Below are 121,896 nucleotides of genomic sequence, written 5' to 3'. Positions count from 1 at the left end.
ATGTAGTACACAAAACATAAGATATTCTGGCAGTCATATTTACAGCACAATATCAATTTGTACTTATAAGAGCTTACAGCACATACAGTTCTGTAGAAAAGCTTAAATAATAAGCAGAAACTGACTTCTACATGCCCTGCTGTTAGGCTGTGATGAATTTCTCTTGTATAATGAGAATAAAAACAGAACAGCTTCTATTAAGAATTCCTACATACTAGGGTGGGCATTTTAAGAAAGTTATTGAACTATAAAATTATCATGAAAGGCAAGTGACAATTATTAATGTTACAGCTGATTTCAAACATTCCTTTTAATAGATTCCTAGTACAGCAATTTCCTAGAGGTATGAACACCCCAAATCTCCTCTATATATAGGGAAGTTTGTAACAGGTTCAACTGGAGACATCAAAAAACATTTTAAATAGACATCACAAGATGCATCTGTAGTTTAAAGGTCAAATTTATTAGGAGATTAAGCAATGTATTATACATGGACTATAAATACAGCACAGCTGACTTTATTCACAGTCAGACAGAGATAGCCATTGCCAACCTATTTTGTGGGCACCCTTGTTCTTTTGTTCCAAGAAAAGTTTGCACCATAAGACTTGGATTTAGGTTTTGGAATCCTCCTCTCTTGAAGAGTATAGCTCCAGCCTGGATGAAGGCAAAAAGGAAAAGAATACTAAATACATCCACAACATACAATATGGAGCAAATGCAATACAAACAGATGCAACTGAAAGGTTTTAATAGTGATATTTATTTTCTGCTAAATATCTGATATGTACCTTCTCCTCTTGTGTAGCTGACAGCAGAATAAATATAAATATAACATATGCCTGTTCCCCTAATTGTCAGAACTCATATCGCATACTCCAACTTCCACTGTTCCTTCCAGGTACACCATTTCGAAACTTAATAGTCGTCAGTGAACTCAACTGACAATAATGCCGGTGTGTGCCGTCTAAATAAGTCAACAGAAGAGGGGCCCTTCACAAAGGTCTACACTTCTGTTATGCAGACTCCCACACTCTGGGGTTGTGTATATGCATTTTAGGAGAGGATGACAGGATATACAGAGAGAAAAAATAAGATGAAACAGAGGGAAAGAGAAACAGTACTGCAGACAAAAATACAGGTAACAAAGGGAAAAGGGGTGAGGGGTGTACTTGCATTTAAATCTCCAGGCCTGCTTGCCTCTACCACACAGGATATGAAGGCTTAAGATCAAGTCTTCATATAATATTGCACCATTATAAACTAAAGTCATGATCTCAATCAATCTAATTTAAGCAAAATCTCTTTATGGATACTATCTTGATTTAAGCTTAGCTTCTATGGACTTAACTGACATTGGCAAGATTACACGTGCAACTTAAACTCAAAACAAGCAAGTATGTCTACAGAGTTATGAACTGTTTTAGTTTGACTCTTAAAAATCACACCTTAAGTTCAATTAGTGCAGCTTCTATATTAAAAAGGGCTTTAACCCTGCGATCCTAGGCATGACATTCATGACTACTCCAATTCATCACTACTGCCATGAAGGCACATAAACTAGTCAACAGTTTTCCACACTGAACCACTGTGCAAGTTAAGTATCTTACACAAGTCTGCTAACTAAAAGAAGGTCAAGACATAGATACAGACTTGGAGGAGATGAGTATAAACTTATTATACATGAGGGTTGGACCTCAGTACAAGTCTCATATATGGCACGTGTTAAGAAGCAAATAACTTGGTCCACCACGATCCACTGGCTGGAAAATTGGCTCCATGGTTGGACCCAGAGGGTAGTAATTGATGGAAGTCACTCATCATGGTGCCCTGTGACCAGTGGGGTCCCCCCAAGGCTCTGTCCTTGGACCCATATTGTTCAACATCTTCATTAATGATGTGGACACTGGAGTCAGAAGTAGACTGTCCAAGTTCACCGATGACACCAAACTTTGGGGCAAAGCATCCAGAAGACAGGTAGGTGATCCAGGCTGACCTAGACAGGCTCAGCAAATGGGTGAACAAGAACCTGATGGTGTTTAACACTGAAAAATGCAAGGTTCTCCACCTTGGGAGGAAAAACCTGCAGCATCCTTATAGGCTCGGCAGTGCTACGCTGGCTAGCACTACAGAAGAAAGAGACTTGGGGGTCATTATTGACCACAAGATGAACATGAGCCTGCAATGCGATGCTGCGGCTAGTAAAGCGACCAAAATGCTGGCTTGCATCCATAGATGCTTCTCAAGCAAATCCTGGGACGTCATTCTTCCCTTGTATTCAGCCTTGGTGAGGCCGCAGCTGGAGTACTGCACCCAGTTTTGGGCTCCACAATTCAAAAACGATGTGGAGAAGCTTGAGAGAGTTCAGAGAAGAGCCATGCGCATGATCAGAGGTCAGGAAAGCAGACCTTACAATGACAGGCTGAGAGCCATGGGGCTCTTTAGCCTGGAAAAGCACAGGCTCAGGGTGATCTGATAGCCATCTATACATTTATCAGGGGTGACCACCAGGATCTGGGGGAACGTTTGTTCTCCAGAGCGCCCCAAGGGATGACGAGGTCCAACGGTCATAAACTACTGGGAGACCGTTTCAGGCTGGACACAAGGAAGAATTTCTTTACTGTCTGAGCCCCCAAGGTCTGGAACAGCCTGCCAGAGGAGGTGGTTTAAGCACCTACATTGAACACCTTCAAAAGTAAATTAGATGCTTATCTTGCTGAGATCCTATGACCCCATCTGATTTCCTGCCCTTTGGGCGGGGGGCTGGTCTTGATGATCTTCCAAGGTCCCTTCCAGCCCTAACAACTATGAAATCTATGAAACTTGGCAGCTATACAAAAATGTTGCCATTAGAGGCAGTGCCAGGATCTACCACAGTGATGCCATTACTATTTACTCAAAACTTTATGGGAGCACTGCTGCATGTATAAACTACGTCCAGAGGGATGTTAAGATAGCATGTTGATTTCTAGTAGAAAAAATTGCATTTTAAAAACTTTTTCTGAAATTACATTTTGCATACCCCAGGGAAATGCAAGTTTCTGGTCATTAGTTTAGTTTATTTTTTATTGCAATGTGTTACTATATTCTACTTTCAGAAACAAATAAAATGGAGAAGTTTGGCAACTTAGTTGTTTTCACACTAACCTCTCCCCTCTGAGATGCATTAATTCCTGACAAAATAGTTCGTTCATAAGTGAAAACAGTTTAATGGCCATTTCCTAGTTTCCTGGGTGGGTGCACATCAGAAGCCACCACATGCTTTGGCACAACTGGATCTGATTGGGGTTTCTGTTCCTGAACTGCCTAAGACTGAAACTAGTACTGAGTTTGTAGGCCGAGATAAAGTGCACTGGCAGAGCGCTTTGGAAAAGCTTGCACCCTTTTTCATTATACAGTACTTGGCTTTTAGCCAGTGCTATTAATTCCTCATTCTATGAGTACTAAATTTCTTTTCTTTAAAAGAATTAGCATGAAAAGGATAAAGAAATACAGACGGGTACTTGTATTGACACAAAAAGGGCTGTCAACATTCGTATGATATTCTAGATTTGAGAGAGAGAAATATTAAAATGTAAAGTGAACAGTTCAGAATGTATTCTGGCACTTCTGTAAATCAAAAATAATTGGAAAAAAAAGCTTTGCCTTGGTAGTTCACAGAACTTTTTCCAATGTTGAACAAAACTTCTTTTTAAAAAGAGAGGTAAGTGCAACTGCAATGGACATGTTTAAGAAAAATGGTTCTACTTCACACTTGTTATGGTGAATATTACTTAAAATGGCTTGTTGGAAAATTAAGGCCTAAGGGCATTCTTACATGTATTCGGGGGGGGGGATGATGTGCACTTCAGAGTGGCTCCAAGAGCTGCTCGAATTTAAATGCTCACAGCACTTCAAAATGGCAGCAGGGGTGCTTTAACTAAAGCTCAATGTACAAGCCCCAGGCACCACTTAGAAGTGCAGGGATCCTGATGCATGAGATGCAGAGGCTGCTGGAAGCATGCTAATTAGCATGCTCCAGCAGGCTCTGTTAATCAAGTCTGCTCCTATGACCTGTAATTACAGCGCATTGGAGCAGCCTCTCCACATGTCTACAGACACCCTAAAGTTTCAGCAATGACTTAAATATGTGTTTAATGTTATGCGCAAACAGTTTTTGACTGTTTTTGTATTAAAATTCAAATAGACTAATATTAAATGAGTATTTTTTCATTCTTAATAGCTTCTGCTGTATGGATTCCAGAATTCAGAGCTAAGTCTCTAGACTCCTTGTAAGGTGCCTGAGAAGAATTAAGTGGCTCAAAACCCACATGCTAAGCAGAGTTTGTCAATAGGAAGTATAAAGCACAAGGACTGCCTAAAATCCTTGCACCTTCCACAAAACCGAGGTGCCCAAAATCCAGATTTAGAGCCAGAGCTCTTAACCTCTTTCTGAGGGTAGATGCCTACAATTACTGTTTCAAAGAAAGAGACAGAGCTCACTCTTCTCTTTTAAGGAAAATAAAAAACCCAGCAGATGCTGGAATAGGATGTGGTGATGCTGCTCATCTTTATACAATAGCTTAGTGGTTAGAATACTTGCTCAGAAGTAGGGATCTAGGCTCAAATGCCCCCTCCAGCTAAGGAGATTCAAACCTACATCTTCTACCTTGCAGAAGAGGAATGTTTTAACCCACAGGTTACAGACATGGTTGGGTGGTGGCACTCTCCACCCATCCTGTTTAACTGGGGCCAGAGCACAGCTAAAACTGTAAGATTCATAAGGTCTTGCAAAGCACAAGAAGCAATACGGTTCTGTAGCTAGTGGTTTGGCACCCATATGAGACAGTGAATGTGCAAATGAGCCCTGGATTCCAGACCCTCACTCCAAGAACTGTTTCTCTATTTTATGTTAAACAATAATCTATAAAAGATAATTTTTGAGCCATTAAAAACCATACAACAAACAGCAATAGGAATATTTATTATTAAATAACCTCCAAGCTGTACTTTCTTTGGTGCAACTTTTGTTACAAATGCTAAGATCAAGTTATCTCAATTAAATTGGTGCTACCACAATATTGGCACAATCAAGACCACTCAGATACATACCATTTTTTTCAGCAAAGGCAATAGCATCTTCTTTTGTAGAGAAAGTTAGGACCATGTTAGACATAGGATCAGCCCTGTAAAAAACACAGTGTAAGTTTTAAATACAAAATAAAAATGTAACATTAAGTACTCTGTAATATCTGTACCTCAGGATCTCATGCATTCCGAGTTTAAATAAACTAGTAACAAAATGCACTATCCCCACAGATCTCAGCCGTACACAGTACTTTTACTTTTTTTTGTAGTGACATGAACTCTATATCATATGCAGAATTTTCTGTCTGTATTTTGAATAATCAATCTGCATTAAAACTTGTTCAGAAACAGGTATTTTTAAATGCTAAATCTATGCAAATACTTAATATGTGCCAAATATGTAATAAGCAATTAAAACTCTTCAACAAACTGATTTCTAAAGCTGTCTACAAAGGGTAGAATGTTTGTGGGGGATGGGGATAATAAATGTGGTAAGAACAGAGCAAGGTCACCAGGAGACTGTCCTTTACCTATCAGTCTTGTCAGGCTAGTCTTGAAGAAGAGAAAGCACAACACCAAAACAAGTAGGCAAGGAATTATTAGACAGAGAATGGAGAATACCTGAGCCATCCTAAAATCCAGGGTTAAAGCCTTCTCCTTTCATTTCCAAGAAAAAACAATTAAATGAAAGAGAGAATATATTATAATAAAAAAGAAATGGGTATGTTAAAAAGGATAATAGTGAAAAAAGTGAGCCAGAAAAAGGCTTTGAGTTAAGGTCCACAGAGGAGGCTGACATAGAATGTTTACTCTTCCGCAAGGCAGTTGAAGGAACCAAATAGGAAGCACCCACCATGATTTATCCCCTCAGTGCAGGAGTCTGAGGAAGGGTGGAGTACACATTATGGGATAGTAAGGCAAATAAGTCTACAAACAAAGGTTCAAGACATGATAGCTAGGGGTGTGCAAAGCGGGCCGTATTAGATTCGGATTCAGCCTGATTTGGGGGACAGTGATTTGATTCGTTGATTTGGATCACTGTCCCGATTCAATTCAGCCAAATCCAAATATTCGATGCTGATTTGGAGAATCAGCATGATTTGGCCACAGACACAGCTTTAAATGTTTTTTCTACGTACCTTGAGGTACCAGGTGTGGCTTGTAAACAGTGAGATGGTGGGGCATATGGAACGTACCCCAGGACTGTGGGAGGCCCCCTACACGCTCAGCGGTGGACCTGGAAGTGGACTGGAAGTACTTCTGGTCCACTTCTGCGTCCGACGCTGAGCGCACAGGGGATGCCCCCCCAGCTTGGTGATCAGCCGCAGGGGTACCCTGGGTGTCCCCCCAGACCCAGGAGGCACCAGTTGCGGAGCCGGGGGGTGGGGTCCTCTGTGTGCTCCATGGCAGACCCGGAAGTGGACCGGAAGTGCTTCTGGTTCATTTTTGGGTCCACTGCCAAGTGCACTGGGGACCCCCTCTACACTCTCATGGGACGCTCCATCTGTCCCACCATCTCAGTGTTCATGAGCCGCCTGGTACCTTGAGGTATGTAGAAAAAACATACAAAGCTATCTCTATGTCCGAATCATCGACTCTCTCCAAATCTCTCTGAATTGATTTGGAGGGCTCCAATTTGATTTAGAGAGATTAAAGGGACTCCTGATTTGGAGATTCGGCTGTTGAATTGGGCCAAATCAAACCAGCGACCAAAGCTTCACACAGCCCTAATGATAACACCGATAAGCAGAATGTGTGTGGACAAATGCTCAAAAGAGAAGAGACTCCACAAATCATTAAGACAGAACTTCTCAGATTGGAAAGGACTTCTTATATTAATATGGCAAAGAAAATACTGAGGTCTAACTGATAGCATGACCACAACCCATTGGGGGAAGGGGAAGACAAGGACGGAGGAAGCCTTGGACCACTAAACCAAGCTTTACCCACAAGAACAGCCCAGCCTAGACCGACGACAAGCAGAACAAATACCCAGGTAAGCAACAGGGGCCCAGGTAGTACTGGGATTAGGGGGGTAGTGCACGTATTTTCAGGAGGCCTCAACTGCCTTTATACTAATGCTCGTAGTATGGGAAACAAGCAGAAGGAACTTAACCCTCCTGCTAGCTAACACTAATTCAGACATAGTGGGGCTCACTGCAACGTGGTGGGACCCAACGCAGGACTGGGCAGTGAATATCAAGGGCTATAGGCTGTACAGGAGGGATAGGACAGGGAGAAAAGGTGAGGGTGTGGCACTCTACGTCAAGGAGAAATACACATTCTCAAGGAGTAGCACTGGGTCAGAGGAGGGGCACATTGAATTGCTCTGGATTAGAACACAAGGAGGCCAAGGGGAAAGGGACTTAATGGTGGGGGTTGACTACAAACCACCCAACCAAGGGGAAGAGCTAGACCGGGAATTCTTAAGTCAGCTCACAGAGGCAGTTAGGTCAAAGGATGTGGTCATCATGGGTGACCTAAACTCTCTAGACATCTGCTGGGAAGAGAAGTCAGCCAGGTCTGACCGCTCACATAGGTTCCTAGCTGAGATACAGGACCTCTACCTAACCCAGGAGGTGCATAGGTCCACCAGGAGAGATGCCTTGTTGGATCTGGTCCTGGCCACGGGCGATGACCTGGGTCTGCGGGTGCTCGACCACCTGGGCGACAGTGATCATTGCCTGCTGGAATTCACTATCCAGCGCAAGGTGGCAAAGGCCTGCAGCAAGGCAGCAGCCCTGAACTTCAGGAGGGCGGATTTCAATGAGGTAAGGAGAATAGTTGGGATGATACTGAGGTCCCGGGGGGGGGGGGAGGAAGAAGTGTCCAAGAATAGTGGTCATTCCTTAAGGAGATGATCCTCCAAGCCCAAAGAGAGGTAATCCCAACACAGATCAAAGGGAGCAGGAGGGCACAAAAGCCCCCATGGCTCACCAAATGCATCTGGGAATGTCTCCTAGCTAAAAAGGAGGCGTACACTCAATGGAAGGGAGAGGCCATCACCAGGGAGGACTATATCTTTGTTGCTTGGGGCTGTAGGGGCGTGGGCAGGAAGGCTAAGGCAGAGATGGAACTGAGACTAGCTACCCGGATCAAGGACAACAAGAAGTCCTTTTTTAAATACATAGGGGGTAAAAAGAAGGTACTGGGTAACGTGGGGCTTCTGCAGGACACACTAGGAAATCTGGTCGTCGCACCAGACAGCAAAGCTAACCTATATAACAAGTTCTTTGCCTCCATTTTTCTGAGCAGGGACTGAGTCTTCCTCCGCACTGGGACCCCTTTAGGCCCCAAGGGAGGCACACCCAGGTCTAGGGTCAGAGAGGACCTAGTTAGGGAACTTCGGGAGGGACTGGATGTATTTAAATCAGCAGGTCTTGACAATCTCCACCCCAGAGTGCTGAGGGAATTAGAAGAGGTCATTGCAGCCCCTACCACGGCTTTATGAGCACTCATGGTGCTCTGGTGATGTGCCAGAGGACTGGAAAAGGGCCAAAGTTGTCCCCATCTTCAAAAAAAGGAGGAAGGAGGACCCAGGAAACTACAGGCTTGTTAGTTTTACCTTGGTCCTGGGGAAACTTTTTGAGAGAATTATCCTGGCACATGTCTGCGAGGGGCCAGCAGGGGAGATTATGCTTAGGGGCAACCAACATGGGTTCATTAGAGGCAGGTCCTGTCAGACCAACCTGGTGGCCTTCTATGAGCAGGCCACAAAACTCTTGGATGCAGATGTCGCGGTGGACAGAGTCTTTCTGGACTTTTGGAAGGCCTTCGACACTGTCTCTCACCCCATTCTCATTAAAAAACTAGGAGACTGTGGCATCGATACCTACACAGTCAGATGGGTCACTAATTGGCTGGAGGGCCACACCCAGAGAGAGGTGGTGGACAGGTCTTATTTGACTTGGAGGGGTGTGGGCAGCGGGGTTCCGCAGGGCTCGGTCCTCGGATGTGAACTGCTCAACATCTTCATCAGCGATTTGGATGAGGGGGTAAAAATCACCCTGTCCAGTTTCGCAGATGACACTAAGATGTGGGGAGAAGTAGGCATGCTAGAAGGGAGGAATAGGTTGCAATTGCACCTGGACAGGTTACAGGAGTGGGCAGATGAGAACAGGATCGGTTTCAAAACTGACAAGTGCAGGGTTCTGCATCTGGGGAGGAAGAACCAGTAGCAGACCTACAGGCTGGGGAACTCCTTTCTCGTCAGTGCAGAAGCAGAAAAGGATCTTGGAGTCATCATTGATGCCAAAATGAACATGGGCCAGCAGTGTGGGGACGTGGTCAGGAAGGCCAACCACACCTTGTCATTAATCCAGACATGCATCTCAAGCAGGTCCAAGGAGGTGATCTTCCCCCTCTATGTGACACTGGTCAGGCGGCAGTTGGAGTACTGCATCCAGTTCTGGGCACCGCACTTCAGAAGGGATGTGGACAACATGGAGAGGGTCCAGAGGAGGCCCACTCACATGATCAGGAGCAGCAGGGCAGGGTCTACGAGGAGAGGCTAAGGGACCTGAACCTGTTCAGCCTCCACAAGAGAAGGCTGAGGGGTGATCTAGTGACCGTTTACAAACTAGTCAGGGGGGACCAGCAGGCATTGGGAAAGTCCCTGTTCCCCTGAGCACTACCAGGAATGACAAGAAATAATGGTCACAAGCTGGCAGAGGGTAGATTCAGGCTAGATATCAGGAGGCGCTACTTCACTGTCAGGGTGGCTAGGATCTGGAACCAACTTCCAAGATAAGTGGTGTTGGCTCCTACCCCGAGGATCTTTAAAAGGAGGCTGGACAAACACCTTGCTGGGGTCATTGGACCCCAGTAGTCTTTCCTGCCATGGCAGGGGGTCGGACTTGATGATCTGCTCAGGTCCCTTCCGACCCCACCAACTGTGAAACTATGAAACCCAGATCAAAGAATCAAGTAAGTCTGCAATTTCCTGCAGGTTTGATCTTTGCTAGTCTCCTCAGCGATAAAAGCTGTTACGTCGCAGGCAAATTTTTGCCTGAATTACAAGTTTGTTCAGCACCAGATAAACATGAAGGATATTTGCCAGTATCCAGAAAATATGGAGATGGGGGCCATATAAAGCAGATATACCACTGGTCTGCCCTCTCTATGTTCTTTATACTAGCAATCCATCTGGTATAAACTAATTTTTTTTCACTATTTCCATAACCATTACACAGCTAGATTTGTGAAAGTCAATGAGTGTCTATTAGAGTAGTATAAAACATGATACTGTTTGTAGAAAGCTTGGAAGCTAGATTATCATCGGTACTCATTTCTTACTGGTTATTACTACTCTGAGAGTGTTCCCATACCATTTTTTAAATACAAAAGTCCACTCAAAAGGAAGATCAGTGTTCCTGTAACTTTCCAGCTTCCTAAAACTTCACCCAAGAAATGAGGGGCTGTAAAAGAAAAAAAAACTACCACAAGGTTGCAAGAAAGGCAGATAGATTTCTGATGAGAATCTCCCACTTTCTATCATGGTTACTCCAGGAAAAGAAGCTGGTTCCGATCTTCCCCTTTTGAGGTTACTGCTAGATATTGGGAATACTTAAAATGGTTGTAATTTTGCAGAAACTATAACAGGGAAGAAGACAGAAGATATTTTAGGATGCAGAATAGCTATTTTAAGATAATTAATATCCAGTGACAGTTGTCAGAATGCTATAAGAATATTATAGGTATGACTCAATTAAGAAAACCACAGACCCACTAGTGTTCACCAAGTATCAATCATTTTAGAACGCACTGTGGTATTTTCTCTGTCAAAACATGGGAACAGCTCTTTCTAAACAAATCCATGTATGCACTCTTAAACCCAAAAATACAGCCGTTTATGGATTTTTTTTCCGGAAATAGTTATTTTAATTTAATTTGTACATTTCCTGCAAAATAATAAAAATCACAGACAACTTAATCTGTTTAGATGGATTAATATTACTACTATTTAGCTCAAATTTATATATTTGCTAAAAAGTTAAAATTTGCATTTTTGGCTGAGGTCAAACAAAATTTCACTGGAAAATACTATAGGTAAATAAGGCTGATTAGGGAAGTTGTTCAAATTTAAATCTTAACTACATGAGGTCTTACTAGCACCAGATAAAATACGATCATCTGCTTAAAGGTTTTACTAGAATACAGTTTAGCTGTTATATACTTGGGGATTTTTGGAGGGCACAGGGAATAGAGGAGGAAAATTGATAGTTTATCATTTAAATTGCTGATTTGAAAAAAACCCTCCATCAATATTTCATTAAAAAACCTGTTATTTAAAGAGTTCACTAGTTACATGGAAAAGTAGAGTTAGCCCAATATAGGATGAGGTTCCCTCCCACTCAGCATGGAGGGAAAAAGTCGCTCATCTTATATCCATATAAATAGAGGAAAGGAGAGCAGGCAGCTGTTTGTAGCTCTAACTCTGGTCCTGAGCCCAGGTCAGGGCCAGAATCAGATGACAGCAGCCTCTTGCCTCCCCCCAACTTACTGGTGGGTGCATCTGAGCTCTGGCTTAGGCTGAGTTCCTTCCTGGGCACAGAGTACATGTAAACATCCTCCCCTGCCTGGCCAATCAGCAGCGCCAACACTGCAGCATGGCCAGGCAAGGGCTGAGCTTCCATGTGCTGTACTCAGGGACCGAGCAGGTCAAGCATCATCTGACAGTAATAGTGGGGATGGGGAATGAGGGGGAAGACGCAGAAACTGCAGAGAGAAGGGCGGGAAGAGCCAGACACTGGGGTAGGAGTAGAAAAGGAAAAGACTGTGGGGGTGGGGAGTGAAGCTGGCAGGGGGTGCAGGAAGGCTGCAGGGGAAGAAGTGGACGGGGCACTGGCAAAGATGGCCATTTAACCCTCTCAGGCACTGTTTTCTCTGCTGTAGCAGTGGAGGGAGGGAGGGAGGATTCAAGACAAACCTCCAGTACTTAGATTCCGTTCCTGGAAAATTATAACAAATTTATAAATTTTCCATGCATACAGTCTAATTATTGGTGGGTTGTCTTATATTTAGGGACATCTTATATTTGATTAAATATGGTATATTACTAAAACTTCATGCCTCTGAATACATATCTAATACATATTGGAGATGAAAGAATGAATAATCTGGGGAACTATTTGAAATCTCAGCTCATTCACAGGTGTGAAGTTTCACAGAAAATGACAAACCAGCATACTTTAATACAAATCAGTTTCTCCTCTATCTGTTGATAGGTCAATTTTAAATTATAATTTTTTCCTGCAACAATGGCACCCATGAACTTTTATAGGATTTAATCATATTATTTCTTGTATGGAAGCAAAAAACAAAAACAAAAACCTGAGCTCAGGATTTCTCTCCCCGCCATAACAAATACTTGTTTAAAATGCATTTATTTCTAAAACTACTTCTGAGACACTATTTTCAGAAGCATAAATATTTTTCAACTACAAAACCAATGCTATTTCATGTCATTTAAAAGGAAAACATATACTGATAAAGAGGTCAAGTTTCATTTGTTTCAGTCTCAAGTTCTAATCCATTAAAAAATAACTGCAGGGAAAAGTGTGTTTTTGTGTTTAAGGGTTTCACTATACTCTTTCCAGTGTTTGGAAAAAAAAAATGTTGGAATGACTACAATACTGAAGTAAGATTTTCCTGAGCAGGTACTTTTCAGAATGTCTGGAAAATGATAATTCAGCATTAAATTACAACACTGTCAGGATAAGAGCAACAAATCTGCAAAATCTATGGAAATCATGAGTGTTTATTAAATCGTTTATAGAATGCTATAACTAACCTATTGGGCCAAAGATGATGATACTGTCTGTTCTCATTCCTGCAATTTTTATTTTAAGAAACATCTTAAACATACTAAATCCAGCAATATGTCAGTTGTGAGACATGGGTAAGATATGCAAGAATGTATGACTGAAAGAAAAAAAAAAGACTGCTTATAAGCTAAGTACCTTTTTGAAATTAAAGCAAAAGAAAATGGACAATTAGTACAGGTTTAGTCCTAGATGCAACTTAATGGCCCTCAAGTAATGCTGCCATGCAATACTATAATATATACACATGCGCACACACAGATCTACACATATACATATATATACATATACACACACACACGCACGCATAAGCCTTGAGTTTTGGGTCATGTCTAAGTTAGATGAAGAAAGTCAAAACATTTTCCCCCAAACCTTTGTAGCTAAGAGTGTTGTCATCTAAATCTGAACTTGAACTTGTTTAGAGTGACAGCAATGTATACAGCAATTTAGTTTCAGACATGCTTTCGTGGTTTAAACCAGGGGTGGGCAAATTCTGGCCCACTGGGGAATTCTATCCGGTGCATGATGAGTCCCTCAGCCCTAGCCTACCTGTCCTGCTCCCCGCCCACCTATCTCACTCCCCTGCCCAAGTGTGCCCTGCCTGTGGAGGTCCCAGGTCAGTCTAATGGAGACCACTCTGTCTACCAGTCCCACTCCTAGATGCTGCTCCACACCTCTCACAGCCATGGGGGGTCATGGATCGTTTTTATGGAGATCCCACCCACCTCCTCCATCCAGTGCCTCTGGTGGTGGATGTGGGGTGGAGGGGCCCAGGCCAGATAGGATCAATTGTGCCCTTGTTCCACTGTGCCAGCTCAGATCAGCAACCCCACAATCCTTGGCCCATAACAGCTCACCAAAATTCCTTTCAGCCAAAATAACTGCACATTCCTGGTTTAAACTATTACCATGATTACATTGATACATGAACCATTTATTGTAAATGCTGTGAAGTACAACTACATTTGCATAAAAAACATAATTGCAAAGAAAAATATGTACAGTTAAGGGACTTAAAAAATAACAATTTCAAGTTTAAAAATTCAGTTAGACTCACGTAGAGGCCCAACCCATCAAAGGGTTTTCCCACCGCTCCCTGGTATCAAATTCCATCTTCCATTTCTTTGTGTTGTTAACACCAGCCTGCATGGCATTACGTGCTGGAACAAAAATTTGGACTTTTCTGGTTTTGATGTGTTCCTCTGGGACACCAGTTAAAGCAGTGATATCCTACAAAAAGGAAATAAATGCATCATGCTTAAAAAGAGTTTATGAAAAAACAGTGTAATTTATCAGTATTTACTACCTCAAAAATGTTAGTCTTATTTATATTAGAAGTTTTTTTTATTGTAAGAAAGGACTCTTAAGATATAAATTTCTTTTCTCTCTGACTAATGAACTAAAGTTTGAGATCATGACTCATGTCACTGAATCTGTTAAATTTGACATTTTTTGATTGGGACGTTTCTTCTTGATGCTTCTGCACTTTGATTTGCTAATATTTCAGATTTATGTTTTCATAAAGGTAAAATTCTGCAGAATCCTTCTAACATAAGTCTTAGTGAAAGAGTTTAGTGGAAGACTAGTAGAGCTTGTCTTGCGAGCTGTTATTATACACAACAGCAAAGGATCACATAGTTAAAAAAAGACCATGAAGACACTCAAGAAGTTTAATAGAAAACAAATGTAAAATTGGGGGTGGGGGTGAAATCAAAAATCTATACATGAGGCAGACACCACTGACAGTAATTTTTCCTGATAAAATTGAAATGAACTTTCTCTCTTAAAAAACTAAACAGCAATTACATATAATTAGCTTGTCAACTCATCTTTGTAGAATGACACCTACTAAAGAGAGTAAAAATGGATCATCAAATACTTCCTCTAAGGATGCAGAAGCAAGCCAACTAAGTACTTACGACTCCAGCAAATACATGTACACTTCAGGCCAACAGAAGCTTCTCAGACTCTATTTTTCCTTGCCTTTCTCCAAGAAAAATGCTAATTTGGTGAAGGTCCAGAAATACGCAGTTAACATTCAGACATACTGAACTAATCTTGCCAGTGATGACATGACTTGAATTGAAGAGGCAAACAATTTTAACCAAACGTTTTGGTTTGTATAAGTCTCTAGCTACCAACTTTACAGGATTTTGTCTGGTGGCAAACTTAAAAGCACTTGATGCTGTCACCAGATCATCCCTCAAAATGAAGCATGTTTCCTTCTTTGTTTCACTTCATAAAATAAACTTGGAGAGATCAATTTGTCAGAATTGCACTGGGAGTGAGTGTGAAATGCTTGTCCTGCATTATAAGTAAAACAGAGAGAAAAAAAGACAAAAAAGGAAAGGCAGGGGGAGGAGGAGGGGAGAGAGAGAGAGAGAGAATAAAAGAAAAAAGAAAACACAGGAAGTTTCCAGCTCATAAAATTTGAATTCAGACTACCTAAAGCAAACTGTCAAAATATTTTAACAAGTTAATCATAAATGTTTTCCTTAAGCCTAAGTAATGTTTATTTTTAATACCAGTCTAGCCATGATATGAAAAAAGAAACACCACAGATTACACAAATATTGCAACACATACACAAAACACATACTGACAGACAGGCATTTTTGACTGCTGCTGAAGTCTCAAACCACAATTTAAGAGAAATATTTTAAGGTTGGTTTTTTTTTTATGTTGGCAAGCACTGTCGTGCGTAACACAATACTTTTTCACCTGCAGTAAAAAACAGGCGTGGTTTTACTGTTATGGCTTGTCTGTTGTTTATAAAAACTGACTAGGAAATTATTATATACATAATCACAGACATACTGGTGCAAGTATGTATGGGTAAAATATAGTTAATAGAATCAAATATTTTAATTGATGAAACAAGTCTTGGAATGATTCTGCTGCATGCAAAAATTATTACAAATGCATCCAATTTGTTGGCATCAAAAGTAATCAAAGAATGGTGACCCTGGAAATATGAAATGAAACAAAATGACTCGAGAAAGTGTTAACAAAGTGTCTACAGTTTAAAGTGCTTTTGAATTCCTCTACACAAAAATGTTGTAATGTTACCTGTTAAAGGAATGTTTACATGTCAACAGCCTTAACATCCCTCAGTCTGAAACGCCACCAAAATGGGAGCTTAACATATAATTTTAACACAGCTTTATAACAAGTTTAATTAAAAATGAGACTAACCTGCCCCTGAAACACATTAAGTGTTGGACTTGTAAGTTACTTGTAATGAAGAAGTGTCTAGACTAATTCATCTGCAAAACCCCCCCCAAAAAAACCCCAAACAGAATATCATAGTATAAGTTTTATGCACTGAATTGGCTCTAAATCATATAATTAACTTTATTAGTAGCATGGGATACATCCCATGAAGATCTTTTAAGTGAAAATAAAAACTGGCTGTTTTAAGACATTAAAATAATTACATGATGTTGCCAGCCCTCCCTACTTTTGATTCATTATAGCTAACGTTTCCATGCCTTCTGGGAACACAGCAATTGTTTATCAATATCTTCCCCCAGTTTAAAGTTGGCAATTGAACAGACAGTTGTTAGAACAATGAGTTTCTGGATTTTCAAGCCCACAAGTCGTCCTGACATAGAATTACTGTTTTTACTTGCAGTAGACATGTAAGGTACTGTAGCATAGCTGAGCTGTTGCCAAAGATATGGAATAAAAAGGCTTGGCATCTATCACATACTTGACACCTAAAGAGCACAGAAGCTCTAAAATTCCTATTCCCTGTAGGCACACTCTTAGTCTAGACAAACTGATTTCTCACACTTTTAAAATGCATTACAACACTCTATTGTGATCATTTCATCCACACAGCTCCAGCTAGTGACAGAAGAACCTGTGCTTTAAGCGACATTTCAATGGGCTAAAGCTCCCGCTCCAAGATTCTATTAAAACAATATAATACTTGAAAAGAACTATGCTGCACTAAGTTGAACTCTTTACTGTGTCTTCAGTGCTTTGTTCTGAGTTCAAGTTCTCACTGAAACTACCTGTGAACCAACTTTCCAAAACAAAGATGTTTTTGACAGCTATTTTCAATTTGCTCTTTTTAAATATTGCGTTTCTGACTGATGTTTGCTTTAGTATCTGAATACTAAAATGCATGTTTGACATCATGTACTAAAATTTTTAAGTAACTTTTGTATATTAAATTTAAAAAGATTTAACTAACTTGTAAATAGATTGCCTACTGCTTGAAATTAAGCAGTTTAGCAAAAGTACTTTACATTTTAGTTGACATAAACTATGTTACCATGCAAAAATATTCTGGGATGTTGTAGTTCATGAAGATTATTTTGAAAAGAGTAATTTCTAAAGATGAACAGTTTGGCAGCATGCTGCAACAAGTTCCAACAAACTGAGACAGATTATATTATTTTAAGCCTGTCAACAAAATTTTAAAAATTACTAAGTAAAATCATTTTTAGATTTGTGCTTTTTTAGGTCCTGTAGTAGTGAGAATCCTGGCAAAGCCAGGGTGTTGAATACTTGCAAGATTTTCTATCACTCTTCCCAAAAGAGGGTGGGAAGTAGAAGACAGACACTTCACACAAAACCATACCTGTAGTACACAGATTCAAGATCAATGATAGTAGATTTCAGCATGATGGTGGGCTACTTCATTTGGGGGAGGGGAAATCGTTCTACTCTTCAAGACCCCATTATTACAGTAAAATCAAGTCTTGAAAAATAATTCTAAAATTTAAGTGGAATGAGTATAATTACAACATTTAAGAACACTGGCATTTCTACTTATACAAGTCAGGTGTACATGAAAGCATCTTGTTTCCACTTTCTCTCTCATACACACAGTTTGTGTGTAATTCTGCTATCAAAATATCTACTGTTTAACTTTTCCCCCTTTTTTAAATAAAGGAAGCAGGGAACAAGCAATGGGAAGTTGATGTCAAAATGCAGAAAAACCTCCCAGCAAGCTTCCAGCAACCACCCAGGATTTAGAGTCTTGCTAGCCGCTCTCTTTTCAATACCAGAATTTCACACATTTCAATGACCATTATGACTTCAAAGAATCAAATTTTCATCATTGTCCGTCATCTGCCGGTTGATTTGTATAAAGGAGTTCTTCTGCATGCACTTCAGACAAAAGGCTCCTTACTTTCGTGGCTATATATCAAGTTTAAAAGTTCTGTTTGTGACAGTTGTGTCTGTGGTAAATTAGGGTAACACTGAAGGAGTGCAGCTGCTCTGCAGGAACCTCCTTTTTGGCATCATTTCACTTAAATAAAAACTGAATAATTAGCCTCTGCCTTTATTAAACCGCAAAAATGCCACTGGCCTTAGTAATTACTTCCGGTTGCCCCACCTACTTAACCTCAACAGTTTACACTTGTTATGAAGGAGGAACAAATAGAAGTTTTCTGTACTTCATAGGAGTTAAAGATAGCTTGCTCCCCTCCCCCCTCCATGATTTAACAGGTAAGTAATAGATTGCAACAGGCTTTGCTATAAATTTATAGTTTCCATAGAAAATATATTGCAACATTAGAAATCAAAACAGTGGGTACTTCAAGTTACCACACATGCAAAAAAAATAACATTAGATAACTTTTCTAATATTTGTTACATAGCTGGTGTAAATGAGACTTCTTTAAAATTCACTTTGCTTAAACTGTTTACGGGTAATAAAGATGAGAACTTTCCATTTATCCAATTCATTCACATATCCTTTTCAGAGACTCCTTACATTTATACTCCTTTTTAAAGTATAAATCCACTATGCAATGCACAAATAGAAAAATAGAGCAGAATAAACTGAACACGAACAGGCAATGTTTGTCTAATGGGTACAGACATAACAGGGGGAAACGCATATTTGCCTTTAGGGAATTCCATATTGCATGGAACACAGACTTTTCTATAAGGCAGTAGAATCTTTTTTCATTAGTACAATAATTCTCTGAACAATACATTAATATGTTCCTTCATCTAAATATACTTAGTAACATGACTAAAAACATTACTAGAGTTCTCTTATTTGTGAAGTGGAATATAAGATCAGAAAAATAAAGTCTAGCCTCACATTTCATGTTTAGACTAAAAAGATATTTTGGTTGAAATCGATAAGCACTGAAGAGAAGAATGACGGGAGCTGAATCTACAATGAGCATAATTTGGGCAGTATGTCTGCAACAGATGCACCATTTTTCATTTTGGCTAGATTTTGGTTTTGATAGAAATGCCTTGCATTATCTTTTAGCCCAGTGACTTCATGCCAAAAGTGCAATCATTCTGAAGAGGTGTCTCAGTTCAGTTATTGGTCTGAGTGAGGCTTAAAAAGTACTTTCAGTCTGAGCAATTTTTACCCTTCAATGCATATGCCAATCCGATAATTACTCAAAGCACTAACCATAATGTTTGAACTTCTTCTGTAGCTGATGGAAGTCTCCAAAGACAACAGAATGATACGCTGGGAAATCCGTTATGGGGGTTATGTGAAAGTGTTTTGTTTCTGAAGAAGACTTTCTCATTTTGTTCCCCTCCAGCTCAAAAAAAAAAAAAAAAAAAAAAATCAATCATCGAAATGCACTTCCAAATCTATGGCATCAAGTATTAAAGTATATTCTGGTATTCTCTAGACTACTTAGGCACTGTCACTGAGCAGTTGGTTGTGTACTGAAAAAGAACAGTAAAAAGGAAAAACAGGAGTTCATTTAACTCCCACATCATAAAAATGTTACCCTAGCCACACATTTTTGACTAATGAGCTATGTAAATTTCATATGTTCATTTTCAAATAAAGTGAAGAGCATGAGGAAAGGGAATAGGAGGAAAATGATGTTCCTAAAGATTCATATTTTAAACCACAGCAAAAAAGTTACTTTAATATCTTTAGAGTATAATAATACACTGCATTACATTGATGCAGATTAACACATTAAAGTTTGGCCTTTTGGTGACAATCAGAAAAGGGTATTCTAGGAAAGAATTTGAACTGTAGAGATTTTGGCAAAACTTGTGCAATGCCTTTCTTATTTAAAGACAGTGTTTAGAAATGCTTAGCTTCTATTACTGCTCTGATAAAGCATATCTAGTCGAGAACATGCCATAGCACATTATGAAATAATGTAATAGAGGCAAATGCCAAGTAGTAAAGAATATGCTTAACTATATCTTAGAACTTACAAAAAACGTGTTTTGAAATAAAAGAAACTGGACTTTCAGTTCAGAGGTAGAGACATCTTATGTTCAAAATAAGAGTAGGCCAAAATAAATGAAATCTTAAGTTTGCTCCTGTAGTTCTGCATTCCAGTTTTGTGAATACCAGCCCAATTATAACTTGTGTGAAATCAAAGGAAAAAAGGAATAAAGCCTGATTTGCCTGAAGTCTGAATTATAAGAAAAGGAAAGACTGATGCTTAAAACTCAATGAAAAAAGTAAAAAACTAGGAGTGCATTCTGTAAAACAGATTAGTCTTGCTACCAGTAAAATCAGTTGGTATGAGTAGCATTTCTTTCTTTAGTTTGGCATAATACAATCCCATTTTTATCTTAAAAAAACAAGTCATAGAAGACTTAAAACAGATCTTGTAAACTGCATTTTTCACAGCATGGCTGGAGGGCTGTGAAATAGGAGAAGAGAGACAATGAGTAGTTAACAGACAGCAACATAGCTAAAGAAAGGATATCTTGATTAGTCTAACATCAGAACTATTAAAAGGATAGAAGGTCATTAACAATTATGGAGTGAAGAGTGAAGAGCAGTTGGAATCAGGTAGATTATAATAAACCTTGAAGTCAATTGAGTCTATCAGCCGTACCTGAACCATTGGTTTTTAATTTTGGGTCAAACAAAAATCAAAGTACAGTGCAGTTTCACTGCTGCACACCACCTCACGGACTCCTGGATCTGCCCCTCCCTTCCATGCAGTTGCTAGAGGGAAGAGAAGGAAAAGAGGCAGGAGCCACTTTACAGCACCTTCACGCTGCTGGTCAGAAAATCAGCTGCTCTGCTTGCTTAAGACATGCACCCCAATTTGGGGAAAAAGGTGTTTGTGCTATGTGAGCAAATACAGCATGGCCTCAAATTCTCTTCTGTACAGCATCAATACTTATTCTGCTGGCAGAACCATATTAAGGTCTTTGTCCTAGCTGGATAGAACTTTCAAATATATGAAGGTCGTGACTTATTAGTTCTTGGGTTTAGACAAAGAAAGGGGACATGTCCATTGCTGAAATGATGTGCCACTGCTTACCAACATTAGAATTAATAGAAGTTTGCCACAACCATCGTGTTTCCACTAGTATTTGGTCACTACAGGCATAACTTCCTTCTAAATGGAAAGGAACAAGATGGATGGCTGGAGGGCACCAAAACTCATCACGCACAACACTGTCTTGATTCTCTTGGCTGGCTCCAACTGAACACACCACTCACTTCAACGTGTAATCCATTACTCTGAGAGCAGACAAAACAATTGTCTTACCCTTAGGCTAGGCTTTTTGTGGGTGGCATCTTTTATTGGGTTAAATGCATGCTTGGTCTAGACTTTGATAAGCTTTTGAATGCAGTGCTGCCTCCTTCAGTTCACAGATCCAGACCATGCTAGGACAAGAAATACAAAACCTGCCAAGATATCTCCACCACTCCCACAATAACCACACCCCACAACAGAACTATCACCATTCCTGGATCTTACACCTGTACCTCCAGAAATGTTATATAATCTCATCCAGTGCACCAAATGCCCCAATGGAAAATATGTAGGAGAAACCAAACAACAACTGCATATCAGAATGAACACACATCAAAAATCTATCCAAGACAAGAATACCCAATTACCTGTGGGGGCACACTTCACAGGTCAATCACTCCCTCTCCAATCTCCCAGTTCTAATCCTCATACGGAATTTACAAAATTCCCTCTGTAGACGACCCTATGATCTTCACTTCATAAATCTACTGGATACAAAAAATCATGGACTCAATATAGACATTGGATTTATGACACGTTACAGCCTGCCTAACATATGATTCACTAGGCACCTGCCAGACTTGACTATTTACACTTTTCTTACCCCACCCCCCCACCCTTCCCCTCTTTTTCTACCCTTTGTCTTCCTAATTTCCAGCTATTTACTTTTTCACAGACAGCTTATTTTCTACCTTGGAAAATTACTACAATAGTCTCCCTTACTTACCTTTGGCTTCCCCTCCCCACCCTTTCCCTGCTCTACCTTTGGTTTTCCTAACTTCCACCCATTTACATTCTCATCAACATCCTGTCACACCTTTAGCTTCTTTTATTCCTTGGAGTCTCAGACGAGCAGAGACTCCCTATGCCTGAAGAAGCGTGATCGTGCCCAAAAGCTTGCAAAGAACTTTTTTCTAACTACTCAGTTGGTCTAATAAAAGATATCACATCTACCCAAAGAACCTTGCCTCCTTTATCTCATTGCATTCAAAAGCTTGTCACATATTTCCTTGACAATCATTTGAGCAGTACTAAAACATCAAGGATATCTTGCATTTCCAAATTATTATTACTATTCTGCTGTTAGATCTCATAGGTTTTCTGTCCAAAAGCTAAGCTAACTCATGCCAAAGTACCAGTGATTAGTAAATTATTAGCTAGTAGTTTCCCAAGATATTTATAGACACTGTAATTTTCAGGTAAGAGGCAAACCAGAGAGCCTGACTGAAGCTAGTCAAGAAATATGTAGACAAAAAAATAGGTTTTTTTTCACTGGAAAATGTCAATTTGCTGAAACTAGTCCTTTTATGGGAACATACCAGCTTCAATTAAATTTTCTTCACATGGAATTACTTAAAGCCAAAGACAGACAGCCTTTCTAAAACAGCCAATACCATTGTTGGTTAAGCACTTAAGGGAGTCAGAGACCAGATTCAAACCCCTGATCTCAAGCAGACATAGCAGGAACTTCAGTATTTAGTATATTTTTTTGCTTCTGATGAGCCTGTAACCTTTGTATCTTTGTGTGCAAGTGCCTTACTAGTTCCAGAAATGGAGATAATATGCTGTAAAATCTAATATGTTGAATTAATTCATATTATTGCAAATACATTTTTAAAAATACGTATAAGTCAACAAAATAATGGTGACAGTTCTGTTGTGGGGTGTGGTTAACGAACCACGTCCATTTCATAGAGCCCATGCAGCACTCCTATGAGATTAAGATTACAAACTTTTATTATCGTCATATAGCCATTCTAATGAAATAGTGACATCAGAAGCACGAAATATTGAGCAGATTTTGATACACTTTGGTCTTTTCTGGCCAACAAGCACCATAATATTTTCTTTTCCTAAGCTTCTCTTAGGGATCCATCAGAAGTCATAAGTGATACCCCAAAGTGAACTAGATGACTTCCACAGATTTTTCTGGGCAAACAAGAGGTGGCAGCAGCAGGGTTCTACCATCCGTGCATCTCCATCCCAGAGTAAGTCATTCTGGCCTGCAGCAGGAAAATGTTGCTTATCGCTTATAGGTTTCATAGACATTAGGGCTGGAAGGGACCTCGGAAGATCATCGAATCCAGTCCCCTGCCCAAAGGGCAGGAAGTCAGCTGGGGTCATAGGATCCCAGCAAGATAAGCATCCAATTTGCTCTTGAAGGTGTTCGGAGAAGGTGCTTGAACCACCTCCAATGGCAGACCTTGGGGGTTTGGACAGTACAGAAATTCTTTCTTATGTCCAGCCTGAAACGGTCTCCCTTAGTTTATGACCGTTCGACCTCGTCATCCCTTGGGGCGTTCTGGTGAACAAACGTTCCCCCAGATCCTGGTGGTCACCCCGATAAACGTACAGGTGGCCACCAGATCACTCCTGAGCCTGCGCTTTTCCAGGCTAAAGAGCCCCAGGGCTCTCAGCCTGTCATTGTAAGGTCTGTTTTCCTGACCTCTGATCATGTGCGTGGCTCTCCTCTGAACTCTCTCAAGCTTCTCCACATCCTTTTTGAATTGTGGAGCCCAAAACTGGATACAGTACTCCAGCTGTGGTCTCACCAAGGCAGAGTACAAGGGAAGAATGACGTCCCAGGATTTGCTTGAGAAGCATCGATGGATGCAAGCCAGCGTTTTGGTCGCTTTACTAGCCGGAGCATCGCATTGCAGGCTGGTGTTCATCTTGTGGTCAATGATGACCCCCAAGTCTCTTTCTTCCGTAGTGCTAGCCAGCATAGCACTGCCGAGCCTATAAGGATGCTGCAGGTTTTTCTTCCCAAGGTGGAGAACCTTGCATTTTCAGTGTTAAACACCATCAGGTTCTTGTTCGCCCATTTGCTGAGCCTGTCCAGGTCAGCCTGGATCACCCGCCTTTCATCTGGCGTGGATGCTTTGACCCAAAGTTTGGTGTCATCGGTGAACTACAGGAATGGTGCTTCGAGGCGGGCTTTGGCTTCCTCAGCCATGACCGGCACATCGTGATGAGAGACATGCTGGGATGGGATGGGCTCCACCTTTCCCCTAAAGGTAAGTGTGTGTTCTCTTCCAGGTTGGTGAACCTCCTTTGGCGGGCTTTAAACTAGGCTCGTCGGGGGAGGGGGAAGATGAGGGCGGAGGAGACGATGAACTACCAGGCCCAGCAACAGCCAGCGAGCCCAGACCAATGGTCAAAAGGGAGAAACAGGTAAGTGATGGGGGACGGGGCATTGCTGAGACTAGGGGGTCAGTGGGCACAACCGTTGGAAGCCTCAAATGCCTCTACACGAATGCTTGAAGTATGGGGAAGAAGCAGGAGGAACTCGCCCTCCTCCTAGCTGTCACCAGCCCTGACATAGTGGGGATCACAGAAACGTGGTGGGACTCATCGCATGACTGGGTGGTGAGTGTCAAGGGCTATAGGCTATACAGGAGGGACAGGATAGGAAGGAAAGGTGGAGGAGTAGCACTCTACATCAAGGAGGAATATACTTCCTTGTCAATTAGCAAGGGGGTAGAGGGGGGGCACTCTGAGGTGCTCTGGGTTAGAGTAAAAGGCAGTCCAGGGGATAGAGACTTAACGGTGGGAGTCTACTATAGACCTCCCAACCAGGGAGAAGAGCTCGACCAGGAATTCTTAGGTCAGCTCACAGAGGCAGTGAGGGCTAAGGATGTGGTCATCATGGGGGACCTGAACTTCCCAGACATCAGCTGGGAAGAGCAGTCAGCCAAGTCTGACCGCTCACGTCGGTTCTTAGCCAGAGTGCAGGACCTCCATCTAACCCAGGAGGTGCACAGCCCCACCAGGGGAGACGCCTTGTTGGACCTGGTGCTGGCCACGGGTGACGACCTGGTGAGGGGGCTGCAGGTGATGGGCCACCTGGGAGACAGTGATCATCGCTTGCTGGAATTCACCATCCAGCGTAAGGTGGCAAAGGGCTGCAGCAAGGCAACAGCCCTAGAGTTTAGGAGGGCTGACTTCAACAAGCTAAGGAGGATCGTTGGGGAAGCGCTGAGGACCCAGAGGGGAAGGGAGCCAGATGTCCAAGGTGAGGGGTTGCTCCTTAAGGAGACGATCCTCCATGCCCAAAGGGAGGTAATCCCAACAAGGGTCAAAGGGAGCAGGAGGGCACATAAACCCCCATGGCTCACTAGGAGCATCCGGGAATGTCTCCTTGCTAAAAGGGAGGCATACACCCAATGGAGGGATGGGGTCATCACCAAGAAGGACTATGTTACAGTCGCCCGAGGATGTAGGGGGGCAGTCAGGAAGGCCAAGGCAGAGATGGAGATAGGACTAGCTTCCCGGATTAAGGACAATAAGAAGTCCTTCTTCAAATACATAGGGGGTAAAAAGAGGGTCCCGGGTAATGTGGGGCCCCTGCAGGACACGATGGGCAACTTAGTCGTCATGCCAGATGACAAAGCTAACATATTTAACGATTTCTTTGCCTCTGTCTTCCTAAGTAGGGACCAGTTCAGCCACCTCCCTGCTGGGCCCCCCTCGGGCCCCGGGAGAGACATGCCTGGGCCAGGGGTTAGCGAGGAGTTAGTTAGGGTACTTCTGGAGAGGTTGGATGTGTTCAAGTCCACTGGTCCGGACGATCTTCACCCTAGGGTTCTACAGGAACTGGCCGAGGTCATTGTGGGACCCCTGGCGTGGCTCTATGAGCACTCGTGGTGCTCTGGCGAGGTGCCGGAGGACTGGAAGAGGGCCAATGTGGTCCCTATCTTCAAAAAGGGAAAAAAGAGGACCCGGGAAATTACAGGCCAGTTAGTCTTACCTCAATCCCGGGTAAGCTCTTTGAAAAAATTATCCTGGCACACATCCAGGAGGGCCTTGCGGGGGAATGCATGCTCAGGGGCAACCAACATGGGTTCATCAGTGGCAGGTCTTGTCAGACCAACCTGGTGGCCTTTTATGATCAGGTCACCAAATCATTAGACGCAGGGGTTGCTGTGGATGTAGTCTTTCTGGACTTCCGGAAGGCTTTCGACACTGTCTCTCACCCTGTCCTCATCAAAAAGCTGAGAGACTGTGGTGTCGATGCCCACACGGTCAAATGGGTCACTAACTGGTTGGAGGGCCGCACCCAGAGGGTGGTAGTGGATGGGTTCTTCTTGACCTGGAAGGACGTGGCCAGTGGGGTTCCGCAGGGCTCGGTCCTCGGGCCCGCACTGTTCAACATCTTCATCAGTGATTGGATGAGGGGGTAGAAAGCACCCTGTTCAAGTTTGCTGATGACACTAAGATGTGGGGGGATGTGGGTGCATTAGAAGGGTGCAATAGGCTACAAGCTGACCTTGACAGGTTGCAACGGTGGGCGGATGAGAATAGGATGGGGTTTAACACTGATAAGTGCAAGGTGTTGCACATGGGGAGGAAGAACCGGCACCACACTTACAGGTTGGGGAACTCCCCTCTTGACAGCATGGAGACGGAAAAGGATCTTGGAGTCGTCATTGACTCCACGATGAACATGGGCCGGCAGTGTGGGAAGGCAGTCAAGAAGGCCAACCGTACCCTGTCATGCATCCATAGATGCATCTCGAGCAGGTCCAGGGAGGTGATCCTCCCCCTCTATGCGGCACTGGTCAGGCCGCAGCTGGAGTACTGTGTCCAGTTCTGGGCGCCACACTTCAAGAGGGACGTGGACGATATGGAAAGAGTCCAGAGGAGGGCCACTCGTATGATCAGGGGTCAGCAGGGCAGGCCTTATGAGGAGAGGCTACGGGACCTGAACCTGTTTAGCCTCCACAAGAGAAGGTTAAGGGGGGACCTTGTGGCCTGCTACAAACTGGTCAGGGGGGATCAGCAGGTATTGGGGGAGTCCCTGTTCCCCCGTGTGCTGCCAGGAGTGACCAGGAATCACGGTCACAAGCTGGCGGAGGGTAGGTTTAGATTAGATATTAGGAGGCGCTACTTCACAGTCAGGGCGGCTAGGGCCTGGAACCGGCTTCCAGGGGAAGCGGTGCAGGCTCCTAGCCTGGGGATTTTTAAAAGGAAGTTAGATGAGCACCTTGCCGGGGTCATCTGATCCCGGTGCTCTTTCCTGCCAAGGCAGGGGGTCAGACTAGATGATCTACCTAGGTCCCTTCCGACTCTAGCTACTATGAAACTATGAAACTTGGCCAGTCCACTCCTGACTCCAATGTCCACATCATCAGTGAAGATGTTGAACAACATGGGTCCAAGGACAGAGCCTTGGGGGACCCCACTGGTCACAGGACACCATGATGAGCGACTGCCATCAATTACAACCCTCTGGGTTCGACCACGAAGCCAATTTCCCAGCCAATACATCATGGTGGACCCAAGGCCGCAGTTGGTTAGTTTCGCCAAGAGGTGATCATGGGGTAGCAGATCAAAGGCTGTTTTCAAGTCAAGATATATGACATCAATCTCTTCTCCCTTTTCCAGGTGATAGGTCACCTGGTTGTAGAAGAAAATGAGATTGGTCAAGCAAGAGCTACCCACAACAAACCCATGCTGGCTATCCCTTAGGATGCTGGCCTTGGCCTCTTTAATAAACTTTTCTAAGACCTTCCCCAGGATAGAAGTCAGGCTGATGGCTTATAGTTAGCCAGATCCACTTTCCTCCCTTTCGTAAACATAGGCACCACATCGGCCTTCTTCCAGTCTTCGGGCACTTCACCAGAGTGCCAGGAGTTTTTAAAGATCTGTGCCAGGGGCTAGGCTATGACGCTTGCCAGCTCCTTGAGTACCCTGGGGTGTAGATTGTCAGGGCTGGCTGACTTGAAGGTATCCAGCTTCTCAAGATGTTCCTTCACAAGGTCAGCATTTATGGAGGGCAGGAGATCTCCCCCACCCAGATCTCCCTGTCCTGTAGTAGGCATGGGTGTCCCATGGGACTGATGAAAGAGACTGATGCAAAGTACTTATTTAATAGGTTGGCTTTTTCCTGGGCGTCAGTTGTCCCAACTGGTTCAGCAGGGGTCTAATGTTGCCCTTGCTTTTTCTCCGGCTCCCCACATTATCTGAAAAAGGACTTTTTATTGTCCTTGACGCTCGAAGCTAGTTGGAGTTCAGCTGCAGCCTGGTTTGCTCCCTGCAGGACTGGACCAGTGCAGAACAATCCTCCTTGGAGATTAATTCTGTCCTCCATCCTTTGTAGGCTTTTCTTTTTAGCCTTAGGAGGTCTGTTAGATCCCTGGAAAGCCAGGGGGGCTGCTGTGCCTTCTTGCTGCCTTTCCTCCATGTTGGAATAGACTTAGCTTGTGCATTGAGGATTGCTCCCTTGAGGAGCAACCACTCTTCTTGAACTCCCCTCTCCCTGGGGTCATGGTCCCTTAGGGCCTGACTGACCAGCCTCCTGAGCTTGTCAAAGTCGGCTTTTCTGAAGTCAAGGACTTCTGTGTTCTTGACCGACTTGCCAGCTTTACGGCGGATGATGAAGGTGATCAGCTCATGGTCGCCGTCACCCAGCTTCCCACTGATCACTAGGTTGCCGATTAGGTCATCCTCTGTAGCCAGTACCAGGTCAAGCAGTGCTTTGCATCTCATTGGCCCATAGACTTCTTGAGTCAGGTAGAGGTCATCCATGCACAAGAGGAAGCTTTGTGACCGCTCAGGTTTTGCTGAGTGATCCTCCCACAAGATGTCCAGGTAATTGAAGTCACCCATGACAACCATGGTCCTGGAGCATGCGGCTTCAGCCAGGTCCCAGGCAAATTCCTGCTCAAGCTCAGGACTTTGGGTGGGAGGTCTGTAGTAGACTCCCACCATTGTGTCCCCTGTGCCATGTTCCCCACGAATTTTAACCCAGAGGGTCTCTAGCTGTCCACCTTGGTCGCCAATATCAGCTTGCAGGGACATGTAGCTTTCCTTAACATAGAGAGCTATACCCCCGCCGCTTTTATCTACACAGTCCCTCCTGTACAGGGTATAGCCATCTATACTCGTGGTCCAGTCATGGGTGGCGTCCCACCAGGTTTCCATTATCCCAATGACATCATAATTCTTTGCACTGAGCAGGAGGACAAGCTCCTCCTGCTTGTTCCCCAAGCTCCTGGCATTTGTGTACAGGCAGACAAGTGTCCCCTCGGGGGCTCTTGCCCTGCCCACAGATTGTACCAGAGCTGGGGCAGGGGTGGGCTCCCTTAAGTGCCTTGGCCTGCTGGCTTTGCAAGGGTTGCTCAGCGGGCCAGCAGTAGCGGTAATCCCCCCATCCCCCAGCGGGCTTAGTTTAAAGCCCGGTGGAGCAGGTCAGCCAGTCTGGCTGAGAAGAGCCTCCTCCCCAGCGGAGAGAGGTGGAGGCCATCTCTTCCCAGCAGCTCCCTGCCTCTCTCACCAAAGAGCGGGTTGTGGTCATGGAAGCCAAAGCCTTCCCGATGACACCAGCACCACAGTCTTTGGTTGACTATGTGGATCCTCCTCTCCCACCTCAGCCCATAGCCTGAGATGGGAGGATCAAAGACAACACCACCTGTGCTCCCAGACCCTTAAGCCCCGCTCCCAAATCCCTGTAGCGCCTCATGACCTGGCTGGGAGCGCTCCAAGCCGTGTCATTGGTGCCTACATGAATAAGCAGCATAGGATAGTGGTCTGTGGGCTGGAGGAGCTTTGGGATCTTCTCCGCAATGTCCTGGATGCGGGCCCCCGGGAAGCAGCAGACTTCCCGGGTTAAGGGGTCAGAGCAGCAGATTGCCCCCTCAGTCCCCCTCAGGATGGAGTCTCTCACTACAAACACCTTACATTTTGTCTTGGGGAGAGCGGGGACAGTAGCTACAGGTGAGCCTGTGTTGCCTGTGGGAGCTTGCAGGGAGCTTCCCTGATCTAATGGCATCAAAATAATCACCTTTTTGGTTTGGAACCATTTATAAATGTGAAGGATTAGAATTTAGCTTGCTTAGCTATTTAGATCCTGCATAAATATTCTTATTTACATAAAATTATTCAACTAAGCGAGTGCACAGTAAGTAAAAAAAGGGAAAAAGAGAGAAGATTCATATTTTTAAACTCTGTAAGTCAATATTATCAGTAACAGTGAAGAGTAATTACCATATTTGCTTGAATATAAGATGACCCTGACAGTAGTATCTTAGGGTAATTAACTGTTTCATAGATGGTAGGGTCGGAATGGACCTGAGCAGATCATCAAGTCCGACCCCCTTGCCATGGCAGGAAAATGTGCTGGGGTCAAACAACCCCAGCAAGGTGTACATCTAGCCTCCTCTTAAAGACCCCCAGGGTAGGAGCTAGCACCACTTTGCTTGGAAGTTGGTTCCAGATCCTAGCCCCCCGACAGTGAAGTAGCGCCTCCTGATGTCTAGTCTGAATCTACCCTCTGCCAGCTTGTGACCGTTATTTCTAGTCACTCCTGGTAGTGCTTGGAGGAACAGGGACTCCCCCAAAGCCTGCTGGTCCCCTCTGACTAGTTTGTAACAAGTCATTAGATCCCCCCTTTCCCCCCCAGCCTTCTCTTGTGGAAGCTGAACAGGTTCAGGTCCCTTAACTTCTCCTCGTAGGGCCTGCCCTGCTGCCCCCTGATCATGCAGGTGGCCCTCCTCTGGACCCTCTCCATGTTGTCCATATTCCTCTTGAAGTGCGGTGCCCAGAACTAGACGCAGTACTCCAGCTGCGGCCTGACCAGTGTCACATAGAGGGGGAGGATCACCTCCTTGGACCTACTCTTGGACCCCGGCCTGTAGGTATGCTGCTGGTTCTTCCTCAAACACCCATGTGGACGGTGACTGCCAGGCACAAATTGTGCCTGGTCAGCCCAGCTACCCCAGGGGCCAGACCCCTGGCTCCTGCCAGCCCCTCCATTCAGAGCCCAGGGCTAGCCCCTTTTGGCCCCTGGCAGCCTGGGGCTATTCCACCTCAGCTCTAATTGCTGTGGATTGTTGGTGTACACGTAGATGCTGCGCCTGGGAGCAGTTAACTCTAACACGAACTGACTTAGAGTTTACTGAGTTGCCTTAACAGCACATGTAGATGCATCCATTGTATGTATGATATTAGTCCAAAGCCAAAAGGCTCATGATTTACTATATAGTTCATTGGGCTGAGCCCCAACGTAAACAGAATTTCAAGCCATGGTGACCCCACAGCTCAGGATATGTGTGTACTCCAGATACTCCCCAGAAAAGATGTATGCTAATTAGCCCTCAACTCATGACTGGAACTGGGTATTCTTGTTAAGTCCTGGGATGCTCCAGATTTATAAGCAGATGAGGCGCCGGGCAACCTGGTTTGTTTTCACCTCACACTAATCATATGGGACAGGCAGAAAGGGAATGACATAAGGATTCTGGGTAAACTGTTTAGGACCCCATTTGGTGATGTTTTCCAGGCATTCAAGGCCAGTGAAGAAACAGGAATCATTGCAAATGGTAAAGAAAGGCACAGTTTGGATGTAGGAGTGAACAGGAAGTTGAAATGTGTACAATGTAGTAGCTCACCATGACTGAAACAAGAGATGGTACTAAGGGGGACTATGCTTAACGAACAGTACTCTATATCTTATTCAAATAGGCTGTGCTAATCTAGTTTTGTGGTTGGCTCCCATCAGCACGTTTGCCCAATATGGGCCATATGGTTTTATAGTCATGTTTACTATTGATTGCATTTACATAACTTCATACTGGTTTCCATTACTGAAAACATGCTGTTCTTAGCAGCAGTTTAATGATAGCCAACGTATTTAATGAGGGTTCCTTGTATGTAAATATAAAAAAAAGAAAGGGGCTTTCCCCATGCCAATGGGGGAAAACCTTGTCCTGTCTTTGAGTAAATACAGTACTAACCTAAAAGTTCACTTCAATCTCCATATTTTCTTGCATCGAGGGCTCCCTGGAATAAAATATGCGCCTTGTTTTTGAAAGGGAGAATGAAGCGGGGTGGAGGGGAGATCTTTACTGAAAATACTGGTAAGTAGCAATAAGCAACTGAGTAGCAGCAGCTAGGGAGCCTGGAGTGCTCACTGTGCTGTTGCCTGTGGAGCATGAGGCATTACTTTCACTTCCTCCTGGCAGAGGCTTATGATACAGAAATTACTACTGCCATATTTCCTTGTTTATAACACACAAGCCACTTGCAGACTTTTTAGACAAAGGATGTTAGATGCAAGAAAACCATATCTTCATAATTCCCAGAAAGCCTCATCTTAAAGTAAACCAAGGCCTAGCTTTGTTAGCATATGTATTTATTTCTTAAATCTCACACAACATAAATAGACAAAGTTAGCCATGTTAGTCTGAAGTTAAGGAGAAGACAGGAAAATGTGGCACCTTATAGATTAACTCATTTAGAGAGGCATGAGCTTTTGTAAGCTGCAGCCTACTTCATCAGATACTATAGCTCACAAGACCCCATGCCTCTGAATGAGTTAGTCTATAATAGGAATGCTCAACCTTTTTCCCTGGTGGGCCAGATGGGCAGTACCTGGTCAAATTATGGGTTTCATGGTGGTTACAATCCAGTGTTCAGCCACGATTTCGGGGGGGAGGAGGAGGCAGGCTAGCTTGAGCCCAGGGAGGGAGGTTCCCGCTGGGGGAGTTGGTGGGGGATGTGACCTGGCCCTTGGGATGGGGGAAGGGAGAAGGGGTCGTGGCCTGGTCCCAACTTGGCGCCATGGGGGAAAAGAGGGCCTGGGGGGGAGGGGGTTGGCTCAGCTTCACAAGGGAAGGGGTGTGTGGCCTGACTCCCACCAGGCATGTGGTGTTCAGGGATCGGGACTTTGGCAGGGTGGGGGATGGTGTCTGTATTAAAGGTCCCTGTTCCTGTGCTTCCAAATTTCTGGAGCAGTGGGGAGCCCCATGGGCCAGATGAGATGGCTCCATGGGCCGCATTTGGTCCATGGGCCGGAGGCTGAGCACCCCGGTCTATAAAGCATAACACTTCAATATAAAGAAAGTAATTCTTATGGCTTAAAGAGAACCCAAATATACTGTATAAAACATTTTAAAATAGAGCAGAGAACAGCTAATAGACATAATTCCTAAAGCAAATGTTTTCGATCCGAGCCTTCAAGAGGCCGAGAAGCGATTACTACATATTTCAGTAGGCCAGAATGTGACCATCTTTAACTACATTTTAGGAGTTAATAAGAAAATCCAATGCAATGAAAGCTGTTCCCCAATATAAGGCTAGATGTAATGTTTCTACGTAATAATGTGCATGAATTTTGAATGTTACTAGTAAATGACAAATAGTGTACACAATTTCCATACACAGCAGGTAGTGAACCAAGAAAAGAACTGACATAGCTAGCCTCATTAAAGGGGTACACAATGGAGAACTAATATGCAGTGTCAGTGTACTGCAATTCAATGTATCAGGGATGTTGCGGGCGATTAACAATTTAAATGTTCACTGTATTTAGTTAATTAGTGCAGTGGGCTTTTAAGCTTTCAACAAGTTTTAGAAGATTCCCTTCTAAATATCACATTAGCTATTTCCCTGTAGGAACAAAGGAGAAAAAAAAGAATGCTTCTTTCTATTGTTGAGCCATCACTGATAAAAAAGCAAGGGCTGAGTACCATCAGCAATAATTTGCCTTTTTATATTTTTATTAATAGACAAATCAAATGGAAAATTTCTGTAATTTCCTTCCTCAAAATCTTTGCATTTGTATATTCTGTTGATGCCTAATATATACATTATGCCTAATTTACTTTACTTCTGTGCCAATAGCTTCATAGTTTGTGCTTTTCAGAATTTATCCTTAAAGCTACTGGTAGGCCAGAAATATTGCTTTTATGACAATTTATGTTGCAGAGGTTAGAGATATTAAAACACAAACTAGCATATGACATCTTTGCCTATTCTGTTAACCCCCCAAAAATAAATTCAAAATAGAAGAAAATTTGTCCTAACTATATATTCTATAAACTATGGATCAATCAATACAAGTATGAGCGAAACAGATAATCCTGGCAGAAGTGTAGTTTGCTGTTATAACAACCCAATTCTCAGCCCCAGATAAATGGATCCGAAAGGGCATTTAAGTTAAATAAACACTGTTGCCTTAATAAATGATAAGTAATTATGAATGTTTACAAGTTGTATGCTTACACCCCTGGAAACATGGAAGACTAATACAAGGTATCATCTTGGAACCAAGTTTTTTTTTAATCTTTTTGTCTCACGCCTGAAACATGGAAGATGCTGAATTTTAGCCAACTGTTGGATTTTAAACTTCACTACAGAACAACAAGGAAGCTTTTTTAGCTCCCTGCCTGCCATCTGACATGTCTAGGGAAGGAATTCTACCTGATGAACACATGAAAGAGCTACTCAGCACAGCTCACAAAGATACTCTCATGGACCCAGAGGGACAGCCTTCCATCTCCAGCTCCCTCTGTGAAAAAATGAAGTTTATTTCCTATCTATGGGGACATCTTACCATCTTGTACCACCTACACTTTTCCCAGAGCCTGACGAAAGGACTTTGATCCCGAAAGCTTGCAGAAAAGGACAATTTTCTTGCGATTTTCCAGTTGGTCAAATAAAAAGTATCATTTTGGAACCACGAATTTTAGTTCTTTGCATGTCTTACAAGGTGTATGCAACATGAAATCTAAGATTTCCTACAACTAAAAGTTTCCATATGTAGGTACCAATACATACAGCAAAGCATTTTGCTAGTGCATAAAACTGTTACACTCCAGTGTCACTGTTCTTTTGTATATGTATTTACACATAAAGCTTCAACTGTTTGTAAATGAAGAAATATTTACTTAATAAATTCATAGATTTACAGATGTTACGATCGGAAGGGACCTCAGTAGGTCATCGAGTCTGACCCCCTGCCCTGGGCAGGAAAGAGCGCTGGGATCAGACAATCCCAGCTAGGTGCTTGTCCAGTCTCCTCTTGAAGACCCCCAAGGTATGGGAGCGCATTACCTCCCTTGGAAGCCCATTCCAGATTCTGGTAACCCTTACTGTGAAGAAGTTTTTTCTAATGTCCAACCTAAATCTCCTCTGTCAATTTGTGGCCATTGTTCTTAGTTACTCCAGGGGGTGCACTAGTAAATAGAGCATCTCCTATTCCCTGCTGCCCTCCCCTGATGAATTTATAGGCAACCACAAGATCGCTTCAGCCTTCACAAGGGAAGGCTGAGAGGTGATCTAGGTCCCTCAGTCTCTCCTCGTAGGGCCTCACCTGCAGGCTCTGACCATACAAGTGGCCTCCTCTGAACCCTCTCAATATTCTCCGCATCCCTCTTGAAGTGTGGTGCCCAAAACTGGATGCAGTACTCCAACTGCAGCCTGACCAATGCCACACAGAGGGGGAGAATCACCTCCTTCTACCTGTTCATCATGCATCTCCTTGTTGCCTTGTTGACCACTTTGTCACATTGATGACATGTTCATCTTGGAGTCAACTATGAGAAGGTCATCCCCTAGCCTGTAAGTGTGTCGGTGGTTCTTTTTGCCCAGGTGCAGCACTTTGTGCTTGTCTTTGTTGAACTGCAGCCTATTTCGTTCTGCCAATTTTTCCAACCTGTCCAGATCCACCTGGATCCATTCCTGACCCTCTAGTGTGTTAACTTTGCCCCATAACTTGGCATCATCTGCGAACATGGACAGAGTGCTCTCTACGCCCATGTCCCAGTCACTGATGAAGACATTGAATAGCACTGGTCCAAGGACCGAGCTTTGTGGGACTCCATTGCCCACATCTTTCCAGGGCAGTATCAATCCATCCACCACCACACTCTGGGCGCAACCTCCAAGCCAATTTGCCACCCAACCTGACCATGTAATCATCTACATCACAGCCTGTTAGTTTATCTACAAGAACAAAATGAGATATTGTATTGAAGGCCTTCTTAAAGTCTAGGTTGAAGCCTTCTTAAAGTTTAGGTTATATCTACCTCAACTCCTACATCTAAGCATTTTGGGACCTGATCATAGAAACAAGGTTAGTCAGGCAGGAGCTATCTGCAGTGAATCTGTGCTGATTTCCTTTCAGCACTGTTTTCCCTGCTAGGCTCCCACAAATGTGATCCTTAATGATTTTTCCAGAGTTTTCCTAAGGATAGAGGTGAGACTGACTGGCCTTTAGTTTCCTGGTTACTCCCTCCTCCCCTTCTTAAAAATGGGGGCTACATTGGCCCTTTTCAAGTCCTTTGGGGCCTGACCAGAGCTCCATGAATGCTCGAACAGCTGTGCCAGCGGCTCTGCTATGACACTGGCCAATTCCTTCAGCACCCTTAGATGAAGTTCATCTGGGCCTGCTGATTTGAACACATCCAGCCCCTCCAAGTGCCCCTTCACTAAGTCTGCACGAACAGTTGGCGGGTTGGTGTCCCACCTGTGTCTATCTACTTCAAATATGTAGTACACTTTACAGTACTTTACATGATTTTTAGATGAAGCTTTTTTAATTTGCACAGAATTATAAACCCCTTTAATAGAGGAACATAGCATTTAACCAGAGATGCAGGTGCAAACCTCCAGTGCTTTATTTTTCCATGGGAAAATCTCCATTTCTAACAATTCATTGTTTCATAAAATTCATTAGTAAAAATTAATGGATGTCAACACAGTATTAGGCAAGTTTGGCAGTTTCAAAGTTGTAATTAATGTTTTTCAAGTGATTATCCTTAGGAAGTGTGAGAGAGAGTATATACTTGTATATGTTTTACTGATTTGTAAACAGGAGGGAAAATGCACTCACATAATAATCCAAACCAATAATCAAGTTATGAATTCACTTAAATTGGCTGTGCAGGTCAAATCTAAACCAAAGCTAAACTTCTTATTTCATTTCAGACTGCAAGTGAAAGCAAAACCAAAACTAAAACTGTGATTATTTTTTATTTCACTTTCAGTTCAGCAAACACACAGAGCAGTATTTCATTTCTTTTCTTAAGTTGAGGAAGTTGGAAGTGTTTGTATAAAATCTGTTAGTTTTTTAGTGCTTTTGGTTTCAAGTAGTCGTAAAAATGCCTAATCTGAGAAAAACTAGCGTAAGGCATCTTTATAGTGAAATTCAAGCCACTGATGGGAGGAAGAAAGTTGGTAGATGTAAAAACTGTGGGCAGGAGTATGATAACAAGCTAACAAAAATGAAGAAATATTTAACAACATGTAGAAACTGTCCTGAAAGAGTATAAGCCATACACAGAAAGCTAATACAACAAAACGGTAGAACAACATCTGAGAAAAGTCTACTTCAGGAATCCTACGCAAGTAAACAAATTAATGTGTTAAACAAGACACAGTATAGACTAGCATAAATGGAGCTATATATGCTATTTTAAAAGTTAATGCAACTCTATTATTTATTTATTTAATTTAAAATATTTGTATCCCGCTTTCTGCTTTCACTAAGCACCCAAAGTGGATTAGGCTTAACAATATCTATCTATATCTATTTATATCTAGATAGATAGATAAATTACATAATAGATAAACAGTTAACCATTTCAACCCAGCAGAGCGAGCTTAGTACTCTGGCCAATGGCAGAGGTCAGACTATACTTCCCTTTGGCTCTGCAATCCCAGGGCACCTATGCAGCAAGTTGAGCAGCAAAGTGTTTTTTCTGGCAGGAAGCAAGCTCCCTGCCTGTTTCTCCTTCTTCTGATGGATGAGGCTAGACTAAAATAGGATAAAATAAAACTTTTTTTCCCTTTTGATACAGGAACTTGGTAGCTCAAGTGAAATAACAGATTTGCAAAAAATGGAAAATGAAAATGTTGAAAATGAAAATGGAGAAGAAAAGCTGCCAGGTCTGGGGAAAGAAGAATCAGGAGCCTGGTTTTTAAGATCACTGCCACCAGATATGTGATCTACCATGAGTAGCTGTTCAAGACAGTCAAGCTTTTTATCAAGCTTTGTGTAAAAAATGTCAAAAGAAGATCAAGAAAAGCAGATGAGACATTAGCTCAAGCTATATTTGCAAGTGGTACACCTCTTTCCATAACTGAAAAATCAATACTGGAAGGGCCACTACAAATGAATTCTCCCATCATAAAAGTTACCATCACAGTATTGCTTATCACATTCTCTCTTAGTTAGAAAGTATGACAGAATTCAAACAATAGTTATTCAAAGGATTGGTCAAGCAGAATCACTGACTCTGATGTCAGATGGCTGGACTGATATACAAGGAAATCCTTTACTGAACATTACGTTAGCAACACCTGAACCAATATTCCTGAAAGCAACTGCTACCAAATCTTCTTGTCATACAGGTGAATACACAACCAAATTACTGAGTGAAGAGATTGAAAGTGCAGGTCCCTCCACAGTAGTGTTTCCCCACCGGTGTGCCATGGCACTTCCAGGTGTGCCACAGCATTGTGGGCTGTAACCATACCCTCACGGCTGCTGCGGGCAGCCAGACAGATGGGGGGGCGGTGTGTGTGGCTTCAGCTAGTGATTCAAATGCCATGCAACCCGCTTCATAGATTTCATAGATATTAGGGCTGGAAGGGACCTCAGAAGATCATCAAGTCCAGCCCCTTGCCCCAGGGGCAGGAAGTCAGCTGGGGTCAGAGGATCCCAGCAAGAAAAACATCCACGTTTCTCTTGTAGGTGTTCAAAGTAGGTGCGTGAACCAGCTCTGGCAGCAGGCCATCCCAGACCTTGAGGTCTTGGACAGTAAAGAAGTTCTTCCTTATGTCTAGCCTGAAACGGTCTTGCAGGAGTTTATAACCGTTTGACTTTATAATCCCTTGGGGCGCTCTGGTGAACAAATGTTTCTCCAGATCCTGGTGAACGCTCCTTATGAATTTATAGGTGGCCATCAGGTCACCCCTGAGCCCGTGCTTTTCCAGGCTGAAAAGTCCCAGTGCTCGCAGCCTGTCGTCATAATGTCTGTTTTTCTGACCTCTGATCATGCACATGGCTCTCCTCTGGACTCTCTCAAGCTTCTCCACATCCTTTTTGAATTGTGGAGCCCAAAACTGGACGCAGTACTCCAGCTGCGACCTCACCAAGGCCGAGTACAATGGGAGAATGAAGTCCTGAGATTTGCTTGAAAAGCCTCTATGGATGCAAGCCAGCATTTTGCTTGCTTTACTGGCTTCAGCATCACAGTGAAGGCTCATGTTCATCTTGTGGTCAATCCTGCCCCCCAAGTCTCTCATCCGTAGAGTTAGTCAGTGTAGCACTGCCGAGCCTATAAGGATGCTGCAGGTTTTTCCTCCCAAGGTGGAGAACCTTGCATTTTTCAGTGTTAAACACCATCAGGTTCTCGTCTACCCATTTCGTGAGCCTGTCAAGGTCAGCCTGGATTACCCCCTGTCCCCAGGTGTGGATGCTTTACCCCAAAGTTTGGTATCATCAGCAAACTTGGCCACTCTGCTTCTGACTCCAATGTCCACATCATTAATGGAGAGGTTGAACAAAATAGGTCCAAGGTTAGAGCCTTGAGGGACCCCACTAGTCACAGGGCACCATGACAATTGACTTCCATCAACCACCACCTTCTGGGTCTAACCACGGAGCCAATTCCTCAGCCAGCGGATTGTGGTGAGGCCGAGGCCGCAGTTAGCCAGTTTTGCCAGGAGGTGATCACGGGATACCAGATTGAAGGCTTTTTTAAAGTCAAGATATATGACATCAATCTCTTCTCCCTTGTCTAGGTGATAGGTCGCCTGGTCGTAAAAGGAAATGAGATTGGTCAGACATGACCTACCCACAACAAACCCATGCTGGCTGTCCCTCAGGGTGTTGCCATCAGCCAGTCCGTTAAGAATGGCCTCCTTGATGATTTTTTCTAAGACCTTCCCCAAGACAGATGTCAGGCTGATGGACCTGTAGTTTACCAGATCCACTTTCCTCCCTTTCTTGAAGATCGGCACCACATTGGCCTTCTTCCAATCATTGGGCACTTCACCAGAGCACCAGGAGTTCTCAAAGAGCCATGCCACAGCCTGAGCTATGATGCTAGCCAGCTCCTTGAGTACTCTAGGGTGTAAATTGTCAGGGCGGGCTGACTCGAAGGTGTCCAGCCTTTTAAGCTGTTCCTTCACAAGGTCAGCATTGATGGAGGGCAAGGAACCACCCTCACTTAGGCATCCCTGTCCCGTAATGGGCAGGGGCGTCCCATGGACTTGTGAAAGACTGACACAAAGTAACCATTTAGCAAGTTGGCTTTTTCCTGGGCATTGGTCGTCAGTTCTCCCTTTTGGTTTAGTAGGGGTCCAATGTTGCCCTTGCCTTTCCTCCTGCTCCCCACATATCTACAAAAGGACTTTTTGTTGTCCTTGATACTTGTAGCTTCCCACTGCTCACTACCCCTCCTTCCCTGGTCTCTGGCATTCAACCGCTCACCACCTGATCCTCCCCATTCCTCTCCCCTCTGCAGCGTTTGGCCGCTCTCCACCTCCCCCTCCCCCCTGTGGTCTGCAGCATTTTGGTTGCTCACTCGCTTACCACACCCCTCCTGGCTGGTGTGCCATGGGGAGAAAGAGGTTGGGAAATGCTGCTCCAGGGTACAAGCCCTTGTAACTGATAATGCGAGGAACATGAAAGCTGCATGGGAAATATTAAAGGCAAAGTATCTTCATTTAATAGTATCTGGCTGTCTTGCTCATGGGTTGAATTTTCTGGCAAAGGACATAGTAAGTGTGAATACAATGAAGACAATATTGGCAAACTGCAAAGCGATTGTGAAGGTATTCAACAATCATCATATTGCTAATCAGACTTTGAAGAAATTACAGAAAGAGAAGCAGAGGAAGGAAAATACACTTTTATTGCTAGGAGAAACTAGATGGAGCTCAGCTACAAATTGTTTACATAGTTTGCTGCGCACAAAGAACTGTTTGCAGTGTGCTTCAATAGATGACAGTATCCCAGATTATTCTTGCGAACACTAGGAAACAGATTTTCAACAACAATGCATTCTGGGGTTGAGTTCAAGGAACATTCAATTTGCTACTACCAGTTTTAGTGGCTCTCAAGAAACTTGAAGGAGATACACCAAGCCTTTCAAATATTCCAGAGATATTCAGACAATTGAATGAAAACCTAATTGAGCTTTTTCCTTCTTCACCTCTATCCAAAAAAATAGTAGTAGTAAAACAAATGTTTACTAAGAGATCTGAGTTTTGCCCTCATCCAGCTTATCTGGCAGCAAACCTTTTGGATCTGATCCTCATCACAGAGGACAACATTCATCAGAAGATGAACTATCTACTGCTCTCGATACAATTATGGAAGTAGCTAAGAACGTTCCCACCATCAACAAAATAGCTGTTATGACAGATATTGTCGAGTAACACGCAAAAGAAAACCTTTGGAGCAAAGATCATTAGGTGGGCAGCGAACAATAATGTCTCCTCTCACATGGTGGAAGGGATAGTGTAACCCCCGATTGTTGCCCAGGATTACTCTAAGGATTCTAAGCATTCTACCAACAATTCTATCTCTCAAAATCTCTTACTTCTGGAGAATCAGTCAGAAGCACAATTAGTGAAGTTGCAGTGTGATAAGCTGTCCTTGCCTATAGACTCATTGGGAAAACTATCCTTCAGTGAAAGAGAATGTGGCTCAAGTAGTTGTGAATCAGATTTGCCTCAATCTGATTTTGAAATGGAACAAATAAGTCGTGCAAGTGATTCTACATATAGTAACAGTGAAACTGGAGGTGCCACAATGACCTCACCAGAAGAGTTAAACTCTGCTGAAGTAGATGAATGGACAACCATGGCATATCATGAATAGTTCTTTGGGTGTGCTAAAAGTACTGTCTCAACAGTTTTCAGTGCCTTCACTCTGTTTCTTAAAGTTAAATGAACAATGTAAGGGGAGTACATGCTATTGTGCATTGTTTTTACATTTTTACAAGTATTCCAATAAAAATAATTTTGTTTATAAAAAAATAATAATGTCATAGAGAGGCAGTGTCCTGCTTGCACACCCAAGTGTAGTAGAATGCATCAAGAATCAGGCATATAACCCTTATGAAATTTCCCTTACTAGGATTTTCCTGTATAGGAAAAGCTTTGGACAAGATTTGTCATTTTACCAATATAACTCATTTTTGGCATATATGCTAGATGGAAATACCTAACACTGAAAAGAAACAGGGGCTCTATGAAAACTGTTTACTTACTACTCATTACCAAAGAGGACTCCTGCCATTTAAGAATATCTGGTTGTGTCATCTCCCTTCATTTCAGTGCAACAGTAAGAACATATACAGGGGCTACAGAAATTCTGAAACGGAATTAGATAAGCATATTGTTCTTTTGGGATGTGAATTTACTTCTCAAAAATCCAAAACTGCTGAAAAATACAAAACAAATCTCAGAAATAAAAACTTTGACTCTATTCATTCTCGTTAACAAATGTAAGACTAAGATACAATGGCTAACTTTTTTATGCAAAACAATATATTTAAAAACTACTGCTACACAGAGCTACAGAATTACAATGACTATTTGCATGCTTAATAACTCTTGGGATACAAGATATGCACTAAATGTGACAACACATTCTTTCTGAAAGCTATACTAAACTACCACTGTAACTATTTTTTTCCCCAAGATTAGTATTCTTTGATGAAAAAATAAAATACTATGAAACAAAACAAAACAAAACCCTCCTGTCTACCCTTCAAAGAGACATATGCTTTGACCCAGTGCTCTAGACTAAAGCCTTGAAATTTTTGCACAAGAATGCTGCATGAAGGAAATCCAGACAAAACAGACACTTGAAATGTAAAAAGGTTGTATAACCCCTATCACAGACACTCCTCTTCCAATAACCCAGCAGAGATATCATTACCATGCACCAAAAGAAAAGGATCTCACAGAAAAAAACCCAATTCCTCTACCCTACCCACGCCCCTAAAATAAATAAATAAATGCTGAACTGCTTATTTCAAATCCTACTGGCCATAGGCTATTTTAAACATTTTGCAAATTATAAATATCACCTGTGCAAGTTTTCATTTGCATTATACTTTTATAACACTGTTTACAACTTTTTTGAAAAATAAGAGAAAATTGGTTTTAAGTTATAAATAAGGATCATTTTAGTGATTTATTTGGACTACCAGAATTATAGAAAGCTTTTCCTTTCTGCTGGAAAATAAACTTGTTGCCTGCAGACATTCTACACAAAGCTCTGTATCACTATCCAAGCAGCTAATCTTGATAACACCACCACTGCTTACTCAAATAGTAATTACTTAAGAAAAGCAAGTTGCAGCAAGCACTAGCAAAGCTGAATTGCTAGTAATTCTTATTCAAGAATGATTTAATTACTAAGCATCACAATGCTTTAAGTTAGCTTTATTAAAAAACAAAACAAACAGAAAACAAACACAGGATAATCTGTAAATATACATATTTATGTTACATTTAGGATGACAGCAGCCACAACTAAATTGAATAAAGGATATGCATACTTCATTTTAAATTGCTGTTTAGCTACGTATTTGCCCTGGTGAATGATTATGCCTTCTTTTCATAGAAGTTAAAGGTTTTCTCCACAGAAAAAATACATACAACTGTCAAAAACAGGCTGTTCTAAAATATTAAAACTGTCAGCCTTGAACTGGGCAAACAACTGCACTCGTGTTAACAGCTTATGCTTAGCAGCAAGAAAATGTACATCAGTGTAAGTACCAGGGACTGTATTCATTTTTAATAACTTCAGGTTAAGTGTTCAAGACCATATCCACTATAATTTGCACCTATATCTAAGGCACAGGCAGGTTTGTTTTTCTTTAAATTTATAAATGGCTTGTTTTGTTCCCTATTTTCATTTCTAATGGACCAAAATATCTAATTTTGAAAGTTAGGAAGGGGAAAAAAAAAAAGGAAAGGACATGGATAGCTTGGAAGAACAATACTGTATTTCAAGAAGGCAACTAACAGGCCAGGAAGAATGAGGAAGCACTTGTCTTGATTTTGGCTTGGCCATTGAACCATGAGGAGAGGTATTTTAAAGGGACTGGAGAGGATTTAGACTACAACTGTAGGAGATCAGGTCCATGCAGCGGTACAGTGGTATCAAAGACAAATGGTATCAAAAAATTTTATTTTTAAACTGGGAGATATCAAAACATCAAATGTGTGTGAAGGAGACTAAGAAATGGGAAAGGAGATTAAGACGTGGGAATGGATACATTAAAAGACTTAAGTAGGGAAGTAGCCAAAGAACCTGCTGAAACCATGACAGGACAAAAAGGGAGAGTTCTAGGAGGGGTAGGGAAGAGGAATGGTAAGCTAATATTTTGAAGAAGTGCAGGGGTTGAACATTGCCAAGATCTTGTCTGTAGAGAGAAGTGGAGGCTGGAAGAGGGAAAGATTTGAGGAGCAAATCAAACATGGTGAAAATTAACCCCTTGGTTCCTGGCTGCATCCACATCTGCCCCTATAAAAGCAGCTTCTCTCAGGGGTGGGGGGGTGTGCTCAAAAGGGGACTGGGGCTACTGGGCTGTACCCCACCCCCCCATCTACCCTACAGGCTGCAAAGGACTCCAGTGTGGGCTATATGCAACCTCTTTGCAGGCTGTAGGTTGACAAACCCTATGCTATGCCACTACTCAAATAAGAAATGAGTCCTATGCCACACAAATATTTTTAGCTGGAGGGTGCAAGAACAATAAGCCAGATGCTTAATGCCTTCTGCTTACTGAAGTCCCCATCACACTTCCCAATCATTCTGATGGAGTTTCAAGTGCTAGTTCTCTCTGCTAACAAGGGTTCACCTTTAAGGAAAACTGGCCCAGAAGTAAGCCACAAGTCTGATTCCTCCAATCTGCCAACTGCTACCAAGGGCAACTCAACCAATGGTTACCAGCCCCTCCTGCCCATCTTGTTACTGATTCTGTGATTAGTGGAAATATCTTTCTCATTCCCCCCTCTCTACTCAATCCCCCCAGCCCCATCTATCCGGCTTGTCCTCTTTCTTTTCACTGCTGCTCATGATGCTGCATTTAAATTCGAGAAACCTGGAAATTAAAAAACCCCTCTCATTATTTCCCAAAATGCAAAACTAGTAAAAAACAGTACTTGATATGAAGACTCATCAACATGTGATTATGCTCACTTGCCCAAAAATAGCACCAGTTGCATAAAGAGCACCCCATATCTAAAATAAAAATCACACACCCAGATATTAACAAACAGCAAATAAAAATTAAATATGAATATTCAAATTGAAATCTGAATTGCATTTAGCATTTTTTCTACTTCATCTTTACATACCATGATTGCATTAGACAGATACAGACTTATTTTAAAAGATAATCAACATATTTAGGATCATATCCTGAGAGCACCAAAATCCTTTTAGATTAGCAATTCAATTGGATCTACCTGACTCTCAAATAAGCTGGACAAGTACAATAACTAAACCAACTGACATAAATGAAGAGAAGATTAAATTGTTTTAATATACTCTGTAATGTCTGTATTAAGTTAGCTTTAAATAGGTACCCAAGAGAACCACACAGAAACAAAACGGGGAGGGGCAGGGGAACAAATAAACACTGAAGTACAGAATGACAACTATATATGTGCAACCGCTATACTGTGCTAGCTAGTCTAATATATATATACATATATATATATACACACACACACATATATATACACATATATATATATATACACACACACATACACACACACACTGACTAGCCTAACAGTAGCATGTTTAGAGAATTTCTAGCTAAATAGATCTGCTGTAGTTTCAAGAAAATTAAAGCCTATATTTAATAAAACTGCAATTTGCCAAGTGTCTCTTTCAATTTGATTCACTAAAATGGTCTTATATACACCCTCCAGATGTAATGTCACATTAACTTGCCCACGTAGCACAAAATTATTTTGCACTGTTTTCTGAAGTTACCCTATCTACTTTCTATATATTTTGTCCTCTCTGAAAATAATCTGAGATTTGAAACATACTAAAACTTGACTGTAATGTCCTTTACAGTATTCTGGCTCATGTGAGTCCAGTATATGAAAAAAAATTAAAATAAAAAACACAACAAAAAAACCCCAAACTATCCTTTGCAGGACATCTTCTACTTTTGCTTTCTGCATTGTTGCAGAACAAGGAGCTGTTCTGCAATATGGTCTCTTCTGTCAATGGTCTTTTTCCATTGTAGGTGGGATGCTGTATAGTGACACTGGAAAAGTCCTCATCCTTGTTGCACTGCCACTGTCACATAACTTCCATCACTTTGCTATTACCCCAAAAACCTCACCCTCAATCTGCCCTTCATCCTCTAGGATGTACAAAAAGGACAGGGCAGCACAGTGTCCAGCAAACAATGAGACTGCCTCTGTGGTGAGCAAGCTGGTGTGTGGGTGAAGATTATTGCACAGAAGTAGCAAACTGGACATGTATCTGTTGGGATGGGCTTTTTGCATTTAGTGTTTCAGGTTCTTCAAGGACTTGCAGTAAACCACCAAGTTTACAGTGTGCTCGTTAGGCAGGAAGTCAACAAGAACACCATGCTCCACGTCTATGGCTTAGGAGATAAAAATTAGGAAGCATTTTGTCACTGACCTTCATATTTTGGACTCTAGCAGCACTGCAATTGTTTTTGTGGGCAAGTTTCACTGCTGCTATATTCTGCAGGTCATTCTGCTCAGTCATATACTGTGTATCCGTGAGACACCTGTAGACCTTTCCAACTGGACCTGAAACATTCCTGGACTCTCCTTAAGTGATTAGTCTTTGTAAAGCTTCCTGTATTTCTAATTCTGGTTTTGAGTCTTAGATACTGTTAGCATGAATTTTCTGCTTTTAAAAAGTTGTAATATAAACAGTCCCATGGCTTTCAAAGTTTAAAGTTTGCAATATTGATGTTGTGATCTTACCCACTGAAAAAAGAGCCTACACAGTGGTTCACATTTTCGCATTAGCTGGTACAGCACCTCTCTAGAAGTGGACAGCTACTTCCAGAAAACCAAACTGTGTTGGAAGCAGCAAGACCATGATAGTTGGGAAACTGCTAGAAACAGACATGTTAAAAATGCTTACACTAGCTTACACTAGCCAAAACAGATGTTGAAGACACACTGTGTTTTTAAAAAGTTCAAAAGAATCACTGTAATTTAGAAGAGTAGAATTCTCTATTTCAGGCAAAGCTAAACTTTTTTTTTCTTTTAAATGATGGTGGAAACTAATTTTAATCCATTGATATTAACAGTCAAATCATTTGAACAATTACTTGATGGAGATCCCTTGCCAAGAGCCTTTGCCAGCAACAGCTCCAACAGTGGGCTGGGTCTTGGAAAAAAACCCAGGTTTGCACTGCCATTTATCCAGCCCTTTGAAACTGAACTTCAGTGACAATCAGAGACCAACTTTGACTGGCAATTCAAGACATGATGCAAGGCCCACATTTTTGTTTATGTTTGTCTTGATTTGCCCATGTTATAATATTTTTAATCTTGGTTTCAGTTGTTTCTGAGAGTTTATTAAAATTTAGCCTATGTAGGTAGTAAAAAAAATAGTAGTCAAGGTAGGCGATTTATTTAATTTATGCATTTTAATTACCCCCTTTTTTCCTGTTGTAATGAAAAGACTTATTTACACTGTACATATGCTCTTTGTGGTATGTCTGATAAGAGACTATTTTCTGTTTACCAGGGGCACCATATACTCAGTGGAGAGGAGTTTAATGAAAAAGCTTATTAATGCTGTGATGCTTGTTCCCCTCTGTTTCCATCAGCCGTATTTATCAGTAACATTGTACTGGATTATAAAAGCCTTCAAATACTTTTACATTGTGATCAAGTTCTGAATAATGTACACACAAATGTAAACTAGAAATAGAACTACTAGACAGTCCCAACATATACCCATTATTAAAATATCTGGTCACTCAGCCACTGTCTAGCATCAATGTGATAGGGAGTTAAAAATCTCTGAATCAGTTGTGAAAAAATGAGAATACCTGCATAGAGCTAATTCCATTCCCAGCCACTTTCTTCTTACAGTTTATCACTACTGTGCCTTACTGACATTACAGACAGATTAAGAATACCTAGTAGAATTTTACACTTTAATAAACCCATGCTCAAGTTAGCAAAAAGAGTACAATTTAGCTTTTACAGTCTGATTTAATAGTCTCTCTAGTAATGAGCTGCCAACACCTGGATCTAAAACACAAACTTCTGTAGTAAAAATAAATCAATTTTTTAAGTATAATTTTACTATAAAATATGCATTGAAACAAGGTGGTTTCATTACCTGTAACACTGAGGCTTTGTTTTTCAAAAATAGGCATTCTGAAAAAGTTATTTTATTTCATTTTCACTTGATGCATTTTTTTTAATTACCAAAATGCAATCATTTACATTTTCTATAGGACAGAAGCATAAAGAACTTACTTTCACTCTACAGAGACTGATGTCTACAGCAGACGTTCTTGAAGCATTTCTTTATCAATCAGGTTTGTAAACCCCTCCCCATTTCCGTTTCAGTATACATCTTTTTTTGAATTTGTTCTACATTCAGCCTATTACATAGAAATATAGTTATCAAACAGCTTAAAAAATTACAGTAATTTATTCAACCCTATTCATTTTTTTCTTTTTTTAAAATGTGGAATTTATAATGTTAGTGTCGGTCTCAAGCTCTGTATGTGCATAGAAGAGTACCAGGAAAAAACCAGAAGCCATGCACAATATCACAAATAAACCACACCATTCACATTGAGCTAACCACAGCACTGGGAAGACCCAGACAAGTCAAACAGTTTAACCTCCATCTAACCTGCCTGGTCACTATTTGAAAAGGAGTACCAAACAAATATTGCATTAAACAGACAAATCAAAGACTGCATATATTAAATCTTAAAATAGGTAAGTACACAATAGTAAAAAATTCACAGGAAGTACATCACCTTTCTGTAGCCAGGATAAATGCATTATGAAGTATCACTGTATTTAGGATTCATTTAAATTGATAAGTTATTTTCTACATTTGTTTTCAGAATATGGTCATTCTCAAATTTGCAAGTCTATCACAAGCTTAAATTTGAAAACTCAACCCTATACAAAAATAAAGAGTACAGTTTTAAGATCTAGGAACAATTCTATAATGATTTTGTCATATACAAATTATAAGATGCAGCAGAAAAATCTAGAATTTTTGGTCAGCACTTAATGAATTTTATCCATATACTGAATATTGATCCATAAGTGTCAGCACATGAAGTGGTCCAAGTACCAGACAGACTAAACAAAAGTTCAAAATATATCAAAATCTTACTTCCATGTGTGTTTATGGGAGGAGGGGGAGGCAGGGATTGTTTTGTTTTGGAAATGAGATTCAGATACAGTGACCAAAGTACTGAACTTAAGTGAAGAGTCCGAAAAATTGTGGAAAATAAAAAATAAAAATATTTATTTTCTATTATGTAAGCTAGGGAAAACATTTTAAAAAGCTATTAAACTACTTGCATTCATGTTTTAAAACATGGTTCAAAATTCAGCTGTCTCAACACTTCAGTTACCATTATAAAATTGAATTTACAAGTAAAAATTCCAAGTTTTTCCTTTTATTCCCAAGAAGCTGAGATATACTGTTTCCCAGAAGGTATCTACAACATGAACTATCTGGTATTTATGATGGGTATTTCTTTAAAGCAATACAAGAGCCAATGAAAAACATGCTTCTGCTATGACACATTCCCACCAGAAGTTTTGGAACTTTTACAAAAATTATGCTATTGTATAATTTAAGCATACGTATCAAGTTGCATCTAAAGTAACGGACCACACATTGCAGAATTTATATGAGAAGGCTGCCAAATTTCTAATCTGCTACTGATTAGCAGAAGAATGCTATGCATTTGTTCCTAGTTGTAATCTAACCCTCATGAATATTCACAAGCTGGGTGTATGTACATAGTAACAACAACTTTGCATAGTTCTTTACACTTTATTTCTTTAACAACCTTAGGATGCAATACAGCTCATTTCAGGAAGTCTTGACAACTTTTGTGTAATTTTACTAAATAGGAAGATATCTAGAAACCAAGACCAGGACATTTGTTACAAAACTAGTTCATGCTGATTCTTGACCACAGTATAATCAGAAGTAAAATAATTTCATTATTTCAGATTGTTTAATATTTGTAATTACAGATTTATTTCACGTACAGACTTAGTGTGGCTTACCAATGTTCCCATTTTAAAATGTATGAAGGATTTTTGCTTTGTAGTTTACATTTATATGGCTTTCCAAAAAGAGCATGGAATACCACACTGAATGCCTATTGTGCAGAAATAACCCTGCAGGCAGTATCATGGCACTATGCAGTAGAAAACCTTACCAATTTTTCATCAACTGTGATGAGTTGCGTGTCTTGAGCTTGGTCCTGTGCCAGCCACCATGTGGAAGTGCTCAGTGACCTGCAGTGCAAAACTTGAAGTTAAAAAATGATTCATGCAATGAGAAAATAGAGGCAGACAAATCTTACATAAACAAGTTACTTTAACAATATCCGTCTTGTAAAAAAATGGAAGAGGGAGAGATGAGGGCACAAAAATCCTTTTTCTCCCCAATTAGTTCTGTCTGCTGAGTTTTTGGCAGACTCCCACTTAGCAGTTCACAACAGGCTGCACTTTATGTCAGCCTACAGGCTTCTCTGTCACAGAGAGACTGCCAGTGGCAAGGACTGTACTGCTCTATATGAATGTACAGTAGCTGGTTTGTCACGAACAGACAAAAAAATACAAGGCTGCTGCAAGTATTCTAGAACTCTGATCCCTAAATGATAGCATCAGAGGAAAAAAATCTTAACTCTGTTCCTAATGGTGTAACTATGCAGCTATAGTTCTAAAGTTCAATGACAAGATAACAAATTCACTTAACTGATAATCCAGATGCAAAGATCTCATCTTTGTGAATAGCTATGCACCATGGGTATTTTGATTTATTTCCCCCTTGACAGCTGATTAGAGACTTTCAAGAAAACTGGTTAACCTTTTAGCAGTTAGTAAACCTAATAATGTTAAATATGGGCAGAAGAATAAGCCCAATCCTGCTTTAATGTTAGTTCAGTAAAATTGGAAACTATGACAGCAGTTGGTCCTTTGGCCAAATAGCACAACAGCATGTGAAACCAGCCAAAGTTTCAACAGTCCTTCAGAGGGTTTACATAATTTGGAAACCTAGGGACTTCAAAATGCAAATTAACTTATGAAATTTTTGTTTATGAGGTATCATGGCAGTCTTGCTGGCAAATTATTAGCATCTCTTTCAACACAATTTGCATACAATGCCATTTTTTTTAACCAATCATGCAGTACATTCTAAAGAAGAGACTTTTCAGGAGCAGGACGACACTATGGTCCAGTAAAAATGGAAATAAAATTTAATCCAAAAATAGCCCCTATGTACACTTTTAGTTGGCAACAATCTGAAATGTAGTTCAACATTCAAGAGTTTTTAATTTAAAAAGGTAAACTTGAAATTGCATGTCTTGAATACCATTGCACAGTGATCTAAAAGGTCTACAGGGCTTGATAAGGCACAGTGTCAAGCTGTAGCTTTATTAATTTAACATGAAAGATTTGGGTTATGCACTCACCACTTGGTGTCAAATACAACACAGGAGAGAGGTATATATTTATCTGATTTCCAGTTTACTTATTTTTTTTTTAATAATTGTAATTATCTTTATTTATTTTAAAAGTCTTAATTTATTTGATTTCTAACCCTCATCTCACCCCCAAAAAGTCTAGAACAGCTTACAATAAAAACAAATGATAGAAACAGAATAAAATATTAAAAGTAACATAATCAATAACTCAGAAAACAATACCCCAGAACTTAATCCCGCCTCCTAAAAACCTGCCCAAATAAGGAGGCTGTATAATACTTCTGGAAGATGTCCATGGTTGGGGTCTGATGGGCCTCAAGGGAGAGGGAATTTCAAAGCTGAAGGCTTACTTTTGATGATAACCTCCCACCCCAATTTAGTATTTTCACCAAACAAACTTGCACAGATGGAACTTGCAGAAAGTTGTTCTCAGCTGACTTTGGAATCATGATGGAACATAAGGAAAGAGCTGTTCATTAGGTATGTAAGAGTTAGGCCATAGTAACTCTGAATTGCTCCTCCTTAGGCTAACCTTAAGATTTTGCACCTCTTGCTCAGAAATGAGAGAAATTGCTCTCAAGTCAGCTCAACTCTGCCTCAGTGAATGGCACAGAAGAAAACTTGAGGAGGGAAGCAGGCCCTTCATGTACTACTGCATACCTCTTCATTCCATGACTGTTGGAGGTAACCTGAAGGACAGAAGTCCCACATCAATTCTGCCACATTTTGCAACATTAACTAAATACGTTTTCTATTTTAGAGAAAATAGTTTAATTGACATGTCTGAGGAGGGAAAAGGTTAGGGGAAGGGAAATTCAAGATGTTAAGTTACTTTAGTTTCAACTAAAATTCAGTTCTAATTTGTTTGTGTATTTCCACAGGTCTCTGTTACCTAATGAATAACAATGCAGTTTACTTTTAACTAGCCAGTTTGCTGCCAATTAAAAAAATAATTTGTTCATTTTTACTTTTTCATAAAATAGGGCCCCGAGTACAAACTCTCTCAAATCATCTCACTTCATTGCATGAGATCATCTATTTCTGCCTGAACTGACAAGAGACTTTCTGTGGGAGATCCGGAAAGACTGAGACCGATATTTCTAGGGGATATCAGCATATATACAGATTATGATAAATCTTCTGTGTTAGCTCAAAATCTCTTAGCTATTGTGACAATTACATATGTGTCCCAGAGAGCATCTTGCTCAACACTAGCACAGCTGCCTATGTTCTGGATCTCGTTTTTGGACTGACGCAAGAGGTGGAAGGATGAAGGGATATGCCTTCGTGGATTGGCCAATGTCCATTTCTGTTCTGCCGAGTAAAGTATGCCCATCTGATAATATTTTTAAACAGTGTTTACTTGGAAACATAACTAAGCTGTATACTCTTTGGGGCCTGGACTGTATTTTATTAAATATATGTACAGGGTCTTGCCCAATAGGGCCTGGGGTCTACAAACAGGGCCCCTAGCTGCTAACGCACTACAAAATATAACATATATAATCTATACATTTCGGGAACCTCTGAGGCATTTGACAAAACAGCAAAATACAACAGCTTAATGGAACTTTATTTCAGGCTTTGTTGCTCCCAAATACCTTCCCTGACTTACAAGCCATTGTTTTCAGCTGAACTGGAGACAAGGAAATAACAAGGAAACATGACTGGAATACTGGTGGCTGAAGTCTAGTTCCAATTTGGAACATTATTCAGGTAACACCATCGCTATGCAGGAGACAAGAGTATTTTCACCTCTACCATAGTATCTGAAAGATCCCCACACTGAGCTGACGGGGGCGGGAACAATCAGTATGTTCACAGGCGCTTACAATTGGGAAATTAAGGTATTTTAAAGACACGATCAACCAAATCAGACTAAAGCATTCATCTCTCTAGTAGTGGTAGGCCTAGAAGAGGTCACTGCAGAGTCTATTCAGCATGATTTCAGCTGGTACTGTTCACTGAAACTCTTGGTATGCATGTGTGAACTGAGATACTCAAGTGACTTCCGCTTCTTTATCGGGAGAAGGGAAATTAAAAAAAAAAAAAAGGAACAATTTTTGTCACTGCAGAGCAGCTTCTCTTAAAAGGTTATCAGCTCCTTGCTCAATAAACTATTTTGATGTTGACAACAGTCGAATTTTTGTTTGGACTTCAAATTTCAATATTGTGGATATTACATAACTTGGAATTTAGCCTAGCATAGTAGAGAAAAAGCTATGGATTTATTGGTAGTGATGATCAGACACCCATAAAATCTTTAAATCTATTATTGTTTTTTATATCATTGAGCATGAAGTGTTGATGATGTACCTGTGGAGATCTATGATATGGACTAGTTACTGAACTTGCTCCATTTTTTTCTTTCTGAGAGGAGAGAAGTGTTTTAAGCTATTGCTCTTCTGTTCAAATATTTGCACCTATGGGCTCAGAAAGCAGCAGGAATTGGTGGACAATTCTGAAGCTTAATTTTGCTGCACACAAAGTACTTTTGAGGAACAAAGTGAAAATAATTTTGCAATGAAGCACTGAATTTCCAGCTGGATTAGATTCACATAAGGGAGAAAAAGAGGTAAACAATAAACCATGTCAGCTAGTAAACGATTCCTGATACAGACCAGTCTAAACACCCTCAATCCTATTCTAAGTGGTGAAAACATCACAAACCCCCTTTTTTCTTGTTTTCATTAAATGCTAAGAAGAATAATACCCTCTGTTTAGATTTGCATATAAGAAGTTGTAGAGTCACTTAAAACTCATGAACTAAGTAAGCGTTATTCAACTTTGATTTTTCACCAGGACAGACTTTAAAAATAGCAATCTGGAAATTAAGAGAACAAGTACTGGAATACACACTGAATATGCTCAAATTTCTTCTAAAAGGCTAAGTATCTACCATTATATTACATCCTACGAATGTTCTGTACTCATTTATTTGCCCCTTCATAGGAATAAGAAATGTAGTATCGAATAATATTTGATTATTTGTTGCTAGATTGTGTGGAGATACTCCTCTCTGTTCTTGAGTGTTTCAAAAAGTAATAATAATAATAATAATAATAATAATAACTCCAAAAATAATTCACTGGATTTTTCTTCTTTTTCTGGAAAATCAGCATTTTATATTGTGCAGGGAAAAAAATGCTTAAAAAAATAATAATGAAACAAACTGATCAGGCTTCTGGGGAAGTGCTGGCTTCTGGTTCCTGGCTTCCAGGGCTGTTTATGTTTAACCAGTTTATGTGTTTTTTTCTCCAATGAGTATGTAATACTAGAAACAAACAATGAAAACAGGGACCAGGACTCAGGCCTCCAAAACTCCTGGGTGAGTGCCCTTCCTCAATAAACTGGACTAATGCTCCTTCTTGTTTATACTCTCTATCCCTATAATCATTCATTTCTTTCTACGCAACAGCCCAGGTTCAGCAGGATGGGAGAAGATTGCCCCCTGGTCAAGCTTAGCCTTTAGGCTGGTAGGTTGGGCACTCTCCAATAATGTTGGCTTGAAATAGAAGAGCTTAAAACCTAGATATCACATCCTGGACAAATGCTCTGTTAGACTATTAGGTTGTATTACAAAGGTAAATCTTTTACTCTAGCCACATTTTTCCAATTCAAGTGGCTGTGCCTGTTTCCCAAGTAAACAAGTAATAGAAATGAACTGAGCATGGAAGGTGTGGGGGGAGAATGCATCAGCGTGGGACCAACTTGGGCACAGTTGTGGAGAGGGACTTTAGCCCACCCCCCCAGATTCCACGGCACACCTTGACATGTCCGACGTGCTGCGGCACACTGGTTGGGAAGCACTGTGTTAAAGCATTATCTGCTCTTTAAAGATGGACTGAGTCATTTAGAGGACTGTCGCACAGACTTTGTGAATCAACAGCTTCTAGCAGCAGACAGGTGCCAAGGCACTCAACCTAGCCAAGATGGGAACATACAATAACCAAAAACTACTGGCTCCTAAGTTTTTTGAAGGAAGGGATCAGCCAAATTTTCATAGAAGCTGCACTGAAGTTTCTTTGAGAATGTTACTATAGATTTCCAACCCATATCCCATTCTATCAACATCTGTCTTGACCTCTTGGTGGCTACTGAATGACAAACGTTCCCCGCAACTATGCACAGCACCTCTTGCCGATTTTCATGGTTCCATCATTACGTAACTCTTGTTCTTTCTTCTCCAACTGATCTTTTGGTCTCTAGGCAAGATCATTTGCTTACCTCCTTTCTGGACTTCACTGACAGGCCCCAGGCTCTGTTTTTTCCCCCACCATGATTACACAGACCTCTGTTTTTATCCATCTGTTGCCTCTAGAGTCCGACCTCTCAAGGGCAGGAAGCATCCTTTGTTACATTTGTTAGAGTCTAACCAAGCCCATATCCAAGATTGTGGCCACTAGACTAAAAGAAAACATGATTGGCAACTGGCTAAATAATTGCAAAATGCAGAATTGGTGTTAAAAAAAATTATAGACAGCAGCTAGATACACCAAGATTGCAATAGCCCACAGGTACTCATCCTTTTCCATAATGAAGCCTAGATAGTCTCACGCCTTATTATTAGCTTTTTCTCCCATTTTTGCACTAGTGCAAACACTGTGCAAATTCTTAGCAACATAGTATGTGGAACCCAATGAAAAATAAACAAACAAACAAACCAAAAACAGTTTTTCAACAACAGAAGACCCATAAGTAAATAACAGACTTGTGCATGGACAGACCTCTGCTATTTCTAAGCACAAGGCAAGCACAGTAGTATCTTAGAGACTAGGCTGTTATCTACAAATACTTATGGAGTACTGCTTTGTTTTTGGGACCCCCACTACAGAAAGGAGTTGAGCAAATTGAAGAGAGTCCAGCGGAGGGCAACAAAAATGGTGAGGGGTCTGGGGGACATAACTTATGAGGAAAGACTAAGGGAACTGAGCTTATTTAGTCTATGGAAGAGGAGACAGAGATGAAAAAACACGGAACAACAGGCTCAAGTTGCAGCAAGGGAAGTTTAGGTTGAATATTAGGAAGAATTCTCTCTCTAGGAGGGTAGTAAAACACTGGAAAATGTTAACCAGACAGGCTGTGGAATCTCTGTCCTTGGAGGTTTTTAAGACCTGACTAGACAAAGCTTTGGCTGGGATCATCTAATTGGGGATCGGGGGTAATGTGTAGGGGGTGCACATACACCGCCTGGGCATGGCAGTGCATCCCTTACAAAAAGGCACTGCTGGCAGCGCTTGCAGGTGGTCGCCACTTGCCACCAACACTGCAGGGGGTCCTGCGATCCCCGCTAGCTGCTGCTGACAGCCAGTGGTATCTGTGGCTGGTCACTGACCCTTGGTCAGCACGCACCCTCCTTCCCCACCCCCTCAGCACTGGCAGCATCTGTGGGAGCTCCCTCACTTACTGCCGCTGTGCTCCCACTGTTGGAGGTACACGTCATTCATATTGGGGATGGTCCTGCTTTGAGCAGGGAGATGACCTCCTGAGGTCCCTTTCAACCTTAACTTCCTATGATTCTGAACCAGTTAGTCTCTAAGGGTACCTGCAGATGTTCTCCGGAGCTGCTCCAACATGTTACAATACACTGGAGCAGACTCGATTCACTGAAGTCTGCTGGAACATGGCAATTACTGTGCTCCAGTCAGCCGCCGTGTCTCATGTATTAGCGTCCTTGTGCTTCAAAATGGCGGCAGTGCTTGAACAAGCTTTAGTTCAAGCACTCCCATCGCCATTCTGAAGTGTGGGACACTAATACGTGAGACGTTGCGATGCATTAATTAGAGCGGCTCTTGGAGCCACTCTAATTAAACTGCTCTCCCTCCCCAGAGCACGTGTAAATGTGCCCTAAAATGCTACGCTGTCTTGCCATCTGCCTGACTTGAGACTAACACTGCTAACTACCTCTTTACATGCACAAATACTGTATTTCTTTCCCTCAAATGTACATGGATATAATCTTTGGTCACTAAAAATTCTGGTGAAAATTCTTCAGATCTTTAATAAAAAGAACCTATCCCATATCAGAGAGCTTTTAGAAAAAATGTTAGCATGTTACCATTGCCTGGTCAGTTAACTGGTCTACACTTAAAATATATGACACTATGAAGTATCCAACTACTTCAGTATTAGTTTGCAGTTAAAAAAAAAAAATAGAGCTATAAATTTATAAGCCTCCTTAGATTTGAACTATGTTTCAGACTTCTGCAATTTCAGACTTGACATTAATTATTTTTACTGTCCATTTTAAATGCTACTTGCTAGTAATATAGTAATAACTTCAGAATCAGTCTAATCCTGGTCAAATGTCATGATAAACTTTGGTTTGCGATCTACTGCTTGTCAAGCACATGTTAAATTAGACTGCTGGGAGTCTCAGAAGCTTAGAAAGGTAAGGTAAGTGTGCTTTCAAAGGCCTTTCTTCCTGATATGGGTACAAGAATCCACCCCAGGGAGGACAGATGTTGGGGGGTGGGGTGGGAAAGAGTGCGGCTTGTGAGCTGCTGCGGGGAGTGAGTACCAGTGGTGCACCCTGCACTACTGGCTGGGTCAGAAGAGCACACTGTCCCTTCCCCGTCCTGAGCCCTGGGATCCTGTGCTGCAGCAGCTCCAAGAAGGGCTTCCAGGATTTATCCTTCAAAGCCAGCACTGAATTCCTGGCTAAAACTGCTTCTCTGCAGCTGCAACAGCATGGCCCCCACCCACTTCTTGGGGACCTTTGCCCATGTCTGCAGAAAAGTGGCTTCAGCCAGAAATATGGTGTTGGCTTGGGGTGAGGGGGATGGAGGGGAGAAGGGAAATCCTTCAAGTCTTCCAGAAGCTGCTTGGCACCACTTCTACTCAGCAGCCCTCCTTTCCCCCAGCCCACCTGTGTCCTGCATGCAGCTGACAGACAGAGCTCGGGGAGGGGCTGGCTGGGGGCTCAGTTGGAGCAGCCTGAGCTGTGGCTCTCTGCAAGAGGAGGATTAGCAGGGACCCTTTACTGGGATACTGGCACACTGTGACCTACCTGCACCTGGCACTGACACTGGATAAACCAGTCAAACCTAGATCAAGTAAGTCTGATACTACATTGATTCAGGTCTATTTGAGACTGGGATCTGACATTTTAAAAGTAGTCTACATGCTCCAAACTTCTGTTTTGTTAGGGCCACAGACCAGTTTCTGACCATCTAAATTGGAAAAACTGTAATGTCTGCACCTGATTAATGATTAGAGATGCAAGAATGGAAACTGAGTCTTTCCAATGTACTAAACCAGTAATGAACACACTGCTAGACCTTCCTGTTAAATTCATTAAAATATTTTACCATTCATTGATACTCAACTAAGGTAGACACAAATGATAAACTCAACAAGTATATTTCCTATTGTTAAGGGAGTAGGGCCACTTTTCATAACAGGCCCATATACAGCTTGCATTAATTAAGCCGTGTTATAGACTAAATGGACAGCAGTGTTTCCTATACTTAATTCATTTTATTTCCTCCATTTCAGAACCATAGATAGAAGTAATGCAACTTTTTTCACAACTACTAAGTGAGATTTACTCCTCTTGCATCATCACAATGAAAGGTACAAAAGCACTCAAACATTAAAACAGCATAAAAACAGCATACAGACTTAAATGTAGAAATATGACCTGATGTACATTATAAAAACACCTAACTCTTATTGATTATACATCCTACTAGGACCCCTTGCCTAATATCAAGCTCTAACTTAACATTACTGGTTTACAATCTCTTAGCAACCTTGCACCTCAGCAGGATCAGACATACCAAAAACTTCAGACATACCATGAACACTTTCTCTCCCTCTCTATTCCACTAGTTCTGCCATCACTGCCACCCCCACTACTGAAGAATTCACTGTACAGTGACTCAAGCTGGCCAAAAACAGCTACCAAAAAGCCTACTTTATACCAGCCACATTGAAGAGCTTGGGGACTTGGTAAAACTGACTGTAGCCTGGAGTTACTAAAATTTAGACCCTCTAACACCACAAATATTTTAGGTAATTAACTGAATACTTGACTTAAGAATGCTGGTTATTTGTATTAAAATTCTGAAGATACAACGTACTGATTTGAAAGAACCATCCCTTAATAACTGTACAGTTCCAGCTCTTTGTCTCTGTGCATTTACATGCACAACCAGAAAAAATTTAAAAGCTTACAGAAGAGGAAGACTGACACAAAAGTTGGCATAAGACAGACTTTTCTCTAAATACCCTTGAAAGACATGAAGAAGCCATAGAAGATGTCACATTACTGAACTTATCATCCATCTACAAGAATGCTGATGTTGCAAGTTATACAAGGACCAAATACAGAACTCATTTCTGTGATCTGACCAAGTAGTTAAGACCGTAGAAAATAGCTACTTTGCCTCTATATGAGAGACATTTGACTGTTTGATCTATTAGCACCCCCTTTTGGTCAATGGCTGGAGGTATATTAAAGAAAATCTGATATTTCAAAAATGGAAATCTGATCACAAGAAGAAGAGAGGAAAGCCTGAAACAAAATCCCATGTCTTGTTCCCCATATAACAGTGGGGTTTGAAGGCCCTCATGAAAAAGCATGTTTTTTGATTAAGTGTAAAGGAAGTTTTAAGTATACCAATCTTCCATGACTTCAGTACAAAACTCCTGAATACATTTAACAAAGTTACTCAAGAAGCCAATGACCTTCTTGCCAATATTATAAACTATGCCACAAGAAGGCTATAGTTCATGTAAAAAAGTGACAAAACAGAAATAATAATACTGATCTACAAGACAGAAAAAACCCCATGAAAACAAAACAAAAACGTATACATTAATTTCATGCAACATTAGGCACCATTTATTTCATGTATGCTCAGAATTTCCAAGATGGTCCATGTTGTTATCTTGCCTTCAGAATATAAATAAAAATAATACAAATTTCAGAACATAACCAACAGCATTATCACAACACAAACCAGCAGAATTTATTTCCTCCTACTCTGAAGTAGGAAGAAACAACAGATAAATTATATGGTCCAAAAGAGACTTTACGGGTATAAAATGTTTTTAGTGTGTACTGCCTCTGCTTAATGGGTTTTATTTATACAAATTCAGAAGTAATTTTTGTGGGAAATGCTTATTTAAAATAAAACAGGATAATACTTCTTTTGCAATAGGACTGCAAGTACAATCTTGTACTGAAATTACTGAGAAGTAAAAGACCAATATTCTATTTTCACAAGAACAAGTTTGTTAATCTTGTAATATGCAGGGAACACACAAATTATTCACCAATAAACAGGGCAAATTAAGGGTCTTATTTTGTGGCACATGCTGGACAAATAATCATATTTCGGAGAAACAGCAAGTCCTCCACTCACTGTTTAGGGACATTCTCAGACAACACTGGAAACATAATTATTTTTTTTTTGCCTGAAAAATAATAGCAAATGGTAAACACAGCAAACTGTTTGTGACTGGATGAAAGGAAAGCTAAACTAGTTTAATCTAACCTACAAAATGGTTCGGCATTACTTTTAAGTGGCAAATAATTATTCAGAACGGAAACATTAAATAATAGCGCCTTCTATGAGCTATGTATGAATGGCTATATTGAGGGACTGAGATACACCATCAATGTGTACCCCTGAACATGGTCAAGTGTTTTGAGTCACTTTTCTATTTGTACCTAAAATGGATTTTTGTATCGCACGATTCATTTAGCATTAGCCAAAATTCTAATACTATAAAAGCCTAAGTCTGTCCGTCTGTCTGCCTGTAACACTTTATTTGCACTCTGATTGGCTGACGGAAACAGCCAGAGTGCTCCAAGCATGGGGGAGTGCTACTGTGGTTCCGAAGCCACGCTGAGGACCAGACAAAGCTCCCCCACCCTGCTCCTTGCAGGAAGCAGAACAGCTGCAGTATGGGGCGTTAGGTGGCAGCATTCCATCCCAGCCCCCTCCCCCCACTCCATCATTCTTGATGGGCAATTGGCTAGTAAATATTAGAATAACAGTTTTAACATTCTTTTGGCTACTAACTACCAAATATCACATCAAAGTCAAGTCCATGATCAGAGGGCAAGAGAACAGGCCTTATGATGAGAGGCTGAGAGCATCAGGATCTGGGGTCTTTTCACCAGAGCGCCCCAAGGGATAACAAGGACCAACAGTCATAAACTCCTCCATGACCGTTTTAGACTGGAGACAAGGAAAATCTTCTTTACTGTCCAAGCCCCCAAGGCCTGGAATAGACTCCTTCCAGAAGTGGTGCAGGCACCTACTCTGGACTCATTCAAGAAATGTTTGGATGCTTATCTTGCTAGGATCCTTTGACCCTAGATGACTTCCTGCCCCTGGGGCAGCAGGCTGGACTGAATGATCTTCAAGGTCTCTTCCAGCCCTAATGTCTATGAATATATAAATTTGCCTGTCTTCGGAAGTGAAATTCATTACATTTAAATATTAAATAATTATAAAAATAGGGAAAACTGATTTCCTATTTAATAGGCAGAGTGACTCACCATACTAAGAAGGTAGCAATTTCAGAACATCTCCAAACCACAGTACTAGCTGTTTTAGAACATATAAATGTACAAAGAACAAGACTGTGGGCACTAATTAGTTTAGCAATGGAGTAATACATCAAATGTTCCATTGATATCAGGTGACCGAGTAGCTTTGAAATACTGTAATGCTGCTCTCAAAATCTGCAAATTAACCTCAGATCACAATACTCTGTTGGCAGACTCTTCATGAAATGGTTTTCCTCTAATACCATGATTTCCACCAATTCTTACATTCAGCGATTTTTTCTAATATTTATTTGACACGGCCCATGCAGCATTTCCTTAATTAGCAATCAATACTGGGATTATGTTTGTCAGATGGGTAGGAACAAACTAATACAAGGAGGTGGAAGGAGTACAGATTAACACACAGGTGACATATATTTGCTCTGTCTATGTTTTCTAAATGTCAATCTTCCCCCCACATGCACAGAGACATTCATATGAAGAGTAACAGTAACTAAAAACTGTGCTCTCTTCATAATAAAAAGAACAAAAGTCAAAGGGTTTAATTCCAAAACCCTGGTGAATTAAACTAATGTTCCACAACCCACCTCTGTGTTATACTAAATGCATACATTTTTTATATGAAAAAAAGCATCCTGAATTGCTTAAAATTAAACAAAAAATGCAAACTAAGTCTTCCCTTCTATTTTAAAGTCATACACTATTAGTTTTGAGAGTACTGCATTTCTAGCCCTTTGTCTTAACTCCTTAATTGGCAATATTTTAATAATATACTTTTTTATTTTGGATATACTACCAAGCATCAAGAAACACAAAGCCTGGCTTGTAATTTTACAGGAAAACTATTTCATGTTATGCATCTGTGGATTTGTTTCCAATTCCCATATGTTTGTCTGCTGTAGACTTACATTATACAGCACTTTAAGTGGAGCAGCCATCACAATACTTTATTATGCTTGACTTAGTGTTACATCCACAGAACATGCATCAATGGCGCAGTCTTGCGTCCAAGAGTAAATATTGTCAAGCAAGTGTTCAAATCACTTTGTGTTCTAAATATTATTAGAACCCTCAAGACAGAACTTAGACTATACAAGTCATTCCTATTCAACTCCTAATGGTACATTAGACAGCAGGATATTTTGTATCTTTTTTCTTAGCTTCATTACTTTGCAATTGTAAGATTATATAGAGACTATATAAAACTATTAAATATCATCTCTTGTAAGATTTTAATCACAATTGTCATGGGAACCACTGTGAATAATTAACTCCTATCATGCACACTTACCTTTGATTTGAAACAAACGACTGACTGCAATGCAAGTTACCTCCTGGTAATGTCTCAATTTAAAGTTTTTCAAAGACCATACATCAAACTTTTAAATGCAAATCTGCCAGAGTTATAAATAGTTATATTCATGAGATTTAGAAATCAAGCCTATTGTAAAATGTCATATAATGTAAATATCTGCTCTTTTGTAAGAGCCCTAAATTAAATGAATAAAGGTTAAATCACCTGACAGCATTAGTTTGAAATGCACTAGTACTATTTGACTGCAGTTTATTTTGAGACTAACTGTATTTTCACTTCACTTCCCCCTCCCCCACTCACCATATGCCTTCCTCTTATTTTCATTTAAAGCTGTTTTTTTTACTTGCTCCTCACAATACTGGAAAAAGTACATTTTCTAGAAACCTTACACAACTACTTACCCTGCTTACTTCCTACTGTAATTTATTTACTAAATTATTCTTTTCCCAATTCCCATCTGACATCTCTTGCTATTTGCTTCCCCCCTGCTTTATATTCTCTTTACGCTTTTACCATTTGGGCAACTATTTGTTCCCTAAAAGGAGACAACTAGCCCTGCAACTGCTGACTAGTTTTTAAAGTGGAATGCCCATCTCCTCTCCTCTTCCCTCAGGCAAAACTAGTGCTCAGGACAAAGGAATAAAGTCTTATTCTTGCTACAAATTTCTATGCAAGCACAGGCAACAAAACTGAAATTATAATTTGTTGACTGTGTCTGATGTGAAACACACATCTACACCCACATAAAACTTCATTACTACAAAGGTTTATTTTGGACAATTCAAAAAGGACATAAGGATTCCCTGAACGCACAACCTGAAAATCCTAGACTTTTGCATGGAAAAAGAACTTCTCTTCCTTGATAAAATGAAAAACTGTATTACTTTCACAACCCACTATTTTACATGTTTGTGCTTCAACCTAGGTCTTCTAGTACCTAGAAAGGATGCTCAGGGGTATGTAATTGTGTTCTCCCAAGTTTTCTCGTCTAAGAAACATCTTGAAGATAAAAAGTGCAATATAAATGCTAACAAGGAAATATTACACAGGGAAATGTTAAGACAACTTATAAGCATTATTTTATAGAATTATGATTTGTTATGGTATCAATATAAATTTCATTTTCATTTTGTGGAACTGTTACTTTGGAAGACTGACATCAAGATGACAACTCAGCAAAATACAGAAATAGAGTGCAAATTTCATAGCTGATATGGCATCAGGTATTTATGCAAATGTAAAGACTCGATTAGAGTCAAAATCTCTTTTAAAATATTGAACTAAAGGCAAGTGTAAAAATAACCTTCTATGTTAACACTCCATTCTTAAACAGCTGCTAGAAATGTTTGCCCACACAAATTCTGTGCCTGACTACAGTCTGTCTAGTGCAGTCAAAAGTTAATTTAGTTTCCCAAGATCAGTCACAGTTTAAAAGGAAGATTTAGACGGATACAAATTACTACAACTAGAGGTGGCTTGTTAACAAAATGGTATCTAAACATACTGGCCTACAAAAAATGTCACCCTGAAATGCAAGACAGGCAAACTAAAATAAAAAAGCGTGCAATTCACTGCTTAGAAAGAATAGGCCTTTCAGTGCTAGATCTCCAATATGAAATTTTAACTGCAATTTTAAAACCCAAACATGTGTTATTAAGAATGGGAATTTTATTTTGAAGCTTGTCCCCTTAGTTGATCACTGTTAGCAACTAAAATGTTATTACAAACCACACCTGGGCAATCTGGAGATACACTTTTACAACCCAGTTAGCATTCACTGTCTTATAAGTACTTGATTCTGTTACAGAAACAAAACGTTTGAACATAAAATTGTTTTGCTTTCACTTAACTGAACTGATAGTTGAAAATAATTTTGAAAATCCTTAAGTCACTTTGGTCATAAAGACCCCACAGACTGTATTCTGTAGGCTATGTATATTAGAAGGTTTAACTGTCCCTAAGAAAGTATGCAAGCTTCCAGGAAACATAGTATTTCATTCCCACAACCACTAACCTAGGCAATAATAAGAATGTAAGTAGTGGTAAAAGAAAAACAATCCTTCCATTGCAGTGTTTTATTAACAGTAGATGTTTAGCTGTAGCTTCCATGTCAAAAACTGGACTCTAACCATCAGAAGAAATTAATGGTTTTCTTTTAAAGAGGTAGTTGTTAGTCTGAAATCCATGAGAGGGCAGGGTAGATATGCACCTTTATCTCCTACCACTGCTCTGTTCCTCTCTCGGTTGCTCCCTTGTCTTTTGTATTTTAATTTTTCTCTCCTTATACTTTGCTTTCTGCACATCCTACAGCATCTGACAAAGTGAACTTGGGTTCATGAAAGCTTGTGTTCAGGTATATTTCCTATTTAGTTAGTCTATATACGGATATACAAAAGTGCTGCGTTATTTTAAAGAATCAACAATGTGCAAATTTGTGGCGGCAAGATGTTCACGTTTTTCAGACACATAAGTAGCATCAAAAATAAACATAACAACCATAAGCAAAATTATGTTTTCCTATTATCCATATACATAAGCAGTATCATCAAGAACCCATTTCTTTTTTCTCTCTCAAAACATGGGTTACACAAACACTTAACTTACCTAAGATGGGAAAATGTATGCATTTCAGGACAATCTAAACATATTACTATGATGTATACATTTTTTTCTTCTAGAAAAGCATTTATACAAGTGGCAACATGAAGGCATTTCTCACATTTAGGACAAAGCCACAGATTTAAATTTTGATCACATTTATCTTGGGTTCTGCTCCTACTTGAACAGTGGTGCCACACATTTGGTCCTGCAAACAAGTGGTACAGGATCATTCCACAGGCTGGATTTGCTATGCCCCATGTACTAGATGGGGACCTGCCACTTGGCTCCAATGAGATGAGGCCTGTCATTCTAGCCCCAGCCCCAACCACAAATGCATCAGAATTGGCCACCTGTCCTGGCCTTAATCACACATGTGTTGTATTAGGCCCACCCCAGCCTACACATATTAGACCTGCCATCCCAGCCCTAACCCTGACCCCACACACACTAGATTAGTTCCAATGTCCCAGCCCCATGTGCACCAAATCAGGTCCACTGCCCCACACCGGATCCCAAACCTGGGGCTATGTCTTCTGGACTACAGTGCCTGGAAGTTTGGCAGTCAGGGAGCGGTGAAAGTGTTGTCACCACTCCCTAGCCAACACATTTCTGGACCCTTGGGGGAGCTCTGCTGGTCAGAACAAATGGATCCATGGGCTGGATCTGGGGTTGAATACTCCTGGTTTTAAATGTAGTGACTCTTTAACAATAACCATCACCACTTGCATTGGCTTCCTAATAAAAATAAAAACTTTGGATAATCATATAACATGTGATTTTTTTCCTCAATATTGTGATAGGTCAGATAAAGCAAAACAGAAGTAGCAAGTATCATTTAATGTTTCATATATGTAAAAGTAATCATTCATAAATTTCCAATAAAACTTCTTTTACATTTTGCTTGCCAATTTGATGCTGGCTGCCCTGGGAAAATAACAGATTTGGAAATAGCAGTTTCTACCATCATTAAGAGAAAATATCCATCCAAAAACTGTCTTTTTGGCTTGTCTAATTATGTACTGTAGCAACTATTGTCTGAACTGAGATTTATAGTGGAAAATTACGTGCGATTGAATAAAAATGCCTACAGCTACAGGCTGAGGCAAACATCATTTATTCAAGGTCATTTTTGTAACCCAAGACACAATATTTTTGGGCTGTAACAAACATCCTGGACTGCATATTTAAAACCCATTATATTAAGGCAAATGATATTGTTTAGCTAGTAGATTTTTAACATCTCATCTACAGACAAGTGATATTCAAATCTCTTCTCTCATCATATAATTATGTTGGCATTGGGATACTGATTTTTCAAGAGAGGAAGACATTCTTACATAATTTGCTGCTGGGTTTTTGTTTGTTTGTTTGTGTTTCTTTTGCTAAGCAAGGGAAAAAATGCAGGTGCCAACTGTAAAGAAATTCTCCAGAAAAATTACTTACCAAAACTAGCATTGTTTTCTGAATACTTTACCCCCCTACAATTCCAAATGAAAGTGCATGCCTTGCAATGTAGCGAGAGAAGCCCTTTCAAGACCATTAAGACAGTTAGCATTTGTTTCTGAAATCTAACGTAATTGCATTCAACTCTTCCCCCAGTTACTCTCTCTTCAGACACTGTCCTGACAAATCTTCAGGATATAAAGTCATTGCATTAGTATATTCACAATACATACAGAACAAGTTTGCTTTCGTTAATGGTTATGTAAAAGTAGACGCTAAGCTCTAGACATGAAGATTTTAATCATAACATACTAGGTGCATCTATACAAGACTTTTACTGTGCAGTAGACAAATTAGCTGCACAGTAAATGTCTCAGCATTTACATGTGTGCCCCTGTTAGGCTGGAATGAACTAATTTATTCCAAAGCAGGATAGTACTGAGACTATCCTACTGTGGAGTAAAACAGTGCATGTGTAGATGTTGCCCCGGTTGGCTGAGGCACGAAGGTACTTCAGTGCAGGGGCTGCCTGCCTCCTAGCCCTGCACCAAAACACCCTTGTGCCACAGCCAGCCCCTCTACAGCACACAGAACTAGGAGGAGCAGCTCTGGGCTGGCAGGCTGACCCCCCTGGGCCCTCTGCCAGCCAGGCTGCTCCATTCTGGCTCAACGTGCTGTGCATATATTCAAATGGCAATGCTCCCAAGCACACATTCAAACAGCTCCTGGTCTTACTGGGCACACATTCAAATGGGGTGCCTGGGAGCAATAAACTCCGGAGTTTATTGCTTCACATTAATTGCATGTGTAGATGTACTGACTGAACAGGTGTTTCAGATCACATATGGGATGTAAACAGTGGGACTAGATTAAGCAACTCAGGCTCCTAGGCAAACACTACAGTCTTACCTCACCTCTACTTCCACAGTGGTAAAAGCAAAAGCACAGGGCCCTCTTCTTTCCCTTAGGAGGAGTAGCAAAAGTTCTCCTTCTCCTCCCTTGATGAAAGCCAGTGGCAGATCTGGCAGACAAGTACTTAAACTAGAAGACAGATTATATTTGCTGAGGTGGGACCTGTGACACTTTTCTTCTGCCACACACAACATCTAGGCACAATTGATGAAGACTTCCCTTCACAATCCCCAAATGCAGACATATGGGGCATTTTCATTTTTGCAGGCCAGCTGCAGAATCAGATAGCCACTGCAGCACTGGTTACAACTGAGTCACATTTTCAAACTGATCTCCACAATTAGAAAACCCAGAAACTGTTTTTAATGGAAACCAAAATTCCACTGTTCTCTCAGAACACTAGGTTCTGGGAGTGAGTCTCTTGTGTCTATGCCTTATCCAACCCTAGATGCCTGTTCGCTGCTCAAGCTGTCCTTTTCCAACACATTCACTCCACAATGAGGGGGGGCAGGGAGCTTTCTTTGCCTGACACCTGTGGCTCACTGGCTCAGGCCCAAGATGCTGCAATGGAAGCCCAGGAACAGTACTACAATTAGTAATACTGAGTAACTATTACTCAGATGCCATGTATACCTTCAGGCAGGTGAATGCAGTCTCTGTATTCAGCCCATTAGGAATAACTTTCCCTCCTACCCACAGTTTCCAAAGAAAATAGTATTACATTTCTAAAGTGGACTCAGCAATGTATTATGAAACACATAATCTAAATCAGCATTTCCCAACCTTTTTCGTCCCATGGCACACTTACCTAAATAAAAAAGCACTGTGGCACACTGGACAGGGGGGTGGTACGCAGTCAGCCAGATGGCATTTTGGGCTGCAGCCACACCAGTTGGGAAACACTGATCTAAATGACATTACTATATTAACTGAAAAGTTCCTGTCTTAGGACGCAGCTCCATTGTGTCACAGAGCTGTCTACAATATGCTTTGCTAGCAGTATTTTCAGACCCTGCATTGCATTTCCCTCTGCTTCTTCCGTTCTCTCATTTTACCTCCCTGTATTGTGCTACCTTGAACCAAGCAGGTTCACCTCACCACTTGCAGACCATTTATCTACTGAACACTAAAAAATGAAGCATTTGAAAAATTTAATCTCCCTGTGTATTAGGTAAGGACTACGCTAAAAGTCACTAATGTGTACATACCAAAATACCATTAGTGCCTATTGGCTCAATACCGTACCTTTCTTCTACTTGTGCTTAAAGAAGAATGAAAGCAATTGTAAACTTGAGGACAAGCAAGTTCCTCACCTTGATCAAGGGTTCCTTCCCTTGGTCCTACTGGGTTACAGCTTGGGTGTTTCTCACCTAGGCTCCAGAAATCCAGCTTTTATCCATCACTGACCTCTGTGGCACTGAAGAATTCTGAACACCCTGACTTCTCACTTCTCATTTGCAAAAAAAGCCAACAACCATTCTGAACATTAAATGACTACAGTACATGCAAATAAAAATAAAGGGTGCTTACAGACATGGGGGTGGGGGGGGAACAAAACAGCACTTTACTTTCAGCTTTGGTGCACCCCCATGCTGAACGTAGCACATACCCAGAAGAGGAATCCTGTCAGTTTGACCTAGCTCCCCAGTGTCTGTATAGCTGATTGAATCAATTGCTGGATGAAAGTGCCAAAAAAGCCCCATTGAAATGCATGAGCTATACAGATGATGAGCGAGCCGGGTCGAACTGATGCGATTCCTCTTCCAGTAAAGTGCTATTTTGTTTGGTTTTTTTCCATGTCTGTCAGCACCCACTAATAACAAGAAAGAAATATTTAAATCCAGCCCTCAGTTTCTTACTTTCTTGGACAAAAGGTATGAATATACAAGATTGAAGAATTTCTACTGTACCCTTGATAAAAATACATTTCTCTTTCCACATACTGATAATCAACCACATAATTATGAAACAGCACAACACTTTTAATCATATTTATGACATCCTTGCTACAAAATTGTATCTTGTAGGGACCACTTCTTTCAAGAAAGACCCTCTATCATAGCTGTGAGAAGATCAAAGTCTATGCATACTATACTTTTGTTAAAAGAAACAAGTTTTAAGACTGATTTACAAAACCTCAAAAAACGTATTTGGAGCTTATTTTACCACTATATTCCTAACCAAACTGTGCTCTGATTATCCTTGGGACATACTATCTTAGAAAGTAGATTGTTGAACAGAAAAAATACCAAGAATCTGATCCTGAAAGATGCTCCACGTCACAGAATCACAGAAAAGTAGGACTGAAAGTGACCTTTAAGAGGTCATCTAGTCCAACATGATCAAAGAGGAATCAGACTAAACTATTCCAGGTAAGTGCTTGTCTAACCTACTCTTACAAACTTTCAAGTTTGTTGGAATGTCAGCAGAGCTCATTGCAGAAGCAGGACTCATTACCTTCTTACCAATGACAGTCTGAATGCAACTGTTGGGTGGCATTAATTTACTTACGTTCAATGGTTTCACTTCCCCCACCCATGCCTTTGCACAAAAAAGGAGGAAAAAAAAAAAAAGGAAAAAAGTTTTAGGAATACAATAAAACAAAATTTCTAAAGAACACGATTGCCAGGACAGACTGACCACAAAACTTTCTAGCTCCCTTGCTTGTTTCATTTAATCTTAAAAATCATTTAGAACCCTGACTCAATCTTCCAGTTAACATATCAATGGTGGACTGCTGTGTCCACACAGAGCATCAAAAGAGTTGAGTCCTGGTGACAACACAACAAGACTATACTGAAGCAACATATGATTTTTAAAAAATTTACATAACCCTTGGTGAACAGACACTTCACAGCCTGATGTATTTATCTACAACAACCCTGTGATGGGGATAAGAATACTTCCCTATTTTACAGAAGCACTGATGGAGGAAAACTAAAAACTAGATCAGTGGTGCACAACCTTTTAGATCCCAGACAAGAAGACTGGTGTGGGATGGGTCTGTGGGCCCAATCTAGTATGCACAGTGCTGGGGCCCAATGCAAAAGATGACAGATTGGGCCCCAGTCTCATATACCATATTGGGGCCATGCATCAGATCAGGTCCACCACTCAGCCCCACACACATTGTACTGGACCTGACCTAGCCTCAGCCCAGGCCTAGCCCTGTATGTGCCACATTGGCAGACTGGGCCCCATCAGCCCGGCCCAGCCCTGCAAAGCTAGGTCATTTGGCCCCCAGGGCTTGGAAAATTCAGCAGCTGTGAAGTAATGTCAGCATTAATTGCCACCATTTCCTCACCTCTGCCCACCAAATTTCCACACACTTGAGGAATCCCATGGACTGGGGGTTTAGCACCTCTGGACTAGATGAGTAAGGCTGCTGAAAGAAGGGTGCTGCTCAGTATTAGCACTGTCAGGGCGCAAATATTTTGATTCACAAGACAAAATGAGAGATTTCAAACAGGAATTTGAAGTGGCAAAAATATTCTGACCCATTTTGGCCTTTCTGAGCTCTTTGCAACAGAAGAAACACTCTATTTTTCTGTGTTTAAAAAAAAAGTGAGAGCAAAGAACTGGCATTTTCTGAGGGCTGCCTTAAATCTAATTAAATTGAGAACCACTGGAAAAAGGGACTTTGGTGTCATAATGTAAAATACTGCAGCTGTCCAGGTTTTAGGCATATTGCAGTCTACTAAATACAGTTTACTGAAGATACAGCAGTGTGCTAAAACTGCTACGTAATTCACAAGAAGCATTAGGTGTCTAAGAATGGCAGATGCCTTCAGCAGCAAGCTGTCTAAACTAGCAAATGGGGAACTTTAAGACACGGACATCACTCAAATCCTGCCTCTCTGAGACATAAACACTTCACTCTGGGTTGCGAGGAATTGCAGGACCCGTCACAAGAACCTCTTGTAACTATGCACCAAGGGCTTCTTTCAGAAGTCAAAGGTGGCTCCTTTTTGATGGGGAAGGAGATAATGGATACTGCCTCTCAATCTAATAGTTCAGTGGCTAGAACACTAATCCATGAGTTGAAAGATATATCTTTCATTCCCCCGCCCCCAACAAATATTACAACCACCAGACAACAGGGTATAGTGGACTGGATGTCCTCAATTCCTCCTGAAGAAACCATCTACCTTATATGGAATATTTATATATTCATTGAGACAAAGAAAGAAGGAACATGACTACAGTTTAGCAAAGGAGAGAAAGTGAGAAAAATAGGTCTGAGATGCTGATACCTGGAAGAAAGAACACCCAATATCCATTTTTTGTTACAGTGTTTTATATTAGTTATTCACTGGAGCTGGGATTTGAACAAGGTACGTACCACAACTCCTAAGCTAGAAAGTCAGGTCTACTCTTGTGTTCTCTTTGTATCCCAATGAAAATTGAATGATTTCACATAAAGTAGAAACACTTTAAAAGGAAGGATAAAGAACACTTCTGAATATCTTCATGCCTGGTGCTTGGGTCACTCTCCTAGACTGCAGAATTAAATACTCATGAACAAAAGAGAACTGAAGTCCCCAACAGTCACCAGGTTTGGGAATAGCAGCAACAGCAATACTTCCTTCTTCTACCTGCGTGAAGTCTCATTTCCAGATTGGGCCCCACAGGAGCTGGGCCAAGAAATGCTTCCTCTGTGAATTCTCATGGGGCTTCGCCTCAGTTAAGGACCAAGATGCTCAGGCATGGAGAGACGAGGCCCTTCTGGGCACCACCAGAAGTAGGAAATTAGGTACTTCGGGAGCTCCCAAGTCAGAACAGTGTCTGTGAGCTACATCCATCTCCAGGGCTAGCTAGGCAGCAGCAGAGTGAGGCTTGCAGCATAAACACCTGAAGTGATTTTCCCAACCTCCCAGATGTAATGAACACAGCAGGAACTTGCACTGTGGCCCCAACCCCTGCCCAGCAGCCCCTCTCCTGCTTCCCCGCAAGCCAGGGGTCATGTCAGCACCTTCCATGGAGGTCTCACCTTCGCTTGAAAAAATTATGACCGTGCTAAAGGCAGAACAAAAGGGCTGAAGATTTTACCTCACACATGAGGGAACCCCTGCTGCCCCGGGCGTTCAAGAAGAGTGGGGGGAGCCAGGCTCAGAGCAGTTTCTCCTGCAAGAGAAGTTTCCTACGCGGCCGGTCTGGAGCGCGGCCCCAGCCCCCGGCCTCTAGAGTGAGCCCGCCAGGCTCCTGGCCTCGGGCCTCAGCAGCACCAGTGCGGAAAGGGGCGTCAGCAGAGCTCAGGCCGGAGGGAGCGCCCAGGACCCCCCTTACCTGCCCGGCATCCGGCGGACAGCAGTCGCGCCTCCACCCCTCCCAAGGTGCCTGAGAGCCGCTGACATTGAGAAAGCCGCCGCCATGACAGCAGAGGACCCGCTGCGCTACGGCGTCTTACTAGGGACAAACCTCCTCTGCCCGCCTGGGAAACGCGAAGTGAAAACTGAGCGGCTGTGTCGGCTGCGGCATGACCCCGCTGGGGCGGGGCATCGGGAGAGGGTGGGGCCGGCAGCCCTGGGGTACCCACTGGAGCCTGTGGGGTGCGTGGGGATTGCTCCTCTAATGCCTTTTTTTCTTTGAACTGTGAGGCCAGAAATATCCCGAGGCAGGGAGATGCGCCCTGGTCTGGAGCAGCATTTGGGAAAGCGCAAGCTGGCGGCCAGGCTGTGACAGTGTCACAACAATGTTGGGGTGATACCAGGACCTCAAAGGTGGTTTTCCCTGGCAGGGGAGGTCCCTTGATGATGGTTTTGGCCCAGGTGCTTATACTGACCTGCGAGGGGGATCCCCTTCTTCCTCGCCTTGGGTGGCTTGGTGTAGTTGAGGGTGGAGACCTGCTCCATGGCATGGCGGGGAGGTCCACCTGTCAGGGTCTACTAAAGCCTCCTGGTAGGAGGATCTGGGCTACACAGCTTACAACCATGGGGAGTTGCTTTCTGGCTTTCCCCCTAACCTGCTCCTTCTGGCTTTTGGCTAGGGGCAAGCAAAACTAGGAGGCATCTGAACTCCAAGACCTCCATGCTTGCTTGGGTCTTGTATGTCAGATACTGCCATGGATTTGGGAGTATCTGAAGCCCTGGACAGATGTGTCTGGGAGGTAGGATACTTGTCGGTGGTAGCACCACGTAGACTTGAACCTTTGAGCTCAGCTCAGTCAATAAAATTTGAAACTGATTTGGCCCACGACAAAAACAAAAAAGTGTTGGAAGAATCTGGTGGGTGAAAGCTGGTTTTATGGGTCCTGTGCTGCCCTCCATCCAGAAGCATCCCATTCTGAAAAGGAGAAGTGTGGGGGAGTTGAAAACCGTCCCCAACGCCCTCACGTGGTCTCAGCAGTGCAAAGACACCAGTCGGCACCTGCAGCTATTTGCCCCCTCCCCTGCACATTAACCTGTGTAAGGAGAAGACAAGAGCATGCTCTTATCACACAATAACTGCAGAGCATTGGTGCATTAAGATTCAGTAACACTGAAGGTTAGCAGATCCAGCTAATCTGCTGCCAAGTTTCACCAATTATGCTTAAAATATATATGAGGTCTGAGCCAAGGACAAAGGAGGGAGGGAACGTGTTCTGATGTCCTATGGCACTGGTTCCAGCCTTATTCCCTATATAATGGGGAATGCCATTAAAACAATGGTTCTCAACCTTTGTGGACTGGAAGCTTCCTCCAAAACTTTCATGAAATGAGTGGCGTTAATCTTAAAAACTTATTTTGGTATTATGATGCTTATCTGAGGAGCCAGGCATTGGGGGTGGTGGGTGGTTCAGGCAGGGATAAGCCTGAGCCTGCACTTACCTACTTATCTCCTCATACCTCAGGACACCCTTAAAAAGAATCTGTCAGTACCCTAGGGTGTTGGGGTACTGTAGTGGTTCTACAGTAGAACCACTCATATTCCTAAAACTAAAATTATTTTAAAAGCACCTACATGGTTGCAACCAAAAACATCATGTTGCTTAAGGTAAATGGAGTTCTGTGAACAAAGATGTCATGAGTTGTTTATTCATCATATGATTTGAGTATTCAGTGTCACAATTCAGATGGGCTTCCCCAGTTTCAGTTTTGCAGTGCATGTGTGTGGTAGCCATGGGTGGATCTAGGATTTTAAAAAGGAGGGTACAGATAGTGTGGTGCATCATTACATATAACATGGCACACATTTTTCTCCAGTTAAAGAGAAATTAGAAACTTTACTAATATGTTAGGGGCCTAGCATTACATTATTCAGTTTACGATCAAAGTAAACATAAATATAACTTTACTGGAATGTGCACTAATTTGCTAGATTATAAATTAGTTTAAAAAACACAGGAAACTAGGCAAAAAACTGTTCACAATAGTACACAAATTGTTTTGTTAGCCTTGCAATCATTATAGTTAAATGTATATCTTTTATTCAGATTTCTAGAACAAAATCTAGTTTTCTTGAGTGTCTTGAAAGTGCCTCCAATACTTCACCATCATTCATTTTTACACCTGAGTTAATATTACTATACCTGAGGTAAGGTTTTTAACTAGGGTTAAAAACAATTTGCAGGGCTGTGAGATAGAAGAGAGACTTTATCAGGCATAGCTAAGGAACAGCATCATTGCAGAAGAAAGGATAATTTGGATAGTGGAATATCAAGGCCATTAGAAAGGAGAGAGGGTTGTTAACACCTATGGAATTAGATGATATTAGGGGACATTAGCAAGAAACAGGTAAATTATAATGAGCCATGAACTCAAATGCATTCAGCCATGAACAAAAGTACCACTGCCCCTTCCAGGCAGTTGGCTTTAAAGTTTGGGTAGAAGAGAAATCAAAGGTAGATGCAACTGTGACAATGCACTCCCTCTCCCTGCCCTGCTCTTCCCGCCCCCCCTTACCCCATGCCCCCTGCTGTAACACTGTGATACACTTAGATCTGGCTTCTCGGGAGTTAAGAAAAACTGTGTGTTAAACTAGTTTAATAACAAATGAATAAATAAATTTATTTATTAGTAAGGAAAATTTGGCTTTTGGTTTCTTAAAATAATTGTTTTACTTAAACTTGAATTTGCAAAAAGAGCCAGAAGCGTTTTATGATTTTGAAAATAAAGGAAACATTTTAACTGGTCTTTCATTTCATTTTGTCATTGGAACATAAAACAAATAAAACAAACAATCTTTGTTGGAAATTTTGTTAAAAACAAATATCTTACAAAATTTCCTTCATAAAAAAGCAGTTGGCATTTCTGAGCAACTCTTGGGGATGCTCTGAAGAGTAGCCTTTGTTCTGGAAATACAGTTTGGAGGTTAGTACCAAAACTAGAGGTAGGTAAATCATAGAATCATGGGGAAGATAAATCCATTACCTTTTTTCAAACCTGAGAAAGAGGAATAATAGTGCTGCTGGAAAGGCTAAATGAATCTTTAGCAATAGTGTAATTTTCTGTGGTTATTAAAAAAATAAGATGTAATGCTAATTCCCAGTGTAGATGAAGTAAGTCCTTTGCTTACAAAAGCTGTTTGTGTGTTAAGCTAGTTTAATAACATAGTTTAATAAACTAGCTTAATAAACTAGTATACATCTCTGATTTAGTTAGTCTACAAGGTGTAAATCTACCTTGCCTGCTGCCTGACCTCAGACTAACAAACTACCTTTCTCTTGTACAGAACAAACTTGTTCATGCTGTTAATTAAACACCCTATTGAAGTAATCGCTCTTGGAAAATAGCTTACTCTTGTACATAGTCAAATTTTAAAACATTTTCCATTATAATCTAAATATTCACCTTTAAGGCTGAAGGTTTTATGGTTTTTTTTGCTTCACAGTTTTCTAAACTATATGAAAGTGAAAGAAATGCATGATTTCTGTTCTTAAAATGCCTAACTGTGGTTTTGTGTTAGAAATTTGCATCTATATATTGAAGACTTAAGAATTTCACTTAGTTTTAAAACAATATTCTACTTCCACAAAGTTGAGTATTTGAAAATTATTTTCTGAGTCCTTGCAGTAAATTATTCAATAGCCAAGAAAATGTACATAATGACAGACACAATCTGTGTAGATGCATATCTCAGGAAATTCCATAGATTTCATAGATTGCATAGACATTAGGACTGGAGGGACCTTGGAAGATCATCGAGTCCAGCCCGCCACCCAAAGGGCAGGAAGTCAGCTGGAGTCATAGGATCCCAGCAAGATAAGCATCCAATTTACTCTTGAAGGTGTTCAGTGTAGGTGCTTGAACCACCTCTGCTGGCAGACTGTTCCAGACCTTGGGGGCTCAGACAGTAACGAAATTCTTCCTGATGTCCAGCCTGAAATGGTCTTGCAGTAGTTTATAACCATTCAACCTCGTCATCCCATGGGGCGTTCTGGTGAACAAACGTTCCCCCAGATCCTGGTGGTCACCCCTAATAAATGTATAGGTGGCCATCAGATCACCCCTGAGCCTGCGCTTTTCCAGGCTAAAGAGCCCCATGGCTCTCAGCTTGTCGTTGTAAGGTTTGTTTTCCTGACCTGATCATGCGTGTGGCTCTTCTCTGGACTCTCTCAAGCTTCTCCACATCGTTTTTGAATTGTGGAGCCCAAAAATGGAGGCAGTACTCCAGCTGCAGCCTCACCAAGGCCGAGTACAACAGGAGAATGATGTCCCGGGATTTGCTTGAGAAGCATCTATGGATGCAAGCTAGCGTTTTGGTTGCTTTACTAGCCGCAGCATCACACTGCAGGCTCATGTTCATCTTGTGGTCAATGATGACCCCCAAGTCTCTTTCTTCCATAGTGCTAGCCAGCGTAGCACTGCCGAGCCTATAAGGATGCTGTAGGTTTTTCCTCCCAAGGTGGAGAACCTTGCATTTTTCACTATTAAACACCATCATGTTCTCATCCCCTCATTTTACTGAGCCTGTCCAGGTCAGCCTGGATCGCCCTCCTGTCTTCTGATATGGATGCTTTGCCCCAAAGTTTGGTGTCATCGGTGAACTTGGCCAGTCTGCTTCTGACTCCAATGTTCACATCATTAATGAAGATGTTAAACAATATGGGTCCAAGGACACAGGGCACCTTGACGATTGACCTCCATCAATTACTACCCTCCGGGTCCAATCACAGAGCCAATTTCCCAACCAGCAGATCGTGGTGGACCCAAGGCCACAATTGGCCAGTTTCGCCAAGAGGTGATCATGGGATACCAGATCGAAGGCTTTTTTGAAGTCAAGATATATGACATCAATCCATTGTTTAAAGTGGCTGATAGGTGTCAATCTGTAGGTTTACTAGTTCCATAGTTTTTGCCTCACAGGCAAGCTTGGGGGAGCGTAGACTGAGTTAAAAACGATCTAAGGCAAATCGGGATGAGGAGACCTTGGGGGATTCCATAGTGCGGGCGGGGGTTGGGAGGGCAAGTGGGATCCAGGGGCAGGATTGTGGGGGAGATGGCATCTGTGGGGGAGATCATGGGCTAGCGGGGTCTGCAGAGGGGCATCAGGGAGCAGGTAGGATCTGTGGGAGTGATCTGGGGGATCAAGGTTGCAGGAGGCAGCTGCAGTGGGATGGGGGAAGCAAGATGGATCTGCAGAGGGATCAGGGGAACAGGCAGGGTCTGCAGGGGGGTTGCTGGGGTCTGAGAGGGTTTGTCAGGATTGGGGGATTGTAGGGTACGTAGGGAAGTTTGAAGGGAACCAGGAGCTATTTTTAGTCCCTGCTTCCCCAGCAAAACTATACCCCCATTCCTTCTGCCCCTTCCCCCACTAGGACTTATTTGCTCAGCTCCCAGCATTGTCAAACAATGATAAAACTGGCACCAGAAGCAGCTTGTGGAATAGGTGGTTTGGGACAGGGGCTGGAACAGGATTTTTGATTGCATCCTGCCAGTACCCAGCCAGCATTGTAGTCTGCTTTTTGCCCCTGTCCCTTCCAAACTTCTCATTTTTGGAATGTTTTCTTGCAATGTAGAAGATTAAAAAGCCTTTAAGCAGCTTGCCTAGTGTGACCCAAGCTAATCCAGCTAGTACATTGTGTTCAGTCTGCTAAAGGGAAATCTGTATGATCCTGACTGGAAGGTGATGGGGTAGCTGCAGAAAGATGTTCTGTGACAGTTGACAATTTAACAGCAACAGGTAAAAGGGGGTCAGTGAGGCAGGTCATCTTAGGGCCCTTGAAAGAGTGCAGTATCTGGTGGCAGTTGGCACAGTGTCCTGTGGGATCCCCCAGGTATTAGCTACTTTGGGATTAACACATGAAGCACTTCAAGAATGTATTTTAGAGGTAACACACAGTCATATATAGTACCAACAAATGTTTCAAAACAGAAATTTCTGTCCACAAAACTCTGGAGACCCCCAGAGAGATATGATTCCATTATTAAGGCCAAATAGTGCACAGTTAATCTGTGGGAAATGCCATGCATGTGTAGATGGTAATCCTTTACTGCACAGTAGATTAGTCTACTGTGCAGTAAAGCGTCTTGTGCAGATGTGCCCAATGTTGAGGATAGGTATCAGCTAAGGAGGAACAGATCCTTGTACTCTTAATAGCACTTTCTATTCAAGTATCTCAAAGCACTTTATCTACAAGCATCTTCAGAACTTCTTTCTTGAAAGCCTAGAAAGTAGTTTAAAAATATGTTTGAAATGAGTCCTTCAGTGGCTATACTGGAGGGGTTGGAGTGGCATAGGCATTAAGGCACATGGTTCACAGCCCAGAGGTCGCAAGCTTTAGGCCAAAGCAGAAGCACTCATGATGTGGCCTGTCAGATTCCAATGAATCTGCAAATTCTGCTAAATACCTTGTCACAAGGACACAAAAAAGGAATGAAAGTGGCTACTAGCTATACCAGTTTTTATCTTTATCCTGCTGGGTGGGTCTTTTGTTTGTTTATATGTCTGGGCTTTTTGTTTTTTGGCAAGATTGTTTTAGAGTTGCTAATGATATCCCCAGGGACTCAGGGATTTAGACACATATGCTGTCTTCAAACCAAACATCTTTGCTGAGATAGTATATGATTGCTTACTGCTAATTGTTACTTAACATCTCAGCATTTGCAGATATTACATCCCTCAGGCAGACTGATTGGACCTACACAGATCCTTTGGATTTGTCATATATAGAAGTTGTTTCAGTTTAACTAAAAATGTAAAGTTTCACATATTTAATTAAATTACTGAGTGTTATGGACATACTTGGTTGTTTTAGACATGTTATGTGCTGATTTGGTCAACTGATTTAAACTTGTGTAAATCTGTCCATATACAAAGTGGCAGCAGTTTAACTAAAACTGCAGTAGCATGCTTTCAGTTAAACTAGTATAATTTCAGTATGCATACAAGCTCCTAAGAAACTTGAAGTGTCAATTTGAGACAGCAGCAACACACGAATTATTCTGAGACAGTCCGTGCTCTCAAGAAGCCTCAAATTTTGCATGGTTAATGCTGGCAACATGCTGGTATCCTATCGCTGTTATACTGTGAAGCATAGCCTTTAAACAGAAACGGTTTGCACGGCAGCATTTATTATGTTGGACAACTTCCTTATGGCTCCTATTGTTTTACTCTGTGAGAAAGTATATTAGCCCAAGTGTAAAGATTTGAGTCATGCTTTGTTTTTTGGTATGTATGTGCATTATGCCTGTATTCTAAGTATACATAATGATAATGTAACTTTTTAGTATTTTTCTTTTCCTGTACGAATCATGTTCAGACAATTGGTTGATTCCACTTCCAAGCATACACAAATAATGTCATAGCTGTAAATAAACAGAAGAATGACCAGCATAAAGCAAAATTTTACTGATATTTCCTACATTATTATTATTTAATATTTTGTGCTGTGTGTTATAGATATATAAGAAGACACTGTCCTTGTCTTGAATAACTTAAGTCTAAAGAGAAAAAGAAAAATGAGGAATGGTGGAAAGGGGCACAACACAGGAGCAAGCTGATCACCATGTTAATTACCATATACAATGAGCTTCGGTTTTGTTTGTTGTATTGCTTGTACATATGGAGACTGCTTTAAATGGACATTCAGATTTAGGCCCTGGATTTAAGCATCTGAGTACTCCCAACGTCTATATGGCTAGTTATCTGAATAAATATTTGCAGGATTGAAGCTTTAGTTTAAAAGAATATCCAATTTTAGATTGAAAAAATGTGCTCTGTATTTTATCTTCATAAGAAGTAATTGTGGAGTGTCTTCTTTGGTGCTTCTTTGTATCCTGAATATCTCTGGTGGTGATGAAACGTCAGCTGCAGTTTGACTTGTAGGGGTTTTTTTGCAAGCACTTGCAATGGAACAAAGCCAATTTTCCCTGTATTGTCTCTTGTAAGCTCTGTTAAACTTGGTGCCAGAATACCATTTTATGGAAGATTTTGGTCCAGATGCTAATTTCTATTTAAAAAAAAAAAAGAGTGACTAGTAAAATGTGTTGTTTTTTTGTTTGGTTGGTTGGTTTTTTTTCCTCTTTTGTATTTAAATGCATTCCCCAAATGGTGGGCAGGTTGGTAGGAAAGGGGGCAATTTTCTTTCAGTCTGTGTGATTGCATGTGAAACATACAATGGAACTGGCATTGTCTGGTTTTAATTTTTTTCCCCTTTTGTATGGGTCTTCAATAAAACATCACAGCTTGTACAGGAGAAAGAAAAATTAAAACCAGGCAACTTTAGCTCCATTGTAAGTTTCACATGCAATCAAACAGACCTACTGAAAAACTCCCCTTTTCTCTGTCGTTGCTGCCATTTGTGAACCACAAATTTAAAAAGAAATCAGTTGTACTCAGTGCTTTCAAGCTAGACGTTGACATGTGAACCCAAATCTTCTTTTTAACTATTGCCTTGGAGGCCACCAAGGAATCCCAACTGACCCCCTGCCATCAGCGTGAGTGATGGTGGGCTGCTAGGGTGGCAGCTCACTTTACTTAGGCTTGCCTACCTGCCACCCTGAGAGATCCTACCATCTACTATCCACCACCGGTGTGAGTGACACTAGCCTATTGGGCTTTCAAAACTCCTTTCAGGCAGATATTGTTGCCATAGCAGGGATAACTTCTTCCACACACAACATCAGGATGAGTGACGTCAGGTCACTTGAGCTAAAAGTACAAACCCTCAGGCTTGTGAGACTGCCTGCCGCTGCTGAGAAACTGCTTTTATTGTTTGACGTCAGCGGGAAACTCTTTGTCTTTTTTGTATTGTTTATTAAAGAAGGGCCCCCCACAACTATAACATCTGTGAGGTAATTTGTGCTTCCTTTATTTTTCTTGAAGCAGGAGGTGAAACAGATTTTGTACTTTGAATTTTTATAGTCATCTGCCTTCAGATATTCTTGAAAAATTTTGGGTGGATCTGACTGCATGCCAGTTGGAACACCTTGGAACAATAAAAGAAGAACAGTTATGACTACTTCAAGTGCTTCAGAGAGTCCTTGATGGATAATACTAATTGATCATTGATAATCAAGAAGCCTTTTTTTCATTGTTTTCTTTCAGTCTCATGGGAAATTAAGGCTCCTTTCCAATGTTTCTCTCCAATCATGACTAATTATAAATTTGTTTGGTGCCTGTCTTGCTGTTCAAAATTAAATGAATACTGTTCCATTAATTCTCCTTCAGCATCTGTAACAGATACTCCTAAAAATATATAGTCAAAACAAACTCAGTCAATGAGATCTTGGGTAGTTTGTGAAATAGTGGAGTGAAAAAAAATACTTGTTTCTCTGAGAGAGGGTTCTAAGATCTTGAATAAAAGGCTATCCTTGTAAGCACAGTGCTACACAGTAATTTTGAAGAGCACAGTGCATGTAAGTACCAATTTTCTGGGCACTGGCTTTTTACATTTCTTTACTTAATTTGTCTCCAGTAGGGCTTGGACAAATATCAATAGTTCTGGTGGTTTTGATGAAGGGAAGGGATTTTTAGTGATATGAGAGGTATTTAGTAAGGAAATAATGATTAGATCTAAGGACAAGAACTTTTGAGGGTGCCCTATCTCACAGAACACTATAGAGACAAGATATGTCTTGTCAGAATAGACATAAAAGAATAGAGGTATTATCTTAAAAGATAAGACTAAGTTTCCATTTATTTCAGGATGTTCTCTTCAACAGTGGTCAACACTATATGCTCAGCTTTAGAGAAAAATGTAGCACACCCCACAACAGACAGATGTTTGATGATCAGTTCCCCACACAGAGCTCTCATCTTAATTCCTGTTACCTAAATGATAAATCCTGAAACATTAGGTTTTGTCTTGCTTCCAGCATTCAGTTTTTAGCATGATCTAATACTCCTATGGAGACTTTCATTATTCATACAAATGTCCATTTCCTCTTAAAATCTTGCTGTGTTCTTGGGTTCTATCTTGTAGCAATGAGTACCATAATCTAATTGTATGTTTTGTGGAAAAAAATAAATCCCTTCTCTGAGTTTTGGATTTGTTCCTTTCCCGTTTTAGATAAAGGTAGTGGTTGCAAGGCCCATTGGCTCTGTCGCTCCTAGCCACATCAGCCAAGGGCTGTCTACACTTACAAGGCAGCAGGAAGTTCTGCCCATAAGCTGAGAGACCCTGTGTGCTTTTGGCACCCTGTGCTGCCAGAATGGGAAGCATACTCTGGGAAAGGACCATTTGCTGAGGGGACTGCTGCAGCCAGCTGAAGACATAGCATTGTTCATACATGCATTTTCTGCAGGTGGCTGGGCAGCACTAGAACCTGACTCCGTTCACCAGAGGTGGAATCATTTTGTCAGCAGAGTGGAGGATTCTGTCACCATAGAGGAGCTTGGAGTGTGAACACGCTGAGCTGAGCTTCAGTTTTGCTGGCAAACTTCATAGTCGAGGCCAGAAAAAAAGAAAAGAATCAGATCCTGATGCCCTTGGGCAAAGAACCACCAGCAAAGAGGAGCTAGGAAACTTCTTGCTGCAATATTTACAAGACACTTTAAGCCACAGAGTGTTTGCTTTCTCTCCTGGTTGAAGCAAGCCATCTGTTGTTTGCCATTTAGCTCCTTTTTGCGGATCAGGGTGAAGAAAGTGCCAGTTCTGATTCCCCATCTGTTGGTTCTAGGAGCTGTTACATTATCCAATGCTCGCTGGAGTGCAGCATAATCCTGCCTCACCTCTTTTCAACACTGTGCCCCCAACAGATTCCCAACCCTGTGGTGTGTTGGGAGAAGGTGTTGCCTAGCCAGCTCTATGCGACTCTAAGATTCCAAAACAAGGTGGAAACCCCCTTTTACTTGGTGGGCTATGATTTGGACCAATGCCCTGTGGAAGCACGTTCAGTAGTGACACACCCAGCATTACTAATCACAACCCTGTTTAAGAATCATGAGTCATAACTCCAAATTTCATGGATATGACTAAAAAATCGTTACAAGTAAGGAATATGTAAATTCTTTTTAATTGCCTTCTCATTTTGGAGTCTCAATGTACTTAGTTTGCATATTCAAGTTTTCATTCATAACTCTGAAGTCTAGAACCCTTTTTTTAATGGAAGCTGAGTTTCTCAGTGAATCGTGAGTTTAGGGACTGGGATGGTTTAAGTAAACTATCAAATATCATGAGAGTTAGCCATGCTATGATGCCTCCTGTACACAATGTAGGGTGCATTTACCTCCCCGTTCTGGTTTCTAAAAGTCAAGAGGTATATAAAAGAGCTACCTGGGCAAACCTATATATGAGTTACTAACTGCTTTTGGCTCCCTCTCTTTCAGATCAGGATTTGCAAGTCTTAACATTCTGACAGCTTCCTGCTTGCTCTGTGAAAGACCTCTTCTGCATCATCATCCCCTCATCTGCCTGTGTAGGGCCAATCAGAACCTTTTATTAAAACGAACTCATAGATTTTAAAACATGGCTATGATTCTCACCACACTGACAACACTTAAAATTTTAGTCTTGGGTGTCACAATTAGTATTGGAAAGAGAATTATGACTCCAGGATAAGAGTATTGTACTTATAGCAATAACTGATGGAATTATTAAAGAATACAATTCCCATTTCCAGGCAACTAAAATACCAAAATGTTATTTATCACCAAAATATTGTTTAAATGTAATATTTTACAAAGTTTCAGTGAAAAGTCTGTGACACTTCAATAAGGAAATAAAATGAAAGTATGTCTGATTTTGCTTGCTAAATTAATGAGAGAAATCTTAAACCCTAAGAAAAAGTGGGACCCAAATCAGGTTACATGAAAAAATAATACATTTCATTAATTCAAAAGCTTTCCAGAAGCGCTTGACTTAAGTTTTTCTTATCCAGCTTACCACACTTTCCTCAAGACTTCCTATGCATTTCTTTTGAAACTTGCTGTTGTTGTTTGCTTATTCCTATTTTGTTGATGTTGTTCCTTCCATATCCTCTTCTGAATTTTTTATCCTTCTTTCTTACTGATCAATAATCTTTTGCATTGAAAAAAACCAGGTGGGAGTACTAATTTAATGAATATTATATGCAATATTCATATTCTGCTACTTACCCAAATATCTGAACAAATTGGTTACAAAGGATGAGTCTTGACAAGTTTTTAAATGGTCAGTAAAATAGCTATTTCTTCAAACTCCTAAGACTAGAATGTTGAAAATATGTTTAAGATTACCATTTTAGGGTCTCACATTGTTTAAAAAAATAAAGACGCCTATCTGTTAAAGCTCTATTCAGTTGTGTTGCAGATGTTTATTCATAGTGACATTTGTGATGTGATTTATACATTTTTTCCCTCCATTCCTTATGCTTCAACCATCACAAAAATGAAGATGATTTTGCCCAGGCATTTTAGTATTATCTGGCTCTGAAGAGCTGAGATTGTGTCATACCATACAAAATTAATTAGGAGACTATTCTTCTAGTGGTTACACAGTTTTTATGCCTAGGTTTGCTATCATGATCAGAAAGTAATGTAAATGTAGTAAAATTACCATCTTATTCATGTAGATCTTGTGAAATGACATTAGAAGAGTGTCTGCCATGCAATTTTATTCTTTTACAGATGAGATGTAAAATTAATACCAAAATCAGTATTTCAATCCTTCAGGTCAAGTGATGAGTTTCAGGGTTCTTTTGCAACAATTGGAGAGAACAGGATGGAGCTATCCCATGCCACTAAAAGGCTTAGCATATTAATAGCCCTTTGACACTATCAGCCATTCAGCTGCAAGACTCTGTCATACTAAAGAATAGACTACTTACCCCCAACAGGAAGCAGTGGCAAAGCAAAAGTGACAGTAATTCCCTGTCAAATGAAACTAAACCATTGTTTTGAGATATACCACAAATGAGAACAGTTGCCCACTCATAAAATGAAACAATAAAAAAGTCTTTCACGTAATCTTGCTTCAATTCTGGGTCTCATATTTGCTGAAGTAAGAGTTTGTTTGGTTTTTTTTATTTAATCAAACTTCATCTTAGCTAACTAAAACCACAGAGCTAAACTCATGTTTTATCTGAAACATGGATTGAGAGATCCAGATAAATCTTTTCCTCTGTCTGAATCAGTATAAAGGCATCCCATGAGAGTTTAGTTTTAGCCAATAAAGTAAATGTATTTACACTAACCTCTTTTGACTCAGACATTAACATGTCAAGACTAAATCAGGGGGATCTAATTGATCCATGTGTTGTCAAAGCATGACTTTAACTTGTAAATTACAAGAGGTTGTATGCTCATTACCTTTTCTCTTCCTGCTTTTTACTGAAACAGCCAGTCATCTGAGAGATTCATTGGCTTGTGAAATTACATAATCTTGGCCCTCTGCTAATCTTATACACGTATGTATGATTTCCCTTTGCATTTACTCTGGCTTTGAAACCTTACATTATTAATTATCTTTTGTTTGAATCAGTTTTTTCAAAAGGGGAGAATATTCATTTCAGAGAGATTATCTCTTGTTCCATGAAGAAGGGAAAAACAGGTTTAAATGAGGGAGACTTCATCAAAGAGACTTGTAATCCCTATTGTGTCTGTGTACTCTTCCCATCAGTCCAGAGAAAGTAATAACAAATCCTCTTTGAAACAACTATTATCACTTATTTTTCTTGTGTATATCCTCTAAGAGTAGGGAAAAACAGACAGACAGCTCTAATGCAGTAGTAATTTACATTATAAATGTCTTCTATCTTGGTAGATGATGAGCTAAAATGTCACTATTGCTCTCATGTTTGTTTCTTTGCATTTTTATTTGCCACATGAGGCATTTTAATGTCCTAATTTTCATTCTTTATTTTAGTTGTATATCATGTTTCTGTTGAGAAAGAGAGGAGTAATAATATCTCTAAAGTGTCAAAAAATTGCCCACATAAATACATATTTTAATCGCCAAAACCTGTGAGAGAAAAATGAGATAACAAATGTTTGTCTTTGTTTTGTTTAACATGTAGCAAAATGTTTTTCCCAGGCCTTCATTCTGAAATGCTTGAGCCTGGCAACATAAATGTTGTCTTAGCTTTTCCGGAGCATTGGGTTTGCAAAAAAAAAAAAAAAAGAGTGCTAAATTTTCAGGTCTTTTTAGTGTTTGCAACAATTGAATGTAAGCACTGAAGCTGAATACTTAAATTGTAATTTTCTTGCACAAATCTTCTGCCCATGTTTCCTTATGGTTTAGTTTAATGGATATAAACCTATGGCTCTGGTATTCCTTACCCTTTTAGGAGAAGTTGCCAGAGGAAAGTGGTGATTGTCTTGTGAAGAAGGAACACAGGATCAAATAAGGGTTGGTTTCTGAATGAAATGGAAATGCTATTTTAGATTTTCTACTGAGTCATGAGCATTCTGAATAAGAGACATTTTCAGGAAAAAATTTCATTTTAGTTTTTTCTTGTTGGTTCAGATTGTTTAATATGAAAAGTCATTTTATAGTTATTCACAGGGATGATCTGTATGATGATAAGCATCCGCAAAAACCTTTAACTATATAAAACTATACTAATGTACTACTTAATAGCTACCTAAGGAAAATCTAAGGAGGCCAACAGCTTGAAGAGAGCCTTCTGGGTAAATGTTATACACTCATACTTCTTAGTACCCAACTCTTGTTTTCAGACCATCATAACCCTTGCACTTCAGTTAAGTACCTGGAGTTCAAATGGCAGAGTCATGATGTTAATGAAGTCAAGCAGATGCTAAAATATATTGCTGAATTCTACCAATGTAAAATCAGTGTGAAATCAGAATGAAACCCTTAATCTTTAGAGAAGAAGTAATAGAGTGCAGGCCTCAGAAAAGAAAATGATGGCCTTTTGATAGCAAAAAAGCCACTGATGAAAAACATACATTTTTCACTGGTAACATGAAATACATTCCAGAATTTGGCAGTGAATTGAAGTATCATCTTTATTTATGAAGTTTGAGACTTACAGTGCAGAAGATCAACTACATTCAGAAAGCATAGGAAGTATTGCATTTTATAGCTCCCATTCTTATTGCTTGGCCTTCAAGAACACTAGTTACATTTATTTTAAAGTGCTGAAAACTGATTTGATGTGGTTTGGATGATATTCTAATAATGGAAAAAATGATAACATCCATCCAAAGCATCACAAGCATGCTAAATTTCATAGTAAGGAAAACGATTAATTCACTAAAAAAAAAAAAAAAAAGGACTTCCTAAAATTAATAGTCAGCCTTATTTAGATCTTACTGATTTGCTACTAGAAATCTCAGGATTAAAATTAAAATCATCCCCTTCCCTAAGCTACTTTGAGCTTTGCCTCGAATGATTATCCTTCTGACCATCTTCATCAACAGCCCTTCCTTTTTTTAAAGTCTCCCCAAAAGGGCAAAGTTCACGATTTGGTTCCTAACTTTATTGTGAGTGAGCCTGTCAGCTCACCAGATTCAGAATCTTCCATCACAATTAGGACTTCTGTATCCCAATTTCCCTTTCCTTGAATGCTCACATGGTTTAGCAATGATGGCTTTTCAATGTGAAGATCTGGAACAAGAGGATGAATTAAATAGAAAGCCCAACTGGTGAATGAATAGTATTCCCAGGGCATTGTGCTGGTAAGTCACACATTGGGAGGTAATAACAGGGTATTATAGTCTTTCTTAATAGGAACATAAGAACATAGGCCTGGAAGAGACCTGCTGAGTCATTGAGTCCAGAGCCCTACTACTGCAAACAACCATGTCATATATTCCCTTTCATAAAGTGATCAAGAACCATCTTTAAAGTAGTTAAATTTGTTACCCTGTGGAAGGTTTTTCTACCAGAAAGTTTTTCTAGATGTTGATTGCTGTGCTGATTGGGAAACCTTTTCTAATTTCCAGCTTTGTTCACAGCTAATTTATTCCCAGAAAACAGATTAATCTAACACAGTCTATTTTAGGTAAACTTCACATTGTGTTTTATCTCATTTTCCATTTCCCTCAGTGTCTTTAATTATTCTTTTCTTTGCTCCTATGGAGGTCAGACCAATGGGCCTGCAGGTGTCTGGATCACTTTTTTCCCCTTTCTTAAGCATAGGCACTGCATTTGCTATTTTCCAGCAAAAATATCTTCCTCTGACATAATGTCTCATCTATAAACTAACCGCCATAGGATCCAAAGCTTTTCCTATCAATATAAGAGGAAGAGGTTGTAGATTTCCTAAAATGGCCTTCATTTCTACCAGTTGATATATCAGTCACCAGCAATATGTGAAACAGAATCTACTGTTGGTGAACAACAAAAAATAAAAATCAGTGTTGAGATTATCTGCAACTTCAGATACCAGCCAAAGCTTAAAAAAATCTTATACTTCAGTGAGTTCCAAGCTCAGACTTCCTTAGGAATGTTATTACTGAGAAGTTTATTTTAACCTAGTCCAATTTGATCCTTGCTTTGGTATTTTTCATTCCCTTTTCAACAAGTCACCAAGTAGTGCTTTCTTTGGCACAAATCATCCTTCTCTCCTACTAACAGGAGAGGAATCAATGTAAAGAAATCTCAGAAGAGTAACCTACTTTCTCCCTTTCATTTGGATGAGGAAGAGGCTTTTTGTATTCTGGAAAAAGTCTGTAAACAAACATATGTTGTGCATGCACAGATATCTGGGAATCTCTGCAGAGGCTGAACATCTCCAGGTGAAAGTTCTATTCTTTTGCAGTACCTCTGGGCTCTTACATCCTGGTCACCTAACAAAAGCGCCTTTGGAGAAGTGGTCTCATGGACTTCTTATCAGAGCTGTGTCAAAGACCTCAGGCAGAGTAGGTAGTACTGTTTGAAAATTGTATGTTATTTTCCATTAAAAATATTGTTTAATTTTTTTGCAGCATTTTGGAGAGGATAGTACAAAGACAACTTCCAAAAACTTTGTATTTTTAATTTCCAGTAACAAAAATAAGAAGCGTATGGGTGTGAGCTAACTAAAACAAAACAAGGACTGACTTCTGAGTATTTTGTGTTTTAATTTGACAAATGTGATGGGCTAGCTGGCAGTGACTTAGCCCAGGGGTTTTGAAAGGGTAAAAGATGATTGGAGGGCTTGGGATTCCCTTTCCTCATCAATCAGGCCCCAGAGACTCACCCTCCATGTTCCCTAATTGGTCCCTTAGCCCAGTACCAGCACTGGTGGCTGTGTGATAGCGTTTCTGCCCCTACCATATTAGAGATCCAAGTTCAAGTTGCAGCTGGGGTGAGTGACGTAACAGGGAGAAATTCTGGTTGCAGTTGAAAGAGGTCATTGTATTTTCTCCTGCTCTGAGTACCTAGGCCCTATTTCCCTTGTCATTTGACATTTTGTATTTTCTGCCTTTTATATTTCACCAACCAGTATTATTTGTTCTGCTGTTTGTGTTTTATATTTTGTTAACCCTGTCTTTTGTCAACTGGATGAAAATGTCTATGATTGTAAGTGTCTAACCTTTGTTGAATCCTGCCCCCTCAGGGTGTTGTAGTGTCCCTTATATCGCCTGGTTTATACTGGTTATACTCCCAATACTGTTCTCTCATTAAAAGGTATATGGTTAAGTCCCCATTGGTGGTCTGGCTCTGCTCTGTAGGGGAAGGAGAGTCCCTACACCTCCCACAGTGCTTATGCACCTGCTTTGATCCCTTCAATTGGAGAGGGGTAACCTCTTGGAGTACCGCCCAGGTTACACAAATAGTAAAATATTTGTCTCCCCCTGTCCCTCCCTCCAAAAAAAAAAAAAAAATGTAACCCCTGCCTATGACCCCAAAAAACACACCAGAAAAATGTCTAGGCAGTGAGCTCCATGGAAAAGATAATTGATCCACAGGCAGTATCTACCTAGGCTGGGTAAGCATTTTTTACACAGTCTGGAGTAGGTAGAACTGGAGCCATACAGTCCCATAGCCCCAGTTTCCTTCTTGGCAGAAAGTAGAGATCTGCGTGCCTATGGCTTGAATGGATCAGGTGGAAGACAAATCAAGACTGTCTTTGGAGACAATGTCCAGAAAAGCTTATGTCCTCTGTCTTCTTTCACTGTATTTGGTTCCATTGGAATAATAAATTAATCTTAGTGGACTGTAATTCTACAACTGACCTCACAAGTATGGCAGTACATTATTTGTGGAAATATGCCACTTCTCTTTTTTATCACTCTGTATTTCCTGGAAGTTCCTCATATTGTTCCTTTGGAAAGTGTTATACAAATGTTAAGCCTTATTCCCAAAACAGTTCATTGAGTTTATGGAACTTTCAGCTGAGGCTGCAGTTGCAGTTATACTGTTATACCGAGCTTCATACTTGTATAGTTTTCACATCACGTAACTGAGATAAGATAGAGTTTTATAAGCAGTTTTAGACTGACAGTACAGTGTCTATGTTCTTCAGTAAAACTTAAAGTGGCAAAAATGTGGACTAGGCCTTGGCATCATAAAGTCACCCACTTTTGAATTAAAAAGTGTTTTCTAAAAATGTATAACAGCCAAAGTTTCCAACAGTCACAATTTTATCACTAGTCCTTAAATATTTGGTGTTTTCTTAAATAAATACATATATCTTTCATGGTTTTAAAATAAATCTTGAAACCATAAGACCAGAAACTCCAAAAAAGCAAAAAGTAACAAGAATAAACTAAATTGTGTTCAATTATGTATATTTTATAATGTCATCATATTTAAATCATTTTCATGATTTTTAAGGCCTGACATGATATTTGAACACTTGGTTTTGTCAGTACTCATAGGAGTGACTGTTGTACATTTTAATGATGGTTTCGAATATTTTGATTCCTAGTGTTTCTGATAAAATTGTATAAGATTGCAGGATCACCATAGATTTATGTTTTAATTTTAAGAGGTAAGATTTAACTTTACGTTTTCAGGCATAGAGATCTTTGTTCTAAATCATGGCTGTGTTTTTTTCAGGGAGGCACATTACAAAACATGCATGCCTAATATGCTGATGCTTAAACCTGGCAAGTTTAGCTCAGTGCAGAGTACTAGCTATTTACATACTGAATATAATAGATCTGGGACAAATTTCATGAGCACAAGATATCTGATGAACTCACTAAAATGAACAATGCCCGTGAGCCTCCTCAGATGCCACATCAAGTGGGAACTGTCTGTCTGTATCTGAGTGTACACATCTGTTAACTCAGAGATCTAAATGCAAAATCCAGCACTCAGGGACATCAGGTGGAGATCTGATACTCCCTAGGGAATTTGGGGTCCATAAACCATTGCACAGCCATGCACTTTTTTCCACTTGTGACAGCAAAATATGGATAATGTACTTAAATTAATAATTAATTCTGGTATAATTCAATACAAGTTACTAGTAAGTTAGAACCAGTGGGAGGGAGGTCACAGCCAAAAATCAGTCAGACGCCATCACTTGACTGAAATGGCATATAGCACATCAAAACATGCTTCAAATCTAACTGCAAAATGTTTCCATAGCTCAAGGTCAGGAATATTTTATTGGAGTTCTATGAATACCGTAGTTAGAGACCACAGTAGTCATACATAGATGTGAGAAATCATCATCAGTACTCCGATGCAAGGATGACTGTCTTCCTGTAAATAGGGAAGTCGCTGAAGAATCTGTAGATGACTGAGTCTGATCTGAGATTCTGCATGTTCAACTGCAGACATGGTAAAATTTCCAGAATGAAAAAGCAGATCTTGGAGATATCAGATCATAGCTCTTTCCCTTTGTCTCTCATCTGTTTACCTTCATAATGGGGTGTGTTTCCTCAGAATGATTGATGCCTTGCCGTACAATATTGGGGATGTTTCAGTGCTTGAGCCTCCCAGATATTCATGTTAATATTGCATTTCTTCAGATTGGCCTTCAAGGTGTCCTTGAATATCTTCTTTTCTCCACCTCTAGAGCAGTGACAATTGGTGAGTTGGGAGTATAGGACCTGTTTTGGGAGCTGGTTGTCAGGCATCCTTATGACATGTCCTGTCCGCAGAACTGATGCCAATTAAATATGCCTTCAATGTTGGCAGCATTTGCTTGACCCAGAATGCTGGCCTTTGTTCTTCTGTCCTTTCAGTTGATATGGAGAATTTTCTGAAGACATTGCTGATAGTAATGTTCCAAAGCATTCAAGTGTTTCTGAAAAGTTGTTCAAATTTCACATTGTAACAGAGGGGCCTTCTCGGGGCCCATCTACCAATGGTCCCGCCCACCTGTTCTGGGACAGCCACTCACCTTCTTTCCTGCCATCCCTTGTTGTTAATTTATTAATGATCTTAATTAGGCAGAAGGTTGCCCATTTTTTTGCTTCGATGCCAGGGGGCATTTTTGCGGCTCCATACCTCCCCTACACCGCAGCCCATACCTCGCAGACGGCATCCACTGTTCTTATCGTCACTGGGCCACAGAATCCTCCAGTCAGGACCCCTCTTAGATCCTTCCATTCAGGTGGCCTACCCTGCCCTCATTCAGGGCTACCTAGCTCCCTGAACCATTTCCCTCTCAGGCGTGGTCCCCCCAGGACTTTTGGCCACACAGGCCCTGGCCTCACCTCCAAGACCAGTCAGAACCCCAGGCCCTCTGCTCTGGGCATCCCTCGCAATGGCCTTTTTGACCAGTCTGGTCCTGGTCCCAGCATTGACTAGTCAAGGGTACTCTACATCAGGCCCCTGCGCCTCTAGCCCCACTCTCTCTCTGGGGTCTACCCTCTGGAACCTACTAGTGGGTGACCCACCCAGTTGTGGGAACTGGGGTTATGGCTCCCTGACCCACCTTTCACCAGGATGGTAACTGGCTTGGCATTTCCTGGGGGCTCCTGCACCACTAAGAGCCCCATCAGGCCACCCACTCTTGGCAGGGTGCACTTCTAGGTCATGCTCAAGACCAGGAGCCTCCAGACTATCCCCTACAGCTTGTCCCTTACCTCCAGGATGTTTTATAAAGCCCTGCAGCCAGGCAGTGTTGCTGCCTCACTTGCCAGTAGGGAACTGATCTATTTATATAGGCAGCCAGGGATCTAAAATGGCTGCCGCAATCAAGCACCTTCTGGCTGCTCGGCTCAGGTCTTAAAGTGGCAGGCACGAACAGTGCCCCGCTACACACATCCATACAAGAGGGTAGGGATGACAACAGCCTGATAGATGCATACTGACACATCCAATAAAGGACTTTGTGTGCCTTAAAGATAGCTGCTTCAGTGCCTAATTGAATTTCCTGTCTCTCTGAGTGAAATCCAGAATCTTGTTAGAAGCCTCTGCTTCCTGTGCAGTGCATAGAGAGAGGTAGGTTCCTAAAGATGGGATCCAAAAGAGACAGTGAGCTAAGCAGCCTCAAATCAGTACTCTCACCATGTAGCTGCCCAGAGATAACCAATTCAAAATGCTACTGACAGGAGTGTGCCTTAAAACTTGCTGCTCTCTGGAAGCTAGGTGCCTTACTGAGGACTTCATAGATGTGTGTCCATCCACAGATGACTTATTGCCCCAAAACCTCACCTGAAGGTAGATGCCTATGCCTTTTTTCTTAAGGAAATAAGCAGGGATGACTTATTGGTAGAGAAGGACAGCCAGATGTTTGGAGAATTAGCCCAGGAACTGGTAGAAATATGTTCAATCCCTTTCTCAGCATGAGCTCATTTGAACCTACATCTTCAGCTTCCAAGCAAAGTGTTCACTCTCCATACTATCTGGTGAATCCATGCTACTGTGCTGACCAAAGTACATATTCATTAGGCTACTTCATGGTAGGGTATTCTCCTGTGAGGTGGGAAAAATGGATTTAAAACCAGGTAGAGCAGAAGTAAAGTACTCTAACCACTGCTTATTGTGTTTAAAAAGAAAGTTGTGGTTACAACTGCATTTTGTGAGGATCTCACTTCTGTTGCTGTGTTATGCATACTCTGCGAACACCTACCAGACTGATTCCCTCAGGGCAGGGAAACGCCCAGTTTCTGGATCCTGATTGTGTGTAAGTATGAGCTAGGTGTACAGTTGTCTAGACTTGTCAAGACTGGGGCAGTCCTGGGCATGTACAGAGCCACAACTCTAGGCACCTGGGAACTTTAAGGTCAAAATGTAAGTTGGCTTTGGAGTCAGGAAACCTTCAGGGCTAACTTCCAGAAGCTGAGCGGGGGATTTCAGAGTTGCAGTTCTGGATTTAGGCACTAATTCTGCTTAAAGCTACCTCAATTTTATATAAATCCTAATTTAGGTGCTTAAGTCTTTTACTGAACCTGGCACAAAGTCACTTTTGAAAATGGGACTTAAACTCCTGAAAAACCTAGGTGATTTTGAAAACATCACTCCCTGACAATAATGAAGTGCACCATAAATCTAAGGGATTCACCCTATCTGCACGTTAAAAAAATTAACATGCCGACCAATAAATTCATCAGCAAAACAAACCCCAGCCTAAGCTACTCAAAACTTGATGTGCTCAGTCTTCCCAAAGGTATTACCTAGATGTGCATCAAATTTCCAAACACATCTATCAAACGTTTGCACTCATATATGCATCACTTTGTATACATTTTCTTTTTCTTGTATTCTCACTCTGGAATGTTTATACATCTAACTGGGTGGCAACAACTGTATGCCAATCCTTCTGGAGATGTGACTCTAGTTCTTGCTCATTCACATGTTGGATATGCTGCTTAGATTTTCTATTTGCACAGAAATGTTCTCACAGTTATTGTGTGTCAGATCTGAGATTCTACTGTTCCCACAGCTGGAGCAACAAACACACATATGCTAAAACAAACAGAAGAGTATGCAGTGTAAATTGGATTGTCATTAGCAATTAACTATACCTAGCAAAATCTATCATCAGCTCCCCTCTCCTTGAACTCCTACTGTTCTTTGTCCCCCTCCTCCCATTTTGTTCTACATTTTTTCTCTTTCTCTTTTTTAGTCTGTCTCTTCCACTTCTATTTTTCTTTAGCCATTAGTTACACAAGTGCTGTACAACAGAGATATGTTAGCACATATTACTACTGTTACTACATCCTTTCTTTTTGCTGCTTATCATTAAGCCTGTAGCCTTACTTTATATACGGGGAAAATAAGGCACAGACAGTTGAAGTCTGCGTTAAGCTACCCAAGACCAGGAGCAGGGAGGAGAAAAGATTCCAGGTGTCTTTAGCACCAGTGCCACAGTTTAGCTAATTTAGAGGCTGGGCACATACCACATTTACATCACTGTAATTTGCCTTTACATGGGTGTTAGAAAGGAATGGACACATGATATATAGCCTTGCATGGATATAAAACAGAAGTAAAAATGCAACAGTGTAAGTTATACTGGGCACATCTACACGTGACCCTGACTGCGCATTTGGTACTGCAGAGTCATTTAGTACTGGGTTTAGCATTAGACGTGCCCAGTATAACTTATGCTGTTGCATTTTTACTTCTGTTTTATATCCATGCAAGGCTATATATCATGTGTCCATTCCTTTCTAACACCCATGTAAAGGCAAATTACAGTGATGTAAATGTGGTATGTGCCCAGCCTCTAAATTAGCTAAACTGTGGCACTGGTGCTAAGGACACCTGGAATCTTTTACTTGCTTTAGCAAGTACTAAATGACTGCACAGTCCCAGCAGCACATGGTAATTTTTAGATGCTTGTTGCTACAGTGATGTAGCATCTCGTATAGACACTCCCACTGTGTATGTGGCACGTACCTGTAGTCATACTGTGGTAGCAATTTGTTCTGTGCAAGCAGGCCTCTACCTTCTTGCCTGCATCTTAGTAGCCAGGTGCTTTAATAACATCTACTGTAGTTGCTACCCCTAGATAACTGGTCATCTTTCTTTTGGAGATTCTAGTGTAATTTACCCTGGTGTACAAAAATAATATGAATTACCCCAGTGTTAATGTGCCATATGTCCAAGATGTCAGTTAATACAAAAAGTGGGGATGGATGGCGCTCAAGAATATTTAGCACAATAAAACCTCTGGCTTTCCCTTTAAGCATGAACAAGATTTGGCCCCATACATCTAGTGATTATAAACTCCTAAGGCTATGCCTGCATGTATAGCTCACAACCTAGCACAAAAACCAAGAAATAGGTCTTACATCACCACATATTCTTGCAGTATGAAGATAAATAATCTATTATTTATGATTTTTAATTTATAATATTCATTTTGATGAGTCCCAAGATGCAAGTGAGATGGTCTCCAAAGAGAGAAATTTTACCAAGTGATGTATTCCTCAAGTTTTCTGGGACATAGATTTGGGGTTCTCTGTCCATCCCTTTAGAGAGTTGGTCTAAGCCATAGATTTTCAATTCAGAATTCTACTTTTTTCAAGTCGGGTGTGAGGTTTTGATCCAGACTTCTGGTTTGGACCTTGGTTTGATTTACACAAGCAGACCCCTGTGGCTGCAGTTTGCTAGGTCACTTAGGTTACAATCAGTGGAAAGCAACTTTCAATTGCCTCTAAATTTCCAGTACCATTAAACCCTTCAGTGGGAGATTTAAATGAACTGCCACAGCTCCCAAGCACAAGGCTCTGCCTCCTTCTGTAACTTGTTTGAATACTTAGTGAGAAATAGCATCTATCTTCTGGGGCCACCAGTTTGAAATAGTATGGCAGATGGATTAAACCACTTCACCTCTACTCTGCACAACTTTTTCACTGGTTCCACAGACTGCGATCCAAGGTCTGTAAGAAAAAGCCAAGGGGTAAATCAATCCCAGTGATTATAGTTTTAAAAAGCAGAAAGTCTGCATGACTAACATTAAGCCTATCTCCTTGCAAATTAGATTGGGACGTGCATTTTACAGTCTTTTTTCCCTTCCTGGAAACTGAGTGAGGATCTTTTTTTTCCCCTAATGTTGGGTTCCCAAAAAAAGAAACAGTTATAGTTTTTTGAAATCTTGATCTACTTCTAGTATAACTTTCTACTACAAATTTAATCATAAAATCCAATTCTGTTATGCACAACACTTTGTAAGTTGGGCTGTTTTTTATTCCAAGTATTTTATCAACATTGCAGTTTTGATGAGGACAGTGCTTACAACAAGGTTTTGAATTGCCCTGCCAAAACCATCTGTGTGGTAGAAGGTATTGTGTGAAACATCCCTTCAGGGCACTTTTTAGTTGCTCCAGTGGGCATTATTCATTATTTCTCAAAGTGTCTCTACTTGTTTTCTTTTGCTTTCCTTGCTGTCCTGACCAATTTAGCTCTTACTTGTTATTGCCTCTTCCAGAATTATTTTCAGCCTTAATGAATTTGTGAAATTTAACAACTCCATACTTTTAAATGGCATTTCCTTTATTTAGTGCTTCCTCCTTTATTTATGTGTTTACTGTTGAAAATAGAAATGGGAACTCAAGTTTTGCATTTCAATTTAATTTGTAAAATTTCTGATTGGATACTGCCCTCCTTGTATGTTAAAAAACTACCACTGAAGCCAGTGGAAGAATAGCTGGACAAAGAATTCAGGATCATGTCCCCAGATAATAAAGAGAGGAAATAAAAAGATCACTTTATGTATTCCTTAAAAACAAACAAACAAACAAACAACTTTGTCATTTAATTTGCATTTAAGTGCCACTTTGGACTATTCTTGTTCCATACATCTTTTTCTATTAGGAAATGTTTCTTATCTATTAGTTTCTCTGTAATCTTCATGTCCACAAGACTCAGAAGTGTATTGATGTAATTCTTAACCCTCCTTTTCTATTATACTTTGGTTTTACTTCTTTTGCCATGTAATCACTCTGTGGTAAAGGATATGTTTGAGTAACAGAGACTTTCCCTCAAAATCATACTCTGAGTACTTTTTCCCTTAAATTAGAAACAGAGCAACAATGTCTAGATATGCTAGACATTTTGATCATGTGATCTTCACTCCCTGTGTCTGGAAGTCTGTTTCATTGTCAGAATTCTATAATGTCATCAATGTCACTTTCATGCTCTGTAATCTGTCTAAGGACCTGCTTAGCTACATATCGTGCCCTGTGACCTTTGTTAATAACATCTATAATTTAGACAAAAGTCAAAAGGTGGCATATTTCAGTATCTTCTCTGCAGTTCTGTTTAATTCTTACAGTTCTAGGTGCCTCTTAAATAGAAAGTGATTGAAACTTATAATAAATTTATATAGATGAAATCTATCAGAAGACTGAGGCAGGCAACATTTTTCTGATTAGAGCATTGCATATTGCTAAGACAATCATTTGGATGCCAGTAAGAAAAAATGAAAATTATACTTATGCATGTAATCATGCATATATGTCTGATATGTGTATAGTTGTATGTTGGGTATAAATTCAAACTAAGGGTGCTTAGCTTGAGATTAATGGCACAAAATCAGGCTCCCCAGGGTAATAATGATTTTTTAATGCAGTGCTTTGGTAAGCATCTCAAACACCATGAGTGGTATTTCCTAAATTAAATAAAAGAGAATTTAATCTAAAATCTTCAAACCTTGGTGACTACAGTTAGGTTCCTGAATCCACCTACAGGTGGCCCATTAAAAGTTTTTCTTTTTTTCTGATTTGTCAAGAGTTGTGACTATCTACAAGTCCCACTAGAGCTGATGGGAATATCAGAGGATCTCCACCCAGGGAAATGAAGCCACTTTTATTGAGGGGCTAAAATATGAATTTAGAGGCCAGACTTCAGGAAGTTGAATTTGAACAGTTGTACCATTTTGATAAGCTGATTATTTTATGAGAGTGTAAAGTAACTGTTTTTCTAGTCTCAGTCTGAAATGCCTTCTCAGTTTTCTGTCTTTTGATATGTTATGGAGTGCTCCTCAATCTCACTGAAGTTCAACAAATCCACGTAAAAACAGAAATCATGGCAAGCTACCTATTAATTGCAAGACAGCTAGCCATGCAATATATATGCATATCAATCTCAGAGCTGATCATTATGACATCAAGTTACATAAGTACACTTTTGTTTTCTCTCCAAGTATCTTCACTATATGGCATAGAAGTTACATTGGCCATGTTACTCAAGAATTGTGAAACCATGTGTTTACGCAGATAATCCCAAACAACAAAAATCTTAGCACCAAACTTCATTATGTATCCATGAATGTAAGAACAGTTTGCTTAGGCAATTCATAATTTTAAAACTGCTTGCCTACTGGCATTATTATTCATATGTTTCTACCTGCAAAATTAAAAAATTATACTATATAAAGGCATAATTGCTGTATATTTGGCTAACCTGGTGTTCTGTGAACTTCTAGGTCTACATACAATGTATAATTATGGGTCAGCAGAAGGCATAGAGTCCTTCTTCAAAGGGATAACATACAAATATTTTTAGCAGTGGTAATTCATTGTATACATAGTGTTACTGATCTAGACTACAGCACTACATATAAAAATGTCATCTGATTTCCATTTAAAGGCAACGAAGTATTTTTGTGTCAGGTTCTTTTTTAACTGAAAAAATGGCAGCTGTTTGAAATTTGCTGCAAGGTTTGGACTCTAAGAACTAGTTCTGGCTGAGGTGGATTTGAGGGCAAAAGATAAGTAGCAAGACAAATGAGAACTGGCCTTTGTTTTGTCTTAAGTTTATCATGTATATTTAGATATAATGAATCAACTGCATAATTATCTGTTATACATACACATCCAAACACCTGGGAAACCTGGTAATTATAATCTCATAAGCCACATTTCTCTTATGTAGATTGTTGGAATTAGGCTGATTCTAAATGTGGTTAGTAGGTTAATTTTTTAAAAATTCACAAAAGTGGAGTTCTTGGCTGCTTTGAAAATTTGGCTATAAGTGACTTTTTGCCGGTCACTTTGTGAGTTAGTGGAAAAGCTGAAACTAGAACCCAGGTGAACTGAGCTCTGCTCCATTGCTTTAACTGATAACACACAGCCAAAATGCTTATCTAAAGTAAAAACGCAGCCTTTTTATTTTGTCTTGTCAGAAGCGAAGTGGGCTGCACCTAATTTTAATTCCTAAAGAATCTGCTTCATTGATACTCTAAGTATCCTTCAAATACAGTAACTTAAAGTGTCATTTTTTCCTGAAGAAGTTACATTTAGAGGGCTTGCAGTAATTGTGTTATTATGCTAAAATATCAATGTATGCAGCAAAACCTGTGCTTGACAAAGCCTTACATATCCCTTACCCACACACTAGTCCTTTCCCCTTCTTCTCTGTAGTCAGATGTTGTTTCTGACAGGGTCACCTCCTCTTCTATTCCATATACTATTTCTTTTAATAGGCCAAAAAGCCCTACTACCTTACTCCTCTCTCTTGAAACTTCCCTTTCCAAGTGGGTACTTGTCTGAATAAAGTGAAGTAGGTAAATGTTTTGCTGTAATTTTACATCAAATATTACAAAATAGCAAACTCATCACTTTTATTTATTTTAAATTACACCTTTTGTGAGTAAGATAAATGGAAAATATTCTCTATGGTAATGTATACAGAGGGAAACTGTAGTGCTGAAATATTATGGAAATCTACATAGGGGGCTGATGAAGTAAGGAAAACTGGAACTGCTTTTAAACTGTCACTATATGAATGGTGAAGAAAACACCTTGAGTCAAATTCTGTTCTCAGGCCCCTATTCAGCAATGCACTTAAGAACAAACATGACTCCACATTATTCAGCAAGTAAACTATTCAGAAGTCTCTGGCTGCTTTACTATTTATTCCATCCAGGAAAAGCACACACCAGCTGCAGATGCTTCCTCAGCCTGCTGAAGGGCATTTATACCAGAAAGCTTGCAAAGAAGAATTTTTCCAACTATTTAAGTTGCTTTAATAAAAATATATCAGATTTACCCAAAGAACCTTGTCACGCTATTCAGCAAGGCATTTAAGGACATCTTTAATTCTCATTCATAGCATCTGATGAAGTTAGCTGTGGCCTAAGAAATCTTATGCATCTCTGAATGACCTAGTCTTGAAGTTCCCACCCTGCCTGCCTTTGCATGGAAGATAATAGGGATATTTGGCTGAATGGGTCCTTAGTTGAGTGAGGTTACTTGAGAACAAGACTTAAGTTCCTGCAATGCTAATGGAAGGGGCTACTGCTGTTTTTCCTTGTTCAGTCTACTAGACCTAAATCTATTTTTTAAAGTTTGGTTGGTTTGGAAAATAGACGTTTTATGAATGATCCACTGGTAGAACAAAGATACAATAATGATAATACTGGGTTCATTAATGAAATGTACTTTTGGAAGCAAATTATCTCCCAGAGACACTGTGCTGTTTGCATTTTTTTCATGTTCTGTGATACTTGTTTTGGGTCTTCACTTTAACTTTGGCCCATTAGAACGTCTTTGGTTGTTTCAGTTCCTCACCTTGAAAGGTGAAGGATCTGCACTCCCCATAAACTTATGTGGATCTGATTCTTAGAGGAGTACAAATGTATACTCAAGCCCTCCCAGAAAGGTGCAAATTATAGAGGTTCAATTGACCACAAACCTGTCTCATTAATATAAAGGGGGGAAGACAAACAAAGGGTTCTACCTACTCTCGTTCAGAAATACAACTGAATTTCCAGTTACGTAATATCAGCAAAATTAAGGTGTTTCTCCTGGAAGTGTCTTTAATAATAACCTGAAATGATAGGGGAGGTGGCTTTGGGGTTTCATTTTAGAGTTGCGCATTTTCACAACTCTGCTTTGTGTCAATCACAATCACTTTTCCCCTAACCACAAACATCACCAGGCTGAATAAGAGGGCAGACCCTTCACAACCCTTTCAATCAGTAATTAAGAAACTCACATAGGGAAAATTCCATTTTTTATTTTTTCACTCATCATTTATTTACAAATACACATTATAACTTTTATATACATTGGACATTTACATGGTAGAAAAGTACAAAACTATATATTTAAATGAATTTATATTTAACTCGCCATGTTTGAAAATATAAAATTGCATCAGAAAAAAAGTATTATGAAAAGCAAGAAACTTGAACTGATAAAGCTTTGATATAACTTTTAGTGACATGTCGATTGGAAAAATAACTTTAAAAGTGGTACTGCAGGACCATCTTAAAGGAAACATCTCATAAAGCATTTATGCATGTTACAAAAAATAAAATAAAATAAAAACTTTATCTCATTACAGTTAGCCATGTAGTTATTAACAACCTTCATAATCCGATTTCTTTGGGTCCAGAATTCTTATAGTACAGTATAAATGCTCAGCACATTGAGATCACCTCAGAACATGATGTGATCAGAAGCAGAGAAAAGTGAAGTTTCCTTAAAGATCGCCTCACTGCACCCTGAAAGTATATTTAAGTCAGTTACAGCGCCTTTTGGTCAGTCAAGATTCCTTGTAAACAAAAACCCGAGGGATCTTTTATGTACAGAATCGGCAAGAAGAAAATCCAATAAATAAACATGACAGAAACTGACATGCAAGTTTGTTAAAATGGTAAAGAGTTATCATGGGTGAATTGAAGAGATGAGTCATGTGGGTAAGATCTAAGGAATGGACTTTTATAGTTTACAAGAGAAAAAAAAAGCTTTACTTTACAAGCAAGGGACCTCACAATAAATAACACTGCTCTTCCCGTAACGAATAAATTTCTTCAAAAAACAAGGTGTACAGTCAACCAGACATTTTATGTATAAATTATAAAACATGACACAGTATAAATAAATGTCTACAAGACTCAACTATATGTATACTTTTTTTCTCCCCAAAATAAATAAGCATACACTTATTTACAGTATGGACATTGATTTCTTGCCCAATGGCTGTTCCAATAGTGATGGAGGTTTTACCACTCTAGAATGGAAGAAATAGGAAAGGTGTAGTCCTGGTCTTCCTCTTCCTCTTCTTCCTCAGGGTCTTCATTAATGGCTAGATGGGGGAATATAGGGGAGCTGTTGTTTAAATAAGGACAACAACAGCGCAGAAGCAGCTCAGTGCATGTTTTCAAAGCCCTCTGAACAGCCATAATACAGCGTTGCATTTTTATGTGACTTGTAGTGAGATGCTCTTTGGCATCTGCTGTTATGTAATAAGGTTTTTTTTATACATAATCTATGAAGTCATAACTGCAGAAAGTTCTGAAGAATCAATGGCTCAGGTTTTATTGGCAGATTCCTGAAATCAAATAAAAAGCGCTCTTGTGGTCTAGGTTTAACTGCTTTGTGTCCTTCATTCAGAGTTAGTAGAGGCAACTGTGCTAAGACAGCCACCCATGTGCTAACATTAAACTTTTTTTTTGATGGAGTTAAAGTATATCCAGGTGTTAATAAAGCAACCAGCAAAGCACATGAGAGCAAATGAATTAGGGGAAAAATAACTAGAAAGATGTTCTTAGGGCAACCCCTTGCTGATAACATGACTTTTCCTCAAAAAAAGGTGAAAGCCAACTGACTGTTTGACGATCTGCTGCAACCAACCAATCACATAAGTGTGTGTATAATATATATATGTCATATATACTATATATATATTAAATCTCCAAATGAAGTTCTTTTATATTTAAAAGCATAAGTCTTCATTACCTAGGGATTGCCTTCAGAAGCCATAACTGTTTGCAAGGTTAAAAGTCTCACTTACAGTTGCAAGATCCAGAGTGCTTTACTTCTAAAAGCACACCCGAGGAGCAGGCTGCTTCTTTCATGGCACACTCGCTTGGGTAAGTTGTGTTATCACTGGCACAGACTGCTTCATCTGATTTGTTTTCAGGGCACACTTCATCACAGAGGGCACACCGACCTCTGCCAACCTTGAAATCCCACAAGCATTTCTTCCCAGAGCTGCACTGGATATCTTCACAGGACTTTGCTTCTACAGATATAAAAAAACCAGACATGAGTAAAAGCAAAACACTTTGCCTTCTCATACCTACAGAATTCAGAGAAGACTTGGAGGAAGCTTATGGGTCAGATCCTGCCTGCTATATTCAGACGTCATCCTTCTGGGAACCAATATAGCGGTGCATTGTCAGGGGTTTGGGACAGAAGCAAAGTAAGCAGGATTTGTCCTTAGGAATGTGGAATGATATTTGCCTGTTGTAAATGTCAGAGGGTGCTTCATTGCTTCCAGGGAAAGCAGTAGGAATTCTTCCTTCCCCATGACTCGAATGAAGTTTAGAGTTTGCCAATTCATGAAGTATTCCTCAAAGCAGCTATTTTTTTAAAGCTAACCATCCTAAAATAGTTGGGTGCCTGATGATCTACAATGCATCCTCCCAAATAGTTGTGAGATATTTCAAATGCAAAGATTATCTTTTGGAGCTGAAGTTACCCAAAATGTGTATGATATCAACATCCTTATTGCACTGGCCATCATTGTAGGGATTGATACATGCTGTTGGAAGGCATTGTGATGATACTCTTATCTTTCCCTGCAATACTGTTACTAACAGGAGATTTTTAGGAAGGAAAAAGGGATCAGATGTCCTGAGAGACATTATGTCATGTATGCCCAGACCACTGAATCCAGAGCAGCTGAATGCTGAGCCCTGTGTAGCTGTATTTCACATCTATGATGGACTCTATGCCACTTCTTTTGGTAGCAGGAGCAAAACTCACATGGGTAGCAAGGGAAGCTGGACTGAGCCCTTCTTAGGGTGGGACTGTAGCAGTTTTCACTCAAGCAAAACCTTCCTTGAGTAAAAACTGGGGATTCAGTCTTGGGAAAAGATCTGCCTTCACAAGGTCACTTGCAGGAGTCTTGAGAGACTTGCTAGGAAGAAGCATTCCCCATGCTCCCACCCTCCTAGGACACGTCATGATACCTACTGATACATTTTCCCTCGTAGGCTAATCCAATGGATCTGCCCAGTAGGCAGGTAGCCTTCCTCAGGTGGCAGGCACTAGCGTATGTTATTCCATCGTTCCCACAGAGATACTGTTCTGGGGAAGTAGGCTCCGGGCAAATCCGATTACATGTCACGCAGTAGGCATTATTGGTTTGATCAACCACACACGTGGAGCTGCCTGGACATAAAACATCCCTACAGGTCTCTGAAATAAAGACGGAAACATGCAGTGGTTAACAGGAAATCCCACCGCCCAGCCGGGGAGTGACATGTGTGACACAGTCAGACAAACGCCAAGTAAAAGCCCTTGGCAGCTTCCCTCAGGAAAAGGCCACTGGGGAGAAGCTCCAGGTCTCAGGGGAGCTGGTGGGAACACAAGACTGGGGGGGCTTCTCAATTCAGTACTTTCTCGCCTCTTGAGCCTGGTTTATTTATTGCCTCTCTACATTTGGACCAGCCCTCTGTGGATTGCCAGGCCAGCTCCTCCTCCTCCCTACATCCATACACACACCCGGAGGCATTTGGGGGGCGGGGTGGGGGGGCTGGGTTAGATTTGCAAACCTACTTTTGCATTTGCCCTGATACTGGACTTCAAGTTCAGGCTGCTCTTTACATCTGGCTTTGAGGAGGGCACACTCGTTCCTGTAGGTTTTCCCATCTAAGCCACACACGGGGCCCTTCCAAGTGATATTAGAGCAATCCGGAGCACAAACACACCGGGGTTTGTTCTTCTTGTTCATTTTACATTTCTTCCCAGGTCCACAGTCCACGTTCTCACACGTTTCTAAGGGGGGGAAAGAGGTGTCCTATTAATGCCCGGCCGCTGCCCAGGCTCCCTGGCCATCGCGCTCACACCACCAGCACAACCCGACGGCGTGAGGCGAGAGAACAGGTTCCTCCCGACCCTTTCGCCTGCCAGAAAGGAAAACGTGAGCTCCATCTGCCCCCGACAGCGGGAGAGGCTGCTCGCTGCTCCCGGGCACGCATCCTTTTTAAGCGGGGTCCCCAGGTCCAGGAACCCCCACCCCGCCCCCAAACCGTGGCGGTTGTGCGATGAGCTGCCCTCCCCAGCCCCAGCCCTCGTGGCAGGCTCCCCCCGCCCAGGCAGGGGCTCGGACCTCACCTTTGCACGGGATGCAGTTTGGGGCGCCCCCGTTAAAAATCATCCACTTGAAAAGCGTGTTGTCGTTGACGTCTTCTTCAGTCCAAGAAGTCGTGAGCCTGCCCGTTTTGCAGCACTCCTCCTTGCTGAGATCAGTCTTGTACAGGACCTGGCAGCGGCCGTTCCTTGCCTGCCGTAGCCAACAATTCCCAGCTGCAGGAGGGAGAGAGGGAGAGGGAGAGAGAGCCCCAGCCATATCAATGTCAGTTACCAGTGACCCAGACACAACACGTGCGGCTTGCATTGACTTTTACTAGACTGTTTACTTTTATTTGTCCCGTTTCATAACCCGCAGCTACTCTGGAGCAATTGGGAGTGCAGTTTAAATAACCTGATCCAAACAGGACGAGGCGGTGTTCCGAGGTATTTATTCCATATGGGGAGCAGAGGGACTTCCACGCACATGACAGGGGGCTGCAAGGGATGTGCATTTAAAGAGGCAGACGAGAAAACCACGCTCGCAAATTCTTCTCTCCTCCTTCTACAAGTCTGCACCGCAGCATTGTTCTCGGGCTGCACGGGGTTGCAGACCAGCCCGTTTTGCAATCTGCGGGAACAGGCAACGTTTCGAAGTCTTTCGAAATCTGGAAATTGTGCTGCATTTCTTAACAAAAATCTTTTCTTTACTTCAGGGGGCAAAGACCCCCAAAGGCAGAGGGCGGCGGAGGGTGGGGGTGATCGTCAAAGATCCTAAACTACAGGGGCACAGACACAGAAGGCCACTAAGCAGTTTAGAAAGCGGGAGGGCTGGAAAAGTAATAGGTGCCCTCTCTTCTGCAAGCGTTTCCTGGGGAAGTGCCCTGTCCTTAAAGCGGACAGAGATTTCCCCCCCTCCTATCTCTGTTAGTCATGGATGCACGCCAAGAACATTAGTCCAAGCAACTCCCCCTTTTTTAGTTGGAGAGTTTTGGTTGGGATGAGCCTCTCGTGAATAACCAATGTGACTTCTCCAGCAACTCAATACCAATTGATTCTGGTGCTAATCCAGCAGGGGCTCGATCCCATCTCCTTAGTCCACTGGGACTTTTGCCGCAGTGAGGGGTGTAGGATCGGCCCCGAGGCAATATTTCAGGGCTAGGGGAAACTCTTGTCCCCAGGAGTTAGAGCTGAACAAACAACACCCTTTACAAAACAGTTGCCCCCTCCCAACTCAAAGGAAAGGCTGAAGTCAGTTTTGAGCGCCTTAGTGTTGTCTGCATAAGGTTAACCCACATATCCAGCCCAGCGAACAAAAAATCAATAAGAAAACGAACAGCGGTAAGTCATCCAGGTTGTTGATGGAGGGTGATAAAGGGTGGGGGTGGGGGGAATCAAGAAAACAATATTCCCTCGTGCAGCCAGGAAGCTCTTACAGTTGTCAATATCAGAGTCTGGGGGTCACATGGAAAACTTATTTAAACACATTCCCCAACTGTAGAAGAATTTACAGCCCCCCAAAAATCATTCACACAAAATGGGAGTGGGGGGGGGGGAATCCCAATCCCCATAGTAAAAGCGTGTCCGGGGGGGAAAAATGACTAACATCTCTGAGAATGTCAGCTGTAACCGTGGGGCTCCTCTCCACCCCCAGTCTCCCGGGCAGCAGTCGAGATAAAAAATCTGAGCTAAATTGACAACCTCCCCCCAACAAAACAAAACAAAACAAAACAAAAACAACTTTTGAGCACCGATTTGGATTCCGGGACTCAGCAAGTTGCCCGAGATGCTGGTGCTCATTCCTGGTGCATAACAACAGTAAATAGCAATCCTCATCCTCCTCATCTCTCCTCTGTACTACGTACAGCGGCCGGGGGATCCGATCAGAAATGGATCTAAATGTCACCTCCGTCTATTCGTACAAAGCAATCCTATTCCCACGGCAAACTTCTGTCGCGCTGCACCTTGGAGAGAGGCGTTTAGTGGGAGAAAACTCAATATGGAAAGAAAAAAAAAAGAAAAGAAAGAGGACAGAAAATGAAGCACAGCTACAAATAAACAGTCTCCTCTTACCCTGCACTGTGTGTTCGTCCATGAAGTGGCACAGAAGCATCAGGAATAAAAGCATGCCCGGGTGGATTCTCTGATTTAACATCCTCAGTATCCCAGGGAGTGAGAGAGGCACCGAAACAATCTCAAGTGGAGCAGAGAGAGACGCAGACAGACAGACAGACAGACAGCGAGCACTAGTCAGTCCGCGTATGATCGCTCTATTGAATGAACGTCAGGCTCTGAATGCAGTCTCTCTTTAAATCTATAAGGGGGTCTTAGCTGTCTGCGGTGGGCGGTCTCCTAATGTGTGTGTGTGTGAGTGTGCGAGTGTGTGTGTGTTCGGGGGTGGGGAGATTTAAAAAGTTCAGTGTGAATCAGGTGACATTTTCCACCTTCTGGAAACCCTTTCCAGTGATCGGTCGGAGGTGCACACACACGCACACGCACACGCACGCACGCACACGCACACCCTGCCTCGGTTCCCACCCGCCAGAGGGGCTCGCTGGAGTTGTTTGCGTAGTAGCAGGAAGGAGTGTAAAACCCGAGTGGTAACTGGAGCCGGGCGGGGGGAGAGCCGAGCCCTCCACTGGTGTCAGCAATAGCAGGAGGCGCGCACGCGCGGGCCGGGGGTTATCACCCGAGAGCGGGAGCCGTGTCACTGGGGGGGAGGACAGGCGTGACCCCCCTGGCCCCAAGCTCCCCCGGGAAGCCGGGTGCTGCGCAGGGGCAAGGTGCTGAAGTCGGGTCCCGCTCCCGTCGGTGCCATCCCGGCAGCCCGCCGCTCGCCCGCGCGGGTCCGGTCCCGGTCCCGGTCCCGGGCCCGGTCCCGGTCCCGGTCCCGCCGGCTTGGCCAGGCTGCGCCCGGAGAGCCCGGGCTGCGGGGCGACGTAGGCGGTCTCCTTTCAGAGTCAGATTGCAACATCCATAATGAACTTCGAGAGCACCAGTTTATTAAGCACAGTCTGGCATTATTCTCCCCTCAGAAAGTTGGCGGTCGCTCATTTATAACATTTTTTGGCACCGCTGAATGAAACTGAGTAGGCGATATTTCCTTCTATACAAAACGATTACTTAACGGAAAATGGTATTGTTGATTCAAAAGCTGCCTTTTTCATTCCCATCCTTTCGCTTTTCCGAGCCACCAAAGCACAACAGACAGCAAAGTATGCAGACACAAATTCTTGGGCATTGCCAGGTCACTGGGATTTGGTGCTTCAGTTCTGCCGGGGCCTCCCCGCCCCCACTGCGCCCCCCGCCCCCCAGCCCTATTCTCCCGGCTCCCCCGCCCCCTCCCCACAACTGCAAATAACTCAGTGATAACAGATTTTTTTCCACCAACTGCAGGAGATAGTGCTAATCTTTTAATAAAAGATCCCATTACAATGGGATCTGTCTGGACAGACTATAATAGATCCAGAAATACAGCCGTGCTAATATTAGAAGACAGTTGTTTGGGTGCCTCAGACCCGGCCGTGGTCCGGCTTTGAAAGTGGGCATGAATCACAATGCCCCCTTCCACCACCTGCAGTCACACGCATTAAGAAGCAGACTGGTAAATGATTAACCTCGCTACATTTTTTGTTATTATTATTATGATCATCATCCTGAGCAGCTCCGGCCCATTCTGATCACTTCAGACGCTTTGGGGACTCCACATCCTTTCTAAGCTTTTCCCAAATCGGTGCCACTCTCTGTCTCTGTGCATGTTGCGCGCGCTCTCTCTCCCCCCCTGAAACCAGCATTAATGCAGGGTTGTTTAGTGCCCTCTAATGGCAGATGACATTAACAATTAATAGCAAAGCACCCTCAATTCAGGAGCCGCAAATAAACGGCTGATTTCAAAAGCTGGATTTCCTATTGAAGGGGGATGGCTTTGATTCTCATGTTGTAACGTGCTTTGAAAAGCGTGGTTTCTCTTGCTCCCTGCCACAAGGCCCAGCGAACAAAAATATGGGGATAACTTCAGACACTGGTCTCCCTCCCCCTGGAATCAGCCTTGTAAAACAGCAACATAAAGTCCAGCTAGAGCTTTAACCTTATACCAGTGCTGTGTGCTTAGGAAATAATACAAAACATGCAGGAGATGTGAAGGGTCATAGGTCTGGAACGTCTCACTGGGGTCCGCCCATTCCCCATTCCTACCATTCAGAAAGACACAAGGAGACTCTCTCTCTCTCTCTCTCTCTCTCTCTCTCATCTATATCTCCAGGGAATGGATTGCCTAACATTTCTCTGGTGTGTCTGGGATCCGTGAAATGAATTTGGGGGTCTCAGCCTAGTCCCAGTGGGTACAGTAGTCCACATCATAAAACCGCTGCTGCACACATAATTAAGCAGTTTGGCACCAGGGGCAGACCCAAGACTGAATTACCTCTCACCCAAATGAGGGTGGCCCCCTCCAGGTCAGGGCTGGGGTCATTGGCAGGGCAGTGTGGGAAGCACAAACTGCTGTTGCCTCTGCCACCCTGGTGAAGAGAGAGCTAGCTATTTGTTTAGTGATACAAATACATGCTGGCTTTTTCAGCTTCACCTTGGCTTTTTATTGATCTGCTAGATTAAGTCTTTATACTGATTCTAGACAGTGTTTGTTATTATATGGGAGCATTATCTGGCCATATTCCTGGAAATTAGTGGCATGATAAGTCAATAATGGTTGCATACGTGCCTAGTGTGTGCATCATCAGGAGACCAATATGATTGTACTGGTATGGAGACTTGTATCACACCTGTTCTCTGACATCACGTAGAAACAGCTGCTGTTTCTTTTATTGTTTTGTCTTTTTTAAATGTTAAATATTGGGTTTGCATATAGCTAAATGTCAGGGATACATTGTTAAATCAAAAGGCTTTCTTTCATTTATCTGTGTGCCTCCATTTACAACTTTTTTTTTCTTTTTGCTTTGCCAACAAGTAAATGTAAATTGCAGAAAAGGCACAATAGGGCTAGTCTGAAACAGAATTGTCAGGCAGCACACAAAAAGCCCGCTGTTCTCAGACAGTCAGCTTTAAAAACTACCTTCTCTCAAGAAGTTTATAAATGTTAATATATGATTTTGGATTTGTATCCAAACTTTGCAGCTGGCCCCAGTGGCTAAAGAAATAATAATAATAATAATAATAATAATAATAATACCTAGATAAGAAAACCCCAAACTTTATGAAAGTTCAGATTTAGCTTCAGGATTACATTTGACTTGTAGCTTGGGCCCATTTCTAATACATACATTATGTGTGTACTAGGATAAAATCTAGCTATACAGCATGCATATTACACAACTATTGGCTGGTCTAGTTCTGAGGATGGTAGCAGTAATATACAGAAGAAAGAAATAATTCTTTAACCTGACTTTGTGCAACACATACTAGTGAAAGAACTACGTGTTTTTTACCAGATGGGATTTTTATTTATTGCTGTGGCAAGTCAGTACTCATTTATTGATGTTTTAGGATTTTCTCTTACCCTCTCCCAGTACCTGCTTTCCTCACAGAGGAGCAGCCATCAAGTTTTAGCAAGAGTGGGTCACTCTTTCCAGTATCAGGAGCAGATGATTGGGATTTAGGCTTCCTTGGGTTTGTTTTTTTATTTGGAGGGTGGCTGGATGGGAATCTGGGGTTTCATTTAGCAAAAATGGCTTTTGGCAAAGATCTGGATTTAGAAGTAGAAAACATTCTGATGTTCTTCCTGCCACATCCATGCACAGAATTCACAGAAAGGGAGGAAGACCACTCAAAAACATTACATTCCTCACTGTGACAGTTTTGGGCCTTCTGATTTGCTCTCCCATGCAGACAAGCTCTGGACAATCAGTTCTTTGCTGCTTTAGTAAAACCTTCTCTCTTTCTGGTAGGAGACCACAGCTGTCATTTTTTCCTCCACTGTCTGGCTTTTCTTGAAAAGGAGAAAACAGGAGGCCTTCATTTCTCAAAATGTACTCTTTTCCCTAATAAGTATTCTGTCCTCAAATATATTAATTTTAATGATTTTCTAAACACTAAATATACAAGCATTGTAGTATACACTTGGTAAGATTTTCTTTTTCTTATTGTGTAACATGTAATAAGTCAGATTAATAGGATTCATGTTTACAGTTTTTGGTGTGGTCAGGTCTTTTGCAACTTAAAATATATTTTTAATAATACCTAATTTTACACAGCCTTAAGTTTAGATGTTTCTTTCCCCAAGTTTGTAATATTTTTGATACTTCTGTTAAATAAATTGTTTTTTTAATAAGAGAGATTTGGTGTACAGAATGTATACTTTTATACTACTGGTCTCTTTTCAAGTAGACAAGTATGTTGAAAGCTTATCATTTATAAGCTGACATGTGTATGTATATTTCAGATCCTAAATGTTTACTTGAATTAAGAAATTTTAGAAATCTTAACATAAGATGTAATGGGCTACCAGTGATAGTGATAGCCAATGACTATAGTCATTGAAAGAATTAAGGTTGTAATTTGATTCTAAACCCTTACTTTCCCAGTAAAGATCTGTATTTTTAAATGTCATCAGTAATAAGTGGTTAAGGTATTTTTAGTGACCTTTCTACATAAATGACATTCATGGACTCTGTATTACATGGCAATATGTACATATAGCATTACAAAGTGCTATACCTGTATAACCAAGGCAATACAAAAATGTACACCATTCTATGTTATTTGAGAAATAGTATGTGATCATATAGGTGATATATACATATAAGAGAGCAGACAGACAGAAAACATTTGGTTAATTTTTTACTCAGGTATTTTCTGACTTAAGTTTCTTGTGCCACCATAATAATCTTTTAATTTTTGTATTTGATTTACTAGGTTTTCTCAAAAAGAAGAGCGGCACAGGGAGAGGAAGAAAAAGAGGAGGGAAAGTAAAATCTTCCTAGTCCTGTTCATTTGGAAAAATTGCTAAGATAGTGCACACATCCCTTGATCAGGAACTAGTTCACAAGACACCACTAAAAATGAGCAGAGGCTATGTTCGTCTTAAGTCAGTTAGAAGGTATATCTATTTTGGTAAGTCTATACGGTGCAAATTTATCCCACCTACCACTAAAAAATGTAATTCTTCACCAAGATCAGTGGAACCCAGATACTGCATTAAAAATGTGCCTGGGTTGGTTGGGAGTAAGAAACGCAGCATGCCCAACGTGTCCTTTTTTCAGCGAGTGGTAAGCAAGCCCGGCAAAATACCCTAGTATGCAGACCTGGCGTGCCTGGATGCTGCTGCAGGGCCTTAACCCAGATGTCTTCTACTGTGTGCTTGGTTCATCATGAGCCAAGGGGGGAGTAAGGATGTGGTGTGACCTTAAATATAGGAAGTCTCTGGTGGTGTACAGAGCTTTAACAACTGTGTGTGTGCGTGGTTAGCAGAATACTTTATGCAGACAGTTAAAAGGGCATGTGAGCAGGTGGCATTCCCATTCTAGTCAAATAAAGTCTACACATGTTGTATAAGGTCAAACTCACCCTCTTTCTGGGGTTTATTGGTAACTCAAAGAACAATAACAAAACCTTGTGTCCCTATGAAGGGTTGTAGATCCTGCCACCTTGTTACAGGCCATTAGAGAAAAATTATGTTAAACCCCTGTGACATTGTGTCACGCAGCTTCCTATATCAGAGTGGTCAATACCATGAACCAGCAAACAGAGCACTCCTGCAGAATTATTTCTTAAGTATCAGTTACAAATGGGATCTGATTTGGTTGGACCAGCAAAAATGAAAGGGCAAGATTAACACCACAGATCAAGAAATCATCTACAAAAATTTCCTAGGTTATTAAGTCTCAACCAAGAGTTCAAAATTATAAAGAAAAAGGGGAATAGAAAAAAATGTACTGTAAGAAAAATGTTAAGACCAAGACTAGATCTAAAGAATGAAAATGAAAACATGATGAGGTGTACCGATCCTGTTATTCATCTGCAAAGGTTATGAAACTAGAAAAGAACTGAAAAGGATACAGACAATGCCATTTCTCCCAAAAAAACCTCTAGCAATAGCAAAGCTGGTGAGTGATCCCCTTCAGCTGGCTTAAGATCAAGTAGCTGTTTAGGCTCCTCTAAGTCATTCTGGCTGCATCTATACAAGGTGCTGAATACGCAGTAGCCCAATCCTACTTCTCAGTAGTGTTGCATGGCAACAACTATGATGTGACGTTACAGCGCAGCAGTATTTGACTACTGAGCAGTCGCATCATGAAAAAGACATTTGTCGGTGCCACTACACAGTAAATCAAGTGTGTCGACAGTGATGACTCTGTAGTTAGCATCTCATGTAGACATGGCCACTGAGTCCAAAATGACACCTACACTGCTACATATTAGGCAGACTGTTCCTGCCCCTCCCTGCTCCTTAACTCTGACAATAGAGCTTGGTCACAATCAGGGATACAATCCCAAATTTATACTTTTAAAATTATAGATGAGGAGTGTAGCGTATAGCGCTTTAAGACTTGCCAGGGCTCTATGTGATTCTTGTACTTTTAAGGTCTGGAACATTTTGTGTGGCAGACTTCAAAAGACTTGTCAGTTGGCAGCCAGTGGCAGCTGGAGCTGGGTTGGAGACTAAACCTAAGATTAAAGAGAGATGGATAGAGTTTGTAAATAACTACTGTGAAAACTCAGTTAATTTTACTGTTACTTTATTTTTCTTTTTGTTAGTCTGACTCTTAAAATTAATGTGGAAGATGTGTTTGACTCATTGCATTTGTGAAGCTGCATCATTTTGTAACCCAAAAATGGATTAATTTGACTGTGGATTCTGGCATAGAGATAAAATGCAGGTTAGACTAAAAAAGCAGGCTGCTGCACTGCATTTGAGTGACACTAGTTTAGCCAAGTGACTCTTGCCCAGTATAGTTGCAAGTTCTGAGACAGATCGTATTGGATGGCAAAAGTGTCCAATCAGACTGACTCCAGAATGTTATTTTCCCATTGATAAGGTATGGGGACATTTTAATCATCTCTAAATTGTGCATATTGTAGACCTCAAAAGTCACTTCTTGTCTATTGTTCTTATATGTTGCCTTGGTGAATACAGAAACCAGAAGCATAGCAAAGGGTCAATGTCTCCAGCATCAGATCCAGACATCAATTTTTCAGTCATGACAGCCACTGCTGCTGCCAGCCTGGGCACTGTTGCTGCCAGCCTGGGCACTGTTGCTGCCCAGGGTGCACAAAGTGCTTGTTTCTGCCCAAGATGCAGAAAAAGCCTCTGGCAAGAATTATGATAGAGTGGGACAGGAAAAGACTAGAGTGGGAATTTTTTGAGTCAGAGGGTTTGTAACTTTTTTTTTGTTAGGGTCAGATTATGATGGAGACAAAAAGATTTTTTTCCCGCCACCCTGTTGTAGCCTTTCTGAAAAACAGAGCGGTAGAACTTTCTAGCTAGTGGAACGTACAGTGACTCTGAACTATCTTCTTGCACAGAGTCAAATATTTTCATCCACATGGGAGAAAAGGGTACTTAAATCTGTATTGGATTCATCACCCTGGCAGATATATACACAGGGAGTCTGTACATGCATGTGTGCATGTGCTGGAAAGGAAGTCAAATGCAATCTTTTCTTCACTTTTGTTTTGACTGGACTTGTACATGAAGGTCCTGCAATTCTTTGGAGAACTTTGGTTTATTGCCTGCTATTTATTTGCATGTCTTTCGAGCTTGCTATGCGGGAGGACTTGGAGCAGCTTAAATGCCTCTCTTTGGGACTAGAGGAACATTGGGTCCAGATCAGGAAAACAAATATTACTTTTTTATTCTGATATTTGGTTTGGGCATGCCTAGCTTTGCTAGGCCCAATGGGAACTGTAAGACTCCATCAGTGGTTGTATGGGTATATAGGTGCCAAAATGTCTGAGTTCTTTCTTCAGTACCTGTACCTTAATGGACCCTTTCTTCAAAACCTTAATATACATTTTATTTGACAATCTGGCAATGGACAAAGTTTAAAAAGGACGTGCTTTGCGTGCTTAAAATTGTAATCTTAATGTTGCATTGAGGTGAGTCTTCATATTTCATGAGCAGAACAGTAGTTCACAGCTGTCCTAAATCCTTTTTTACTTTCATTTTCTAGTTCTTGTGTATTTAAATAAGTATTTCATAATGTACCACGTGTTGAAATATATTTTCATTTCAATACTTGCTGCAGCATCAGTCACACATTACAGCACTTCATAGGTCACCTGTATTTTTATTTCAGTCTGTGAAAAAAATAGTGCTGCTGGATAAACATCAGTAATTCACATTTTGGAAATGAATTTGTCATCAAAAAAGCACAAAATAAAGGGATTATTTTGTTAGCTAAATAAGAAATTTGTAGGCCTGGTCTTGAACTGCACAATTTGAAGCAAACCTGCTTTGCATTAGTCCGGAGTCAAAAAGAAAGTTTTATAGGGAGTCACTATACTTCTGCAATTACTACCTGATAGTGCATGAAGGGAAAAAGGCTGAGAGTAGCTTGTACTTAGCTGTTTCTTTTGGTTTCTTGTCTATTTTGTTCTCTGCTGGGGTAGAGGTAGAGGCAGCCCTCTGGAACTAGCATTGGTCAGGGCTTGTTGGCTCTCCAGTACATACTGTGGGAGTTAGCCACTTCCACAAGCATCAGAACTCTCTTATGCCCCTACACTGCTCCTGTTCAGAGGGAACTTGTTGCTGGTGCCTCTGGCTGCTGGAAAGCCTCTATAGGCAGTAGTGGATGGAAGCCAAAGTGGGAACTGGAACTGACTGCTTTTTATGGTTTCATAATGAAACTAAACACTTTAGGAATGTCTCAGGATTCTGGGGTCTTAGAAATGTCATGCCTAACATTCTCACTTCTTCCTTTTCTTCATCTTTTTGTTTTTGAAAAACTTCTAGTACTTTTCCTTGAAAAAAATAACCATAGGAAAGGAAAGTACTTCCAGTTGCAACTGGTGACTTCAAGCCCCCACTTGTTGCTGTTGTGGCATGGTGAGCCTCAGTTGCTGCTGCTGCTGTTAGAGTGTGTCCCTGTACCTGGCTACCCGTGCTACAGTAGGGGACTGATGCTGCTGTGGCACAGATTCTCCAGGGTGGGGGAGGGAGGAACAGAGAGGTGCCATTCTAGTGTCCTATTCACTCACCCCTAGTTACACTACTCCTGAACACTTAAAGAATTTTCCTTACAACACTTTAGGAGGGGAAACCAAGGCAGAGAGATTAAGGATTTACCTGAAGTTACACAGCCTATTGCAGGGGTGGGCAAAATGTGACCCCTGGGCCAGATGCGGCCTGCCAGGCTATTCTATCTGGCCCGTGGGGCCCCTAAACAACTTAGAAAATTAATATTTATCTTCCCCTGGCTGCCTATCATGCAGCCCTCAATGGTTTGCCAAAACTCAGTAAACGGTACTCCGCTTGAAATAATTGCCTGCTCCTGGCCTATGGCATAGCAGGAAACTGAACCCAGGTCTCAGATCCAATTTAGCATTCCCTCCACTGGACTGCCCTTTCTTGTTGTGGACTAATGCCTCCATTGGGTTACACTTCATGAAGTTCCTTTTGTATTTTTCCAATAAGGGGATGGTTTATTCTCTTGCCGAAAAAAACAATGGCATGGCTTCACTTCCTGTGTAGTTCTCACTTTCTGCTATTGGGATCCATGATCAATTCAGAGGAGGAGCTGTGGAAATATCATTACTGGTCTATCACTCCTCTACTCTCTATACCACGTACAAGTTACTGAACTCATGAAGTGCTCTTCAGAAGTTCTGGAGGGAAGAAATCAGAATCTGTAGAGCCCTCGTTCAGCAAGGGGGAGAGGAAATTAGTGCATAAAGTATGAAAAGTCCCAAAATGACCTAGTGGCTCATAACAAATTAAAGGTAAAACCTAGTCAGCTTTTACAGTTGAGTGTTATTATGCCACGAGTGCCATTCAGTGAGACTACTTGCATGAACAAAGGCAGAACATTAGGATTAGACTTGAAAAGGTTAGGTCCCTTTGTTATAGTCTTATTAGGACAGTAATTGTCTAAAGTGTATTTCTTCAATTGTCACTAATTCATTTATGAGGTGAGTGACTATCCTTGGGACTTTGCTTTTTCATTAGTTTTGGTTTCTTTCTTTAATTAAGTACAACAAGCATTCCAAATTCATGAGTTAAGTCCTGCAAAATCATGATATAAGCTTAAAATATGAGAGTTATATAAACATAATATAATTTGAGACTTCAGTCACACTTTCAGTATTTCTCCACAACCAAAAAGACTAGAAACTTTGTTTAAAACAAAAAGCTGAGACTCTTATGCAATCTCTTCATTCCAGAAGCTGGAGCAGGAAAACTCCAAACTTCACATGACTCATGATACAATCAAAATAGTTGGTAAATCTTAAAATAGGGCCCCAAACCTGTGAGATATAACAGGTTTCCCTTTCAAAAGCGTAAGAGTAGAATATGCAATAGAGGTCTACTTTTTGGAAATGTGATCCAGAGCAGATCAGAAAAAGAAACTTTTCTGAATGTAAAATTGTTGTCTTCATAACTAAAGAACTTATTTTTGCACAGCATATGAATTGTAACGATAGGTAGCTGAACAAACAGGCCTCACTACAATGCTGTAGGTGTAGAGGAATCAATACAAACTTGTCCTTTCAGCAGTCACTGGTGGGCATCATCACCTTTTGGCAGGGTAACCAAGCAAAACTGGCAACCTAAGTCAAAAGAAATGTTGTTTGTCCGCGGTGAGGCAGTAAAGAGCAATAAGGCAGATTTTTGGAACATATGGAAAAATCTGAAAATGTATTAACTTAATGTTAATAATAGCAACTATAACAAATTGTTCTGTACCTGCTCAAGATCAAACCCATTTATATTTCACATGAATAATTTTGGAATACAGCAAAAAATGCCAGAAATCAAAATAACAATTTGCAATGCTGGCTTAATACTTCAGCCAGACTTTCAGGGATGCTTTTTAAATACATTCTACTAATAACATACAGGTCCTTAAAACTGTTCATGCTTGAGTCTTATAAGGGTTAGTAATCAGTCAAAGATGAAGTAACAAGTCCAAGCCGTAAGTCTGAGACATTTTAATGCCAGACTCAGTGTGCTATTTGGATCAAAAATTCAATTGCTAAAAACCAGATGGAAAGTGCAGTAGCATTTTCTTAGAATGAAGGGACTTATTATTCTGAACAAAATATAATTTACCAACAAAACAACCAGAAACCTTTGGAACCACTTAAAAACTAAACAAAACACTTCTTATCTTGTTTTGTTTAGAGTTTTGTATAACTTGAAAGAGTTTCTTTGAGCCTTACCAGGTTTTGTTAGCACATGTTCATCCCTTGTTACTATCACAGGATAGATCTAGGCAAATTTTAACATCTTCTTGTAGAGCTCTACTAGAATAAGGATGATTTGTATTTGCTATTTATTGTTAAAAAACAAAACAAAACATGCCTTGCTTTTTATAGAAGTCATAAAATCATGTTTCTTGCACTGACAAATCTAAAATATAGGGTCCCTATCCTGGGTGATTTGATGCTTCCCATTAAAAAAGACAACTTGACACACAGAAAAAGGAAAACAGGTAGGGAGAAAAGGAAGAATATGAGGGAAAGTTTAACCAGATAAGGTTATGGCTTTATTCATATTTCTTTGTTAATATACATCTGTGTTGGTTAAATCTGCAAGTGTGAGTGTTGAGAGGTGGTTAGTTATATTGGCCCAAAGCCAGGTAGAAGGTAGGGCAAGACTGCACCTTAGAGACGTACAAAAGCTCCTGCCTCTCTGAACTACTTAATCTCTAAGGTGTGAGACCCTGCCTTACATTTTGTCTGTGTTGTGCATCTACACTAATGTAAATTAACGTATAGTAATTAGATCACCTTCAATTCTGTTTTCCCTTTAAGTTTTACTATGGAATCCATCTCTGTAGTAGCTGTCATTAATCTCACATTGCCTGTATTTAATTAAATGGTTCTACATTAATTCCTTTTTTAGTGTATTTTATCATCGCCAAGCTACTCATTTGGACACATTCTGGCACATCAAAAAAGATGACAGTTAACAACGTTTGTCTTG

At 41.0% G+C, this 121,896-nt stretch overlaps 2 protein-coding genes across 3 annotated transcripts; both read right to left on the bottom strand.

Annotated features, from left to right (window-relative positions):
• Positions 1-442: 442 nt before the first annotated feature.
• On the bottom strand, positions 443-74,073 carry NDUFS4 (NADH:ubiquinone oxidoreductase subunit S4). The gene is made up of 5 exons (XM_090038065.1): positions 73,917-74,073; positions 50,560-50,638; positions 13,948-14,120; positions 5,092-5,165; positions 443-657 (listed from the first exon to the last, which is right to left on the bottom strand). Exons 1-5 carry the CDS (start codon positions 74,000-74,002, stop codon positions 554-556), a joined length of 516 nt encoding a protein of 171 aa, XP_089894191.1. The 5' UTR covers positions 74,003-74,073; the 3' UTR covers positions 443-553.
• A 29,646-nt stretch (positions 74,074-103,719) lies between these two features.
• Positions 103,720-110,363, bottom strand: FST (follistatin). Of its 2 annotated transcripts, none has more exons than XM_090038063.1 (6): positions 109,872-110,360; positions 107,844-108,035; positions 107,286-107,504; positions 106,701-106,925; positions 105,514-105,744; positions 103,720-104,805 (listed from the first exon to the last, which is right to left on the bottom strand). In XM_090038063.1, exons 1-6 carry the CDS (start codon positions 109,951-109,953, stop codon positions 104,723-104,725), a joined length of 1,032 nt encoding a protein of 343 aa, XP_089894189.1. In that variant the 5' UTR covers positions 109,954-110,360; the 3' UTR covers positions 103,720-104,722. The 2 variants fall into 2 exon arrangements, with proteins under 2 accessions (XP_089894189.1, XP_089894190.1); XM_090038064.1 differs by having other exon boundaries at positions 104,763-105,051; positions 109,872-110,363.
• Positions 110,364-121,896: the final 11,533 nt, after the last annotated feature.

The sequence above is a fragment of the Crocodylus siamensis genome, chromosome 3 (assembly GCF_052110815.1).
Source record: "Crocodylus siamensis isolate JL-2025a chromosome 3, ASM5211081v1, whole genome shotgun sequence".
NCBI classification, from domain to species: Eukaryota; Metazoa; Chordata; order Crocodylia; family Crocodylidae; genus Crocodylus; species Crocodylus siamensis.
The sequence above is the reverse complement of the archived record's forward strand: the minus strand, read 5'-3'. Positions and strand labels throughout refer to the sequence as shown.

What these genes read in the sequence shown, in the direction of transcription:
- NDUFS4 (XM_090038065.1), bottom strand. Translation starts at nt 74,002, where the DNA reads ATGGCGGCGGCTTTCTCAATGTCAGCGGCTCTCAGGCACCTTGGGAGG. An exon ending in GTCCGCCGGATGCCGGGCAG is followed by an intron (nt 50,639 to 73,916) that starts GTAAGGGGGGTC and finishes TTTGCACTGCAG; the next exon opens with GTCACTGAGCACTTCCACAT. An exon ending in TGCCTTTGCTGAAAAAAATG is followed by an intron (nt 658 to 5,091) that starts GTATGTATCTGA and finishes GCCTTCATCCAG; the next exon opens with GCTGGAGCTATACTCTTCAA.
- FST (XM_090038063.1), bottom strand. Translation starts at nt 109,953, where the DNA reads ATGTTAAATCAGAGAATCCACCCGGGCATGCTTTTATTCCTGATGCTT. An exon ending in AAACTGCATCCCGTGCAAAG is followed by an intron (nt 107,505 to 107,843) that starts GTGAGGTCCGAG and finishes TCCCCCCCTTAG; the next exon opens with AAACGTGTGAGAACGTGGAC. An exon ending in CTACGAGGGAAAATGTATCA is followed by an intron (nt 105,745 to 106,700) that starts GTAGGTATCATG and finishes TTATATCTGTAG; the next exon opens with AAGCAAAGTCCTGTGAAGAT.